Raw genomic sequence first — 117,893 nt, 5'->3', positions numbered from 1 at the left:
GTACAACTTGTTAAGTACATTAGACTCCCAATTATTCTTGAATACTCTAATTGAGAAACACTTTCACCTTTATTCTTGGACAAATGTAGATTCAAATCTACATGAGTTCTGACAATTCCAGAACCTTCCTTGTCAAATTTCCCAAGAATATTGTCCACATAGTGTGTTTGACTCAACACTAGCCCTTCTGATGTTCTCGTAATTTTAATTCCTAAAATGACATCAGCAAGTCCCAAGTCTTTCATGTCAAACTTAGAATTCAACATGTCTTTAGTAGACTTGATCATCTTATCGTTGCTCCCAACGATAAGCATATCATCCACATACAGACATAAAATGATATATCCATTTTCAGTGTCTTTGATATATACACACTTATCACCTTCATTTATTCTAAATCCACTGGTGATCATGGCATTATCAAATTTCTCATGCCATTGTTTTGGTGCTTGTTTTAAGCCATATAATGACTTAACCAATCTGCACACCTTCTTACTCTTAGAAGGAGCAGAAAAACCTTCTGGCTGTTCCATGTAGATTTCTTCTTCTACATCTCCATTTAGGAAAGCCGTCTTTACATCCATTTGGTGTACTTCAAGTTTGCGCAACGCTGCAATTGCAAGTACTATCCGTATGGAGGTTATTCTCGTCACAGGAGAATAAGTATCAAAATAATCCAAACCCTCCTTTTGCCTATAGCCTTTAATAACAAGTCTGGCCTTGTACTTGTCTATTGACCCATTAGCTTTTAGTTTCTTTTTGAAAATCCACTTGGAAGTCAAAGGCTTACACCCAGGTGGCAAATCCACTAATTCCCAAGTGTGATTTTGCATGATGGAGTCAACCTCACTTTTGATTGCTTCTTTCCACCGAGGACCATCGGTAGAGCTAACTGCCTCTTTGAAGGTACGGGGATCACCTTCAACCATATATGACAGGAAGTCAGGTCCATAGGACTTTGCGGTCCTTGCCCTTTTACTTCGTCTAGGTTCAACCTCAGACTCAGATTCGGACTCCAACTCAGATTCTTGATCTTGAGCATCATCAGTTTCGGCTCAGTTGTCTTCACGTGCCCGTTTAGAAGAATTAAATTCCTCTCTAGACTTCCGTGGAAATACATTTTCAAAGAAAGATGCATTTCTCGATTCCATTATCGTATCCTTATGGATTTCAGGAATATTCGAATCGTGGACTAGGAATCGATAAGCCGAACTGTTATGTGCATATCCAATAAAGATGCAATCAACCGTTTTAGGCCCATTCTTCACCTTTTTAGGCTTAGGAATTTCCACTTTGGCCAAACATCCCCAAACTTTTAAATATTTGTAGGATGGTTTTCTCCCTTTCCATAACTCATATGGAGTTTTCTCTTCTTTCTTTTTGGGCACCTTATTTAAAAGGTAATTTGCCATGAGAATCGCGTTTCCCCACATGTTGGGTGGCATCCCAGAACTGAGTAGCATAGCATTCATCATATCCTTTAGAGTACGATTTTTGCGTTCTGCTACACCATTGGATTGTGGTGAGTATGGAGCAGTCCTTTGATGTATAATCTCATTCTGAGCACAAATCTCAGCAAATGGCGATTCATACTCACCCCCTCGGTCACTTCTTAGTGCCTTAATTTTCTTGTTGAGTTGATTCTCAACCTCTTTTTTATAGAGAATGAATTTCTCTATGGCCTCACTTTTGCATTTTAGCAAATACACATAGCAATATTTCGTGATATCATCTATGAAGGTAATAAAGTATTTATTATTTCCTCTAGATACCGTTGATTTTAAATCACACACATCTGTATGAATCAAATCAAGGGGTTCACTGTTTCTTTCAACACTTTGGAAAGATGATCTAGTCAGTTTAGCCTCTACACAAGTTTCACACTTATGTTTTGAATCAATTTGGAATTTTGGTAAGTGTTCCATGTTAATTAACTTTCGCAAAGTATCATAATTAACATGTCCTAGTCTACCATGCCATAAATTGGAAGACTCAATCATGTAGGTGGAAGTAGAAGCTTCATTCATTTTCTTGATCAAAGTCATTACATTCATTTTGATCATCCCACCCGATACATAGCCCTTACCCACAAACATTCCATTCTTGGATAGAACAAGCTTATCAGATTCTATCACTATGCGAAACCCATGAAAGTTCAACATTGCATCAGAAATCAGATTCTTGCGGATCTCCGGAACATACAGGACATTGTTCAGAGTCAACTCCTTTCCAGAGGTCATCTTCAGAATCATCTTTCCTTTCCCCTTGATGGCGGAGGTTGCAGAGTTCCCCATGTACAGAATCTCCCCATCCTCAGATGGTTCGAAGGTGGAGAACATCTTCTTGTCAGCACATACATGTTTGGTGGCTCCAGTGTCCATCCACCATTCCTTGGGGTTTGAATCCACCATGTTCATCTCAGATATCATGCAACAGAGGTTCATGTCTGCAAAAGAGGTTCATGTCTGCAACAGAGGTTCATGTCTGCAACATCCTGAGTGACTGCCTCAATCAGGTTTGCCTCCTTCCTTTTATTCCTCTTTGGTTTGTGGTAGTCGACAGACTTGTGACCAGTCTTGTCACAGTTGTAGCACTTGCCTTCAAACCTTGGCCTTTTGGAGATGCCTCCTTTTGGCCCCAGCTTGGACCCTTGATACTTGCCTTTCTTGTTCTTGGAACCTTGACCATGTTCCATCATGTTTGCCTTGGCAGAGACGCCATTGATCCATGCTTTCTTTTCGGATCATCGGTTGTCTTCCTCAATGCGAAGTCTAACCTCTAGATCCTCCATGGTCATTTCCTTTCGCTTGTGCTTCAAATAATTCTTGAAGTCTTTCCAAGCAGGTGGTAACTTTTCAATAGCACATGCCACTTGAAAACTTTCACCTAGTTGCATTCCTTCAGCGTGAATCTCATGCAGGATTAGCTGAATCTCAGAGAATTGACTCATTACAGTTTTGGAATCCACCATTTTATAATCAAGGAAGCGGCCCACGATAAACTTCTTGGCGCCGGCATCCTCGGTTTTATATTTTTTCTCCAAGGATTCCCATAGCTCCTTTGCCGTTCCCATGCTAATGTACACATTGTACAATGAGTCGGCTAGACCATTCATGATATAATTCCTACATAAGTAGTCAGAATTATTCCATGCATTCACAGCAGCAATCTTTGCTTGATCGCCATGGTCATTTTCCTTTAACTCAGGAGCATTCTCCGTCAAAAATCTTGCAAGATTCAGAGTGGTCAGATAAAACATCATCTTTTGTTGCCACCTCTTGAAATGCAAACCGTTGAACTTCTCAGGTTTTTCCCCATGAGATACTGAGACAGGTACAACGGGAGCAGTAGGCACAGTTGGCACCAAAGGTCCATTGCCATTTTTAGAATTTTCTCCGTTAGTCATTTTTTAGAAAGTGAAACACACACACAAGGTGTAAGTTTGCTTGAAAAAATTCAGATAAATATCGAATACAAATTATATAAGCAATATCAAAAAATTAAACGTCTTAAGATTGTTGTAAGAATCAATGATATATTGCATATATAATTTAATAAGCTGAATTATAAATAAATATAAATCAGAAATGAAGAACACGAAAATAAATTCAACAAAAATACCGAACGATTTGTGATGGAAGAACAAGTCGAGACGTGTGTGATACCACACTGTCCTTAAGACGTTTACGCCTCCTCTACCGGTGCAAGGATGCTTGGCACTTGTCTCCCAGGATATAACGACTAAACAATTCTAGAAAGTTGCACTACTAACTAGAACCCTCAACGAACTCGAAAGGTACCTTTATCTATCACCAGAGAAGAACTAAGAACTTTGAGAGTGGGAGAGAAATGTGTTTCGAATGGGATGATTTTACAATGAAATGATGGTGGCTATTTATACTGTGAGGATTTGCAATCAGCAATTAATAAGATGGCTGTTATAGAAATCAAAAAATCATAACATATATGAGTTACATATGTTACAAACATTGATTTCAATTATGTTATAATTCTCCATAACACACAATAACTCAGTTGTTACAAAAGAAGAATTTGAACAGTCAAGAGAATTTGAAAAGTCAAAACCGAATTTTCGGAAATGCAAAAAGAATCTGCGTTCCGACTCTCAATTCGGTGTTGCATTCGTGTCCGCAGGTCGCACAGGCATACACGAGTTTCCCTTGCGACCTAGGATTTGCACCCCCCCTGCGCGTGCGCGAGAGGGTATAAGGGGGCTTACACACTTTACAATCCATACACAATGGATTCTATATAAAGTCTTTTCAACACTTCTCTTTTCCAATGTGGGACAAATATCATTCCCTCATTCTAAGTAGCCATCTTTGAGTGACAATTTCTTATTCACCCACAAACCAAATTACACAAACAAACATATGATCTTGTAGCCCTCATTATGGAGAACTCAAATCTATGTTCATCTTTGATTAATTATAAGTTTAACTTAATTTAATTAATCAATTAAAATTTGGTTTTAAATGGTTTTTCCAACCATTTTCCAACATATAGTTTGCTCCTGCAGGGTTTCGAAGACGGCTTTCTTTACATGTTTTCCTCCTGCAATGGTTTGGTCTGCATCGGACCTCAACCACAAACTTTTTATATATTCAACCCCTGCACTAGAGAGATTCTGAGAATATATACCCAGGTTCCCTGTTCCAAACCCTCACCGTTTATCCGGCTATGCCTATGCACATAGTTTTGGCTATGCTCCGTCTATCAAGGACTACAAGTTTGTTACGATGTTGTAACGTGTGTTTGTCTTTTCATTGAAAACATATTCATGGAAAATGGTTCATCAAACTTGCCTAGTTGCCTTATATGCAGTGGCGGATCCTTTAAGGGGCGGGAGGGGCCATGGCCCCTACGGCAAGTCAAAATCTCCATTTTAATTGTAATATAATTACACCTAATTATGGCATATTTGTTAATAAATATAGTATAATTGTACTTAATTAAGGTATGATTGCTAAACTTATGATATAACTGTATGTAATTATGGTATAACTTGCTTCTAATATGGTATGATTGTGTAAAAATTAGTATTTAATTCAAAATTTCATACTAAATTGGCCTCTCCGAGATTTTCGGCCCCTGCAGGATTTGGTTTCAAGATCCGCTACTGCTTATATGAGTTATATCGATATAAATATCGATCCAGGGACGCATATAAAACGGAGCTATCCACTGGTTATGTAAAGACCCTGAAGGCCACCCTGTCATCGTTGCTCTTGATTTAGCCGAGGAGAAGTTCTCGGAATTGTCCACACCTGAATCTATCAGATTCTTCAAGAAATATACAACTGGAGTGTTGAGAGGGTGTCTATGTTTACTCGAGCGGGATCAATGTAATGGGAAGTGCTCGTTTTGGGTTATGGAAGAGTATGGGGTGAAAGAGTCTTGGAGTAGGATTCTGATAAGTGCTGATCGGAAGTTATGCTGGAATTTGAGGCCACTCTGTTATGCGGACAATTCCAAGGTTTTACTCCTGTTAAATGGAATGAAACTTATTTTTGGCAACCCGAAGAAGGGAAGTTGTACAGATTTCTTAGAAGTGGCGTCCGTCGCTTAACTGATAAATCAGATTCGTATGTAGAGAGCCTTGTGTCTCCAAATATTTGGAAGAAGAGATGCACCTGTGTGTTTCCTACTAGTTGTGTTTGACCTTTGGATTCTTGTAAAACTTAATTAACAGCTATGTCCTGCCTCTTAAATTTGTTCCTTTGTGTGAGACTCTGAAATATTCATTGGAGAGTTTTGAGAAAAAATTGATCTGTATTCATTTGTAGCGCTATATCATGTATATCATGAGGTACGGATTCTGGCAAGATCTCTGGCAAACACCGTTAACTCTCCTAAGGCTGATCTCATATATGATCGAGGTTTCCGGCGGCCACCAGCTAATGTTTCTCATCTATGTGATCGACAAATAATAATAGTGAGAGGATGAAAGTCATGAAACAATAAAAAGAGGGTATAAATGTCGATTTGCACCCCAAACTTGGCTGAAATTGTCAATTTGCACCCTGAACTTGCATTTGAGTCAATTTACCTCATAAACTTAGTAAAAATTGCCAATTTACACCCCGAACTTGCATTTGAGTCAATTTACCTCCTAAACTTGGTAAAATTGCCAATTTGCACCATATCTGTTAAATTTAATGTTTTCAATCTAATTTTAAGTCACATGTCATGCATTTAAGGGGTAGTATTGTCATTATATATTTATTCATATTGAATAATGAAATAATTAATAAAATTACTTAAGAGGAACACTTGCTACAATGTTTGTTTTTTTTCGAAACATATTATTGATTTATATATTTATTATTTTATGTGATATGATATGTTAAAAAGATATTAGAAAAAATATAAATAAATAAATACATTGAAAATTAAAAATAAATGTGTGTTCCGAGAGAATTACTATTCTACCATTGTGTGTGTATTAGCCTTATTAGGTTTCCTGTTAGAGATAGATTCGCATCTCTGTAATAGATTAGGACTCCGAATCCTACGGGATTGTGGTTATGTAATGCATATATATTGGCCTCATTATCAATCAATAAACGTTTACGTTCTGTTTTATTACGTCGTTATTATTCTCGTTTTGTTCATCCTCCAACAATGTGTACATATAAAAATATATTTATACACGACACACTATATTTGAATGGGTGGGTATATTGAATATATAATTCAAAGTAGGGTTAAGTAGGTAGAAAAAAACATGTAAATAAATAATTTAATTAACAAAATAATCCTCATTTTAAAGAATATTTTTATTTTTTTAAGAAAAATATAAATAGAAAATGACAACATTACCCCTCATGTGCATGACATGTGACGCAAAATTGGATAGAAACAGTTAAATTTAACAGATAGGGTGCAAGTCGGCAATTTTTACCAAGTTTAGGAGGTAAATTGACTCAAATACAAGTTCGGGGTGTAAATCGGCAATTTTTACCAAGTTTAGGAGGTAAATTGACTCAAATGCAAGTTCGGGGTGCAAATTGACAATTTCAGCCAAATTTAGGGTGCAAATCAGCATTTATGCCATAAAAAGAGTAAAACGAAAGAGTATTGAATATGAAAAAATTGAAAAACGGAAGAAAGATTTTCACATTTTGGCTTTACAAAGTGTAATTAAGTGCAACTCTTTTTACCCTCAAAATGTTTGGATGCTCCTAAGACCCCACAATATTTTTCTGGCACCGGAAAACAAAGACTTCACACCAACCAAATGAACCAATCCCACTTAATCCCATCTTACTTAAAACACACTTTGCATATCTCATTAATCTACTCTGAGTCTTTTTCAAGCTTCACATAGATCTCAACCATCTTTGTTTCTCTGCATTTCATTATCGAACCTGCCCCTCTATCCATCTCTTCCTCTCTGTTTTTCCATGTTTTGTTTTCTGTGTTTTTGATAGCTCATGAATTAGAAACCCAAGATATGAAGAAGATCAATTTGCTATTAAGGAAGTGCAAGAGCTTGTCAACCCAGCTAGGGAGATCTTCATCGTATAGCAGTCTGCGGTCCAAATCGACTAGAGAAGATTTATATGATGGCAATAACATCATGCATGAGAATCATCAGCAAACTACTATATTTGTTGGAAGCACCAGAAAGCGTTACGTGATCAGCTCCAAGTACATGAGCCATCCTTTGTTGAATGCTTTAATCGATAAGTCATCAAATAAGCTCTGTAACAATCTAGGAGATGATCGTGACGATGAGAATATCTTGGTGAAATGCGAGGTGGTTCTCTTTGATCACTTGTTATGGATGCTGGAGAATGGAGATCCAAGCTTTGGAGGTACTTCAGAGTCCTTGGAGGAATTGGCTGCACTCTATGTGTTCTAATGCTGGTCGAATAAAATGCATGGGGAACCAGTTAGCTTTGAAACTGCGTCATTTGAAACCTGGTTAATGGTTTGGCATGGTTTCTCTTTACGATGCTATGAATGATTCTCTCTAGTTAGGTCTTCTTTGTCTTTTGTTTCAAGTTCTAAAAAAACAGCTGGAACACGCCGGCGTACATTTACGCCAAAATGGTGCTGTCACATAGCATTGTATTGTTCACATATAGAACTCGATCTAATTCAAAGCGCACACAAATACATTCTCGACTAAACTTCCGTTTAAAGTAAAAAATTTCTCGTTTAGTTAAATTTTGAGAATCTCACAAACACAAAGCTAAACTACTTTGACACTGTCTCGGAGCCGGAAGTTCATACCGACCATGACGGCGAAGGTGGTACCTCCGCCGGAGGTCGGCTTTATACACCACTTCCTGCATATACAACTTCCATGGGACCTAACTGACTAGAACCAAATCGAGCAATAACTGTATAATGCAATGTCACAACCAGAACTGCAATTGTGGGGCGATAGTTACTGATCTAGCATAGTAAGAATTGTACCGACAGACTTCAAGAATCAAAATTGAGTACTGATGTAGATGCATTAGCAGTAGCATTTACGTCGGTGTTTTCCATTTTGGTTTTTCACAGTACAATGCCAATTTCAATCTCGTCAAATTAAGTAGTCACAAGGTAGAACTCAATGACCTTGAAATTGGTTGTTGGTGGGTATGGACGCATAGTTGAGGCTATATATAGCTAATAGTTGTGTTTTAAATTAGTTAGATTGGAGACATAATGTGCTTTGATGGCGGTGGCATTTGTGAGGTATGTCGATTGATCAGTCGGTGATGACTATTTACTCTTTTAGTTGAGTTTTAACTTCTGATGAATGAGGTTATAACTTGATTTGGCTTTGGATAACAACAAGCCTTGAACTATTTTTGGTTTGATTGCCAAGTTACCTACACTACAAATACTGATATTTGGTTTTCATTCCCTCAATTCTCATAAGAAAGTTATAACTATATGGTCTAACGTCTCTAATATGACCTTTAAAAGAAGAAAGATAAGTTAGACTATTTATCACTTATAAAGTTAGATCGTGAATCAGTAAGCCAATGTCGTAAATGTATATATTCGTTTAACATATGATTTATGTACATTGATAATGCTCTCGTAGAATATGATGTTGTGTTATCTAAAAAAGAAAAGAAAAGGAGTTGTTTTTCTCACTCATACAATCATACTCTAATGTCTATACCTGGTTGTTTATGTAAACTGCATTATAGTAAATCGCTTTTTCATAACAATATCAACTATCAAATTATGAAACTACGAACCTCATTTCAATTGTCAAACACAAATCACATACATTCAATCTCTAGAAGAATATTAAGAAAACTATTAAACCCCCAACATACCAAACTCGGTGAAAATGAATCATCCAATATTAAAATCCAATTTTCATTGGGTTATTCAATCACTGTCAAATTCAAATTTTCAAACTTACCATCCCCAACGTAGAATCACCTCCCAACACAAATGAAGACAAACAGAGACCGCTGAAAACGCCGTGACTTCCGAATTGACGAAACTGCCTAAAGGAAGCACATATTAAGCGCGAAGACCAAGGGTCAAAACCGACATTCCCCTTTCTGTCTTAAAACCCGTTGCTTTAAATCAAAGAAGAGCTTCAGAGACTAATGCAGAGCTCCCTTTGAAAACCAGAGAAGAGCTTGAGCTTCGATTCATCCTTGTAGATTCTTCAATGGGGTTCTTCTCCTTCTTCGGCCGCGTCCTCTTCGCCGCCGTCTTCATGCTCTCCGCCTGGCAAGCGTAAGCTCTCCTCCTCTTCTCCTTCTACTCTCTCTCTAACTCAGATCTAACCGGACTAGGGTTTAGTATACTCCAATCTTCGGATTCTCAAGCTTTTCCGGTTTACTTTTTCCGATTTGATTCGGATGTTGTTCTCCGATTTAGATCGTCGAGTCCGATTTCAGATTTCTGCGATTTGGTGCTTAGTGATGTAGATTTGCAGTGGTTCGTGGAATTACGAGACTGCGAAGACTGTTAGATCTTGCATGATTTTACTGAAATTAAGCATTGGAGAAGTTTGAATTGTGCCTGAGGATTAGTAATGGATTTTGTAGTTACTGAGATCTAGTTAATTATGGTGAATTGTTTAATGCGTGGGATTAATGAATCTTTTGTGTGTTTTAAGTAAGGAATCTGGTTTAGAATGAGTTTTCGAATAACTTTGCTGGTGATGAAAGAGTTGGATTTGTTTGCATATGTGTAAAGTGTTGGTGGGGATTTTTTGCTTCGTTGAAACAGTCAAGAGTGTGAACAAACTAAATATTTGTGTTTGTGTGATTTAGATTTGATATAGTGCTATTTAAGGTTAATGAATAGGATTAAGTTTTGGAAGTGGTCGGTTTAGTTTGTTTTTACTAATGACAATTGGCGATATAAAGAATTTTGTAGTACATTTGTAGCGCTTTACTTGGCTATCTTTTATGAATTCTGTTACAAAATAATCTTTGCGCTTGTTTCTTATTATTTATTTGTTGGTGTTGTGTTTGCATAGTTTCAATGAATTGGGTACTGATGGAGGACCTGCTGCAAAGGAGTTGGTACCCAAATTTTCTGTGATCAAAGATCACCTGTCTTCCAAACTGGGGTTTGCCATACCAGATGTAGAGGTAAGTCCTTTTCCTTTATAAAGTTTTTCTCTGCAGACAAATCATTCTTGTTGCTAATGTATAGTGTGGTTTTGATGTGGGAATATTGTATGCAGCCTAGCCTATTAGTTATGACTGTGATAGCTTTTAAAGCACTTGGAGGCATCCTATTTGTACTTAACAGTAACATTGGAGCTCTTCTCTTGGTCAGTAATTACTTCCTTTTGGATTTATGATCACTTCCTTTTCTATGATTGCACTTTTATCAAAGCTATTGGTTGTGATATATCTTTCAAAGTAGCTGATGTTTTTCTTTCTGGTTGTAGATTCTTCAATTGTCATTTACCACTCCCCTCATCTATGATTTCTACAACTTCAGTCCAGACACTCCCAAATTTCATCTGCTGCTGATTGATTTCTTGCAGGTTTGTAACACTAATGCCTATTCCTTTGAGCTGGAAACTTAGTTCTTGTGCTTATTTTTTTTCCGTTTTTCTAATTGCAGCAAGCAGCACTTGTTGGTGCACTCTTTTTCTTCATTGGGATGAAGAACTCTATTACTAAGAGGGGTCAAGTCACCAAGAAGAAGATCCACAAAACCAAAACTGGTTAGACGTATATCGATGAAGCAATAGACTTTGAAGAGGAGCTTAAATCTTAGGATCTCGAAGTGGCTGCTACTCATCAACAGATTGTGGATGTGAACCTTCTTATTATTGCTCATGTAATTTTTGAAGATTTTCATTTTTTAGGATACATTACTTCCATTAACCCTTTTACAGGGTGAAATTTATTGTTACTTCAACAGATGATTGATTGCAGCCTAAGTTTCCTCTGAGGTTTTAAATCTTCCTTACTTAAAATCAATGGTACTTTAATGTAGACAAATCACGTTCCTTTGGAATCGTTGATATTTTGATGGTCTTCACAATTGCTATCGAAGGGGTCAAATTGTCTGTGTTCTTATCAGGTTGCGATAGTATTGTGGGTTCGTATTGGATCAAGGCTAGTTGCGCAGGCTATTCTTTTGTGATATGGATCATGCCAAATCCCCGATTAAACTAGCATGTTTTCTTTTTAGTTATGAGTTTGGTGCGACACAATTTTAAACTTTCAATCAAAAGTAATCAGATCAATATTACTCAGTAAGCAGTATAAGGTATACAGTAAAACACATTAGGGTTCGATCAGCCATGTTGGTTTCAGCATCACCTTCGACGCCATCGACGGAGATCCAAATGTAAAGACCGAGCAAAGCCGTCTAGACCACCATGATTTATCCAAGAGAAAGAGTCTCCGATGCAATCAATAGAGTAAGGCCTTACCGCAGTTACACCCTAGCCACCGCTGAGGAAAAGTTGCAAACGTTTTTTTTTTAACAAGACAATGGCAGGATTATATATACGACTATTTATTGAACAAGAATATCATTAGTGTCCATTGTGAGTAACAAAGTACGATGCACGCTTTGGTGTTTCATTATATAAAAATTAATCTAACATCTTCCAGTTTCACTTCAACTTAGTTATCGGTCTATGGGCGGACAACATAACATAGCCGACCGCTCCATAAATTCCGTAGACACATAGTTTACATTTTCAAATGTAGGTGAGAAGTTTCTACGAAATAAAAGTTGGTTGAAATTTAAGTGTAATGTTTCCGATCAACTAATTAATTAAGAGTGCTTCTATTACACTTGCTGCCTAGAATAATTTATTCAAATGTTAGGCCTCAGTGCGATTCCGTGTGGGAGAGACTATATACATCAGTTGGCAATTTGGCATGTTCTTTCCTCATTTTCACTCAAGACACCAAGACCCTATTTCTTGACTTCATCTCTGCTCTTTCAGGTTTTGATTATTACCAAATCCCAATTGAGATGGAACATGAAACAGCTCTAAGCGACTCAGGGCAGGAGAAGATCCAAGACTGTGATTGTAAGTGGCTTCTAATTCAAAACCTTACTCGCGTATCTCACTCTCAGTCATTTCTGGGTGTTTTTATTGCTGTTTCGTTGCATTCAAACTGTGCCTCTTTGTTCCTTAATGTTCAAAACTGCTTATTCTGTCTATGAAAGTGGGTTGATCTCATCATCTCAAATCGGGTATTTGTCTGTTGCTCTTTTTCGTTGGTATTGAAGTAAAGGTCGGTAATTTCTTACACGCCCGTGTTTAGCTTTGGACATTGGAATCAGTTTGTATGGTATTTCCAGTATTTGATGTTATTATGAGAGTGAATGTCAACTGATAGCCGATTGTGATCATGGATCGATTGTCTTTGCAACTGATGTACGTAGAAATGAAACAGAGAAAAAGTTGCTAGTGTATGAGTTTGGTGATTATGCAATATTTGGAGGTCTAGTTATCCATGTTTGATGACTGAATTGGAGATAAATTTTCTATCTGATATACAGATCAATTTGCTGTCTTTGAATTCTATTTGACATATAAGTCTTAGTTCATGGCCAATTGAGAAACTGGGTTGCTTGCTTAGGGATAGAAACTCTTCTTTTGATAAACAGTTAGTATTTGCTGAAAGAAGCCATGGAGGTGAATGATCAATTTGTTGGATTTTCAATCTGTTTGATAAAGATCAATTTTTGATGTGTGCCTCTTCCTCTATACATATTGTTGCTATGTTTTTAGATTTTTTTTTTCACACAGTAATTAGTCTGCTTATCTTTGGGCTGTGGTGCAGACCAGATTGAGGTGGCAGCAAGTTGCTCACTATCTGATAGTATTTCAGTGTCAAGTGAAGTAAGCATGTCTAAGATCCCACATGATACCATAATAGACATACTCTCTCGACTTCCTGTCAAGTCTATCTGTCGATTTAGGTGTGTGTCAAAGACATGGCTCCATCTGACCTATGAACCGCACTTCGTTGCAACCCACCTCAGCCGACACCAGAAGCAGAAACTTATTCTGAGTTCTAATAAGTCTCTCTTCTCCTTGGACCAAGAAGGACCTATAGATGATGATATGTTACCCTCAGAGCTTGACTATCCTCTCAAGGGCGATTTCAACAATGAGTGGATTCAAATGCTTGGTTCCTGTAATGGTTTGGTCTGCATTATGCCTCAACCAGAAGCATTCTTTGTGTTTAATCCTTCGACTCGGGAGTCCGTGAGAGTACCCCACTGCCCCATGTCAAGCCATGCTGATCACCCAGAGGAGGTGGGTTATGATGTTGATGTACATGGGTTTGGTTATGCTCCTTCTGTCAAGGATTACATGTTCGTTAACATTTATAAGGGCCGCTTTGTGTTCATCTTTTCACTGAGAAACAAATCATGGACAAGAGTTCAAGACTTTCCTTACAAATATCTTTTGAATGATTCAGAGACTCTTCTCAAAGGAGCTGTCCACTGGTTGTGCATGGGCCCTGGTCCCCTCCCTGTAATCGCTGCTCTAGATTTAGCGCAAGGGAAGTTTTCAGGCTTATCCCCACCTGAATCTGTTGTAGATTCTAATAGCTATACACCTGGTGTCTTAAGGGACTGTCTTTGTTTGCTACACCACAATGATCATGAGAGGCAGCGTATATTCTGGATTATGAAAGAGTATGGTGTGAAGGAGTCATGGACCAAGATTTTGATAGCCGAGCCATTTTTCTCTTTGCAGCCATTATGTTACTGGAAGAATACCAAGATTTTGGCGGCAAGAAACCGGAGGAAAATTCTTCTGTTCAATCCGAGGGATGGAACTTGTAAAAATTTATTGGCAAACGGCCTCCAGGTTCCATTCTATGCAGATGTGTATGTGGAGAGTCTTGTTTCTCCCAACTTTCGGCTGAGCTAAATTGCTGTGTTTAAGTTGGCGTATGCTTACCTGCTTCAATGTTTATGCACTAGGTACTTGTCGTATTGCACTAAGCAAAGTTTATACTTGATGGTTAATGAAATTGGTGGCGTTTTGGGTGAAACCTCCAGTTATTTTCTAGGCACTCTCCTCATATATGTTATCATGGTCACACTAATTGTACTATGCATGCGCCTCTGAAGTGTGCCCGTTAATTTGTAATAGCTGTCTGAAATGGAATTTTGATGATGTTAAAATTCACAATCGATTTGCACATACACACACCATTGTGTCCAGGATTTCATCCCAATCAGGTCTTCAAGTATTACTTAATCATTTAGGTTGTACAGACATATATATATATATATATATATATAGAAGAATTACTTAAATCATTTATCGAGTCCAGTAACTGAGATATTTCTAATCAAATTTCACGGTTTAACTTGATGTCTCGATCATCATAGATAATTTTTTTTCAATGAGTAGAAATAAGACAAATCCAGATTGAGCTAAAACCCCATTTACTCATAGAATTAGGTCATATTCTACATTTTCCAAACAAATATAAAGGCCTTTATATTCTGACGTGACACACTGACACAGACAAATATTCTGTTCATACTTCGTAGGCGTCAATGTAAGAATGTAAGATGCTACATTGTTAAAGTGCTCCATCCTCATAGGCTCCTGAGCTTAACTGGAACCACTGTTTCCTTTATAAATTTCTTTTCTTGGTGCAAGTTCTAGGAGCCAAAATAGTGAAATCATTTTTGGTTAAATGACAAATGACAGGGACAGCTTTCAAAACCATTGCAGCACTTTTGCTTTTTTGGGTCTTATTAATTTAGCTCACACACCCCTACAGAATACAGTATTTCCCACCAGACTCTCTGCCCCATAAACTCATTAAAATAAGAGCACAAAGCTGCTTGCTTACTTTACTCAATTGTTAATTTTAAGCACTCTGCATTTCTGCAGTGGAAAATCCCAGGAGCTTTTTCTTGGTCAGATTAAGCTGAATTCGCTATCTGGGTTGGTTTTGCTTTGAGTTGCTCACAGTGTCACAGTGTGTGAGGTTCTTGTAAAAGGGCCTACATAACTTTATATTGTTCTGCCCCCATCTCTACCACTATTGATCAGTGCGTTATCTTCTTTGAACTCATTTCTCAAGTGTTTGTTTTTGTTCAAGCTGTTTTCATATGATTGTGATTCTAGTTCTGTTCATCTGAAAAAGGTTTCCTTTTCTTGTGTCTGCTAAACTTGTTTTTTAGTTCTTGACACATGAGTACATAGTTCTATGTTGCTCTTGGCCTTGTGAATGTGGATTTGATTTAAGTTTCTGGTAATTGTAGTTGTATTTAGATTACTGTGAACTGATTGGAAGTCAGTGTTTGTAGTTAATTTGAAGACTGAAACTTTGATCATAAAGCAAGTTCCTTTATCAGTTTCCATGGCTTCTGGTATGTTTGGTTGGTAAGACATAAAAGGAAAATGAGATGCAGATGATTTTTCCATATTTCAACAGTGAATGTCACAGTGAATTTTGGTAAAGATGGTTTTTTTAGAGCTTGAAAGCAGTAGATTATGATTTGGATTGTTTTACTCTTCATTTCTTCCATTACTAGTGGCTAAACATTGGTGGGTAGATTCGGTAGAATAATCATTCCTTTTGAAAAATGAAGACTTCTTTTTGGATATTTATGTTATGATCATCACTCTGGATGATGTCAAAAAGTTGTTTTAGTGCAGTAATTTGTTTTATGTGTAGTGGAAAACATCATAAATACAAATTATGTTAATTTTATGAATAATGGCCCTGCTGTTACTGCAGGATGATGTTTCTTAGTTCTCTGTCTCACTTTTTGCTGTTCATCCTTAAGGAAGTCATGGTATACCTTCATGTCTTATTCTGTGGAGGGTCTTTACTGTGTAATGTGTATTCATAGTCGGGATTGTGTGGTCTACCCTATTGATCATCATGTCGGATACCTGTCTTATATTGTCAATTGCATTGCTGCAACAGGTGTAATACATTGTATTACATTAGCTTACTCAGTCAGTTTAACTGAAGATTATATTTGCTGGAATGAGAAGTTTCCTAGTCTTTCTTATAACTCCCTCGAACTGTAAACTATCAATCATATCAGAATTACTTTAATAATTATCAGCTTCATTGCAATCTTTTTTATGAGGAAATCATACAAGCATTTCTATTGCTATTTGCTCCAAATTTACTACCTTTTGTTTTTGGTGTCAATCTGATATTCTTTCTTCAATATTTATTTATTTATTTATTTTTATATAATTTATATTAGTAGCTTAGTATTGATCTCCTTCTGTTATTTCATTATGCTTTCATGTTAGGCGAACTAAAAAGATGGATCGGAGTAGATTTAATATGAGGATGCGTTGTTCTGGTTCAACACCATCAGAAGAGTCAGCTTTGGATCTTGAGAGAACCTGTTGCAGTCATTCTAATTTTCCTTCCTTAAGTCCACCAACCCTTCAACCCTATGCATCAGCTGGACAGCATTGTGAGACTAGTGCTGCATACTTCTCGTGGCCTACTTCAAGTCGATTGAATGATGCAGCTGAAGAGAGGGCAAACTATTTCACTAATCTGCAGAAAGGTGTCCTCCCTGAAACTCTTGGTCATTTGCCGAAAGGACAGCAAGCGACTACATTGCTTGAACTGATGACTATAAGGGCATTTCATAGCAAGATTTTGCGGTGTTACAGTCTTGGAACAGCAATTGGCTTTCGCATTCGACGGGGTGTGTTAACTGACATACCAGCTATCCTTGTCTTTGTTTCAAGAAAAGTTCACAAGCAATGGCTTAGCCCAATACAATGTCTACCCACTGCTCTAGAGGTCAGGAAAAAGTGATAGTACTGATTTGATTCTTCATTCTTGTTTTGCTGAAGAATTATTTTGTAGAGGTTACTGATACTTTCCACCTGGTTTTCTCCTTTTCTCTTAATCAGGGCCCTGGAGGAGTATGGTGTGATGTGGATGTGGTAGAATTCTCGTATTTTGGTGCACCTGAGCCTGCTCCAAAAGAACAATTGTACACCGAAATTGTAGATGACTTACGTGGAGGTGATCCATGCATTGGCTCAGGTTCCCAGGTATTGCTAGTTTAACTTTCTTTTTTTACTAGCTTCTATGTATTAAATTATAGATGTGGAATTTAGGAATGCACTTGTTTGTTTGCTTGTTGTTTTCGTGTGGAGTTGTTAATAGATTATATTCAGTAAGTTGTTTAAAGTTTATAGCCTTGATTCAGTTTCATTCGCATATCATGTGTACCATCTCTTTGGTCAGTGTCTTGATTCCAATAAGCCAAATTAGTGTCTTTTTGGGTTAAGTCAAAAGCTGCTGCTGCAAGAGCCATTGTTGTTTTCCTAGTAAGATAATTGTCGACTTGCCTGCTTATGTTTACTACTTGAGTAATTCCATGTCTGATTCTGTATACTCTCCAAGTATCATAAATTCAGAATGATGGTAATAGCACCGGCTCTTTTGCTTGTATTCAGGTGGCAAGCCAGGAAACATACGGGACTTTGGGTGCTATAGTTAAAAGCCAAACAGGGAACATACAAGTTGGTTTTCTCACAAATCGCCATGTTGCAGTTGACTTAGATTACCCAAATCAGAAAATGTTTCATCCCCTGCCTCCGTCACTTGGACCCGGTGTGTACCTTGGTGCTGTGGAGAGAGCTACCTCATTTATCACAGATGAGCTATGGTATGGCATTTTTGCTGGAATTAACCCAGGTAATGAGGATTCGAATGTTGGTTATATGGCATTCAATGTATTTGGAGCTTAACTTTGTTTCTCTATCCATTTTTTAATGGATCAAACTCTAGTTAAAAAATAAAAAACCACAGTTTCATGGCTATTGCGTGATTGTGCGCGCGCGCGCGCGTGATAAGATGCATCGCTGCTCATGCCTCTTGGGTCTTGAGAAATGATGTTAAGTACGTTGACTTGTAAATATTAGGTAACTGCATATTTAAGATGATAAGATGTGGTTAAATCGTCGGTTATCAACATGAAAAATGTTTTTAATGCAACTTTTGGTTTTTATGTCACCCTTTTCCTTCCTCGCTATGTGTAAGATCCCTCCAAAAAACCAAGCTGATGAAAGAGCAATTCATATTCATATCTGTCGTTTATCTAATTGCAGAGACATTTGTAAGAGCAGATGGCGCATTCATCCCTTTTTCTGATGATTTTGACATGTGTACTGTAACTACATCTGTGAAAGGTGTAGGAGAAATTGGTGATGTTAAGATAATAGACTTGCAGTCTCCAATCAGTACTCTTATTGGGAAGCATGTGATGAAGGTTGGGAGAAGTTCTGGCTTGACAGCGGGAACTGTATTGGCTTATGCCCTTGAGTACAATGATGAGAAAGGCATATGCTTCTTGACTGATTTTCTTGTTGTTGGGGAGAACCAGCAGACGTTTGACCTTGAAGGAGACAGTGGAAGCCTCATAACACTAAAAGGTGAGAATGGTGAGAAGCCACGACCAATTGGTATCATATGGGGTGGGACTGCAAACCGAGGCCGTCTTAAATTAAAAATTGGTCAACCTCCTGAGAATTGGACTAGTGGAGTTGATCTTGGGCGTCTTCTCAATCTCCTTGAACTTGACCTCATCACCACTGATGAAGGGCTAAAAGGTTGGTGAATATTGCTATATTTTTGCCTGGTCACTATGTATTGCATCTTCTTTGATATTCTTCACCCACGATCCTTGAATGAACTTACTTGGACAATTGCATGTAGTGCATCGACTAGAAGTCTAGAACAAACATAATATGAATAATTTATAATATCATCTTATTAGTCTTTCACTTCACGCATTATTTCATGTAAAATCTGCACACACAAACGTGCAGACTGAGAGTGCCCTTGGCTTCATACATTTCTGTGAAAATGCTTCATGCAGTGGCCGTACAAGAACAAAGGAGCGTGTCAGCAACTGCAATTGGATCCACTGTCGGTGACTCATCACCTCCTGATGGGTTGCTTCCAAAGGAAGGGCCTGAGGAGAAGTTTGAGTCACTAGGTCTCCAAATCCAGCGTATCCCTTTAGAAGTTGAACCAGGAAGCCTACCTATGAGTCCATCATTAGTGGAAACAGAGTTCCATCTAGAAGATGGGATCAAGGCAGTTCCTAGTGTTGAACACCAATTCATACCAAGCTTCATAAGAGGTTCTCCACTACATAAAATGAATAAGATGGGTAGAACAATTTCTGAGAATCTCTCCTCATTGAGGAATGGCTGCGATGAAGATATTTGCTTTTCACTGCAGTTGGGGGACAATGAGGCCAAAAGAAGACGTTCAGATACTTCAACCAGTACTGTAGAACCAAAATGAACATGTTTTTTGTTTTTGGATAAAAAAAATTAACATGCTTGAGATTTGAGACCTCCGGATTTATGCTTGGGGAACCAACCAAACTAATATTCGTAAGTTAAATTGGTTATAGAGCTTCTTTGATGTCTGATGGATGGATAAAAAAAGTTAACATGCTTGAGATTTGAGACCTCCGGATTTATGCTTGGGGAACCAACCAAACTAATATTCGTAAGTTAAATTGGTTATAGAGCTTCTTTGATGTCTGATGGAGTTTGGCTCCATAGATTTTCGAAGTCGATATCTGTAATCTTGTTGTAGAGCAATTGTAATCCAGCTGCCGTGTTAAGTCTTTCGGATTTTAGGCTGGGGATTTGAATCCAAGGATACTAGGAGATATACACAATCTCAATGACCCTCATATTAATCTAGCTTCCAATTACTTGTTCTTTATGTCTCCCTTTTCTTGTAATCTTGTTCTTCCCTTCGTCCCGAACTGTAAGGCCTAAGCCCTAATGCAGTCCTGCGACGTGATTGATTGCTCATGGTGCAGCATTCAAATGCTCTCCTCGAAGTCTAACAGAAATACCATCGACATCTAGAGACTAGAGACCTCTTTCTAACAATGATGACGCCTTTGGGGTAGCGCATTTTATTTCTCTTTTTCTATTGATATTACACGGCATCCTCACTAGCCCAAGGTTAACTCCAAGTCTCCAACTATCCACCTGTCTCATCTGTACATATAATTCATGCAAACAATTACTAAATGGCGTAGTAACCCTAACTGGAGGAAGTCGTCAATAACGACACTACGAGACCCTTACTATGTTTGGCTCGTGGTTTAGCTCTCCTTGTTTCCACAGTCCTTGCATTTCTTGGTGTAGTAATCGAAGTGCGTCGTCAATAACAGCGTACCTGGTCAAGTGACGAGCACCGTCTTCTCTCACTCTATTTGACTGTCTCAATCCTCCATTGCTTTACCTCTCGCTGAGACGTTGTTTTGATCCTACGTCTTCGTTTTGCTTGTAGTACAAGTGCATGCAATGGCGGAAACCGACCTATCTGAAGATGTTTTGATGGATATTTTGTGTTGGCTGCCGGTGAAATCAGGGGCGGACCTACGTGTAGTGGTAGGTGGACTCAAGTCCACCCGAAATTGTTCTGATAAAAATTTTCCATACCCCAATTTAGATGTTTGAGTTGTTAGTAAGCTTGGTTAACTGACATGATTTGCATTTGAGCAACCCAAGTTCGATTTTAATTTTCAGTAATTTTGTTTTTATCTTTTTCCTACTTTTTTTAGGTGGATTTCTTATTATAAATATCATTTTTCTTACATTCTCTCAATACAAACCCAATTTAATTCGATTTCAATTTGCAACAACTTCGTTTTTTTCTTTTTACTACTTCATTTTGGGTGGATTTCTTGTTATAAATATCATTTTCTTACATTCTCTCAATACAAACCCAATAGGAGTCAAGGACTTGAGGAGTGTACGATTTTGAATCTTTTTAGTCTATTTGACATTATTCTTGTCTAATTTTTTTGATCACTTCAATTAGAAGAAAAATTTCTAAGTCCACCCTAACTCTAAATCCTGGGTCCGCCACTGGGTGAAATCCTTGATCCGATTCACCTCCGTTTCCAAACGATGGCGTTCCATCATATTGTCAGACCCCAAGTTCGCTACATCTCAATTCAAAGCAGCTCGTCAGCGGAACACCGTCTGTCGCAGACTGATCTTCTCCACTGACGGCCCTCAACTTGAATGCCTAAACTTGGATGATCCTCCGCCGTGCGGCAGAAAGCTCACTTTCCCATTCGAGCAACCGACGAGTTCCGATGAGGAACCGGCGAGCTCTGATGAGGAACCGGAGGACTCTTATGTCAGGCTACTCGGCTCCTGCAATGGGTTGGTGTTCATAGCATTTAATGACTCTTACTTCTACATCTGGAACCCATCAACTCGATTCTTCATGCAGTTCCCTAAGCCAGTTTTCTTGTACGGTAAACATCTAGCTTTTTATGGTGTTGGTCCGTTGGATATCTGTCTGCCACCGACGACTACATAGTTTTCGCAGCCTCGTACGACTTGGATGCAGAGATGGAAGAGATTAAGATGTTCTCGTTGCGAGCTCACCTTTGGAAAGCAATCCAAAACCCTGATATCGATGAAATTTATAATCGGGGAACACTTTTGAATGAGGCACTTCATTGGGTAAAGCTGCAACCTGAAATTATCGTTTTTGATTTAGCACAGGAGGAGTTCAAGACAATGAGTCTGCCTGATATTGCTCAACGTCGATGTGACCAAAAGTATCGCAATCTTGGGGTTTCTGGGGGTTACCTGTGTATAACTAGTTGTCTGAAAGATGAAGAGGATTATGGCTCTGTTGATTTATGGGTCATGAGAGAATATGGCGTCTATGAATCGTGGACTAACTATGCTTATTCTTCCGCCGACCGCCTAGGCCTGTACGGCTGTACTTGCGTTTCTTGGTTATGGAAAACTGTACAGTTGCCGTAAAAAAGAGTGGGGAGCAAACCAGGATTTTGTTGGTAAAGATTGATCACGAACAAGAAAAGGAAGTTGGCATGTATATGAATCAAGGCTACTGGCATTACGGATTTGACATGATTCCACATGAAGAGAGTCTACTTGCATCCAGACATCAAGTTCTCAGTAACTGATCGTTATATTATAACTTATATGAAGTTATAGCTTGTGTGGTGCCATGCTTAGTTTGATATTGAGATCTCAGCAAAATAAGTTGTAAGTAACATCATGAGTTGATCTATGCTACGTTTCTGCAAGTTTTTTTTTTTTTCATAAGATGCTTATTTGGGCTACAGATGTACAACAAAAATAATGAGCAATAACCACATAATGTGCGTAGTCTAGGCCTCTTTTGGTTTACGGAAAGGAAAGTAATGCATTTGGATCTCCATTTTTTTCCTAAATAGTTTTGATTTAGTCAATGTATATGAAATTATCAAAAAACATATAACAATAAAAATACAAGAATGGAAATAATTCTTTACTTATCTATTATAAAATACAAATGTAAATAATTATCATTTATATTTATTGCTAGACAATTCAAAATGGGATATTAAATTGCATTAAATGATTTAGTTGATTACCTTCTTTTTTTATAAACATTATTAGTCAAAAATTTAATGTAGTTGATAAACATGAAATTGAATATGACCGATTTAATGTATAAACTATATAACTATCAAGAATTTCTCATAAACTTCGATTTGAGCAAAAAAAAACTCGTTCATTAGATATTAGAAGATTTCATATATGTTGATGAACAAAACTCGTTAATTAATTGTTAAAATATTTCATATATGTTGATGTACTATCAATGAATAAAAAATATAGTTTACCAATTTATTATGAATTTAGAAAACGAGTGGAAGAGTGATTGAATTAATTCGAGAAGATAGTTTGTGTGATTATTATGCATTTTTCGAGTTGTATATAATAAATGATTTTAAAATATAGTAGGAAAAAAATTCATAGATAGTAGTATGATTTGATATATTAAATTCGATAATGAGCATTTTAGGAAAATTTTGGAGGTCTAAATAGTATTTTAGGTATATAAAAGCAAAATGAAAGATATACTAAGTATGTATGTCTAAATACAGTTTTTGAAGGTATGAATAAAAGCTTCATTTTTGGTATTTCCCATAGAGAGGGAAAAAGAAAGGAAATTTCAACATTTTACATTGTGGTGTTTTGTAATATAAGGAAAATCAACAAAAAAGTTGTTATATAATGTAATAAAATAATAGATTATGAGTAATAAATGAAAGGAAAGAAAGTCGAAAAGTGATTATATTGGATTTTGGATGAAACTAGTTTTCTTCCTTTGTTCCCTTCCATCACGAAAGCAATTCCTCTCTTGTTGCATCACAAACGTAGGAATGAAACAGTTAACTATAAATCAATAACCGTTAACAACGATTTGATGTAAAATGAATAGCATGCTGACCATAGAAAAGAATAGCAAGCTTCAATGTATAGTACTTTGTAGAGGCGTGCACGGTGCGGTGCGGGTTTGAGGCAAAACCTAATCCAACCCATTTTAAACGGTATTATTTTGCAAATCAGATCTAGTATTCGGTTTGGTCAAACCATTTATTTGGTAAATCACATTTCTAATGCGGTTTTCGGTGCAGTTTCTGATAAACCATTTGTTTCCACATATCAAATTGAAATAAAATAAAGTCATCAAGTCTCTAAATAATATTATAAATTAAAATACTAACCACGTTTTGAAGGCACAAATCTTTAAATAATACTACATAATAATGTCTATTAAGTCTTCAAATAAATTACGAGATAAAAATAAAGCGAGAAAGAAAGACGAAACGGTAAAAATATATATAATTTAGTCAATTTAGAATAAATCTTGGCAATTTTGCGACTTAGAGCCTTAGAGATAATGTGTTGTTACTATTTAGGGTATTAGTGTATTACTATATTATCATGTTATTGTTAAATATATAATAAAATAATTATTTATTTTAAACTCGTACAGTTTGGTTTTACCGGTTTGGAAAATGTATAATCCAAATCCAATCCAATCCATTTATAAGTGGTTTCGTATTCTTACAATCCTAATCCAATCCACATAAAGCGGTGCGGTCCGCTATCCGGCTTAAACCAGTGCGATACCGCATTTCCGGTAAAAAATACACATCCCTAGTACAATGCAAGGTTCAAAATCTCCCAAATATTTTTTCTGATATCTCTATTAAAACAAACGTTATATTTTAGGGGTAAATATCTTATTTTTTCCTGCATCTGTGATATTTCTCCGATAACATAAAATATCTCCGATATTTAAGATATATCCAATATATCTTCGATATTTTAGAGAAATATTTGAAAAATTTCACTTAAATTTTTTTATCTCAACTTAAAGATGTCTCGGACTCTCAGAGAGAAGTTTTTAATTAATTAATTAATCACCTCAAGCCTCGAGGGATATAAAAAATAAGACCAGAAGAGTAGTCCCTCAATCAGCTAATTTTTTCATTTTTCATAAAAGATATCCGGATGAGGAGCGAATGTTCAAGTCTTAACTCTTAAGAGTCAAGCCATATTAGTGACAAGTACTCTCTTTGACCTTGAGAAAATTTAAAATAAAAGGGTCACAGAGTAGTCCCATGAAAATCATAAGAGGATATCCAGTATTCCAAATAAAGAGTGAGCTTTCGAGTAATTTTAGGTAGAGGATTTGAGCAGTTTACTTGTGAAAGTAATTTTTATCATACTACCCAAGATGAGGTCATGGATTTAGAGCAGGTAGTCATGGTGTGCAACAACATAATAGGTGCAGGAGGAGGACAAGATGAGTCATTGATGATCAAAGTATTCCATTTGTTGTTACTTCAGTTGTCTTAAGTTTTGATTCATCAGTTCATGCACTAAACACAGTGAGATGTCAAACAAATCACATGAAGTCAATTATCAATATGGTTATCCTATTTACGATTATGTTCAGTATGAAGAAGTATATGATCAATCATTGAGTTCATCTATATCCCATTCTCGGAGAAACAGTCGGCAGCTCGAAAAAGATATATTACTATCATGTTAACTATTACAATTTGTACTAGATGACTCGTATGTCTTAAGTAGAGTATTGTAGTTTTGTTGACCAACGTGCGTATTTTCAAATACATAATTGAAAAGTTAAGATATGTCTTAAGTAGAGTCTCTTTCTGGTATTAGATAAAATTAAAAATTGTATATGTTTATACACAATTTAATAATAAATAAATAATATGAACGATATTTATTTTAAATATTCTCGATATACTCGATTCTTTTTAAAACATAATAAATATTGTGAACCTTGGTACTATGTGCGCAAACTTTTATCGCATGTAATAATAAGAAAATGCATAATCTTTCAGGATGAAGTAATTGTGTATTATTGAATGATATGGGGGCCTATATATAGGCATTACAAAACCACAATCCCGTAGGATTCGGAGTCATAATCTATTACGGAGATGCTAATATATCTCATAAAAGGAAACCTATTAGGCTAAGACACACATAAGGGTAGAATAATAATTCTCCCGGAACACTCCCCCTTGTGTCGCATGCCTAGGTTGCATGGTGCACATATCGTTGACTCGGTAAAAACCTTGTCAAGCAAAATAAAAACCTCTTGGGTAAAAACAAAAGCTTGATCGAAGGGAAAAACAGCACAACGCACCGTCTACATTTGATAGCATCATGTGAGGTAGACTCCCCCTGAAGTTTACGAAACAACTCCCCCTGATTAGTGCCATAATCATGGAGTACAAAGAACAACGTACACAACATTCATTACATGCTTCTCAAACGTAGTATTGGGCTAATGATTAACCATTAATCTAGCCACACATCCTTAGATCATACATGCTATACTTAGCCAACCTTAGATCTTAGGAAACAAGATTGCATAACAACTCAACACAAGAGTTTGCAATGAAAATCAGATTCTCGGGTAGAATGACCTTCACTCACTTAAACGGCCATAACTTCTTCGTCAATATAGTTATCAGTGAACCGTAAAATGTTCTGAAAAGTAGACACTCGTGGCTTTCCAGTGACATAAGGTTCACAACCTCATCTGATCGGAGCAGTTCACAATGCTCTATCGAAGTTGATTGACTTGCAAATTTCCGGACATGACTGTCCTACTTTGCTAAAATGGCCATAACTCACTCAATATGATAGCTATGAACGAAAGGTTGATGTCCCTGGAAAGTAGACACATATACCTTTCCAAAGTACCAATTTCACCATATTTCATCAAGCGAGCTGTCATGTAGGTCTCGTTGAAGTTGACCTACGAAACTGGACAGATTCTGATTTGTCAAATTTAATGTGTCTTTCGCGAAAAGAATGGCGGAATGGACCAATGAAGGACTGATTTTGGTCCAAGATGGAACCGTACGCATCCTCTACGCTACCAGTGTCGACTGCTACACCAAGGCGTACGTTGATGTTGCTGGAGCTGCTGGCGGCGTTGGTGTGGATAGGATTTGTGTTGGTTCACTAAGTGTAGAACTAAACCCATGTCAAAGAAGCAATGCAAGTCCAATGACAATGCATAGGCGCATAGTTAATCACGTCATAATGAAAGCAATAGTGTCCCAACAACACTAGCATGTATGAATGTATAGCTCATTGAATCTCTTCATCATCTATACTTAGACGGAATAGAGAATCAAGAATTAGCTTCATATGAACACATATGGGTATGAGTTCCTTCAACCGATTGTACTACGTTCTCTCGAACGTCGCAATCTGATTACATAAGTTCTCCGTGGTCTGGAGGCATTTAAAGTCCCTCGGGCACTCTCATATATGCTTCAAGATCTCTTTACAGATATTCTATGACCACTATCATATGCTGCAAATCAGTTTTCATGGACACTACTACTGATCAAGTAGCGAAAAGAAATTATGTCCATAACGAGGGAATATAACTCATCGTAGTCAATACTAGGATAATGAGACAATCTTTGCGCCATAAGTCCTGCATATATTGCAGGACTTCATCTTTCTCATTACACTTACGAACAACGGCCAACATAACAAGTCTAGTTCAGCCTGTATTGATTCTTTCCACTTCGGTCAAGTTGCTCATCGTTGATGCTTTACAACGGAATCAGAGCATAAGCGAATACATCATCAATCATGGGAGATCAATCCATTAAACACATGTGCGCGCTGTATACGATCAATTCGTGAGATTTCTATTCTTCTCTAACATCAACAAAAGGAGTCTGTAGCGTCCCACAGAAACTTAGTTGATACACATGTTTAGAGAATATCTCTTGATGATGAGCGAAATACTTGTGCCTACGCACTTCGCTTCTTTCTAGTTTTGATTATAGAGAATAATGGTCTCCCCCTTATCTATGCAGGAGCCAAGACCGAAGCTATGACCCTTACTAGTCCATCTTTGCGTTTGCCGCCCTTGTTTTGTGGTACAATACCACGGGCGCCGACAACACCACAGCGTACAATGGTGCCATCGCCGGCTTCCTTCCCACTGTCAGGGATGGTGCCAACGGTGCTAGGACCAGGTCATATGAAATTCTCTCATATTCTGAGAGTTCCAACCTTACGGGCACATCACAGCATTTATGTGCGATCTCGTCACTTTCGCAATATCGGTAAAGTCATTGAGCATCGAATCTTTGACTTTCTGGAGGTAGATAATGCGTTGCACATTTGCTCACTTTGAGTAGTGCGGGATCTTAATGAGACATAGTGCCACACCACATCAATTTCTGGCGTTAAAACCGGAATGTGAGCATTCCATATCTCCCCCTAACGACGGGAAGTATGTCTCATCAAAGTGACCGTCTGCTAATATCGCAGGATAGAGATCAACGGTTGTAGATTGGAAATAGCGGACAAGTGTTGGTGATTCATAAATCATAACCAACCAGAATACTTAATAGTTTCAAGTAGACCCATTGAGATAACTACAATAGAGGCACATAAACAACTTTAACCAAATAGGCGTTAGTGAAAAGAACGTTGGGACCGTATCCAGTGACCATCTGGTATGCACTAAACGCTTGGCAAGTTGTGAGTCTGAAACGAATAAGTGCCGCTGCATGCAACATCATTACATATCCGCATGCAAAAATCGGCAGGTTAGTACCCATAACCAAGTCCGAGCTCTGCTAGATTGTGCAGTGAATGAACATGAGGAATAATATGTTCAACGACGATCCCAGTAGATATGCAAAACGAAATCATCAAAGTCGTGGAGGTGAACTCTCCAACGGTATCCAATCAAATAGATTTGAGAGGATGGGAAGGGTGGTGAGCCCTTAGTATGATGATCATAGCTAAAAACTTTAGCAAATGCAGCGTTTCTTGTGGAAAGCAAAACGACGTGTGACCAACGCGTCGATGCTCTTAACCTATACCATAAAAATACTGAAAAATGTCCGTATTCGGTTGGATAGGGTCCACTAATGTCACCTTAAATACTTTGTAAGAATGGAATGTTCTTGGTTGGAGCCTTAGCAAAGAAGGACTTCCTTGAAATCTAGAAAAAGAACAAGCTTTGCAAAATGAGCGATTGGCATCAGAGATTGTCATGGAGGCATTAGAAGACACAAGAGGCATCACAAGCTCCTGTGAAGGAGGGGATGCCGCCACCGACGGCCTTAATGCCATGGAGCCGCCGAAATAGGCAGGCTCGGCCTCACCGTGTGGAGCATGGGTGAGGTGGTCCTCCAATCGCTTCGTGAACATGAAAAATAGATGATAATGTGAATTTCAAAGAACTCGAATCATCATTTCTTGTTCAAAATGACCAAAAATGATCATATCAAAACCGAGAAGACAGTAAAACCGAACCCATGATTCAAAGAATCTTGAGTTACATAAACTACTGCTGCAGGCAAGCAAAACTATGTCTGCAAGCTAACAAAGCTACTGTCGAAGCTTGAAAAAGATACTGTCAATGAAATCAGACAGATTTATTCCTCTCCATTCATAACACAAATATCAAGATGAAAATCCATCATTGGCATGAATGGCCTTTAAAACTTAGTACGGCACGAAGATATAGAACACAATCTCCGCACGAGATCCGTAAAACAACTACCTGCGCCGTAGGACAGTGTGGGTGGTTACGCAATTAGCAAGACACTCGATTTCACGGCGGGATATTCTCAAAATGAAGATTAAGAGAGTCAACGACACGGTGAACTTCTCTACACAATACGCCGTAGGATATTGTAAGAGAGGGGATTGAAACAAATGGCAATCCCATCGAATGTATCACATGGCAATAGAACTACATTCTTCAACTTAAGAGTTGGAAAAACATGGTATTAGAGCAGTTGAATACCAAACAATTACGGTGGAAAACCTTCCATTTGGTGCGGGTGGTCACCAATAATAATAAAATCATTTGAGCTATGAAACGACTTGGAGAAAACCGGAAAATTAACCGGAAAACCATGTCAATATAACTCAAAACCGGGTGAAATTTGGACTGGGAAAACGTGGCAGCAAGAACTGCTGAAAATATGCGGAAAACATGACGAGAAACGACAGAAAAAAAAAATCGTAGTTGACCATGCATGCTAAGCCAAGGCAAATAAAATTCTCACGAGTCAATCTTGTAAACAAGAAATACGAGAAATTTTATAGAATATGCCAATATTTAATACAACACAAACAAGTTTCCAATTCCAATAGACGACTTAAGCTAAAGTCGAGCAATAATCATGGCAATGCCAACGTCATACTTGAAAAATAGTAAGCAGAAGACATAGTCAAAATAGATTGACTAATCAAAAGTCTGTAGCAACAAAATCTTGCATATCGGATTGGGCGGAGCCTTAGCCTGAGGCTCAAAAATGTACTTACTTGAGAATGGAAGAATGTTACGTTTCCATCTCCAAAATTCCCTCAAGAAATAGATACAGGTGCCAAAAATGGCATGCGTTTCTTTGATGTGGAGTATGCATCAAGGTCAACTCTGATAATACAACGTCGTAGACGTTCATTAAATCACTTTTAAGTGTGTCCCACAGAATTCGTTATTTTTTGGGATCTTTTTGTCAGCAAATAGTGTTGCATCAGAGTAATGAATCAACTCAAATAAATGAGTACGTAGATCTTGAGATTATCGTTTATAGACATGAGTTTAAGAAAACTCAAACATTCAAATAACAGTCGCGATGACGACGCATCCATAAGAAACGAGGGTTGTATAGGTTTCAAATAATCGAAACTATTCAAGTATGTAACCGGAATTAGAAGGTTGTGATGTATATGGTCACAAAATAATCGATGCATATCGGCGATTCTCATGATCGCACCCAAAACAGCGGTGCACTCAAGCGACCACATGAAATTGATATCTTCCTTTTTAAATAATAACGTGACTCCCCCAGGACCGTCACACGAAAAAAACATCGACCAAAAGGGGAATCATATCCCTCTTTGGTCTCATCGACGTTATAAGAAAGGCCGGAAAAGAAGACATGAAAAAGGCTAATAGCGCCCGATAATTTATATATATATCTTCAAAAGCAGCAAATTTAAGAAAAACATACTTGTTGGTCTGCCAAATAGACCGCATATAAGTAAATTGCTCTGCAAATCGATCGTCATGCATGAAGTTGCTTGTTGAATTCCTTTTTCGATCTTCGTCCGATGACATAAAAATCTTGGGAGAATACCATCGAAATCGTATGTAGATGGCAAAAGTATCGTCCATCGCGGCATGAATGTCATCACCATAGCACGACGAGCAATGATTTTTCCTATACGAGCACGTGAAATATCGTTAGAAATAAAAACGTGCCAATGAACATTTAAATAATGAAATAGGAAAAAGGAAAAGGAAAAGAAAATATAGTATGAAGCCCAAATGGCTATTGTGCCCGGCTGCAGGTGTCGCGAGCGGGGCTGCAGGGGTCGCGAGCGGGGCTGCAGGTGTCGCGAGCGGTGCTACAGGGGCCGCGAGCGGGGCTGTATGTGGCTGCGATGCGGGGGCTGCAGGGGTGATGCAGGGCAGCGTGTAGAGCTGCGTGCGTGCGTGCAGGGGCAGCGAGCAGGGTTGCATGTGGCTGCGATGCGGGGGCTGCAGGGGTGCATGTAGGGGCAGTGTGCAGGGCTGCGTGCGGGGCTGCGCGCAGGGATGCGGGGCTGCGGGGGTAGCAGCGGGGGGGGGGGGGGGGCTGCAACAACGGCGAGCAGGGGCTGCGCCGACGAGGAGATGCCGGAGGCCGGAGACGACGGCGGCCGGCGGTGGAGAAGAGAAAAAATTTCTAGGGCTCTAAAAGTTCAGGGTTTTAGGGCAACGTGCTGATAACGTGTTTCAGGATGAAATAATTGTATATTATTGAATGATATGAGGGTCTATATATATGCATTACAAAACCACAATCTCGTAGGATTCGGAGTCTTAATCTATTACGGAGATGCTAATCTATCTCATAAAATGAAGTCTATTAGGCTAAGACACACATAAGGGTAGAATAATAATTCTCCCGGAACACATAATAGAAAAAAGAAATTTTACTGTAGTTTGATTTATGAGCGGCGCCCCCCATTGAACAGTGTAACCGAAGCGTTCTTCTAATCCCCAGTCCTGTCACCCAGTGAGAGCGACAATTGCTTTAGTTGAAAGAGCACAAATGCTGCCACGAAAGCCTACCAAATATCCAACTCAACATCCAAGACAAACAAGAACTCGAACAAGCTCGCGGCCAACGTGTCTCCGCCACACCCGCCACCACCATATGCACCGTCCTCAGCCACATCGACCGCTCCAAACACCCCTCCAACAAATCCCACCGCATCATCAGAAATTGAAAAAAGAAAAACAACCTCGTACAGTGTCGCGACGCAATGACACAACCTCACCTACTTGAAGAGGTTGTCTTCCACATTATGTCTTGGCTGCCCGTGAAACCCCTGATCCGATTCACCTCCATCTCAAAACGGTGGCGTTTCACCATCCTCTCCGACCCCAAATTCGCCGCGTCCCAACTCGCCGCCGCAACACCCTCGGCTGCCGCCTCATCTTCTCCAGCGACGCCCCTCAACTCGAGTCCCTAGACTTCGATACTCCCATATTCAACCGCCCTTCCTCCGTCACTAAGCTCACCTTCCCTTCCGAGCCTCGCCGCCGTGACCCCCGGATCGTTCCTCCCGGCGGTGACGCGAGCATCCTCCGCTGGGGCCGTGGCATCAAGCTCCTCGGCTGCTGCATTGGCTTGGTCTTTGTATCCTCTGACGATTCCTACTTCTACATATGGAACCCAGCAACCCTGTTCTTCAAGGAGTTGCCTGAGCCGGGCTTCCCCGACGGTCAAGAGCTCCGGTACTACGGCGCCGGCTACTTATCCGCCACCGATGACTACAGAGTCCTCGCAACCTCGTACGGTGTCGATGTGGAGTCAGATGGATTCGAAGACACTTACATACAGACTTTAGACATAAAGATGTTCTCAACCAAAGCCAACGTTTGGAAAACAATCCATTATTACCGAGAAGACGACGCACGCTATCCTTATCGTGGGACTCTTCTGAATGAGGCATTTCACTGGGTGCAGTATGATGGGATCTTTGTTTTTGATTTCGCAAGGGAGGAGTACAGGAATATGAGGCTGCCTGATGAGCAGCAACATCAGCATGGTGTGGATTTCAGGCCCAACAACCCTGTTCTTCAAGGAGTTGCCTGAGCCGGGCTTCCCCGACGGTCAAGAGCTCCGGTACTACGGCGCCGGCTACTTATCCGCCACCGATGACTACAGAGTCCTCGCAACCTCGTACGGTGTCGATGTGGAGTCAGATGGATTCGAAGACACTTACATACAGACTTTAGACATAAAGATGTTCTCAACCAAAGCCAACGTTTGGAAAACAATCCATTATTACCGAGAAGACGACGCACGCTATCCTTATCGTGGGACTCTTCTGAATGAGGCATTTCACTGGGTGCAGTATGATGGGATCTTTGTTTTTGATTTCGCAAGGGAGGAGTACAGGAATATGAGGCTGCCTGATGAGCAGCAACATCAGCATGGTGTGGATTTCAGCTCTGTTGGGGTTTCTGAGGGGTGCCTCTCTGTGTGTGGTTATGTGAGGAAGGCTGTTTGTTTCAGTGTGGATTTTTGGGTTATGAGCTATGTAGCACTGACACCGATACAGACACTGTGACACCGACACGGCGCGACACCGCGATACGGCAAATCTAAAAAACATAGATCCCGACACAGCAATTTATATAAAATTTAATATACTTATTAATGCATAAAAGAAATATATAACACATGAAATAATGTCAAATTAAAGTTTCAAGTTCATTCCATTGCATAACAATTCAAAACAAATAAATATAAGGAAAGAAGAAAGGAAAAACAATGGGACTGAAATAAAATTTGGGTTTTTTTGTCTGTTTAGTTTTCATTTTCTGTTTTTATAATCTAAAATGATGACGTGACATGTCGGAATTATGATGTAGCGTGTCGGTCAAAGTGTCGGGGAAGTGTCAAAAAAGTCAATATTGATGACACGCCACGTGGAGTGTCGAACACGTGTCGGGAAGTGTCGGGCCGTGTCGGAGTGTCGGACACTTCGACACTCCAACCTTAGAAGTGTCGGTGCTACATAGGTTATGAGAGAATATGGTGTGGATGACTCGTGGAGTAAGCTCCTTAACTGTTCCGGTCACGGCCCGGACAAAGATTACTTGGTTATGGGAGGCTGTACAGTTGCCGTGAGAATATTATGCGACAACATGTGGTTGTTGGTAAAGATTGATCATAAAGAAGACGATGAAACTTGCACCTATCTGACTCGATCCTGCCCGTTTGGTCTCAGCATTACTCCATACGAGGAGAGTCTAATTCGGATAAATGATTAGCCCTCAGTGCTGGTTAGTTACTCCTCAGTTTTACCATGCTTAATTATTATTTGTCTATCTACTTATAAGTTACATCCTGTTATTCGTTGATGGAACCTTTTGTTTTCTTACAACTTGCATGCTTAATGCTCCATAGGATTTGTGTGGCCAGCGTATGCTTTGGTAATTTTTGTGACTAATATGCTGCATTGATTTAACGGTCATTTTTACGATAGTCTTTTGAGGCCTTTGTTTATGCCTTGTTGCTAGAGACTACAGAGCCGGCTTCTGAATTGCCAGAATAGCTGTATCTGTGTACATGTGTTTCTAGTTTTTTCTTGGACCATTTGGTATGCTCTTCTTTTACACATGTCATAATTCATAAAGAGAATGACCAAACTGTTTGGTTCTTACTGTCATAGGAACTTTGTGCAACAGAATTAATTCTCCTTAGTGTGAACCCCCAACTTATCTGCGTTCTGTGCACTCAGTCATAGATTTTGGGGTTTCATATGTACATTGCAATCTGGTAGGTGGACTGAAGTGAGGAGGAAGAAATCGGTTTGACATGAATGAATAATTAGAGAGTCTAGTTTGGCTTCATAAATTTGTTGCCTTTGTTAATGAGGCTATTTGGTAGAGAGCCTGGACCCTGGATAGTTGGTGTATGTTAGCCATTTAGGCACGATACAAATTTTTGCCTCTGCAAACATACTGTAGTATAAGAAGCTTATTATTTACTTTCTTCTTCATTGTCTTGATTTGAATCTTCCTGCAGCATCAGTTCATTTTGATATGCAGGGGAATACTCTGCTGTATATTAGTCAACATTCTAGGTTGTAAAAAATCTCAAGTTATCCTGATTATTGTTCGTCTGTACATCCTATCACAGTTGCATTGCTACTATTCTTCCTGATGTTAAGTTATTTAGATATTTGTTTCTTTGTACATCCTATCACAGTTGCACTGCTACTATTCTTCCTGTTTGGTCATTGAGTAAGTAGTTTTCTCCAGGTGATGATGATTGAACATGTTAATCTGGCATTTTGTAGGGGTTTCTGAATGTATGAAATCATGGCTCGTGATCTGTGTGGAACTGATGCAATGGATGCACTATTAGTGATGATGAGATTTCTCAAAACTTGGGCTTTTGGAGCCATAAGCTGGTAGCTAGCTATAAATCTATGTTTACTAGCTGTTAGTTTGCGGTATATGTATATATGTTCGTGTTTTGTTTTAAGTTTTGACAATGAGACATAATGATAATGTTATATATCTGTTGTTTGATTCACTTTGTTGGATTGTTCTGCAACTATACAATATATCAGTTTGTTTTCAATCTAGAGCTCTCTTTTGACCAGGCCATATGATTGATCAATGCCATTGTCTCATTGATCCATTTTACTTGGTAGTCTACAGTGTTTTTAGATGGGGTCGAATTGTTAATCTACAGTATTTGAATATAAGCTGCACCCAGAGTCCATCATTAGTGGAAACAGAGTTCCATCTAGAAGATGGAATCAAGGTGGTTCCTACTACTCTCATTGAGTATCAATTAGTACCAAGCTTCATCAGAGGTTTCACTAAATAAAATGAATCAGATGGATAGACTCCAACAATCTTAGTTAGAGTTGGTTACATAGTTATAGAGCAATTATGATCCAGCAATTATGGCTGAGGATTTGAATATGGTGCACTATTCTAATGTTCTCCACGAAGTGTAACACAGACAAATTTTGTTGCTGAAAAGATTGAAATCTAACACGAACTTGTGATTGTGATAATAATGTTATCCTCATCGAACAAATGCAGTTTATCATCGTGGAGTACATCCAGTATAGATGGCTTCGAGGATGCTAGTGATGGTTCTACTGGAATTTTTCAAGAACAAAGTTTGGAGCTAAAAAGTATCCTAATTCGTGTTCTTTAGAAAATTATCCTTTGTAAATAAAGATAAAAAAAATTTATTTGAAAAAAAAAGTGATAATTAATCTCGGGGTAAATTAAGAAGGGTAAAAATATTTATTTTAATCCCTCAAGCAAGAATTTATTCTTGTAGTAAATAAAAGCGGGGCTCTCACCCAAAACACAACCATAAACCCCCGCCATCAGTTTCACACTCCTCCGCAGCTAACCGTTAGGCTTATCTAGGGTTTCGTCCTCTCCTCCACTCTTCGTCGTCCTCCATGGCCAAGAAGCCAATCCGCGGCCGTCGCTCGCCGCCTTCCGGCTCCGGTTCTTCCTCACTCTCCCGCTCCCCTTCCGGCTCATTCTCCGGCTCGTCCTCCCGCTCCTCCTCGCGCTCCCGATCTCGCTCCAGGTCCTCCGCCTCCTCCTCCTCCCGGAGTGGCAGCTCTCGTAGCCGTAGCCCTCGCTCCTCCAAAAGAAGGTTCAAGATTTATGAGTTTCGCATAGTCTAGGGTTTCGAATGTCGAATCGAGCTTTGTTTGTTTGATTTTTACTCTTTTCTGCTTAAATTTACTGTTTATTGCATGAATTTTATGTCAAAGGTCGATTCTTTGTTAGGGTTTAGTCGAGTTTTATTGAATTGGATCAGCTTGTTTGGTTGCATTGGTAGTTTGTGCTTGGCAGCCAGAAATTCGACCTTAGAGACTCAACTTTGCATCGAAAACCTATAGTTTTTTTTTATAATGTGCAGAATTAGATTATAGAAAATTGAGAGTTGAACTATACGAAACTATAACTGTGACCTGATTTTGAAGAGAGAACTTGAGCAATTTCGATATGCGATACATTTGAAAACCCCAAACTTTTTTTCTTGCTTTTTTAGTTACAGTTATCATGCTTGTTTAGATGCTAATTAAATTGATTTTTGTTTTCTCAGTCGAGGTCGATCTCCTACATCATCTAAAAAGGCATCTCCACTTCCAAGGTAAAGATAGTTTGTGTGCGTAATATTGTTTCCTCCTGTGTTTGGATGGCAACAGTAGGAAGAGAACAAGCCACTCACCTTTTCCCCTCTCTATTTTTATACTGTTAACTGTGTTAAGGGCTCAAAATTGGAACTTCAAGAAGTTTTTAAGAAAGGACTGTTGAAACTAGGTATAGAATGTTGATCAAACCTAATGTGTTTTCTGATTACATTCCTCGCTAGCTGAAGGTAAGTTACATGATTTTGATAAATTTCCGAAAGAAAAATTTTCCTCTATCGTTCACTAAGTTTTTATCTCATGTCCTTCAATCAACAGCAATTTATATTATTCTATTTGAGTAACGAAAATAACTAAGGAATCTCGCTATTGCACCTCTGATATGCATGTTTTTGCTACAGATCACATTTAGTTTTAGGTTCCTTATTATACATTTACTTTCAACTTTACATTGGGTGTGCTGTTTTGAGATCTGTCTGCCTTACAATATTATGACATGAAATATGCCTGGATTAGCATCTGTTAACTTATCAATCCATATGCAAAATCACATCTTGCATCTGCTAACTTTTGACATTTCAGGAAAGCTTCTCCTGCTCGTGAGAAAGCTATCCTTCACATTGATAAGCTTTCAAGGAATGTGAATGAAGACCATTTAAGAGAAATCTTTGGTATGTATCTTGTGCTCCATTGTTTTGTCATAGACTTTGTTCTGGCCTCTTGAACTTGAGTGGTTTTAATAACAAATGATGAGTTTAACATGTTATCAAAACTTAGTGTCAAGTTTTGCTTGAAAAAGATAATGCTGGAGAGGTTGAATTTCGACCAGTTAGTATTTTGACAAGAGGTTAAATTTGAATTGTTGTTAAGTTTCACTACATAAAGATTTTCAGAGCAGCCACTGGATAACCAGGACTAGTGTGCTATCATTATTATGTTTGGTATTACGGTAAAGGGGTTGTGGAATTTGTCACTCATCTTTTTTGTATGATTTTGCAGGCAACTATGGTGAAGTTATAAAGGTTGATCTGGCAATGGATCGTAGTGTAAGTCATACGAGACTGAGATTTTATCCGGGAAACTTATAATAGTTAAAGTAACTAAAAAATCTGGTCGAAATGCAGGTTGATCTTCCCAAAGGATATGCATATGTGGAGTTCAAGATGAGAGCAGATGCTGAGAAAGCACTTTTACACATGGATGGTGTAAGTTTCATAAAGTGTGCTCGTAGGTAAAAGTTTCTATTATATGACCATAATATGTATACAGTATGATGTCTTTTATTACCTTGTTGCAGGGTCAAATTGATGGGAATGTAGTTCAAGCAAAGTTTACATTACCTCAGCGTCAGAAGTCGCCCCCTCCTCCTAAGCCTGTTGTGACTGCTCCAAAGAGAGATGCTGTGAAAGCTGATGGTATTAGTGCTGATAAGGATGGACCAAAGCGTTTGAGGGAAGGTATAATCCTGATTTGTTTATATATAAAGGACATCTACTTAGGGCTTTTGGGTACCTACATAATGATTTTTTTTGATTTAATGATTACAGGTTCTCCTCGTCGGAGACCACCTTCCCCACGAAGGAGATCTCCAATAGCTCGTAGAGGTGGATCTCCAAGAAGACCACTAGATTCTTCGCCACCACGTCGCAGAGCTGGTTCCCCTTACCGTCGCGGTGATACATCTCCAAGAAGGAGGCCCATTTCCCCATCCCGAGGCCGTTCTGGATCTCCAAGAAGACGGAGATCCCCAGCAAGGTATCTATAATTGCAGATGATTATTTGCTGTGTTTAAGCATATACAAAATGATTGAGTTTGTGGGTCATTTGATTTAATTATCTTCTTGATAGGATTTCGCCAAGAAGGATGCGTGGCAGCCCCCCTGGTCGCAGACGTGGCTCTCCTTTAAGGCACCGGTAACTTTTAGTGCTAGCAATGATTCATGTTTTCTTAGACATGGTGCTCAAAAAAATTTATGTCCAACTTCTAAATGGTTAAAAGTGTTGTTTCATGTCGATTGTTCATGTAGACATTGTTATTAATTTATAATAACAACAGAAAAAAGATTTATTCTGACAAGTTTGCGATTTTTGATTAACCTGGAGATACTCATGTTTCATTATCATGCGACTGTTGCAAGGAATTGAAATCAGGCTATTATGCTTCACCTATGTGTCGTTGATTGTATATTTTTGAAAATTCTCATAGTTACCTAACATTGAACAATGCATGTATAATGTCATTGAGCCTACTACTTATCTAATGAATTTGATTTTTGTTCAGATCACCTCCTCGACGAGCTCGTAGTCCTCCCAGAAGGTCTCCAATCAGTCGTAGGCGTAGCCGTTCTCCTATTCGCAGGCCTGCTAGGTCACGATCAAGATCAATTTCACCAAGGAGGTAACACTTAAAAGTTGTTCAGATTCTAGTTTCTTGATAATTTTAGATAGTGCAGATGCTCTTTGAGTAATTGGGCTACAACAAGGTTTATGTAGCTCTTTATTTCCTGTGCTGTGGCTTTTGTTTGATGTTTCTGAGAGGATCTTCTTTCCCTTCTTGTCCTTCTTCATTGGGAGTTCCATTTTTCTCAAATTTTATTTACAAGTATTGTGATTGATTGGTTGGATATGAATGCACTTTTTGTTCACTACTTGCAATAATTACTGAAATTTATTATGTGTATATAACTGGGTGGTAATATGGTACAAGTAAATATTCCTCGTGAAGCAAGTTTGTGGTTGAGATACGTGGTTGATTTACCTTTGTGCCTTAGGTATTGAGATTTTTTTCTCTTCTTTAGGAAGAGGGAGTGGTTGACCTTGTTATAACAGCTCATGAATCTTCCATGATGTGATTGTACGTTACTGAAAATTCGAACTGGTGAAACTAAGCTATATTTTCCTTCGCTTTAACAGAGGTCGAGGTCCAGCAATGAGACGTGGTAGGTCGTCATCATCATCATCCTCTGGATCACCTGGTCCACGCAAGGTTTGTACATCTGTCTATTTTGAATAATTTGATTGAGGAGTTGGATTGTGGGATGCCCTTACATGGCTTAATTCTTCCATCCTAACAGGCTGTCCGGAAGATACCATCTCGTAGTCCAAGAAGGTATCTATACTTCTTTTGATATATACTTTAATTTCTATTAGAATAGGTAGTTGTTATTGTTAATATGGGTACTGTTGGTGCATGTACCAGCCATACTTTGGCTCTGGTTTATGCATCTTGCTACCATCATTTCTGCATGACACACTGCTGTTCTTGGTCAGACTTTGATCTAATAGTGATTCAAAATAGTCAATAGGATATTTGCATCCTTTGCATTCTTAACCAATAATAGAAAACACCAAGTTGTTGGGGCAAGGGTTGAATAGGTAGATTTGGTCTTTATTAAGCTTCAGTCCACTTTTGGGCCTCGTGTTGGTCTTTTTTGAGGAGTTTACTCTTTCCATGCAGTCATTGTAGTCTTTATTTATATTTTTAAGATTAAAAAACAATGTAAATCTTGACTGAACATATTGGACCTTTTAAAGTTTAGAAAGATGCAGATTACCACAAATGTTGTTTGGTATACTTTTCTAACAGCTTGTTTTGATTTTTTATGAAGGCCTGCAAGGGGAAGAAGTAGTAGCAACAGCAGCCGAAGCAGTTCACCGCCGCCTCCTCGTAGGCCATAGGTAATTAACTCGACTGTTCCAGCTGAAAATAACCATGTAAATTCAGTATCTTTCATATGAAACCCATAGATTTGAGTGATATTTTTCTGATGTGTTGTGCTTTTTTTGGGTAGGTTTTTACTAGCAGGTCACCCCCTCGTATCCAGTACGTAATACCCACATCCCTCCACCCTTCTCTTCCCCTCCCTCTCTCCCCTGGAATCACTTTGCCATGAAAATGTACTACCGACATTGTCAACAGACTGTTATTCTAAGTTGATAGTTCTGGTTTTGGTTTTTGTTCAGGTTATTGTGTTGAGTGTTGAGTGTTGAGGTGTTATTTGATGAACTTTTTTCTTTCCGTTTTACTTGTATGAACTGGAGATTAAAGTGTTGGCTGATGGAATGTTGGCGAAGCTATTGTAACAACGTATATGTACCGTTTCAAATTCATGGTGTAACTTGCTTTAAAATTCCGCGTCTCTATTGTTGTTTCAAGTTTAGTAGAACTGCTTGGTCACGTAAGTTGCCCAGCGGAGAACTGCTAGACCAAAAGAAACAAAGAAAAACCGGGCGATCCACCTATAGTTCCTTAAAAATTAGTTCACCAAATGACCTAATATCTAGGGTTAGGCAGACAAACAATTTGCGGGGCATTTGACAAGTTTGGAGTCTAGCAGAACTCCAGGTGCATCATATAATGAGACTGTCCATCTCCAATGCGTCAAACTAGGAACCCTAAACGCTAAACTAGGAACAACTGAAAGTCTGAAATTCTTAACCAAAAAAAAGAAGTCTGAAATGATTTCACTTCATCTTTTTTTTTTTGAAATGGAACTTCATCTTCTTAGTTTTTAGTTTCTTACACAAACTTGTCCCGAATTCACGTGGCTCCTGATATCTAGAATTCTATTACGGGCACACAGTTAGTATAGCAGTAAAAATTGTGAAAGACCCGGAAGCCCAAAACTCAAACCCGCCCAACTCATTTAGTATCATTCTATCTATCTATTACACCTTCTTCTATCATCTCAGAAAAAAAAATCTGAAGGATAACAATGGCGGTATCCATTACTCTCTCTTTCCCGGCTGCTGGCGTCGGAATCCGAGACCTCCAGAGACTGGGTGGTCTTCGACCTCAAACTACTCTTCCCAAGTCTTCTTCTCATAAATATTTACCCTGCAACTGTTTCTGGCAACTACCCAGAACTCAAAACACGTCGAGGGAATTGCTCACACTGCGTTTGGCTCAGGGTAAAGGAGCTGAAGATAGTTCCATTCCGGTATGCTCTTCATTCACATGGTTTTTTTTTTTTTTGAGTTCTTCAGTTATATATGAGCCGGCTTTTGGGGTTTTAATTCTGTTGAGTTGCTGTTAGCAATAAAGTGGGAGTATGAAACAAGTTTCATTTTTTGGGTTTTTCTATACGAAGAAATAGTGGTAGAGTGAGTGAAAGTTTGAAACTTTATTTTGTACGTGTTAACAAAAATTCAAGAGTTGGTGTTTGGTGATTTTCATTCTGCCGTAAGAAGACTAGTTAGTTTGTAACTTGTCTCACTGAAGTGATTGTTTGGTTTGCTTCAGTGTTTAAGGGAGCCAAATTGTTCTCTTGCAATTATGCATCAAATAGCTCCTCCAACTGAATGAAGTCAATTCTCCATTCATTTCCAGTTTACTGTTTTTTTTTCTTCTCTTTTTTTGGTTTTAAGTTTACTATGAGGATTTGAGCTGGGAGCTAATACAATCCTATATGTTTGTGTTCATTTTTTATTTCGTCTATATGCTGCTGCCTTTTATGCACTTTTGTATGTATGGTGTTTCAGTGTGAATATAATATATATGGTGATTAAGAATTATCTGTGGTCAGTGCTTCATGGAGTCCCCTTGGTCTTCCCCTACGACATGCTTGTTAGGTTTGGGGATTCATGTGTTATTGAGGAACATGAACTTTACCTGAAAGCAAAAAAGACGAGAAAATGAGACAACGCACTTTGTAGTTTTTAGTTTTTTTGTTGTCTTGTTTGCGGTTTGTCATTCTGAAACGTAGGGTACTTTTTGCTCAATGTTGCAGAATGTGAGTGAAGATACAGAAGAAATGTTTGACGACTTGTTTGATAAATATGGAAAGGTCGTATATAGTAGAAGTGATGAGAAGCGTCCTAGTGAAGAGCTTGATGATGATGCTGAGAGCTTATCATGTAAGCTCCTATTATAATCAATTGAAACATTCTTCCTTGCTGTGTGGTACTTGTCAAGTTTGTTCTTGATATCCTCTCAATTTTAGCCATACCATTCATGTGTATTAATAGGTCTTTCTAGTCTTATTCTATTTATTTTTGTCTACATTTTGCGGATTATCAAGTCTGGAGCGAAGAGATTAAGTAAGGCTTGCGACTGCATACAGGCTGGTGGATAGACCTGTAACTAGAATATGTCTTAGTATACCTAGAATAATCTGTCTTAGCATGCATCTGGAGATCTACCTACATTCCCCTTTTCTTGTCAACAACTTGATCAAATTTCTGCAGGAAGTTCTTATTGAATGTTGCAATTTCAGTAATATGCACAATACCAAGTCAATTTGTGATGTTGAATTTGTGCGAGTAGTTACTAAAATAATGAATTCATCGTACTTACATTTGTTATAGATTATATTCTAGATGTCTGATTATGCTAGTTTGGTGTGTATTTATAATGATTTTCTTTCAATGCCCGTTTGTCTGATTTTCATTTTGAAAATTAATTATATCTAAAATCTACTTCTATATGAGCCTGAAGTTTCAAAATGCTTGATATATTTAGGCTATGAAATAAGTTAATCATTTTTTTCACTCTCTTTAGTTGCTGTAGAAATGGCCAAAGTTGCAAATGAGGTCAAGGCCGGAGATATAAAGGTGCTTTTTGTGAAGCCTCTAGTATACTGGACTCGGTTTTTTATTATTGTCACAGCATTTTCTCGTCCACAAATTAATGCAATTGGGTATGGGCTTTTTTATCATCTCTGTGATTTTTTTTAAACTCTGATTTTCAAGATGAATTACGAGTCTGACCTGGCAGCATCTTTGATCTATCTACTTCTTATGCTGCAAATTAGGACCAAGATGAGAGATATGGCAGAGAAAAAGTATGGAAAAATTCCAACTGGAGACGCTAAACCCAACTCATGGACCCTGTTGGACTTTGGTATGTGTGGTATACTTTGCAATGCGGATTTTCCTTCAATTAAACATTTCTTAAGTTGTGCATGTGTTCTAGGCTTCTAGCTTCTAAACTTTGAAACAATTATATTAATGTGGAATATGACCTGACTTTCTGCTTTATTTTTATTGTGTTTTATATTCATTGGAACTGTTGTTGTCCATCGTACTAACAGCAATCAGTAAATATAAATTTTAAAATATGATGGTAATCTAACTAATTCCATAATGAAAATAGACAAGATGGTTGTAGCCTTCTTGAGCGACCCATCAGACTTACTCACATGAACCCCTGTTATACAATAAAGGACTACATATTTAAGGGAACTGTGGGTTATCTTTTCTCAATGTCACGTTTCATACTTTCATGAAACTAAACATTTTGCAAACATGATGCTTATTGGATGTGGTAGTCAACTGGGATTCGGCATATGTTAAAGTAAAGTTGCGAGTAGCAGGAGTTTAACTATATATATTTGTACTTGTTGTGTTTTTGTAAATCAAAATTCTATATTGTTAAAAAAAAAAAGTCAAGATTAGTAGTCCCACAACATATATAATAAATGAATTTAAGGTTTCGTTTTGTAAAATTTTCCAACTTCATTTTCTCTTGCGTTTGAAAATTTATAACTAGATTACATCGTGGTCCTGTAAAAATAATGCATTCAAAATGTAACTGCATGGGCTATGTTGATCACGCTGTTATGTGCTTAAACTGAAGAAATTAAATCATCTCTGAGTCCTAAACCCACACCTGCACAAACTTACAAGCATATGACTTTTGTATGTATCATTTTCTGAATGTAATATAGAATTTCTGGTGAGAAATGGTATGTTCATCATCACCAAACTCTGTCATGAGGCGCATCTTTCTAGAAATTGTTGCACCTGCATGCTAAAATTTGTTATCCTGTTCTTTATCCAGGCGATGTTGTTATCCATATATTTCTCCCGCCACAGCGAGCTTTCTACAACTTGGAGGAATTCTATGGTAACGCTACCCCTGTTGAACTACCTTTCGAAAATCAGCCACCAATGCAAGGCTAAGACGGGCCTATTTTCCCAACATATAGCACTCGGATGCATTCATTGGTTAGACCTCTGTCAGCTTTGGAGTCTTCATCCACTAACAAATGTTGTGACTGACAGAATGTTACTGAAAAGAATCTCTGGGCAGAGCAGGGTCATTTGGGAGTAATTCACGGTGCAGTACGCATGGTGCTACTGTTTAAGTGACTAAGCTGTTACAAATCTACATCTTCTTTAGTCTTTTAAGGAATAACTTCATTGCCAAATTTAGAGGCTTCAATATGTAATATCCATGAGCTGTTTATGCTTAGGAACTTCAAACACTAGTGTAGCTTACTATTTTTGTGTATTTCTTTAGGATTACAAGTTGAAGGTTCCATTCTCAAAAAAAAAAGTTGAAGGTTCATATGACTTCTGTGTTAACTGTCTGGTGCTGGTACGTATTTCCCCAACAAGGGACACTGCCATCAACAGTCAACATAATTGGTCATCCTAGTTCCCCTTCCCTTTTATCTAGTAAGATTAAAAGACAAACCGAAAGACGAATACTGAAATCATGTGTTGGGTCATGCAGGAGTACCGGGCGGACTCGTGAAATGAAATGGCAGATACCACTAACTCACCAACGGTAGCACATATTCCTAGATTTGTGCTAAAGTAATTTATGCCTTGATTTTCGGGTTTTCTGTATTTGACTTGAGATTATGAAATTGATGGGTTCTACCGCATAAAATCTGACGTAGATGTGGTGTTTCGGTGATACCGATAAGAAGTGGAAGAGAAACAAATACTGTGTGCATAACAACTCTTTCGGTGCTTGATTCTTCAAAGTAATGTGCGTAGAGCAAAAACTAAAAAGAAGGATTTCTTCATTTCAGGCATGAAATGTCTATACAAACAGAGCAGGTACATTGAAATAATCTACTAGAGGATGTGCGGCGATCGATTTTCGGGAGACTCTTTTGTATCAACGGTATATCATTGGAGTTCTAATCTTCCTTAACACATACATTTAATTGATCAAATGAATAAAAAAATGAACCAGGCACATGACCTAGGCAGACGTTACTGCACTCCAATTTCTCAATACATTGTTGAATTTATTTATTTTCCTTTCAGCTACAATAATACAGAATGGCTGTACGTAAACATGTATTGCGTATGGTTTTCTGAACAACAACAAAAATGTATTGGTCACACATCAAAGAAAAGGATCCCAAAGAGAACTGTGGCACATCATTATGGCTCCCAACACGCACCTCTTTTGTACGTCTTGAAGATATTAAATCTGAGAAAGATTTAAGTCGATCGCCGGAACCTGTACAATACAAAAGCACAGCAGCAACACAAGTATACACATAAAATAGATATATACAACACTCGACTAAAGACTAAAACTAAAGAATTTCCATGAATTATAGTCACATATCGATAGCTCTCTCGTGCTTGGAAGAATCGGAGATTAGTTAGTACGTATGGTGAAGAACATCATCCTACCTGAAGAAAAAATAGTGAGCATCCTCTCCAGACTACCCATCAAAACCAAAAACCCGCTTCTCCTGCGTGTCAAAGCGGTGGAGCTCCATCGTCTCGACCCACAAGTTGCCAGGTTTCCAATTCAAAGCACTGATCGAGTAATCGGGTGGGTCTAAATTGGAATACTGGCGAATCGCTGATCGCAGACTTTAGATCCTCACCGTTCAGAACACACAGCGGACTCGGAACCCCAAACCCTGACGGACCGCTGGAGAAGATGTTAACTATCTTAACTTCAGGGAGGTGGTTCCTCAACTCTCTCACTCGGCCGCCGCCGAGAACTGAACCAGAGAGACAGAACTGAATGAAACCCTAAACCTAAGTCTGTGTGATTGATGAGGTTGTGAATTGTGATGAACGAAGTTCTTAATTTATATCGAGGTTAGGTGAACGAGAACGCGCCACGTATGCTTTAGTCATGTGACTGTGACGAGAGCATGGAGGGACTCTGCGTGCCTGCCACCAACTTTCCGGAGCGATGACTGTGTATTTACGGTTTCACTGTGACCTTAATTTTACTTGAATTGGTAAAAGTTTACGACGGTGGGATTAATTGCCCGAGTTTGTCGGTCTTCTTCTCCCTCGTTGGTTGCACGCAAAAGAAATCTTTTGAAGATCTTCCATGACATAGCAACATTCTACATGGAGGTAAATGTTTACATTGGCACTTACATCGAGAATTATATGACTGGTATTGAAAAGAAGAAAATTTTGAATACGTTGTGATTTGCTGATTGTATATTTCATGTAACCATTCACTTAGGTAGGACTCAAAACTTTATATTTTTTCACTAACGATTACAATGGTGTCGAATGACATCGGTATTGATTGCTTTACTGGATGCCATAACACAAGCCACAAGACGTGGACGAGAGCGTCTTCCTATTCCCAAAGGCCTGAAGCAATTGTTGAATTGTTTCAAAATGAGGGCTTTTATCCCAAAGCGCGGATCGGAGCTACTCGATCACTGCAAAAAAAAAAAAAATCAATGCAAATCTTATTAGAGGACTTGAAACAACCTTAGAGGACTTCCAATCGACGACAATGGATTGAAGAGGTTAAAATTCATGTCCAGGCGATCCATGTAAACAAAAGATGCTCCATTGCAACCTCTTATTAGTCTCATACAAAGAGACTCATACGATCTTAAGGCGTACCAGCTCAGATCATCATATTTTATGAACCTTTAACTCGTTCATCTTGTGGTTAGAAGATGCACGTCCTGTTACAACAGCCGTCCATTCATATGCACACTCCTCTTCACAAACTTGTGAGAACTCTCTTTTTTCTTATAGTTTGCATAGTGTCGTAACTCGTAACTCGTAAGTGAAGCAGCTAAGAACTCATCAGCAGTACCTAAAATTGACGAATACAGGCCTACTACGTACAGGAACACCGAGGAGCCATCAAGCAGTGTTTTGAATTGAGGACCATCCCAAGCCTAAAACCATCGTCGGTGCCTCGGTGAGTCGGTGGTTACGTACACAACTGAACCCTATCGTGATGACAAAGGTCACTAGACACTGACAAGAGCATCGTCTTATTCCCAAATGCCTGAAGCAACTGACAACTCTATTCATCATCGAAAGTCGAAAGAACTGACAACTCTATTGCCGACACCAAAGGCAACGTCGATCTTATCTCTCCGTTTCTTATCTTTGAGAATCTTAAATGGTTTCTATCTCTTTACACTGTGCAAAATGATAGAGCTCTGTCCATCCAAACGTACAGAGCTAAAATGAAGGAGATACAACTGATCTAGTGGTGAGTGGTGAGTGGTGACTGGATCGTACCGGCAATTCAATCATCTGAGCCCGAGGACCATGCCGTTAAAGCTTCACAATAATAGCGATCGACCACACCCACAGAGTGATTCAGCTTCGTTAACATATCTCTAAGTCCGACTTTAGTGTTAATAGCTTCACTACAAAATAAATTTATCAAAAAGAATGATAAGTTGAAATAATAATATATGGTAGGGCTAAAAACGTACAACAGTAAAAGAAAAAAAATTATAAGAGATAAAAGGGAAAGAGAAATGTTGTGGTTAGCTTTATTTTATTCAGCAGTGGAAAGTTGAATTTGTGCAAATACACGGGTAAAAGGCCAGTATTTTACTAGAGCTTAACAATAAGGTACAAATGAACCAGAACACAAGGTACGTCTAACTTCGTGACAGCAAAGATAACAATAAGAAACAAGACTACCTACGAGCACGTGCAATTGCTTTCTATCCTGAAAATAACTTGGAAGTAAACATCTTTCTAACAAAACCATATATGGTCTGATCGTGTAATTACTTTGGCAAATGAAAGCCAGTATCACAGAGGCAAAGTCGAAGTATAGACATCACAAACAACTAAAACAATACACTTGGAATAGAAGTATCTGCTTTAAGATTCATGTCGAGTCTACTTGGAAATTAATAAAAATCAAGGCAGCATATACAGTGAATTAACATCCTAACTAGATCTCCAGGTTGCCGTGAAAACTTTGACCCGGCTGCATGAGTTTCTCAACGGTGGAGTTGATTAGGATAATAATCTCGACCACAATTCGCCAAATCCCAGTTTAAAAAAGGATTTGAGCATCTCAAACCCTAGGTTTTAATTGGGAGGTGGCCAATTTTGGTACAGGATGCCACTCAGTTTCGGAAATAATCTCAGCATCGGTCACAGAAGTTTTGGCAAAGCAGGGAGGAGGTTGCTCAGATCCATTGATGGAGGAGAGGAGGCCTGAAAATAAAAACAGAGTAGGCTAGGGTTTATGTGGAGTGAGATGTAGATCTGAGTCGTATGCAGAGTTAAATAGGGTAACGTATAAACCGTGGTGCGTCACAGCCTTAGCAGTGCGGATTGCGAGGATGACTTTTCTTTTTACCCAAACTAGTAAATGTATTCAGCAAAGCAACTAATTCCAAGGTAGATGATCACACTCCGAAGAAATATTTGTGAAATAGTTGACAGTTTGACACCTCTGAAGTCTGAAAGAGGCAGATCTAAATCATCTAATGGGAGGGTTCACTAATTTACGTGACCAGAAACCTGTACGAGCTTATATGAAAGAATTCACTAATTTACGGTAGATTTGATTCAGTAGATTTGAGAGCATCTATCTTTTTTCTTTCGTAGCATTACAGCATGGCCTGTACAAGACTACACGTACACATAATCTCATCATGGCCGGCTACACAATGCTACTCGTCCTAACTAAAAGACCAAGACACAATTAGACATTTACTCCAAAGCATATGCTGTAACGGATGGATTCATTATACGTCAAACAGAAAAGTGAACAACCACCAATAAATATTCAGGTGATTTATCTCTTTATATCCCATCTATGACATTCACTGAAGATACAAAACTGTTAGTAATACAGCGGGCAGCAAAATTAATTTCCATTTCCATTGAGATGAGATGATTCTCGACTCCTCGTTATTTCTTCAGCTCTTCCATGATCCTCCTGGACAAGTTTCCAATACTTTTCAGACTTCAGTTCATTCTGCTAGATACACTGAGCTAACTTCACTACCACTCGTCTCAAGAATGAGTATTTACAAACCGCAAACTGGATAATAGGTGTCAAAATGATTTCATTTCCTAGGAGAATCATACGCCGAAGGGGGATTACATGTTAGGTGGCTGTATAACATATGATTTACCCGACAGAAGGAGTTGATGTATCCAAAAGTACGAGAATGATAGCTGCAGAAGAAAGAAACAGAGCTTAATAAAACATGTCATCAAGCAATAATATACAACAGTTTTACAGAAACAAATCTCAATGCTAACACAATCTAATAAATCTGTAGACGTCATTGACACATCATATAAGCAATCTCACTATACTGAGGAGGTAGCAGCATTTTGTTTGTTGCAAAACATATATGATGCATCAATATGCAGGTAATACGGGTAGGAACTTGATACCTTGAATGTGACATGGTACCGCAATTAGCCAAGTGCCGACTGACTGGCCTGTCCAGGTTCAGTTAGACCTCCCAACTCCATATCATTGGTAGCTGACCAACCAGGTTCATATGCTTCAAGGAAACCGATCTTTGCCTTATTGGGAAGATCATGTGGATGCACAAATGGCACTCCATGCGGCCAACCAATCTCCATTCTTATATTGGCACATGGGCTATCAAGGGTTTGAATGTGACTCTCACAATCCTTCAGGGGACAGAACCTCAGCTTGATACCTTTCTTATCAGCAATGTCTTGAACCCTTTCCTTTAGAACTCTCTGGGCCTCCAGTCGTAATCTCTTGGAAGGCGGCAGAGGTTTGGATTTTGAATCATTCTTCCTCCTCCTCATCATAGGCTTCATAGACCCTGTACCAGGATTTCACCAATCCAAGGACCTGCTGTTAAAAGCTTTTCACTAAGAGCTACTCACACAAAGGACACATTGAAATTGAACATAAACAGCATTCTTCAGAAAGAACAAAATGCTAGAAAACTATACTACGTTGAAGATTTCTAACAATGGGTTCGATAAGTCGATAACTAGTGAATAGGACCAATAACCAAACCATATTCGCTATTTTTTTATTGCTCTGAAAATAAAGTCATCAAATATCAATGATAAGAACACTAGTGTATTTTCATTCAAATCAGCACAAAGCCTATCTAACACAGCTACACTTTAGTTGGCACTTCACTGTACCACCCCGCACCTAAAAACTAGCTCATGGCTTAAAGGAATAAGCCTTAAACTATCTACAAGCACGCATATGCTTCTTTTTGAATAAGAATAGAGTATGTAACAAGCCCGAACTAAACAGACTAGACATCAAGATAAGTGCTGTAATTTATAAAATTAAAGATTTGATATCAATTGAAATAGATAGCAGGACCATATTGTAAACATGGTAAGGAAATAAATGCAACATACCATCTGGGGTTGCATGGAAATTGAAAGTTTGAACAGTTGGTCGGTTAAAAAGCTGATCAATTGGGTGAGACCTTTGCATAAAGTCATCAACTGGTACTGGAAGCTGGAACTGAGGTTCAACCCCATGACCAGCAGCTCTCATCTCTGAACAACTGAGACTGGTCATGGATTTGGGCATCAGTTTAAAAGCCAAAGAACATCGCCCAAACAAGTTGTTCTGTATACTAGTTATCTCTGTTCTTTGCATTGCGGGGTTAACATATCCTGCAGTTGCCTGATACAGTGCAAGTCCAGGGTAAACAATAGCTTCTTGAGGACCAAGATCTTCGTCTACAAGAACCCAACGACCCTGAAAGTCCTTTATGTGTAGGCCTGGCCTATCAGATTTGACAACAGATATCAAAGTTTTGTCCACTTGATGCTCATGGTCAGAAAACATAACCAATTGGCCATCCTCTTGGGTTGCAAAGTTATGGTGTTGTGCTCCTTGAAATGATGGCCTTGCATGACAGCAGACAGACAATACTGAGGAAGATATTTCCCGATTTCTTAATGGAACATTGTCAAGTACATCAGAAAATGGCGAGCTCCGCAGGTTCAGATAGAAGCTGATTGCATCCAATATGTCCCTAGCAGCCTTTCCCAGAACTGAAAATATATCTGGCAAACCTGCAGGAGGAAATTCCATCATGTTGATGGGTTCTAAAGAAGTTACTCCAGGTCTGTAATCATACGTTTCTAGCCACAATTGAGGATCTGTATTATAACCAGAAGTCTTGCACCAGTCTCGAGGGTCATTGGTATGAACAATGTCTGGAGCTGGGTATGATGTTTTTTGATGGAAGTAGAGGCCAGCAGAATCTAAAGCAGACCTCAAAAGAGCTCCATCACTCACTGAAAATTGAATAATGGCAGCAGAATATTGGGCCAATGATTGTGACAGAGTCGAAACAGAGAGTTTGTAAGAATCTGATGGAAGGCCTTCAGACGGTATGAGATCAGCTAGCTTCACACGACCAAGAGATGGCAGGCCATTACCTGCCATAAAGCCCTTCGGAATACTCTCTACCCAATTTTGAACAAAGGTAATATCTAATCAACTGCATAGGTTACAAATGAACATAAGTATATAACAAAATCAAATTCAAGAGAAACAACAAACAGAAGCATCAGCAATCATTGATTAAAATCTTTTTCCTCTTCCTTAATGGGAGGAATTTCTCAACACTTAGATTCCGGCCAGTTGAACATTCTTAACTAGGAACATTGCAAAACACAAGCATTCAAAGATTCACAATAGAGTTCAGTTGTTCTGTAAGAATCTAAAACACCAATCTTATATTTTAAAACATCAAAGCATCGATCTTACAGGAAATTATCAAAGCATCGATCTTTATATATGAAAAATATATAATAATAATAATAAGCTCAATAGTCACTTAGTCAGAGAACTCAATTGAAATCCAGTATGCCACAATGTCATCCAAACCGAACACAAACATATGTAAAGAACCATGCACAACATCAATAGAAGCCTTCCAAGAACTACAACAGCTTTACAGAACACTATCCAAAAAAGCAGTCTTTCTTGATACATCAAAGTGAAAAACTTTTAAACATTCATGGATCAACGTTGACCCTCTCCATTCAGTCTTATCCAGTGATTGCAATGTTGGGTTTAACAAGGTTTATAATCACCAGGAAGAAACCCAATAAACGAATTCACAAACATCACCAAACCAATACAAAGCTTCGTTTAAAACTACCCACCAAGTATTTCAATCCCAAAGTGAAAGAACTGGGTAAAGTTGTTACCTTTATCGTGTTAAAATACATACAGAAATATGGTTTAAGTGCATGAGAAAGAGAGAGCTGACCTTGTCGAATGAAAATTGATGCAGAAGTCAACCCAGATGTTGGAAGTGAAAGGAGATTAGGGTTTTGAAGAGAGAAGAGATGGGTTCTTTTTTGAATTTGATAGAATGGAAAATGGGGGAGATGAAGATTTTGGATTTTGAAGTGAAAGAGGCAAATGCCATCTCAGCAGCTGGCGGTGGCTCCTTGGTCAATGTGTCACTACTTCATCACACTTTGTGTTCGAAAATACTTGAACTGCTATTGTACCTCCAAAAAATTACTGGAAGTTCTTTTTGATACAGATTTACCCAATCTCTGTGTGTGTTTCTTTTCCACATTTGTCCCACGAGTCGCACAAAGAAAAAGTGATCACACCAAAAGCTTCATTTTCATATTATGTAAATCTAATTGTTTCACCTTGTAATTATGAATTTTTTTATATGTTATTGTAGTCTCACGTAACAATGTCTAGTGACATTTATTACGTATTATATTTTGACACGTGGATTTATTCAACTAAAATTATAATTTAACATATTTTTATTATTTGTGAAATGATCTTCATAAGTATTGATGATTTTGAACTAGGATTTCGGGTTTATAGTTTAGGATTTAGGGTATTAGAATGTAGGGTGTATGATATTAGGGTTTATAGTATTAGAGTGTATGGTGTATAGTTGTAGAAAGAAACTCAAAATAGTCTTCGATAAAATAGTTTAAATATAATTTTTCTAATTAAATCTTGCATGTCAAATTGTGATTGAAATGATAAACCACTAGACACTGTCACGTGGTGTTACGGTAGTACTGAAAAATTTCTCATTAATCATCCCACGTATGATATCCAAAGAGAAAATTAGAGCAAAAGATATGATGTTAATTAAAAACACACAACGATCAAATGATATCACTAAATAAAAAATGGATGATATGAGAGTGTGGCATGTTTCAGCTGAAATGCCTACCGGTTATGATTTTATTTTACACAGCAGTCATTTACGAAGACAAATTGAAAACTAGGCCGCTTGAAGTGATACCAAGAGTTTGTGTTGGTAACACATTCAAATGAACCTCGATGTAAAAGCAGATGAAACCAAGAGCATAACAGGCAGAGAATACTCAGCTTGGGGATAAGTTCACTTGGACAGTTCTCAAATAAAGAGCCATGCATTTTCATTGCACATAATGGAAAATGTGCTTAACAATTATTGTGTTCAGATGAGACAAAAAATAATTCCGATATGACAGACTTACCTAAAAGCTAAGTAGGAAATCCGATCGAAAGAATAAATCCAATATAACTGACTGACCTGAAAGCTAATTAAGTATACGAATCCAAATAAGCCTACAGTACTGATACACTGCACAAAATCAACTAGATGATATGATCACCAACGTGAGATATCAGTCATCTAGCCTCAAGTAGCGTAAAACTAAATCCATTAGCTGAGCATGCTCTAGATAAAGGGTCGACTTGGTTTTCAGACCTATAACTACTTTCACTATAAAAACCAGGTTTCTCAGGTCGAGGCAATGCACCTTCACCACTCAACATTAGAACAACAGCTGACATGCTTGGCCTATCTTCTGGATCTCTCTGTACACATAAAAGTCCCACAAGAATCGACCGCAAAAGTTCCTCAGATCGATTAGTGGAATCCCCTACTGATGTATCAAGCAGTTCCATGGACCTGCCTTCTGTGTACAGATTCCATGCCTGAAAAGAAGCCACTTACTCTTAGTAACAGAAGCAAAAAATATAGCAGAGAGTAAATGTTAAATTTTGGAGCTCAAACTCACATGTCCAAGAAGGTTGAGGTCGTGGTCTGGATGAGAGAATCCTCTATTCCTCCTCCCACTTATTATCTCCAACACCGAAACACCAAAGCTAAAGACGTCGGATTTAGTAGAGTAGAACCCGTCATTTGCATATTCTGGGGACATGTAACCATAGGTTCCAACCACTCTCATCGTCTCTGCTACAGTTTCATTTCCTCCAAAACTTCTAGCCAAACAAAAGTCTGAGATTTTGGGGTTGAATTCATCGTCTAATAGAATATTGCCAGCTTTGAGATCTCTATGAATTACTCTCATCGTAGAATCTTGATGAAGATAGAGGAGCCCCCGAGCAATACCATTGATGATGTTAAAGCGCTTAGGCCAATCTAGTAGCATGCTTTTGTTTTGATCTGCAACATACATAACATGCCAAATGTATTTATAAGGTGATTAGAAACTCAACGGTCGCAACCAAATGGACTAGTGGAACTATATTTGAAGGTTGCTGAGTAGTCGAACGAACCAAATATAAAGAAGTCCAAGCTTTTATGAGGCATGTATTCATAGATGAGCATCATTTCATCTGCTTGAATGCAGCATCCAAGAAGCTTCACTAGATTTCTGTGCTGAAGCTTTGCAATATGAGTAACCTCATTCTTGAACTCATTAACTCCTTGTGCAGAATGTTCCGAGAGCCTTTTGACCGCTATTTCTTGCCCATTTCTCAGCATACCCTGAAATCCGACGGTCCCCTTAATTATGTCCAAATAAACTCATACAAGTTCTAATATTTTCCTTATGTAACTAGGAAACTGTCAAATATTTGTACCAAGAGAATATATTTTTTGACAATACCTTAAAGACACATCCAAAACCACCTTCTCCAAGCTTGTTGTCATTTGAAAAGTTACTGGTTGCAAAGATAATAGTAGCCAAGTCAAACAATGGTAATTCCAGATCTTCCTTGTGCCTCGGTTTTACTGCAATATGGTTTCACCATCTTAGATTTCTCAGGTGGCTTTTTGAACTTATAACTTAATTATGAATTTAAGTATAGACATAATGAATCAACTAAATAGTTTTCCACTGAGGATCTAACTTCCTGCCTACTATAAAATTAGATCTGTATGCAAGAGTTATACAAACATACCATCTTCTCGAGGTTTCTTCTTGCATATGTATAGACAGAAGGCTAGACACAGGATCAGCAGTCCACTTGATGACACAATACAGCTTAATATGATCCTCATTTTTTTCACATTGAAGCTAGCAGGTTTACCATTGATTATTGTATACTCTTCAGGATCTGGAAGCAGCAAAATTCACCAGATTAAAGAAATGAAACCCTGAAGCTTAGCGACTGATATCATAATTTCATCAATAACATAGTAAGTAGTACGTAAGACTGATTTTTAGGTTGAAGATGGTTTGATACCTTGTTCTGATGCTGCCATTCTTATGTAAATATCTTGCCCGTTTACAGTAAGATTTCTCATATCAATCAGGTCGCCAAACCACATCAAGCACCCGGTTCCTCCTTCACTAATATGCAAATTTGAATAAGCTGTGCAGGAACAGTTTCTGGTGCACTCCATTTTGCATTCCTCGAGGCTCATAGTTTTGTTAAACCATGATTGTTCTGTGTTTGGAAATTTGATCCCAGAGTACTTCAGAAACTTATCGCCCTTGCAATCTAGTGGAGTCTTTCTTACACACCCATTTGACCAATCCATTGTGTCCCAATCTTTTGGAAATTTGGGCACAAAACCTTTCAAGCAGCCACATACTGGGGAGTAATCAATACTGCAAGCACCATATGCACCACAAAGTGCATAGTTGTCACAGTTATCCATCTGTGCTGTTAGATAAAGGAACCAACTTTGGGTTCTGTCAATCCATGTGTAGCGCTGCAGAAGCCCTTCTTGAGTTAACACCATCCTGGAAAGAACTGAGCTGTTGAGAAGCTTGTATCTATAGTATTCTTCATGATCGTGATCATCAAAAACAAGCTGATATGTGTAAACAGAGTTTGGACCTAAATGAGGCGTTCCACTGAACCGGACTCCATTCCATGGTCCAGTCCGAAATCGTATATCCGAACCCTCTCTCAGAACTTGTTCTGCATATCCTCTGGGACCATGTTGAAATGTGAAGTTGCCTTCAGAAGGATCAGAAGGAGTTCTCCATGATGTAAGATGCCAATTGAAGCCTGTAACTGTGTTCCTACCAAGCTTCATACCTGGTAGAAATGTATCACCAGGGTAGTCAAAACTCTGCCACAAGTACTTCTCATGCTCTGGATCCACATTGTCACTGCCATCTTTCACAACAAGGTTTCCTGAATCCAGAAGCTGCACCACGGCATTCGGTGTGGTTGTTGATGTGTTCGTGGACCAAACTGTGGTCTCGTTCTGGTTGACAAGGACAAGAGTTCCAATGTTGGTGATTTTGAGAATACCTGATGAGTCAGTGAGTGGTGTTTCTCTGTTGGCAACCCACACTACTGTCGGAACCGATATCTTCTTGTACCATATGCCTACATATCGAGTACCAGAAGCACCATCAGGAGTGAAGAATCCGAGCTCAAAGGTTCCATCTGTTGAAACTATGGTCTCGCCGTCTTTGATGGACTGAAATGTACTTGTGCTGTCTTCTTCTGTGGCAAACACTGCTGCAATGATGAGCAAGAATGAAGAGCAAAAGAGTTGCCGGAACATCATATTAGGATAGTTTATTTCTCACTGCATGCTTGAAGGAAACTGAAATATTATTGAAGTGCTTATTTGTCCCCTATGTCTTTGCTTTTATAGTTAAAACTTGAAAGAATCACTATATTCCTTTCCTCACAAATCGGCAAACTGATCCATACCAGCAAATCATTCAATTTTTTTATATTAACAAAGGTGCACATGACAAAATTCATCTCAGAATTTTCCAATGTACCTTCACTAGTACACTTGCAATGTCAATACAATGCAATCAACGCATTTGACAACTACAGATTTCAGTATACCTCATTAGAAACACAAACTCATCACCGCAAATAATGTTCATGACCCAAATGAATACCAAAGCCTCCTCGCCTGTCCAATTAAGGCAAAACTGATTAGTTAATTATTACATACCAAATCACTATGATTCAGAGACAATTTGTCAAACACCTCATATGATGAGTTCTCCATCTTCCCGAATGTAAGATAATATCAATTAAAACTCTCTACCAACATGTACATTTCTCAAAGAAAATGCAATGTCTAGTAGTAATAGCAGCGCAATGTCATTTTCTATAATAGAAAATGCAAGTACATGGGTACTAACAAAAGCCTTCAATGGGTTTCCTACGGAAAGTAGGAAACTAATTAACCAGGCTCCAATACAAGTAGGGAAGACCAACAGAGCTCTTAAGAAAGAATTTATTACAGTTGAGCCCATCAGTCCTGGCTCCTGAAGCACAAAATGCATTCATATTCTTCATATTAGAAAAGACTTCAATTAGCTAGTCCTCGTTTCAGTGGTCCATGCTAAATTGCTAATATAGCTCTCATAATTTATGTAAGTAAGATTAAGAGATTAATGATTATGTAGACACAGCAGAGATGCACTAGCCTCAAGGTAGGATTTAGATGTATTAATTTGGTATCAAAAACATCTTTAACATTTGCACGATGAACTATTGTTTATTTCATGTATTAATTTTTTAAAGAGCCTTGTCACTTAAATGAGCAACATAATTTAACATGGGGCGTGTCTTAGTGTAAGAAACTTCTTTGATAAGCGAAGTCGTCGGGCATTTGTAGTTTGTTGTCTACCAATTGAATAGCATTTCCCAACATTGTAGCTTAAAGCCCCCCTCCCAGTGGAACCATTCAATTCCATAACACTAATCTGTTTTCCTGATATAAACTGTGCTCAAGTTGGAAATAAAACTAATGATCCTAGTGGAATCTCCAGCAAGTTCTAACGATGTTTGTATGACAACTCCTAATCACTAACTTAGATTCTTCATAGCACTCATTATTGCTAGGTGATTACGATTATTAGAATTGAAACCCCGAAGAAGCTCGAGGAATAAAACTGTTCTAACATACTAAAACACATGCAAAATCCAGTTGGCTAATATTATACCCAGTGGCGACTATGTGATTTTAATACAAATTCAACCCATGATTCGATCAGCTTAATTCATAGATTAGTAGTCTAATTCAATTTTATAATAACTTAACTACAACTACATCGAATTTTTCTAATATTTACATATACATACATATTAATATATAGATTTGTTATTGTAGTTTAGATCACACGATCACTGCATTATTACAGATGTATAATTGTCTCTCTAAGTGTGCTACTATGTCCTGCTGCAGACAATGAAGCATGCAATGTGAACAACTAGCTGGTATTGTCTGAGACTACTGTTCATTTGAGCTAATTAAAGTTTTCAAACATGCTTGTGGTTTTTTTTTTTGGAGAAAAAATGAATAACTTCATTAGGCTTCAAGTCAATAACGACCGACTATTGCTAGGCCAGGCAGGAGCTAACTCCAATATAACGTACAAAACAAGCTCATTATTTCTAACAACTACAAAGCAAAAACATACTAAAATTCAAAACAAACAACTCAAAGGAAACTCAAAATTAAAAAGCAATAACCTATACATCAAAACTAGGACTTAATACAAAGATCTTCATGCATGCGACCCAAAGTGTACTTTTCGGATCCAAGTATCAAGTGAAACCCTAAGCAGCAACGTAAGGATCTGGTGTTTCAATGAGCAACAAGTTACTCCATGCCATTGGCACCAATATCCTCCTTCGGGGCTAGAATAGGAACCTCCACCCCACCCTCTTTTTTTTTTTTTGAGAAAAGATGTCAACTTATATAAAACCCCACCCTCCTTAGTAGAGAACAAACTAAAAGTAGATCTAGAAAGAAAAACGAGATAACCCATCTTAGGCCTGAAAACTGACACAAGATGAGATGAGGCCCACAAGCCCAAAACCCATCTCTCCTCTCACTTCTCCCTTCAGCGTGACCTACCAAGGACTGCCATGTCGGTTGAAAGGCATTGCCGACACCACTACCGCCGAACTCTGGTGGACGAACCCGTCCCTCCACCATTGGAAACCGACTTGCTTTTAGCCTTTGGAACCTACCTCTTAGTTGGAACCAACTAAAATAAAAACTAGATAACTCCAACACACCTCAACGGCGTTAGATCTACCCTCACGGTTATCGACCTACCACCCTCAAAACGCTCTTTGTTGATGCCCAAAGAACGTCGCCTTGCTGAAAGAGAAACAGAACCACTCCACCGCCTCACAATCTTGAGTTTCACCCCTCCAAAGGACAAACGTTGTCGGAAATGTCGAGATCAGCCAGATGATCATTCGCCGAGAGGTTTTGTGACCCACACCACTGCCACTGAACCTTCGTACGCTCCCTAGGGAGGAACCTGCGCCAGAAGACGCCTCTCGGCCGGCACAGAGCAAATATGCGCCGCCATCTGCACACGAAACCTAAGGTTTCGGTATATGGAGGCCTCCGAAAAACCGGGAGCCCCCTTGCAATCTTGATCTCAATATTAGGAACTAATTAGTATGATTGGCACCCTTACTCTTCTTACAATTTTTTGTAATCATCTAATTCTTTGTTTTTTTCAAACATGTTTGTGGTTTAATTTTACATTTGGAAGATATATACAATTTTGTGGCATCACATTTTGCTATATATCTTAGCTCGGCATGTCATTGACATAGCTAGCAGATATTCTCAAGGAAAATATATAGCTTTCAAAATATATCATCATTCGATTCTTGTCACCAGAATGATGATTTTTAATAACTCATCTCAAAGCACCACGACACCACAACACCAGAATTCTTACAATTTTTTTAACTAATGTTTCCACTTTACCACTTCAACAAAGATAATAATCCCTTTTCAACATCAAGAAAGATAATAATCATAGGGCATGTTTATGAACTTGTAATGAAACTCTCCAAGTATGGAATTGATGAAGATTGAGAGACGGAGATTTCTGAACCGCCTAGGACCGCCTAGCTTCCATTTTAGGGTCGCCCAGCTAGTCTCTTGTTTCTGAAGGAATATATGAGGATCTTTTCGTGTACATGAAGGGGGCTTCTTCTTGCCTTCATCTTACTATAAATATTATCTTCCACCTTGTAGTCCACAACATTTTTCCTATCAAAAGTCTCTTGGAAATGAAAATACTACTAAGGTACTGAATATGATCCATATATGTACAATAAACATATGCATTTTGTTCGATGTGATCTCAGTTTTAGTTGATTTCATGTACTCTCTGCAAATACGTAAATAGACTATTGTTATTAGATCACAAGCCAAGCAAGAAAAGTGGTTGTAAGCATTTATTTGACAAAAATCTTCAGCATAAATGAGTTCACAATATAGCCTGCACTGTTGAGAGTATACATACCACGTGGGAAAATAGAACCTAACATGTGGGTTTATAAGAGTTTGGGCTACTTCATCCATTACCAATTGAATTTGAATGTGAACCATAAATCACTTTAACATGGTATCATAGAGGGTCCCTCTCTAGTCGCACTTGCAATCCATTGTGGACCTGTGTTGGGTGTCACTTTGTTATGAGACCGAGTTGGGTTCCATTATCATGTCATCATAGTTTACGAGTGAATTGTCACCAAGTGTCGTTGGTTACTTGATTATGGTTTATTTCGTCCCAGTATGTGTGATGTTAATTTGTCACGTGCAAACCTAAAATTAAGTTGCACGTGAGGGGGCGTGTTGGAGATGAGAGATCCTACATCTAAAAAGTGACAAATAAAATAGAGTTTATAAGTGTGTGGATATCCAACATAATTACTTGTACTTGAAGCTCTGATCCACTCTTGGTTGGAATGGCATGTTAGTTTCAAAAGGAACCAGGCCGCTACCTTGGGTTTGTGGCAAGTACTTGAACTTTGTCAAACCTGCCAAACTTGAAGAAGCAAGCAGTTTGTCACCAAGAGGGTGTTTCTCTCTCTCTCTCTCTCTCTCTCTCTCTCTCTCTCTCTCTCTCTCTCTCTCTCTCTCTCGGGCTCTCGTATTCGAAGTTTACCGACGAAAGTGAAAGAACGGCTCACCATATCCTCGATCTTGAGATTCTCTCGGTTTCAGCCAAGAAGCAGAGACTTAGGATTCAATCTCTCAGGGCTCTCTTGTCTCGCGATCTCTACGCACCTTAATCTCGTCGGATAATCATTCACATCCATTGGGCACATGTCAGCCCCTAACCTCTCTCTAAAACCCGACTCGAGACAAACCTTCGATGCTCGGAGGATTTGCTGACGGAGTTCATCTCTCTCCCTCGATCCACTGTCGTACTTATCCCACGTTATGAAAGGTGAGATAGACTTGAATCTCTATGTTTATATGCACTCAATCTCTAGGTAACCATCTATTATTAACGAAACCTTAAATCTTTATCGTCGTGCCTATCTGCCGAATCTAGAATCTCTATGCTTGAATCTGATTTCTTCTTTATTTTCTCTGAATTTATGTTTAAGTAACTGATTGGTCATACACGTAACTATGTAAGTAACTGAATTTTTGTGCTATACAGTCTTGATTTGATTCCATGATTGTTCATACAACGTAACTGTGTAAGTAACTGTGTCGGGAACTGTGATATAACTATGGCCTTGTTTTGTGTAGTAGGAATCCAAAAATGGCAAAAACTTTCGATGGCTCACGTGATGAAACCTCAACCGAATGCTTAAACGCCTTGAGCTGGATATGTAACTGTGTGAGTAACTAGATATGTAACTATGTGAGTGTAAAGTAACTGTGAAAGGAACTATGACCTTACATGAGCAGATACTGATAATATTGAGTAACTATATTGACATGGTGTAACTATATTGGTAACTATATTAATAACTCTATTGAAATTGAGTAACTATTAGTAACTCTGTTGGAATTGAGTAACTGTCTTAGTAACTATATTGGTAACTCTGTTGAAATTGAGTAACTGTCTTGGTAACTGTGTTGGTAACTGTCTAGTAATGACATGATAAAACAAAGACATGATAATTGAGGTGATAAGGTGAATACATAATGAGTATGTTTATATATATATATATATATATTCAATCGATTGAGTATATGGTCATATGGCTGACCATAAAATTATATAATTACATGGCCAGTATGATTTTTTGTGTGACAATTGATGGATGTAATTGGCGAAAAGTTTCAATGACCCACACGATGAAACCTCAACCGAAGGCTCAAACATTTCGAGCTGGATAGGTAGGTAAATGTGTGAGTAACTGGATAGGTAACTGTGTGAGTGTAAAGTAATTGTGTATGTAACTGTGTCAATATATTTGTTATTATCATGTAACTGGTCATGTAACTATTTACGTAACTAATCATGTAACTAGCCACATAACTGTATTGTAACTCTCTATGTGACTGTATTAATTAGAAACTATTTGATAGCCGTGTTAGTGCCTTTGCTAGTATTAAGTAACTGTATTGACACTGTATCACTATTTAGTTCACTATATTGGTAACTATCTTGGTAACTATATTAGTAACTCTATTGAAATTGAGTAACTATTAGAAACTCTGTTGGAAATTAAGTAACTATATTAGTAACTCTATTAGAATTGTGTAACCGTCTTGGTAACTATATTAGTAACTCTGTTGGAATTGAGTAACTGTCTTAGTAACTATGTTAGTACTTCTGGTAATGTTAGGATAAAGCAGTTACAAGATAATGGAGGCCGCTGATGAGGTGAATATATAACGAGTGTGTTTATATATATATATACAATCGATTAAATATATGATCATATGGTTGACCATGAAATATCTAGTTACATGGCTAGTTATGTAGGATTTTTTTGTGAAAGTTGATGGATGTAATTGGCTTTGCTTATGCTTTTGCTATATTTTTATTTATGTGAATGCATGTAATTGAGTAACTAGCATGTGTGGATAAATCAATCAATTAATTGTCAAAATATGTTAAAATAAATAATTTTCCCTTTATTTTCTTATTGGTAATTGTGTTGGTAACTGTATTTCCATTAAATAACTGTTTGGTAATTGTGTGTATTGTTTTTCTCATAGGTGCGATGTTGGGAGATACAACAAAGTAGAGGAAATACAACCATTATGCAGTGATTTCCTTAAAAAATTCGATACTTGGAGTACTGAGATTTTAACAGTTGTTTACATGTATATGTTCTTAGTTTTCATTATGTTACTTCAAGTGACTAGTTTGTGAGTTACATGAAAGTTACACGGTAATTAGTCATGTAACTGACTTTGTAACTACCTAACTAGCTAGTCAAGTAACTCTAAGTTTAACTAGATTACTTAAGTTACTTTTTAAGTAACTATTTAAGTAATTGAGCACCACTTATGTAACTAGTTTCGTAACTACAAACATATTGTTCATGTAACTGATTATTTACAGGATATATATAACCAGTCTTCTAATTACCTAGCACCGCAACAATAGTATCTAGGCCACTAAGTATGTAACTAGTATTGTAACTGCAAAGTTATTGATCATGTAACTGATTATTTGTAGGGTATAATTAGTCTTGTAATTGCTCAAACATCGCAACAATAATGTGTCTCAACCATGTCAGTAAGTCTTGTAACTAATCAAGTAACTAGATATATAACTAACCATACCAATCACAACGAGCAAAATGATAACTATACGACGCCAGATTGAGTGATATAACTTCAGCATGTTTGGATGAGTGTATTAACATCAAGTAACTGGCTTGGTAACTATATTCACGTTAAGTAACTATATGGGTAACTAGCTAGGTAACTGTGTTAATAATTGTTTGTTAACTTTCTTCATAACTATCTAGGTCTCTTTATCAACCCAAAAAGATCCAACAACCATCCACACAAAACTGATTTTCTCTCACGCATTCTATCAAACACCTTTAGGAAACATTGTTTGGACTGATTTACAAAGGCCATGATTATGATCAGAGATGAATGTGATCTGCCTTGTAGAGTATGCAAACATATATTCAGATAAAATCCCAAGAAAGAAGGTCTAGTTACTCTCAATTTTAGAGTCCACAATAGGATAAGCTACTTGATACAAACCTGCACAACAATCAAAAAACAACATGAGTAACCATATGTGTAACTATGTAAGTAACTGTTTCAGAGTCCAAAATGAAGGAAATAAGAAAAGAGGAAAAAATTAAGGGCCATGCATCTTGATTTGCGTCCTTTGCTGATGTAGAAAGAAATTGTCATGTGTACTTATTGGTGATAAATGTAGCATTAATAAAGAGAAATGGAAATCAATGTCCAAAAAAGAAGTTATTATTTGTACAACATCAGTAACTATACAAGTAACTGTCACAACATCAATAACTATACAAGTAACTGTACGAGCTGGAAATTAATGTATTACGAATCAAAGATAAAAAAGCTATAGGATTTCAAGCAATGTATTAAATCATAGGGTAAATTGTAATCAAACAACACCGGATTCCTATCTAAACATCAAACAACCAAAGCCCAATAAACTATGATAATTTGAAATCAAACAACCAAATTATAAAATCATACGAGAAAACAATGTATAAGGTGAGGGTAAATTGATCGATGTGGGGTGATTACCTGAGAATTCAAAAAAGGTGCTTCAATGGCAGAATTGTAGATCGAGAAGAAGAAGTGATGAGGTCTTTTCTTCGGATTCAATGCGAGATGTGGTTCGTCTTCAACTAAGAGAGAGAGAGAGAGAGAGAGAGAGATTTGATCGAGAAGGAGAGAGGAACAGAGAGAGAATGAGAGAGGAATAGAGAAATTAGGAGAAAATCAGGTTAGGTAAGGGTGAAATTAGATAAAAACATAAGAAAGGGTATAACAGTCCGAGTGAAAAAAAAAACAACCCATTTTTATCATTTTGTAAATGAAGATATACATTTTTATCATTCATACCCCTTAATTATAGCCTCTTTTATCAACTGTCAAACTAGGGTATTCAATTAACATTTTCATCTTGAAATAACCCTTTTTAATAAAAATGGCATTAGGCAATGTCAGCTGCAGTTATGTAACCTTACTTTAACTGAAAACCCGGCACTTTCAAATATAATTCAAGAACACATGAGCTAGGAGTACTTCAAACTTCAGAGGTGGTCAATCTGATACGTATTATAGACTGGGTGCTTGCAGGACTTAACATGAATGTCAAAGAAATCCCTCAAAGCAATCAATTCATACATCATGTTAACATAAACGATTTCAATGGTTTAAAAGTGGCTTTCTCCTTCTCTAATTACGTTGTCTTGCATATGAAAATAAGTGCAATATTTGTAGCTTGAAGCACTAGTTTAAGAGTTTCAATTCTGGGATGACTCTATGATCAGAACCATGTAGCCCTATAACTCTTCAAATGACTCCTGAAAATTATAAAAGTAAGAGTAATAATATTTTAAGAAAACCTCGTTAAAGGACATATTTCACTACTGACGACGCTAATGTGCAGAGGATGAGATCAGCATTCAAATGCGCTGGAGGGCTTGAATTCCGTTCAGATCAAGTCCCTGGAGGGGTTCTCTCCCACCGCTCCAACCTCCGTCACTCTTCTGAAGGTTTCCAATTCGCTTGTGAAGAGCACTCTTGCCGCCGCTGGCGAAGGACCGAATTGGTCACCGAACCATCTCTCTCTCAATTGCAGATTCAAAGTTGCTTGGCTTTGAGATTTGCCACCGGTGAAGATTCTGAATTGATCACTGAATTTGAAGTAGCTTTTGGTTGCAAGTGCAGTAGCTTTTATTTTGATTGGCCGTATCTTTTGGTTGGTATCTTTCCAATTCATTGACAATATTTTTAATGCCTATAGTAGACGCACTTTAATATAAAAAAATGACCTTAGAAAGAATGTTTTGAGTATTCTTTACTAAAAATATGAGTCATGAATCAGTCTTATGTGTAATTGGCCCTAATACTTTTACGATTTACGATGTAGTGGTGTGAGACTTTCAGTAACAAATTTATTTTTATTTTTAATCACCGATGCATAGTTAAAAATATATAGAAGAAAATGTATGGTACACCATAAACACACTCTTGCCCATTTCGTAAGGTAACGATAATGTCACGGCCCCAAAATTTCGAGTATGAAATTCAAATTTCGAAGTCATGAAAAACACTAAAATAATCTCAATGTATCGAAATCATTTAAATGTCACAGCGGATCATCTCTGAGTTCAAAATACAACTCAGTCAAACCGATTATTACAAACCAAAATTTATAATTCAACATTATAACAAATGAAAATGTATAATCCTCACAAAATCCTCACAAAGAAATCCACACAAAGTCCTCACCACAAGATGGAAATAAATAACTCCAAGTCCTCTGAGCGGTCCGTCGATTTCCGCTAATCCACACCTGCGGAGTTATTCCCTACACCATCGAATAGGTGCACCGAGATTGTAAACACAAACCCGGTAAGCTTTGCAGCTCGTATGAGTAAAACAACAATATAACTCGCATATCAATATATATACGAAAATCCACAAATCAACAGATATAAATGCACTCATGACTCATTAGACGGCCCGTCTGGTTGTCTAATAATGTGAAAATATATGTACTCATGAGAATTGGGCAACCCCTCTGTTTACCCAAATGCATTTAAAATACGGGTACTCATGAGCGCTGGTACCCCTCTGTTACCCCTCATTATGCCGCTGACATTGGACAACCATCTGTCATCCAATATCAAAAATATATGGGTACTCATAAGCCGATAATTCATCTGTTACCTCATATGCAGTACCCCGGCAGACAGACTAGAGCTCTAACTGTATCGTAACTTTCGCCCAGCCAAATGCTAGGTTCCGACATGTCAAACACGTCTGAAGACTGGTCCGAAGACATAAACACGTCCGAAAACAAAAACACGTCTGAAGACATAAAACTCGTCCGAAGACAAAACGTTTTAACAACTCCATGTTAAAACCACATACAATAATCATCGTGTCATATTGTACAAATTAAATCACATGCTCGATATATAAATCTCATCACCAAAATGAACATATTCACCACGAAATCATGACAATATATAATGTAGCAAACTATATATATGTACCTATTTACCATTTATACAAATATATATTCCACTATATCATATACATATCATATTTCATTCTTTAAAATTCAGCATAAACCCGAATCTCCGCAAGGGTAGATCCATAAATTGAGATTTTACTCACCTTATAATCTCGAGCGTAATTCCACGATTCCGAAAGTAATTCCTTTACTTGAATTATCGATCACCTTGAGAAGATAAGAAAAGAATTTAGAATCGTTACGTAAACCTTAAATGATGAAACAGTAATAATAATTTACTATTCACGTATTTCTATACAAATACACATCAATTACGTATTCATGTACGTGTACATACTGTTTACATATTTCTGCACGTATGCATTTACAATATAAATATTGTCTCAATAAATAATAGTTACCGATTTACCCTTCCGAAATTACTTTTATATTTACTGAAAGTAATTTTACATTTACTGTATGTAAATAAAATTTACATTTACTGTACGTAAATTACTTTTTACATTTACCGTACGTAAAAATAAATTTTACAAATTACTGTTTCGAAAACACTATTCACACGCCGCCGCACGTGGCGGCGCGTGGGTACATGCGCCACCTCCGGCGACCGTGCGTGGCGCTCACGCGCCACTCATTGTGGCAGCGTGTGGGGCCCACGCGCCGAGCCTATGACCGGCGCGTAGCACGCCACCGCCGCCCCATTTCTCCTCCTCTCTTCCTCCTCCACCCTCCTACGGATTCAAATCGCCCCTAGGCTACCACACGCACCCACACGCGCCGCCTAAGGCGGCGGTGATCAACCCTCCCCTCCGATCTCCCTCCAAAACATACCAAAACCATCACAAAAATCATCCTAAGCATCAACCTCACCTCGATTTGATGGTGGCGAGCTCGCCTCTGGCATGGTGGTGGCGGAAAAACACGGGGGAGGAATTGCATAAACTTTGGCGACGTCGGGTGGCTTCACGGCGGCGAGGCACAAGGCGATGAGCTCGAGGGTTGCTGCGGAGGTCCTTACGATGCCGTAGAGCCGGGCGGTGAGAGCCACGGCGGCCCAGGGAAGCAGATTGCCGGAGGCGATTTTTCTGAGGCGAGAGAGAGAGAACTCGGGGAGAGAGAAGAGAGGGAGGCGGGGTGAGGAGAGAGAGAGGGGTTTCCAAAAATGGAAACCCTAATATGAAAAATATTCTTTTTCTACTCGTTTCCAAAATCGGAAACTAACTTCCAACGTTAATAACTTTCACGTCCGACGTCCGATTCGAACGCGTGATATGTCCACAAACGCGTAACGATAAGCTCTACAACTTTCGTGAAGAACGTTTTTACAACCGAGTGACAGGATAAAAGTCGATCTCTCGTCACGGAAACGTAACGTTTTTCTAAATCGAAGTTCCGATAACGTTTCCGTTTTCGATTTCCGACGTCGTAAGGCGACACAAACACATTTAATGAGTTTCACAAACTTTATAAATTTAAAATCAATCCAATAATCGTTCAGGAGAAATCGGGTTATTACAGATAATGAGAGTGCACGAATTAAACAACTAAAAAAACCTAGAGAACTAGATATTACCAATTTCTCAACTAGATCTATGACGAAATCCGCTGCAATTCGCTCAACAAGTAACCAGAAAAAAGTGTTCTGTCAGCATCAGCTAACTTATTCTTGACACCCAAAAACTAAGCCGGAGCGATATGAGCCTCTAATCCAAATAACAAAAGCCTAAATCAGTCCATCACGTCTTCCTGGACCCCAGATCTGAGCCTATTGGTGAGAAGGTCTCAAACACAACGGCTCACTCCTCCAAACCAAGCCCAAAGCAACCTAAAACTTCATTGGGAAACCTAGATCTAATCTGGGCACCCAAGGAAGCACCGTCGAACTCCCGACGTCAATCCAAACTGTCGCCTGCATGACACACCGCTCGGGAACGGGCTCGGTGACGACAGCCAAAGCTGGATCGATACAACAAGTTGGAAAAAAAACTTGATGAATAAGTTTTGCTCTCCACCACTAGACTATGAAACCTTGGACCAGATCGGAGAAGCCCTTCCATGAAACTGGAGAAGAAAAAGGACCCGGATCCCAGATCTGAATCTTCTTCTCCCACCAACAAACATCGGAGAAGAACCTCATCCGATAAGAGATATGTGAACTAGCTTCGGCGGGCACTAACCAAGCACCGACGCTAAGGACATGACGACAAATCGACATAAAAAGGATCCGGCCAAGCCCGAGATGGGCGGGAGCGGTGCTCACTCTCTTGGAGAGCGTCTAGGAAGCGGCCCAAGGTGGAGAAGCGTCGTCGGAGGCCGGAAAGAAAGGCAGGCAGACCCCTAGGTACTTGCACAACTTCTTTAGTTCTTTTGGATTTAGGTCCTGTTTGGTACAGCTGTGTTGTGAGCAAAATGACTTTTAAAACTGTTGTGAGCAAAATGACTTTTGAAGTTGCTATGAGAGAAAGTTGTTAAAGAGTTTGGTAAACTGTTTTAGAAAGTGATGTGAGAGCAAAAAACTATTATTTGTGTTTGGTAAGTTGTAAACAAAAAGGGCTTTTAGTATGTATAATTACCAAAATGTTAATAAATGTTTAAAGTGTTAATAAAATGGACAAAATGATTCATTCATCTTTAATTTGTATATTAATTATATGAATTATACACACTATGGGCTATTCCAATTGTTAGTATAATTATTTGTAATTGTTTTGGTTATACATTGTTTGAACCAGATAAAAAGTTTAGGTTAAAACACTTAAATATTACACAAAAATATTTATCCACCATAATTAAATATAACCTAATTTATGGGCATGTAAAATTTAGGAAAGACTAAGGACAAAATTGGTTGCCCATAAAATTTCATTAAAAATGTTTTTGCCAAAAGCCACTTTCAAAAGCTACCCTCCTCTAGCTTTTCAATTTCAGCTGTGGACAGAATTAATTTGAGTCAAAAGCAGTTTTAAAGAAGTTTACCAAACATCATTAATTACTCACAAAAGCTAAAGCAGTTTCAAAAACAGATACAAAAGTTGTGTCAAACTGACCCTTAGATAGAATCGAGAGCATTAAGGTGGAAGGAAGGAGTGTGGCTTGCGATCTAGACCCTTCACGCTATTTTTAGGATGATTAACACGCTATAAGCCCTAATGGTAGAAAGAAATTAACTAAAATGCATGGGCAGACACGCAGAAATACTCGATAAATTAAATGCTCTCATTTAACTTCAAGTTCATTCCAAACTCCAAAGACAAACTGATTGAGATTACACCAGCATGAAATATCAGTTAGCGAATTAACGAGGCTCGAAGGGGGTGGAAGTGAGTATATTAACTGAACGTTGTGAAGAAGAATGGACTTGGAGTTCAGATAGAGCCTCTCATTGTAAAAACCAGGTTTCTCAGGTACAGGCAGCAAACCTTCACCGCTCAACATTAGAACTGCAGCAGACATGCTTGGCCTGCCTTGTGGATTTTGCTGAACACATAAAAGACCCACATGAATCGTTCGCAGAACTTCTTGTACATTAACGGAGTCCCCTACTGATGTAGCAAGCAATTCAATGGACCTTTCTTCTAGGTGTAAGTTCCAAGCCTAAGAATGAAAAATATCTATTTACTGAACAGAAGAAGTAAAATGAATCAAAAATGAATCTTTAACCAGACTATTGTCGGTACTCACATGGCCAAGCAGGTTGAGGTTGTGCCCCGGATGAAGGAATCCTCTGTTTTTCTTCCCACTTATTATCTCCAGCATCAAAACACCAAAGCTATACACGTCTGATTTTGTCGAGTAGAACCCATCAATTGCATATTCTGGGGACATGTAACCACTGCAAAATCATTAAGTCATAAACTACACTCGAAAAGCAAAGAAAGTTGACACTGCATTATTTAGTTTGAGCAACTTGCTATGTTCCGACAACTTTATTTATTTCTGCTTTAGTTTCATTTCCTCCAAAACTTCTAGCCAGGCCAAAGTCTGATATTTTTGGGTTGAATTCACTGTCTAATAAGATATTGCCTGCTTTGAGATCTCTATGAATTACCCTCAGTCTCGAATCTTGATGAAGATAAAGGAGCCCCCGAGCAATACCATTAATAATGTCAAAACGCTTAGGCCAGTCTAATAAGTAAATTCTTCTTTGATCTGCATAATAGCATGCCAAATAGAGCAGCATTAGGTAATTAGAAAATAATGTGGAGTAATGAATCTAATGATTGATGAGGCCAAATCAAAGTTTCTGAGGGGGCAAACCAAAAATGAAGAAGTCCAAGCTTTTATTAGGCATGCATTCGTAGATCAGCATCATTTCATCTTCCTGAATGCAGCATCCTAGAAGCTTCACTAGATTCCTGTGCTGAAGTTTGACAATATGTGTAACCTCATTCTTGAACTCATTTAGTCCTTGAGTAGAATGCTTTGAGAGCCTCTTCACGGCTATTTCCTGTCCATCTCTCAATATACCCTGAAATCATATGCATGTATCATGACCAGAGAAATACACATGCACCATGCAACTTGGAATTTGGGAAGTTTTAACATAATTGTATGGAGGATTATCAGAATTTACCTTAAAGACGGATCCGTATCCACCTTCTCCAAGTTTGTTGTTCTCTGAGAAGTTATCAGTGGCACAAACAACAGTAGCCAAGTCAAATAATGGAAGTTCAAATTCTTCCTTTTTTGAGGGAAGTTCTATATCTTCTCTTGAGGTGAATTCCGAATCTTCTCTTTTGTTGCTTCTCACTTCAAGGTAAAAAATCAATTCAAAACCAAATTAGATAATTTAATTTATTCAAGCAGATAGTCTCAGCACCTCTTTGTGACATATTAACATTCTCATATTCTCTGGACATATGGTAACGACTTTAAAATATTGATGAGCTAGCCTGACTGCCTCAGGTCGCTTTAAATAAACAATTTAGACTAACAAACATAGTAAATCTATTAGCTATTAATTTCATATAAGCTAATAGAAAAAGTACAATCCTCTTTCAAGTAAACAAAATCCTTCCCTTAAAAAGCTAAAGTAAGGATCATTTCAGAACTAGAGCATACAGCAGGAAACCAATTGCCAGAGGCTCATACTTACTAATTTATAAACATTCTACCAGGCACTGATGGATTTTGCTAACAGTTATATTGGTACATGCGCAAACATTCCTAAATTATAGTCTTAACTACACGACTAGGAAAATGGAGGGTGTAAAAGCACATAAAACACTTACCATATTTTTTGTGCTGCTGCTTCCGGCAATATAATACCAGGGTTATGCCCATGATCAGCAGTCCAGTAGGCAACAGAGTACCACATAGTATGATTCTAACTTTCTTAGATCCTTTAGCGTTGATAACTGCGTTGTCACGATCCAGGCCTTATTGAAAGGAAAAATAAAAAAAACAAACCGAGGAACTAGAGAATTAATAAAGCTCAAAAAAAAAAAAGCGATGAACTGAACACTACTGTCCCTCCATCTCTCATTAAACTTTACATCAATACTGAACATTGATTTCGAAGTTGAAGAGCGTACCTAGTTCTGATGCAGCCATTCTTATAAAGATATCTTGCCCATTTACAGTTTGATTTCTAATATCGACTAGGTTGCCGAACCACAGCAAGCAGCCAGATCCTCCGTTATTGATATTTAAATTTCCATAAGCTGTGCAAGAACAGTTCTTCAGGCACACCATCTTACAGTCCTCAAGATTCATACTTCTGTTGAACCAGGACTGCTCTGTGTTTGGTAATCTCACAGAAGAATACTTCTCAAACAAGTCAGCACTGCAATTTGCTGAATTTAGGGGGGTCCCCCGCACACAGCCATTTGACCAATCCACTGTGTCCCAGTCCTTTGGAAATCTGGGAACAAATCCTTTCAAGCAGCTACATACTGGGGAACTGTCAATACTACATGCACTATTTGGACCACAGAATGCATAAGTATCGCAGTTATCAATTAAGGATGTTTGATATAGGAATCCCCACGTTTGAGTTCTGTCATTCCATGTGTAGCGCTGCACACGCCCATCTGTAGTCGTACTGAGTCTAGTATAAACTGAACTGTTATAAAGATAAAAAATATAATAGTCTTCATCGTGATCATCAAAAACAAGATGGTATGTAAATATGGAGTTTGGACTTAAATAAGGCGTGCCACTGAATCGGATTCCATTCCATGGTCCGGTTCGCCATAGCACAGCCCCATCCTTCCTCAACATTTCTTCTCCATATCCTCTGCGATCAAGCTCATATGTATACTTCCCCATAGAAGGATCCTGTGGACTTTTCCATGACGTAAGAATCCTATTAAAGCCTGTAACTTTGTTCCAACCGAGCTTCATACCTGGTAGGAGTGTGTCACTTGGATAATCAAAACTTTGCCACAAGAAGCTCCCAGGGTCTGTATCATTGCCGTCTTTTACAACAAGATTTCCTGACTCCAATAGTTGGGCAACCGGACTCTGTGCAGATCTTGATGTGTTTGAGGACCAAATTATGCTCTTGTTATGGTTGAAGATGACAAGAATTCCAGAATCGGTGACCTGAAGAACACCTGATGAATCAGTAAGGGTATGTCTCTATTGGCAACCCATGCTATAGTACTTGGTTTTTTCTTGTACCATATCCCAACATATCGGCTATTAGAACCAGCAGGACTAAAAAATCCAAGCTCAAAGTGTCCAGTAGTTGAAACTATAGTCTGGTTATCATTAATGGACTGAAATGTACTTGTGCTGTCTCCTGCTGTGGAAAATATCGATGTGAGGATGAGCAGAAAAGAGAAAATAGGATGCAAGCTCGTCCTGATCAAAACCTTCAATGGATTTTTCATGACTGTGGTAATCAAACACCTCATTTCTATAGATTACTCACTATCCCCCTAATCCCTTGCTGTAATAGTTAAAACACAGAAGCCTCTCTTTCTATGATTGACATTTCAACTACTCTATAATTAATAGGAACCTACAAACTCGGTAATCATACATATAGAGCTATGATTGGAAGAAACTATTAGTTTCCAAATCCTTCAATCTATTGCACCTCTAACTATCTATCCTTTCATTTTCTTTTGTCCTGCTTCCAGGAAGTCAGACTGGGAGTGTTTGACCCCAGCAAAGAAGACAAATCACTAGGTTAAGATCAGTCAATACATGCATTTCAATTCTTGAGGGAATCTCTCCCAGTTGTATAAACTGCAGGTGTGATGTTTTACTTGACAAGATCAATCAAACATGAAAGACCAGAAATGCATTTCACTAAATGAGGAAAACTTTTCAAATATATGTGTCTGCAAAAGAGAACCTCACAAACCCAGAAACGTTACAGACAGTATTAGAACAGTGTGCGACTCACAGGGAGATTACTGGTATGGAGTTCCATGAAGTTCAGGGTGGTGACTAACAATTTTTTTTTTACAACTATAGTAGAACGCCACAATTATCTAGAAGGTGAACACCTCAATAATCCCTCATTCCCATGCTGAAATATTTGAATTAACACTGAAGCCTCCCTATTAACACTTCAACAACTCTGCAAGACTGCAGTTGATTAATTCCTATAATTTTGGTGCCCATATACTGTATGTTCAGAGTTATGATTGGAAATAAGCAATAGATTTTATAGTTCCTGCAATTTTTTTCTAGCTGTATTGGATTGACTATTTGCCCTATCAATTTCTTGAGTGTGTTGCTGCCAGGAATTCTGGATTGGAGAGAATGGATATTAGTCATATAACTACTATCTAGATTATAGGAAATCTGGTTTGACACACTGTCAAACTAGAATCTAGATAAGTGAATAAAACCTAGTTTGACAGTTTGACTCGTAATTAAATTACTGGTATGGAGCTCAATGAAGTTCAAGGTGGTGACTGTCAAAAGTTTTCTTACGACTATCATAGTTGAACGAACCCTCACTTCTGAGGTAGGAGAATACCACATAAATCCCCTGCTCCATTGCTGCAATAGTTGAAATTAAACACTGAAGCCTACACCTCTATGATTGACATTAATTGATTCCTATGAATTTGGCGACCATATGTTCAGAGTTATGACTGGATAAGTTAGAGATTTTCTAATTCCTGCAATATTCTATAGTCGTAATGGATTGACTATCTTCCTAATTTTCGCTAGGTGAGAATACAAATGACTAACCCAGGATGAGTCAGTACATGCATTTGGCATAGTCGCAAGGAAGCCAAAACTGCGGGTGTGGTCCTTTACTTAACAAGATTACACAAATTCACACATGAAAGATTGCGACCGCATTTGAATAAAGATTAGAAACTGCTTTCAATAAACATCACTATCCTTGTCAAAGAAAGAAAATCCTGCTTTGAATAAACATCTCCAAACAAAAGCATTTTTTCTAACACCTTCAACATTCTATGGCATTATTAGCTACCCTGTCATCAAGCCTTGATCATCTAATCAACCATTTTTTTTATTCCTTCAACATTCAATACCAGTAAAGTATTATCATCTGACACGTAATGAGCAATTATCAAAACAAAAAAACTCAAAATAAAATCAATACATACAGTTTGAATCAGTTGCAAAGATTTTTTCCCCAGTTTCGTACATTGCAGGCGGCCTATTAATATGCTTAAACATACAAGACTAGAACTGCTTTCCTCTAAACATCACCATCCAATGCGAAACTAAAAGGATTCAATTCAACAGAAGGTAGGGTTCTTGCTTCCAATGTCATATAACTCCAGATGGCAATAAGGAATGTGTAATCATTTCACATTCAATAGTGATCATCTTGGAAATGAATTGAATTCCAGGACCACTAATGCGGCGAATTCTAGAAATACCATATTTCCCAATTCCCAGTGAAAAATCATCTCATTCAAATCCCACAACCCAAACAAAACTGCAGATTTCTGATTTGGGTACTCTTTGGCATTGTTCTTGAAGTAAAATCTGGTCATTTTCTCTATCCCTTTCATTTTCTCCTACAAGTCAATAGATTGAACCACGTTAAGTCGTCTTAGAGACAGATGTGAACACCCGAAATGGATTATAGTATGCAAATGGCAACAAAAATCCAATGAGTAGGAAAATAATGCATGGACATATTGACCAATAAGAGGACTAAGAAAAGGAGGGACTTATGATGAGACAGCTGGAATGTAGTTCAGTTGAGTTTAACTGTTTAAGTCTCTGAAGCAGCCTGAAGATGAAGGTGAAGCTTTCCCATTTCGTACTGGAGACTTGAGAACAATTGTCATATAATTTATAAACCCAATAAGCGGGAATCTCGGGCCCAATAGATGTGGGATAATTCAACAAGCTCAATATGTATATACTACTATAGACTTTACGATAAAGCAAGACCACCACTCACCAGACCCAAAAAGGGTATTGCAAACTTGCAAATCATGAGGAAAATGTTTTCTCCAACCATTGAAGGGATCCGGAAGGGATAAATGTATTTTGATAATTTCATGATGAAATGTTGATACTAATTATAATTTGCTCTTATTAAAAGGTGGTTGGTTGTGAGTTCAGCACACGAAAAACTAGTCATAGTATTTCGGTGCTTACTCGATGGAAAAAGTGTTGATAATGTGAAGGATACACATAAAGACTGAACTCAACCCAAAGTATGGCTCATATTTTTCAATTAATAAGATGGTGAAACAAATTTTCCCCAATCACCATGAGGATCAATTGGACAAATGAATCAGTCAATTTTACTACCAACATTATAATGTATAGAGCCCACAGCCCAATAGTAACAAACACTTGAGAATAATCAGTCTAAAAGGACATATCAGCTCTTCATATTTCTGGTCTAATATGAACTTATCAGAGTTGGTATTACCTTAATAATCAATGCATCCTAAACCAATGGGATCCCATAAGATTTTACATCTAGCACAATAAAAGAAAGAAAATAATAAACTTAAGTTCTTGCAAACCTGACAAGAGTGTAGTGTTGTGTACTATGATGGTTGATCAAGGTCTAGTGTTGTGAAATTTTAATTCTAACTCACAAACGCACGAATCGTCGTTAGTATAGTGTGTAAGTACGAGGTCGTTCCAATTAGGAATTGAGAATCGATTTAATCCTAACTTAATTTATCTAAGGGTTAATTCCTCCTATGGTACCTAAAATATGGCTACTTGGACAATTTTGTACCTGATGTATGAAAACGGACAATTTGGTACCTGAAGTTTTCATTTGTAAGCCATTTGGTACCTCTATCAATTTTGATCATATTTTTAGGGTTATTTTCGTCATTCTAGTCCTAAACACATTAAATTCACATTTTTTTCATTTCTTCCTATAATTGTGGCATCTTTGGAGATAATTAAATTGATATATCTACTCCACTTAGCATCTACTTCGCATATATCAAAAATAATATTTTTTTTCTTAATATACTTATCGTATCCTAATTATTTTTTGCAAAGGAAATAAATTGCCTTTATGCAATTGTAATTTTTTATTAAAATTTTTTTTTTAATTACTTATAATTAAAATTAATTTAGATTTATAGCTACATTATGAAAATTATATACGTAAATCATCACAGATACTAAGTGGATGAGTTATCAAATTTTTAGTGATAATTTAGAGGAAATTTGAAGGTATTATGAAAAAATGAAGTAAAGTAGAGATAAGATGACATAAATAACTTTAAAAATATGGTCAAAATTGACATAAGTACCAAAATGGTCTAAATTTGAGAAATTTAGGTACCAAATTTTCTGTTTTCATACATCATGTATCAAATTGTCCAAGTAGCCAAACATTAGGTACCATAGGAGGAATTTACCCTTTATCTAAACTAAGAACATAGATTTTAGGTTTTCAAATAATAAATTATAAAAGAAACAAATAAGATAGAACCTGGAGTATTAGAATCAACCACTAACAATCATATTTATGTATCAATGCAACTAATGGATTCTTTTGTATTTCTAGGTGACAATTCTCATATCTAAGTCCAGGTACGACACTTAGACCATAGTTTTTCTTAAGTGTATGATACTCTCCAGGTACAGCAGATGTGTATATCCTAACATGCAGTTTATCCAGGTAGGGCATGAATTTAACATGAATGACTCATTACGTTCTAGAAAACAAGATAGTCATGCAAATCATTACTTCAGGTACGACAATAATGTAATTCACAACTCTTAATCACAATAAGCTAAGTTCAATTATATTGCAGATACGCCTCAAATTCATCTTCTTATTACTAGATGCAAAACCCTCATGTGATCAATTAAAGAACTTAAACATAAAGCATCAATTCAAATAGTGACTAAGAATTCATCATAAAGAAACTATAAATCCATCAATTAAACATCAAACTGCATAAACTATTAAAAGGTTTAACAAACTATAACCAAAGAAAACAAAACAAAAACATAAAAGAATTGAATGGGAGGATGGATGGATGGTCTCTGCTTCTTTGACGTCTACATTGTGCTCTGGAGACCTCATCTCATATGAAATTCGTGCTCCTTTATATAGGGAAGATTATTGCTCATATTTGACTTCAGTTTCTTTGTAAGACTTGGATTCTAGACTCCTATCTTGATAAAGAATGAGAAAACCTTGAAATATCTTTTGTAAAAGTAGGAATCCGTATAATATTTGCATCTCCATCTGAATCATTAATATTAATGTATTGGAATTGAATGAACTTGGCAACACAACTTGAGTTCTCCATAAATGTTAGCAAACCCGGGTAGATTTCAGCTCTAACCTCTCGTCACTCAAACTATCATAATTTCCTCTCAGAATATCGAAATTAAGATCCGTAAAATCCTACATAAAATAGACATTCGTATTTTTCCAATGGTATAAGGCTCATTGTCAGATTCGATCAGAAACTCTCACAGCAGCTCGGCAAAGTTGGATGTTAATCGCACATGCATATTCTAACAATGAAGAATAATTTCCATTTAATATTTGTTAGTGTTCCAGGAGAATTACTATTCTACCCTTGTGTGTGTCTTAACCTTATTAGGTTTATTGTTAGAGATATATTCGCATCTCCGTAATATATTAGAACTCTGAATTCTACGAGATTGTGGTTATGTAATGCCTATATATAGACCCAATTATCATCAATAAAGAGAGACGTTCGGTTCCACTACGTCGTTATTATTCTCATTTCGTTCATTCTCAAACATGTTATCAGCACTTTGTTCTAAAGTGTTTGAGCGACGAGGCCACCACTAAAAGAAATTAACCCTAACCCTGAGATCTTGTCCCCCGGCAACCTATTTTCCTTGCATCGCCGGAAAATTAGATCATAGGCCGACAAATTGTTGTCGAAAAAAAAACAGAAATCATTTCTGCTCTGGGCACCCATACAATTGCTATGGCACCCATCTTCTTCTTCCGCATCTGATTCAGGTAGAACAGCACCGCCCCACCCTCCTTGGTTGCCCGCCCAACGCCGCCTTGTCGTCGTCGAGGGACCACAGACCAGCGCCGCCTTGCGCTATCGACCCAGAACCCGTGCGTCCTCCGCCTAGACCAGCGCTATTCAACATCGACGTCGTCAAGTTTCCTTAACATTCTGATGACCCAGATCGCATGTCTCCCCGACGATTCTGGATGGACACCATTACGCAGAAACCAAGGTCAAATCCGAGCGGCTCCTCCATCAGTTTCTCTCGACATCGGTCGCCATCAAATAGAGTCTGACCCGGTCATTCAAGGCGATCTCCAGGCATAACGCAGCATCCCAGCCTCGTATGCGCCTCCGTCAGCAACGAACGCATACCTGATGACGTGTTTCCAATCCGGTTTCGCAAATCGTCGACGAGGAACCGCGACAGCCATGACCGGACTCGCAGCTAATCTGGCATGTTTCCGCTGAAACCCTACCCGAGCTCGGGTCTTGGTTTTCTGCTAGCCCAACAACTTTTTTTTGGGCCTCAGACCCTTCCGAGCCCAATGGCCTATTGGCCCTATAACTCTATTTCATTCTCTTTTCCTATTCAATTTAATCATTTATTTGTACGTTTTAGTTTTCTAACTACATTTTCACGTGCTCGTACCATTGTGATGACATGCATGCCAGAGATGGAGTTACTCATGTTCTTTTTCTGCCATCAGTACGAAGATCGACAAGGAAAAATAATTCATCAAGCAACTTTTCTACACGAATATCGATTCGCATAGCAATTTAATTTTATGCAGTCTATTTGGCAGACCAATAAGTATGTTTTTCTTAAAGTTGCTGTTTTTGAACATATATATATATATATATAAATTATCGTGCGATATTAGCCTTTTTCATGTCTCTTTTTGCGGCCTTTCTTATAACGCCGATGAGACCAAAGAGGGATATGATTCCCTTCTTGGTCGACGTTTTTCGTGTGATGGTCCTGGAGGAGTCGCATTATTATTTAAAGGGAAGAAATCGATTTCGTGTGGTCGCCTGAGTGCACCGCTATTTTAGGAGCGATCATGAGAATCGCCGATATGCATCGATTATTTTGTGACCATATACATCACAACCCTTCTAATTCCGGTTACATACTTGAATAGTTTCGATTATTCGAAACTTATACAACCCTCATTTTTTATGGATGCGTCGTCACCGCGACTGCTATTTGAATATTTGAGTTTTCTTAAACTCATGTCTATAAACGATAATGTCAAGGTCTACGTACTCATTCATTTGAGTTGAAATTCATTACTCTGAAGCAGCACTATTTGCTGACAAAAGATCCCAAAAAATAACGAATTCTATGGGACACACTTAAAGTGATTCAATAAACGTCTATGACGTTGTATTATCAGAGTTGACCTTGAAGCATGCTCCACATCCGAGAAACACATGTCATTTTTGGCACATGTATCTATTTCTTGAGGGAATTTTGGAGATAGAAACGTAACATTCTTCCATTCTCAAGTAAGCACATTTTTGAGCCTCAGGCTAAGGCTCTGCCCGATCTGATATGCAAGATTTTGTTGCTATGGACTTTTGATTAGTCAATCTATTTTGACTATGTTTTTTGCTTACTATTTTTCAAGTATGACATTGGCATTGTCATGTTTCTTACTCGACTTTAGCTTAAGTCGTCTATTGGAATTGGAACCTTGTTTTTGTTGTATTAAATATTTGCATATCCAATAAAATTACTCGTATTTCTTGTTTACAAGATGAACTCGTGAGAATTTTATTTGCTTTAAACCTAGCATGAATGGTCAACGTTTGCAACTCACGTGGTTTTTAAATTGGCCACTTTTGGATTACATGGGACCCCAATAGTACTACATTATGAATTTGGATCTTAAAATTTGAAAAACGGACATCGGAACGTCAAAATTGTCGTCGTTTTTCCTGATTACTGTTCCGACATTTTCGGAACATTTTCCGACGTTTTACCGGCATTTTGGCCGCCGTCCAGCCACTTGCCGGCGTTTCCGGTGCCACCACCTGGTTCCTGCCCGCGTCCCCTGTCGGACAAGCAGCCCCGGCCTCCTTGCAGGCCGATTTTCGGTAATCGGCGCCGCCGGTTCTGGCGATTTTTTGTCATTTCTCGTCATTTTTCCGGCATATTTCCAGCAATTTTTACTGTCACGTTTTCCCAGTCCAAATTTCACCCGGTTTTGAGTTCTTTTAACATGGTTTTCCGATTAATTTTTCGGTTTTCTCCAAGTCGTTTCATAGCTCAAACGATTTTATTATTATTGGTGACCACCCACACCAATTGGATGGTTTTTCCACCCTAATTGTTTGGTATTCAACTGCTCAAATACCATGTTTTTCCGACTCTTAAGTTGAAGAATGTAATTCTATTGTCATGTGATACACTTGATGGGATTGCACTTTATTTCAATCCCCCCTCTTACAATATCCAACGGCGTATTGTCTAGAGAATATCACCGCGTCATTGACTCTCTTAATTTTATTTTGAGCATGTCCCGCCGTGAAATCAAGTGTATTGCTAATTGCGTAACCACCCACACTGTTTTGCGGCGTAGGTCTCGTGCAGAGATTGTATTCTATATCTTCGTGCCTTGATAAGTTTTAAAGGCCATACATGCCAATGATGAATTTTCATCTTGATATTTGTGTTAAGAATGAAGAAAAATAAATCTGTCTGATTTCATTGACATTAGCTTTTTCAAGCTTAGATAGTAGCTTTGTTAGCCTGCAGACATGACTGTACTTGCTTGTAGCAGTAGCTTTATGTAACTCAAGATTCTTTGAATCATAGGTTTGGTTTTGTTGTCTCCTCGGTTTTGACATGATCATTTTTTGGTCATTTTGAACGAGATATGATGATTCGAGTTCTTTGGAATTCACATAATTATCTATTTTTAATGTTCACGAAGCGATTGGAGAATCACCTCACCCGTGCTCCACGTGCCTATTCGTGCCATGCACGGTGAGGCCGAGTCTGCCCCTCTCGGCGGCCCCATGGCATTCAGGCCGTCAGTGGAGGCATCCCCTCCTTCACATGAGCTTGTGATACCTCCCATGTTTTCTAATGCCTCCATGACAATCTCTGATGCCCATCACTCATTTTGCAAAGCTTGTTCTCTTGCTAGATTTCAAGGAAATCCTTCTTTGTTAAGGCTCCAACCGAGAACATTTTATTCTTACAAAGTATTTAAGGTGGCATTAGTGGACCATATCCAACCGAATGCGGATATTTTTCGGTATTTTTATGGTATATGGTAAGAGCATCGACGCGTTGGTCACATGTCGCTTTGCTTTCCACAATAAACGCTGCATTTGCTAAGTTTTTAGCTATGATCGTCATACTAAGGGCTCACCACCCTTCCCATCCTCTCAAATCTATTTGATTGGATACCGTTGGAGAGTTCACCTCCACGACTTTGATGATTTCGTTTTGCATGTCTACTGGGATCGTCGTTGAACATATTATTCTTCATGTTCATTCACTGCACGATCTAGCAGAGCTCGGACTTGGTTATGGGTACTAACCTGCCGATTTTTGCATGGGGATATGTAATGATGTTGCATGCAGCGACACTTATTCATTTTAGACCCACAACTCACCAAGCGTTTAGTGCGTACCAGATGGTTACTGGATACGATCCCAACGTTCTTTTCACTAACGTCTATTTGGTTAAAGTTGTTTATGTGCCTCTATTGTAGTAATCTCAATGGGTCTACTTGAAACGATTAAGTATTTTGGTTGGTTATGATTTATGAATCACCAACACTTGTCCGTTATTTCCAATCTACAACCGTGAATCTCTATCCTGCGATTTTAGCAGACGGTCACTTTGTTGAGACTTACTTCCCGTCGTTAGGAGGAGATATGAAATGCTCTCATTCCGGTTTTAACGCTAGCAATTGACGTGGTGTGGCACTATGTCTCATTAAGATCCCGCACTACTCAAAGTGAGCAAAAGTGCAACGCATTATCAACCTCCAGAAATTTAAAGATTTATTGCTCAATGACTTTACCGATATTGTGAAAGTGACGAGATCGCACATAAATGCTGTGATATGCCGGTAAGGTTGGAACTCTCAAAATATAAGAGAATTTCATATGACCTGGTCCTAGCACCGTTGACACCATCCCTGACAGTGGGAAGGAAGCCGGTAATGGCACCAACGTACGCTATGGTGTTATCGGCGCCCGTGGTATTGCACCACAAAACAAGGGCGGCAAAGGAAAAGGTGGACTAGTAAGGGTCATATCTTCGGTCTTGGATCCTGCCTAGATGAGGGGGAGACCATTATCATCTGGAATCAAAACCATAAAGAAGCGAGATGCGTAGGCACAAGTATTTCACTCATCATTAAGAGATATTCTCTAAACATTTGTATCAACTAAGTTTCTGTGGGACGCTACAGACTCTTTTTGTTGATGTTAGAGAAGAAAATAAATCTCTCAATTTATCGTATAACCTCGCACATGTGTTTAATGGATTGATCTCCCATATTTGATGATGTATTCGCTTATGCTCTTATTCCATTGTAAAGTATCAACGATGAGCAACTTGACCGAAGTGGAAAGAATCAATACAGGCTGAACTAGACTTGTTATGTTGGTCGTTGTTCGTAAGTGTAATGAGAATGATAAAGTCATGCGATATTTGCAAGACTTATGGCGCAAAGATTGTCTCATTATCCTAGTATTGAATACGATGAGTTATATTCGCTCGTTATGGACATAATTGTTTTCCACTACTTAATCAGTAGTAGTGTCCATGAAAACTGATTTGCAGCATATGATAGTGGTCATTGCATATTGTAAAGGGATCTTGACACATATATGAAAGTGCCCGAGGGACTTTAAATGCCTCGAGACCACGGAGAGCTTATGTAATCAAATTGCGACGTTCGAGAGAACGTTGTACAATCGGTTGCAAGAACTCACACCCATATGTGTTTATATGAAAGTTGATTCTTGATTCTCGATTCCGTCTAAGTAAAGATGATGAAGGGATTCAATGAGCTATAGATTTATATATGTAAGTGTTGTTGGGACACTATTTCTTTCATCATGATGTGATCAACTATGCGCCTATGCATCGTCATTGGACTTGCATTGTTCCCTTGACATGGGTTTAGTTCTACACTTAGTATACTAACACAAGTTCTATCCACACCAACGCCGCCAGCAACTCTAGCAACATCAACGTACGCCTTTATGTAGCATTCGACATTGGTAGCGTAGAGGATGCGTACGGTTCTGTCTCGGACCAAAATTAGTCCTTCATTGGTTCATTCCCCCATTCCTTTGCGAAAAAAACATTAAATATGACAAATCAGAATCTATCCAGTTTCGTAGGTCAACTTCAACGAGACTTATAAATATGGTGAAGTTGGTACCGTTGGAAAGGTCAATGTGTCTACTTTCCAGGGACACCAACCATTTGTTCACAACTATCATATTGAGTGAGTTATGACCGTTTTAGCAAAGTAGGACAGTTCTGTCCGGGAATTTGCAAGTTAGTCAACTTCAATAGAGCACTGTGAATTGCTCTGATCGAACTAGGATGTGAACTTTATGTCATTGGAAAGTCACGGGTGTCTATTTTCCAGAACATTTTACGGTTGCTGATACCTATTGTAACGAATAAATTATGGCCGTTTAAGTGAGTGAATGACATTCTACTCGAGAATCTGATTTTCGTTGCAAACTCTTGTTTTGAGTTGTTATGCAATCTTGTTTCCTAAGATCTAAGTTTGGATAAGTATAGCATGTATGATCTAAGGATGTGTGACTAGATTAATGATTAATCCTTAGCCAAGATTACTTTTTAGACGCATGTAATGAACGTTGTATACGTTGTTCTTTGTACTCCATGATTATGACACTAATCAGGGGGAGTTGTTTCGTAGATTTCAGGAGGAGTACCTCACATGATGCTATCAAATGCAAATGGTGCGTTGTGCTCTTTTTTCCTTCGATTAAGCTTTTCTTTTTACCCAAGAGGTTTTTATTTTGTTTGACAAGGTTTTTACCGAGACAACAATGTGTGCACCATACAACCTAGGCATGCGACACAAGAGGAAGTGTTCCATGAGAATTACTATTCTACCATTTCGTGTGTCTTAGCCTTATTAGGTTTCCTGTTAGAGATAGATTCGCATCTCCGTAATAGATTATGACTCCGAATCCTACAAGATTGTGGTTATGTAATCCCTATATATAGGTCTTATTATCATCAATAAAGGAAGACGTTATGTTCTACTACGTCGTTATTATTCTCATTTCGTTCCTCTTCAAACAGTTAGCTTATTTTAGCTTATTTTCTTCTCTCTTTGACCCAAACCTACAAACACACTAAAATAACATAAATCAATCATAAATTAGAGAATTAAATAAATATTTGTTATCTTATATTCTGACAATGAAGAATAATTGCCATTTAATATTTGTTAGCTTATTTTAACTTATTTTAGCTTATTTTATTCTCTCTTTGACACAAACCTACAAACACACTAAAATAACATAAATCAATCATAAATGATCGAATTAAACAAATAAACTAAAGATATAATGCATAAAAATATAGGATAATAAAAGCACATCATCTAGCTAGCTACATTATGGCTGACAGACCCAGTTCCCCTTGGGACAAGTATCCTTCTCTATTGAATAATTCACTTGTTGAATGCATTATCAAAAAATTTGAGAAAATTTGGCTTGTCCTAATGTATTGAAATGCACATGGAGACATTTAATCCTGCCAAACACCATAGGAAATATGCAGAAGAGAAATATATATTACATATGGAAATGCTTTCTTTCTGAAACAGCACAATCTCAACCTCAATTTTCAAGTATATATTACTACTTTGCATAATGATCATTTATCCTAAAGAACCAGAAGTCCAGAACCCATTTCCAATTCCCACTTGCTTGTTTCCTTCTTTCTTTTGTATATGTATCATTGAATGTTGGAAACCTGGGAATAAGATTCTTACTTTATGGGCAAAATAATGTTTTGAAAAACATCCTAAATTCAAAATTGATTATGTTTTTGACAAAACCGGCTAATCAGTTTTGACATTTTTCTATTCAAGTAACTTTGGAATTATATACTAACATACATGTATGTCATTACCCAATAGTTGAAAATATGATCTAGCTGATTCCTTACAATATTATTAGATTGGTCTTACTTAGACTAGTTCCAAAGAAAATTATTGAATGCACCATGGTGCAAGTAGACCATCTTTATTTTAACTATTCATATTTAATAATATTTCTTTTTTAAATGATAAAATTATATATTTAATGAAATCTAACCACTCATTTAAATTAGTACAAATACACATCGCTGATTAAGCTCCCCAGCTCGAAATCATACCAAGTTAGTCTTATGACGTGGAGTTACTATAACTTGATTGAACAAATCCATCTCATTCCCATATTTAGCTGATGGAGTACGTATTTCGGTATTTCAAGTGGGTCATACAGTATCAATAGAAAGTCTTAGCTTAAAATGATAAGGTGTGTTTTTACTTACGTGTATAATAACAAAGGTTCTGAATACAATAAGGGCTGCCCTAAAATATACAACTCGTGAGTAGCATGGTACTTTGTACTAGTGCTTCTGTGCTACTGCAGATAGGTATACAGAATCATGTACCATGGGACCATGAAATGAATGTCATTTCTCCTTCACTTTCCCAACCAAACGGTCAAGATTTCTGTTCTGGTTCGTGGCAGAGATAGATATAGAGAGATATTTAAAGCTGACATATCTTTCTAGGTTTCCTGGGCACAAGTAAGGTATGTTTCCGATACAAGAAATAATAATAGCTAGTCCCATTAGCCCAACTCCCCACACCAGTAGTTTGGTGCTGCTGCAGTGCTCATTCAAAGCAAGATTGGGAAACCTAGCTTGCGCTTCAGATCGAACAACATATCTAATTCTCATGCATGAGGAGGACATATTCAATGTTAGGGTTAGGGTTGGTCTTAAGGGTTGTTGGGGTTGATGAATGAGATTCGATCTCCAATAGAAGAAGCAGAGCTGGAAAGACGGAGAAAGATATAGTGAAGAAGGAGATTCTCACAATGTGATCGAGAAGAGTTATAACAAGGGGATGGATGGGGGTACTGTGGAGATCAGATGTAGAATATAGAATACAAAGTCTAGCTAGGACTCCAAAACCTGTAAGTTGAAAGCAAGAGAAAGATAAAGGAAGAACCCTAATTGTATATATCAATCTCCACAAGTCAAGGGTGGTGAAAGCACAAACACACATGATTCCCAACCCAATGCATCTTTTTTTTTTTTGGTTTCTTTTTTAGTCCGATAGGAGAAACTAGAATCCTTATTATCATGATTGTATGCTTCCCAAGTATTCTTGGCCCTTGGAATTAGTATTTTTTTGTCACAAGAAAGCAATCAAAATGAACTATATATGTAATGCCTCTGTCTTTTTTTTTCCTTCGACTTTTTATTGCTTTTGGTGTATGCTTTCTAGATTATGGTCGATGGAATTGATCGAGTTGATGGGTGAGCAATAATAGAGTATAATGAAAGGTACATAAAGGTGAATTAAGGCTAGGAAGTAATGTGCATGATGAAGAGGGCACATCTACTCGATCTCATCGGTCCTTGGGTGGTATCTTTCTCCATCTCCTTAATTCAGACTTGAAGCTAAGTATTTGACACAGTCATCGATCCTATATGGGACTAATTGAGTGCAACAACTGCCAAACACTAAATCAAACTACTAATTATATTGAATAGAAGATATGAAAGGGTAAATATTATGAGTAATTTTCAGCTAACGTAAGAACAGCAATCTCAAAACCAATTTTAAGTAGTTTTTTTTCACGGAATGATCGATTCTCATATTTTGTATGAAATTAACTTGATATGATAATAGAGTGCAGCAGTGGCTACTGGTCACAACTTACACATGCGATCATCTCTTCGGTCAAGCCATATATATGTAAATCAACTATCAACAAGATACAATGAGCATTTGATCACAGTTTTTCGAACCAGAAAATTATCTTACATCGACCGAGTTACCATATTCCTTCATAGTTCACAATTATCGATCATCCATATGGAAAAATTATTATATGTACCCGGTACATAGTCTACATGGCGTATTTCTTTAATATTATTGGTTCATTTTTTACTGTGTTCGTTTCTGATTAGTTACTCATATTTAATTTTTTTTCTCTTTTCACCACGTGCATGTTTGCTACACCATGAAGTAATATAATTGGTTAGGTACACCACATGACAGTGTTACGTGATATTCCGGATACACATAATAATTACTCCATCCATATGTAACTCACAATAACGTTCGATGATCTCCATTAAAACAGCCAGGCTTGTAAGTAATCTTTTTTCAAATTAGTGTTGATTTTGTCAACAAATGTGAAATTACCAACACAGATAAATATAAAAATAAACAAAAAAATTAATACTGTTTGAGGAGGAACGAAACGAGAATAATAAAAACGTAATGGAACCGAACGTAACCGTTTATTGATTGATAATGGGGCCTATATATAGGCATTACATAACCACAATCTCGTAGGATTCAGAATTCTGATCTATTACAGAGATGTGAATCTATCTCTAACAGAAAACCTAATACGACTAAGACACACACAATGGTAGAATAGTAATTCTCCCGGAACACTCCCCCTTGTGTCGCATGCCTAGGTTGCATGGTGCACACATCGTTGCCTCGGTAAAAACCTTGTCAAACAAAATAAAAACCTCTTGGGTAAAAAGAAAAGCTTGATCGAAGGAAAAAAAGAGTACACCGCACCGTCTGCATTTGATAGTATCATGTGAGGTAACTCCCCCTGAAATCTACGAAACAACTCGCTCTGATTAGTGTCATAATCATGGAGTACAAAGAACAACGTATACAACGTTCATTAGATGCGTCTAAAAAGTAATATTGGCTAAGGATTAATCATTAATCTACTCACACATCCTTAGATCATACATGCTATACTTATCCAAACTTAGATCTTAGGAAACAAGATTGCATAACAACTCAAAACAAGAGTTTGCAACGAAAATCATATTCTCGAGTAGATTGTCATTCACTCACTTAAACGGCCATAACTTCTTCGTTACAATAGGTATCAGCAAACATAAAATGTTCTGGAAAGTAGACACCCATGGCTTTCCAATGACATAAAGTTTACAGCCTAGTTCGATCGAAGCAATTCACAGTGCTCTGTTGAAGTTGACTAACTTGCAAATTCCCGGACAGAACTGTCCTACTTCGCTAAAATGCTCATCACTCACTCAATATGATAGCTATTAAAAATGGTTAGTGTCCTTGAAAAGTAGACACATAGACATTTCAAACGGTACCAATTTCACTATATTTTATTAAGCGAGCTGTCATGTAGGTCTCATTGAAGTTGATCTTCAAAACTGGACAGATTCTGATTTGTCACATTCAATGTGTCTTTCACAAAAGAATGGGGGAATTGACCAATGAATGACTGATTTTGGTCCGAGACGAAATCGTACGCATCCTCTATGCTACCAATGTCGACTGCTACACCAAGGCATACGTTGATGTTGCTGGAGCTGCTGGCTGCGTTGGTGTGGATAGGATTTGTGTTGGTTCACTAAGTGTAGAACTAAACTCATGTCAAAAGAGCAATGCAAGTCCAATGACGATGCATATGCGCATAATTAATCACATCATAATGAAAGCAATAGTGTCTCAACACACTTACATGTATGAATCCATAACTCATTGAATCTCTTCATCATCTTTACTTAGATAGAATCGAGAATCAAGAATTAGCTTTCATATGAACACATATGGGTATGAGTTCTTGCAACCGATTGTACTACGTTCTCTCGAACGTCGCAATCTAATTACATAAGCTCTCTCTGGTCTGGAGATATTTAAACAAGCAATTAAGGTCCCTCAGACACTTTCATATTTGTGTCAAAATCCCTTTACAGATATTCTTTGACCACTATCATATGCTGCAAATCAGTTTTCATGGACACTACTACTGATCAAGTAGCGGAAAGCAATTATGTCCATAACGAGATAATATGACTCATCGTAGTCAATACTAGGATAATGAAACGATCTTTGCGCCATAAGTCCTGTAAATATCACACGACTTCATCTTTCTCATTACATTTACGAACAATGACTAATATAACAAGTCTAGTTCAGCCTGTATTGATTCTTTCCACTTCGGTTAAGTTGTTCATCGTTGATACTTTACAACAGAATAAGAGCATAAGCGAATACATCATCAAACATGGGAGATCAATCCATTAACATATGCGCGCGCTTTATATGATCAATTTTAGAGATTTCTATTTTTCTCTAACATCAACAAAAGGAGTTTGTAGCGTCCCACAAAAACTTAGTTGATACACATATTTAGAGAATATCTCTTGATGATGGGCGAAATACTTGTGCCTACGCACCTCGCTTCTTTCTGGTTTTTGATTTCAGAGTATAATGGTCTCCCCTCATCTAGGTAGAAGCCAAGACCAAAGTTATTACCCTTACTAGTCCATCTTTGCATTTTCCGCCCTTGTTTTGTGGGGCAATACCACGGGCGCCGACAACACCATAACGTACGATGGTGTCATCGTCGACTTCCTTCCCAATGTCAGGGATGGTGTTAACGGTGCTAGGACCAGTTCATATGAAATTCTCCTATATACTGAGAGTTCCAACCTTATCGGCACATCACAACATTTATGTGTGATCTTGTCACTTTCGCAATATCGGTAAAATCATTGAGCATCGAATCTTTGAATTTCTGGAGGTTGATAATGTGTTGCACATTTGCTCACTTTGAGTAGTGCGGGATCTTAATGACGGAAAGTATGTCTCATTAAAGTGACCGTTTGTGAATATCACAAGATAGAGATTCACGGTTGTATATTGGAAATAGCGGACAAGTATTGGTAATTCATAAATCATAACCAACCAAAATACTGAAGCGTTTCAAGTAAACCCATTGAGATTATGACAATCCCTAAACCCTATAGGCACTGAACAACTTAATCAAATAAGCGTTAGTGAAAAGAACATTGGGATTGTATCCAGACTCCAGTAACCATCTGGTACGCACTAAACGCTTGGTGAGTTGTGGGTCTAAAACGAATAAGTGTCGCTGCATGAAACATCATTACATATCCCCATGTAAAAATCGGCAGGTTAGTACCCATAACCAAGTTCGAGCTCTGCTAGATCGTGCAGTGAATGAACATGAAGAATAATATGTTCAACGACGATCCCAGTAGACATGCAAAACAAAATCATCAAAGTCGTGGAGGTGAACTCTCCAACGGTATCCAATCAAATAGATTCGAGAGGATGGGAAGGGTGGTGAGCCCTTAGTATGATGATCATAGCTAAAAACTTAGCAAATGCAGCATTTTTTGTGGAAAGCAAAGCGGCGTGTGATCCACGCGTCGATGCTCTTAGCCTATACCATAAAAATACCGAAAAATGTCCGCATTCGGTTGGATAGGATCTACTAATGCCACCTTAAATACTTTGTAACAATGAAATGTTCTTAGTTGGAACCTTAGCAAAGAAGGATTCCCTTGAAATCTAGTAAGAGAACAAGCTTTGTAAAATGAGCGATGGGCATCAGAGATTGCCATGGATGCATTAGAAAACATAGGAGGCATCACAATCTCCTCTCGGCAGCTCCATGGCATTCAGGCCGTCGGTGGCGGCATCTTGTGATACATCTGATTTCTTTATTTTTCTTTACAAAATAATAAGAAAAATTTCAAACGTAGGAAGATTTAACTATACTATAATATTATCGTGTTCAATAATTTCATATATGGATTGTAATAAAAATATTGTTCTCACTTTGTGTTTTTTTAGTTTATTGTGATCCGTCTATTTGAATGTGTTTGTTGTTATGAATTGTATATAAATTTTATTATATTATGATTATAATTAATCTTAAATCTTAAGAAACTCGATATAGTTATAAGACGTTTGAATCAAATGAATTATAATAGTTTTGAATCAATTGAATAAATTTTAAAGTAAAACTATAGTTTTATTAATTTTGTTGAATTATGGGCATTTTTAGAAAATTAGGAAGGTCTAAATATTATTTTAGTTGTTTGTCAAAATAATTAGAGGCTTAATTACTAAAAATGTCTAAATACTATTTTTTGAGATAAGTATAGAAGCTCATAAGGTTTATCCAAGTCCATGCATGACAACATTCTAAAATTAAGTAAATTAGCTAAGCAGCGTGCAATAATGCCAAAGTAAAACTAGATGACTTGGAAAGATGGAAGATGGGGATTTCATCATGCCCTCTCCATCTCCATCTCCATCTCCATCTCCATCTTTATAATAATCTCCTTGTGAGCTTGTGATTCTGTGTCTGTACGGCCTGCTAATCTGCTATATATATTTCTTAGGAAAGAATGGATTAGTTTACTGATCATCTCCATGTGGGTGGTGTATTAAACTAAGCCCCTATATCTGTTAATTTGTATGAACAAGGTTAATCGATCATGTTCATATTAAAGAACAATGGAAAAGAGCAAGTAGTTAATTATGTCAGGTCATGCCTACTCAAATCTTCCGCAAAATTAGATCATGTAGGATCATATTGTGGAACCCTAGTTGGCCAATATTATAACTAAACGACTTATAAATTATTGTCATCACTAATTTAATGACAGATCCGTTTGTCATTTTGTCTCCTTGATTGGAGCTACTTTTCCTACCCTTTTGCTTAGAAAAAATGTATTAACATACCTAGTGGTTAATAATTGGAGTTGCTTAATCGTAGTACACATCCATTGAGAATATCGTTCTCTTATTAGTTATTATACTCTTAGCAGGGCTTTAATTTATAAGGAATGCAATTAATTTGTCACCCTATTGTCCTTATGCACCGGATCGATCACTAAAGAACGTTTATGTTTATTGGAAAGGTACATATTCATGTCTTGGTACGATGATGGTCTCAAAGTATTAAAAGGTAATTAGAAATCTAGGTCATAGCAGCCGGATGGGCAAGAAAGCTAAAGATAAATGCATGGAGACAATCAGACAAAGCAATATTTCTACTTCAATGGCCACCCCAAGTTTTCCCTAGCTAGCTATTTGTACGTAGATCATATACATGAGCATGGTACAATATATACAGTATATGGGGCATATTATTGCGTAACTTTAGTTTTCCTGCCTAAATCTAGCATCTACGTGACGCGGAGGAGGAACAGAAGGTGAGACGGAATATTATTGGGAGTCAAGGCTAGAAGCCATCGACTTCAATTTGAAAGATCAAGCGATCTTGATGCTTCTATAATGGATCATCTTGGCTTTTTTTCTTCACATTTAGTTTTTATATTTATATTATCGAAATAAACAACTAAAATGCGACAATGAGTATTTCAATTCGCAAGTCGAAAGTACAACATTAATTTGAAGAGATATTGATAATCTGACATCATTAATAAGTGATTGCATTCTACCTTCTGAATGTGTGTAGGTGTTAATTTGATATCATCAACATTCTACAAGTCATGTATCGCCACCCTCGACAATTAACACGTACGTTTTGCTGTTTTTGCTTCATATTTATTGTAGCAAATATTTTCTTATCTATTTTGCTTGTATCGTAACTGCAACCTTGACAACTAAACAAATAATGTCAAGAAAGTGTTTATTTTCAAAACAAATGATGCATAAAATCTTGATTCAAACTAATACGTGCTGTTTTTCTATTCAAGTTCATCTTGCGGGGGTCAACATCGTGACTAACCTCAAAACTTAGCAGCAAAGTTTAACTTGAGCTATCAAAACTTGACCAATTAAAAACCTAGCTATCATATATTTGGAAATATCCAAACCTTGCAATCTCAAGGAAAACTACGACACGGATAAGCGATATCAATTTCTTCTCAGTTTATCCACTGTGCTGCTATTGACCACTTTTATTATAGCTAGGTAAGTTATTGATCATGAAATTAGTTGGGATTGATTGGCATGCTGTCAAATTTCGATTTGGTCAGCGATTTAGTCAATACGTCTTTGCTTATCAAAACGAAAATTCATCTGCAATACGAAAATTAGGCCGTAAATGTGGGACTGGTACTTAATCTCTCCCTCTACTAGCAGGGATCAATTATTGTCATGAAAAAATAATCAAGCAGAATACAAAGGAGAAATTTATGCATTGATGATTAGGCACCAATAATTTCATATGCAATATGTACATAGCATTTGCAGCGAGGACTATTCACGACCATTAATAACAACATTTCTCAAACAGCTGAAAGGTCAATAATGAGCAACCTAATATATGCTCTTCCTATATTTGTTGAGTGAGTCTACGATGTTTAATACAACGATGATATTAGGTATACTTATCATGTACGTTGATTGTTTATATTGAATGGACTTTGGAGTAACAACTCAGTATTTAAAAGATATAATGACGATAAATATATATTAGTACAATTCAAATCGCAAGATTAGACATATTATAGGAGGCCACATCACCGGTAAGGTAAGGCATCACGATGTAGCTCAAATTATTGGTAAGAATAGGGGTGTATTGTATATGAAACTAATGAGAGTTTTAAAAAAAAATTCATGGAATGCAAAAGTCTGTGTATATTGAATACAAACTTAATTTTAATTATTCATACAAATTTAAGTGTATTCAATCATGTCATTATGAAATCTATGAGATCATGACTTTTTAAAATAAATATAAGTATGTGGGTATTCAAAATATCATTGATACATATGGAATTTTAAAATTATGAAATCTCATGGATTCTGTAGTGTTAATTATACATACCACAATTAAAAAGTTGTCTAGCACTCTAGGCTCTAGAGCAAAGATTTTCATAGACTTTACCATAAAATTTCTCATTGTATTTAAAGATGTTCATTCTCCATCATTTATTATTTATTTTTTTCTTTACCAATTCTTTTTTATACAACCTAACATGATTATTCAACCAATTTGATTGTTTTTTTCTTCTTTATGTTATGTTCTTACCTTGTATAGTTATACTTACTAAAACCTCATTCTCATTTGTGAACACATGTCCAATGTTACCAATAAAAATAATAATGATGAAAGAAGTACATAAGAAAAAATAATTAAATATGAACGGTTTCTCTTACTTTCTTATAGATAAGTGAGATTCTTTAATTTTTTTTGTAATAGACTCAACCGATAAATTTGCATTCAACAAAAAATATTATGTAGAAAATTTTAGTAGCATGCAATAAATTCCCATCTAATAGCATCCACAAGGTATTAGAGAACTCAGGCCAACCTATATGCTTAAGGCGCACTCGGGAGTGAAGCAAAATATTACAGAATCATAGGCAGTGAAGCAAACGGAACCATAAGCTTGTAGCTGAAATACATGGTATATACATTAGTTAGTTACCATATCTTATTTTCTTAACTAACAAAAAAGATAATTTCAAATTTTTTATGAGTAATAAAAAATCTAAGTCGATCAATATGAATTCTGTGGATTTCATGAATCAATAAAAATATGTAGAAATCAGTCAAAAGTTTGTGATTGAAGTCAGTAATTTTAACAATTCTATAAAAGTCTGTGAACTTCTTAGAGCATCTCTAACAGCTTCTCTAAAACCCAAATAATCTTTATTATAGAGGAAAAACATGAATTTTTAGCTCTAATAGCTCCTCTAAACTGTCCTCTATAATAAAAAAAAGTATAAAGAAAGAGAAACGTAATCTCTATATTTATAGAATTTTCAAAATCTGTTTAATTTTGAAAATAATCTCTAAACTTTATTTCTTACCAAAAACAATTTACTCTCCATCCTAAAAATAACAAAAAAAGAATAATTTATCTCGTCTTGCTCGGCTTTACTCTCGAAATCCACATCAGCTTCCTCCCTCCCTATCCTACCATTGCTTGACAGGTGAGTTTTAATATCTGAATTTTATTCATGAATCTTTCATTTAACTAGCCTAAATGGATTGTACATGGCAGCTATGGTTGGTTAAATTGTTTATATATATATATATATATATATTGTTGCAAGTACAAAATCGGGGGGTCTTGTTCACGCAGCTTTATATTCAACCGTTGGTCCGATTAACCTACACAAAATTAGGGTTAAGGTTAAGAGCTAGCGGTGCGCCGGCTTGTGACTCTCTGAAGCTTAATTTAGAGTAGGACTTAAGTTCGTAGGTTAAGGACTTGGGAATACGTTACCCTTTTCAAGGAGGTTTATGGCTGCCTTTATAGGCGCATTGGGAGAAGTGTTGCTTCCATTTCCCGATGTGGGAGAATGCTCGTACAATATGTTTTTACTGTTTTGACGAGATACTTTGGCAGCGCCAGCAACGATGCCTGAGCTAAAGGTGGCGTGACATGCCCTGTCGTGCTAGGTTACTCCGGCATGTCTGGTGGCCAGAACGAGGGGGAATCCACCTCAGAATTACCTCGTTCAGGAGAAGTGTTAACATATATGTATGTGTGTGTGTGGATTGTTCATGTTATGGTTGTTCTAGGATTGGGGTTGTTACTCTCGTCAATTTATATATATATATATATATACACACACTATATCATTTAATTATACATATTTTCATTTAATTTTATACGATATAATAAAATAGATGTTTGAGTTTAGACTTTTTCTTATAAAAATTTGGTGTTTTCATCTTTTATAATAAAGAATTTTAAGAGTTGTTAGACATGTTCTTAAACAGTCCGTGAACTTTCTAAAAAGTCTATTAATTAAGTCCATACAAATTCAAAAACAATAAAAACCCTCCTTAATATGAACATTTTTAACAATTTGGAGGTCAAAATAGAAATTCAATTAAAGTTAAATAAACTTTATTATATGTGGATCGATTGTCAGCTACTAATCAGTTACAAATATGTAAGACTAATAGTTTCAAATATGCATGTGACTGATGGTCGAAAATGAAATCTTTACACGTCATTGATCAAAAGCTAAACAAACTCGATGACATGCACACTAACACGCGTGCAGGCTGACGGTAGATAGATCAAGCTACTTACATGTCTCACACGTTCTTGAATCATTAAAATGATCGGCGCTCCATGATAAAATACATTAAATGATAGGAGTGGACATAAAAAGCTGAAATTCTGATATCGTCTCGAATTTATAGGGATGGGACGAGACGGAGGTCTGAAAACATTTGTCTCATCTCGACCCCGTCCCGTTTCATAATAGTGGGATGAGACGTGGGACGAATAAATTCTATCTCGTTTCGTCTCGTCCTGTCCCGCAATTAAATAACTTCTAATCCTAACCGTTGAATATATCATTACCGTTGATTTACAATTGTTAGGGTTAAGAATTATAAGCCGAAAAGAGCTCTGAGCTTCTTTCATTCCATTACATGTTCATCACTTTCTTTTCTCTACAACTCCTCCTTTCTCTACAAATCTATGATCACAGCTTTGACTTCTAACCACAAAAGAACTCTTAGTTTCTCCTTTCCCACTTCTAACCGTCCACCGCCTCCTAATCTCAATTGGAGCTCTCATAAGTCTGAATCCTAATTCCGTGCTTTCAACTCCCTCATGTCTTTGGCTCCGGATTGCCGCTAAGAGCATCCGCAGCGGCGAGCAATTTTGCCGGCGTGCTCGAGCAGGAGGAGGGACCAGCCGGAGGAGCTCGAGCAGGAGAAGGGGAGGCTCGCACCGGCGAGCAGGAGGAGGCGAGCTGCTCGCCCAGTCAACCCAGCCGCGGTGCTCGTCCGATCGCTCGAGCAAATTTTGCTCCGGCGTTTGCTCGATCGCCTGGCGGAGCCCACCGCCCGTGGGTGACGTCAGGCGCGGGCGAATTTTTTTTATGTTAGGCGCGTGCGACGCACGCGCCAAAAAAAAAAATTCGAGCCAATGAATGGCTGCCACGTGTCAAGCAGATTGGCCAACGGTCCAATTGATCTGGGCCTTCCATTTTGAATCTGAAATTTCGATCCAACGGTCAGAATTAATTGGCAACGGCTACTATTTGATCATAACGGAAATAAACCCAAAAAATTGTAAAAAAATCCCCAAAATTTCAAAATTCTCCCAAAAAATTGCCTATAAATACTACTTCAATTTGTTATGAACTCACACCAATTTGTGCACAACAAATTTCACATCTTCCTCCATCTCCTCTCTCTTTTCGTATCTCCTCTCTCTTTTCGTTTAGCATTTTTTTCTCAAACAATGGGCACCCATTGGCTTCCTTCCGAAGATTTACAAATGTGCATTTCTTTTGTCCGTCATAGCATTGATGAATATGACGGTAACAAACAAAAGAGGGACAAATTGTGGGAGACAATTCATGGCGATTATATGCAAAATTGGGTGCTAGCACCGGGTGAGAAACCTCCGAAGGAGCGAAGGACCCGAATCGCGCTCACTTCTCACTACAACAAGTTCAAGCTACTCTTGCAAAAATGGGGCGAATGTTTGGCGGCATCACGACAACGTATAGCTAGCGGCACTTCGCTAATGGACGAAGTAAGTACATTGTGTTATCATATATCAAAATTTTTATTTGATTATATGAATTAAATTATGTAATTTATATCTAATTTGTTTAAATATATAGCATTGTTTACATATTTAATTATTTGAATATATCTAATTTTATTTACATTATTTATTTTATTTAATTTGTTTAAATATGTAGCATTGTTTACATTATTTGTTTTAATATATCTAATTGGTTACATTATTTGTTTTATCTAATTTATTTAAATTATGTAATCAAATAAATACCTAATATAAATTTTTTACATCAGGAACGACAAGCTCAATCATGTTACTATAATGCCAAGAAGAAAAAGTTTACACACTTTGAATGTTGGGAAGTGGTTAAAGATCATCCATCTTTCGTTGCGGTGCTACCTACTACTCCATCTCCATATGCAAGTAGTTACCACGGTACTCCTTCCGCAACTGAATCATCTCCAACCATCAATTTGGATGACGACCAATTGAATGAGACACCTCAAAGCAACACGGCAACTCCATCGAGTCCACCTAGACCAATGGGAACCAAGGCGGCAAAGGAAGCTAGGCGCCAAAAGAAACATGGTAAGACTCCTATTGAGCAACGGGTGGAGGTTTTGCATACCATTGCAAGTGACCAAGCATCATGGCATACCAAGAGGCTAGCCCATAATGAAAGTGAGCTTAATTATTATGCGGAGTACATAGACATTCAAAAGCGAAAAGAAGCAAGGGCGGAAGAAGAGTTACGATTGAAGAAACAAGAGAATGACACAAGGATCATGACAATGGATTTGGAGGCTATGACCCCAATCTCGAAAAGGTATTTTACCAAGAGGAAACTAGCAATCCTTAATGAAGGAGAAGCTAGTCAAGATCAACCTACCGATGAAACATATTCGGATTGTTATCACCCAAATCGCATGCTTTTTCCATAGTAGTTATAGTATTGTACTAAGAATAAATCTGGGCTTGGCTCGTCATTTTATGTAATTTAAATTTTTCGAGAAATAAAATGCAATTTATTTATTAAGTTGAAATTGAAATACACATTGGGTGCATCTAAGTTGATTTTTCTCCGTTTTAAGGTGTGTTATGGCCTTTAGAAATACTGTTTTTCAAGTTTAATACCCCCAGTAGAAGTTTACTACCTCTAGTAAACTTTAGTAAAAATTTTACTAACCCCAGTAAACTTTATTTTTTGCATCTAAGTTGATTTTTTTCCGTTTTAAGGTGTGTTATGGCCTTTAGAAATACTGTTTTTCAAGTTTAATACCCCCAGTAGAAGTTTACTACCTCTAGTAAACTTTAGTAAAAATTTTACTAACCCCAGTATACTTAATTTTTTTTACATCTAAGTTGATTTTTCTCCGTTTTAAGATAAGTAAGTTCTTTATGCTTTTACCAAACGGGTATTCTCCTCATCTTATAAGCTAAGGAGCTTATAAGCTCCCCCAAACGGGCACATTAAATTAAAACACATACTGAAATTAAACACAAGCTTAATAATTAAACACAAACATCATGAAAACACACAATAAAACATATTTAAAGTATTTCACCGGTTTCTACTCTTCAAATGTGTTTCACCAAGTCTTTCTGGAGCTCTCGATGGATGTAAGCGGATTCGAGATCGGCAACACGGTCGTGAAACCGTTGTATATTAGCTCCATCTCTACTGATTGGCTCAAAAAGAACTCGATTCCCTTGTGCATTCACCGGCCCATCATAAACCCGGAAAGCCCTCGATGGGTTTTGCAAGTCTTCTTCTTCTTCCTCATCATCATCCTCATCATCCACATACTCTTCCTCAACAATCATGTTATGCAATATAATGCAAGCTAACATGATGGTAGTCATTACCGATTTGTGGTGCAATGTACAACTATGACGTATAATTGCCCATCGAGATTGCAAGATGCCAAATGCCCTCTCCACATCTTTCCGGTATGCCTCTTGTTTCTTTGCGAAGAGCTTATCTTGCGGCGTCTGGGGATTGGAAATTGTTTTGACAAATGTAGAGTACCTTGGATATATTCCGTCAGCCAGATAATAAGCTGTGGTGTACCTCTGTCCGTGGACTTCGAAGACGACAGTTGGGCCTCTTCCGGCAAGGATCTCTGAGAACACATTCGATAGGTGGAGCACATTAATGTCATTTTTAGCTCCAGGACAGCCAAAAAAACTGTGCCATATCCACGTATCATACGAGGCCACTGCCTCTAGGATAACCGTTGGGCGACCCTTTCGGCCCGAGTATGCCCCTTGATAGGCGGTTGGGCAGTTCTTCCACTCCCAATGCATGCAGTCGATGCTTCCAATCATACCTGGAAAACCTCGGCGTTCTGCTTTAGCTAATAGTCGCGTGAGGTCTGCCGGTGTTGGACTGCGGAGGTATCTTGGACCATAGAGATGAACAACTTGGCTGCAAAACTCCTTCATACATTTCAGGGTAGTCGATTCCCCCATCCTTGTAATTTCAGTACACTGATCTGCGGCTGACCCGTACGCTAGCATTCGTAGAGCCCCGATCATCTTTTGTTGGGGAAGTAGCCCTAGCAAACCAGTGGCGTCTTCTCTTTGATGCCAAGACATGTCGTGGTTGCAGAGGTCCGTCATGATAATGTTGAATCGGTCTCTGCTCATCCTGTACCTCCGACGAAAGTCTTGAGCGTCGAAAATTGGACGTTCGATGAAGTAATCTTCCATGAGATTGTGTCCCCTAGATAGCCTTTGACGTGGCTTATTCGGTTTTTTACCGCGACGTGAACCGCTTGGTCGTGTTGATTCATCATCGTGTTGTGCTTCCGCCATGACCACCTGATTCACGAATGATTGCTCCATATCGTCATCCTCTTCTTGTTGACGTTGTCTCCGCCTGAAAAAATTGTGAAAGCTGAAAGGATTCATCAGAGTGATGAACAAGGAAATGTTGCTAAGTGTTTAGATTGAAGGATGAGTTATAATGAGTGATATTAGACGTTTTTATAGCAAATTGGTCGAAAATCTTATCAGAAATTTGGTCCAATTATTTTGCTGACAGTGACACGTGTCAATTCTCTACTAGTCGAAAATCTTATCGGAAATCTGCTCCAATTATTTTAGCGACAATGACACGTGGTAGTGACACGTGTCAATTATCTATTAGTCGAAAATCTTATCGGAAATTTTGAATAATATCGAGTCGATAATGACACGTGGCACATTATTATTGGTTGTAAATATATCTGATAAAAAAATTAATTATTACACAACAAGACAAAATTGAATTGCTCAAGCAAATTGTAAATGGGTGTGTGAAAAAATCGATTTGCTTGAGCAAAATATGAAATCGATTTGCTTGAAGCAAAATTTGCTTCTGGCCCTACCATTTGCTTGAGCAAATGCAATTTATGGGTGCGGATGCTCTAAGGTCTCCGGTTGCAGCTCATAATCATGGGTAAGTTCACTTCATTGCCGATCAGCTCATAACAATTCAGTTTCCAATCGTGGATTTCAAAATCGAACAAATTGATCGGACATGCGAGCGTCACACAATTAACCCTGTAAAATGTCATCGTTAGTATAAAATAAGCAGGGATGTTCAGTCCGGGGAATTGAAAGAAACTATAAACTTTTAGTGTTAACAAATAATGAGCGATTTAAAATTGATTATTAACTACTAAAATAAAACCTAAATTATTATTTACATGATCGACTTCTCTTCACCAAACTAAACCAAATTCGCCAATGTACCACATAATTACAAGTTTGGTTCTATCATGCATTCTAATTCATCTGATTACATACTTTTAGACACCAATACAATTAGAGACTTATGAGAATATCTAATCATGCAATATTTCTATTGACGTTTAGGTTGATTTAGGGCCTCACATAAATTGCATGCAATCAAATTTAACAATATTTATGGTAGAAATCAAACAAGATTACATTTAAGCACCAAATCTTTGCTGGAGACATGCTTCACGGTGGCGTCACTCACCATGGGGTACATGTAAAATTTCAAAATTTCTCACTTTAATTAACACAAACCGAACCTACTTAGAGCATGATTTGATTTGTGTCAAAAGAATTGTAGATTAACATAAATAAACAAAGTCATGTAGATGAGTTGCGAGAGTCACACGTTGTAGGAACCTTAGAGGTACGACTGCAATAGGTGAAACTCGGTGGAGATGATGATGGTTTTAGGGTGGACAGCTTGGCTGATTGTGAGGGAAGTTTATGGTGGTGTTTTGGTAGAGTTTCAACTCTTGAATGCTAAGGAGAAGTGATGATTTTTCTTTGTGAATGATGTGTTATTTATAGAAGAGTTTTGGCTCCTTGAATATTATAACTTTGACTTTTTTCTCCTCAATTTCTTTCACTTATTTTTATCATTGATGGGTGCAATCTCTTTTGATAAATACTTTTTTTCTCCTTTTTAGTTATCTCATTCTTTCTCTCTTGCATTATCTTTTTTTATTCTCTTCTTTTTTCTTTCTCTCTTTTTCTTTCACTTATTTTTGTCATTGCTGTGTGCAATCTTCTTTGATAAATTCCTTATTTTTCTCTTTTTTAGGTGTCGCCTTCTTTCTTTATTTTCCTCTTTTGCTTCTTTTCCTTTATTTTTTTTCTTCATTCTAGCTACACAAGCTCATCTTTAAAATCTGAAAATAATAAAAGACAAGAATAAAGACAAGTAAGTTACGGAGTAGGAAAATATGATTAGGAAAGTTACGGAATAAGAGTTTCAGTTCAAGTAGGATTTTCCCAAATGGTACGTTTCCTAGTATAAAAAGGATTCCTAATGCAAGTAGGATTCTCAATATATCACAAATGTTACAGAAATGCCGATTAATGAAGACTCCTAATTTAACTAGGTTTCCTAATTACACAAGGAATCCTACTCTAAATAAGACTCTCAACAATTTATGTGTTTTCAACATGTTTTAGCACCAAAATGCAACCAACGCCACCATAGACTCTTAACTCGACTAAATGACTCAATACTACAATGATAAGAGCTAAACAAAGTACAACTGGAGGTAAAAACATGTTAAGAACGTCGCACAAAGTGCTCCCATCACAAATTTCACTTTTGAATTTTGATTATGACTTATTCAACCTTGTTTTGTTTACTGCCACTATAGATATTTGGTTCAACAAAGTCAACGTCACTAGTTGGCTTCAGGCTTTCTCTGCTCATCCTCTGATCGGCAACTCTCCTTCTCCTTCTTCCCACTCCACCTGTGCTCAGTTCAGTTTTCTCAACCCTCCAACCTCTCCTTTTTTAATATTTTTAATTGTTGATATATTTAGTTTCATTTGTTGATTGGATTATGCTCTAGCAATTGAGAAATTGGATCTGCATTGTCGAAATAAACAACTATAAATATGTTCTAAACTCGTTACCAGATGGTTTGGTGAATTCATGTTTGCAGCTACCTACATAACTATCATCTTAATGAAAAGATTGATTGATTCATGGATATAAACAACTAAAGGACCAGCGAGTAGCAATACCCTTCTAGCAGATTACCAGTAACACTGTAATAGTCTAATACGATGGTACTTTTTGTAGAATATGGGTAACTAAGGTATACGACAATACAAATTCTCATAAAAATAATACAAATTACTATGTACTGAAAGAGAAACAAACAAGGAATCACTACTTGACAGAATAGAAGCTTCACTCTCTATAAGCATGGCAGAGAATCCTCTAAGAACATGATTATACTTGTGAATTATAGATGTTCTAGTTTGTTTTAGGATGTTGTTAATAGGTTGCATTATTAGCATGATATTCTGTTTGTGTTGTTTGTTTAAGATGAATATGATCACGAGAGTTGTGTATAATTGTTATGGCTTTTTGTTGATTCTGGGTTTCATTTTGCAGGATTGGTTAAGGGGCTAGAGGAAAGAAATGAGGGTCGGCTCAAACTAAAGGATAATTAGTGACTGTGTAATGATTAGGCTCCATCCAAAGCTTTGGAACAATCTCCATTTGATGTTTTTTTTTTGTAACTATGTAAGTTTGGATGGACTGTTTTAGGAGTTTGTGATTGATTGCTTTAGTTTACAAATTCAATGTTGTCAATTCATAGTTGAATACTTGAATGATAATTGTATGTGAGAATTGAAAATTTAGGTATTTTAAAGGCATGAGACGGTGGGATTAGGCACATCACGTCCCGATCCTGACCGGGATTGATCCCGAGTGGGATGAGACGTGGGATGAGCCTCGTCCCGTCCCGTGCCCAACCTTATTAAATGAACTCAACACATGCACAGTAACACGCGTGCAAACTGACGGTCGAAAAATGAGGCTAGTTATACATCTCATATCATTCAAATCACTATGGCAATCGACACTCCATGTTCAAAGACGTTTAATGAAGACAACGCATGCATATTAACACGTGTGCAAATGGCCATCAATAGCATAATTTTCAAACGTAATTCTCTAAGAAACGCCCTAAAAAGAAAACGTCTGGTGACGAAAGAAAAATACAGTTAAAACGAACCAAAACTCATGCACATACCGACACTAGCATATAAACGTTCGCTTTAATATCATATCGTCATGACAAATGAACCTGAACGGTTACGAAATTCAAAACAATTCAAACATACACAAAATCGTTCAACTGATCATCATGACGCAACCGCTCAGCAGATTCTTCAGAGCTAAGGTGAGCATTGACCGGTCATTAACAACATACTGACTGACAGGATGAACGGATCTCAGATTATCAACAACCAAGATAAGAATTAACCTAAATTAGTGCCATGATTAAGATTTTTTTGTGAAGACCAAAATATGCGGTAAAAAAGAAAAATTACCTAAAGGTTAAAAAATTATGTCAAAAAAGAAAAAGAGATAAGGAGTGGTAGAAGGGGGCAGGGAACAGTTGGAGGGAACAGTCCAGAGGTGAACCAGAGAGAACGAAACGCATCCATGCGGGAAGCATGAGTCATGAGTGTAGCTGTCCCTCAATTTTTAAAAGTAAACAAACTGCCAAAGGAGCCAGTCGTCCCCCAATGGGATAGTACGCCGTACCCATCACCACCCCGACCCAAATCCAATACCCACTCTTTCCCTTTTTACCCTCCCACCTCTTACTATATTTATCAAAATTTACCTTTCTGTATTTTTGCCAATAACTCCCCGGGCCTACTTCCCTCCACGCTGGCCCCTCGCACGTGCTCCGTAACGATCGACTTGTCGTGCTCCCTGCCCACCCCGCCCCACACGTGCTGATTTGCGTTAATTAATGAGAGTTTACTCCCCTGCTTAATTAATCGAACGTGATTTGGTTTTTGCCGACGTGGCAGACCCTGGTAGGCCCTAGGGCTGGACTCGGTGTCAACGGTTCGGTTTATGAGTACTAACCGACAACCGACACCGAACTTTCGGTTTTATGTTTTCCGAAACCGAAACCGAAAAATATATATAGAAACCGCGGTTTCGGTTAACCTATAAGTCGGTTCGGTTTCGGTTTTGGTTTTGTTTCGGTTACAAAACCTAATATCCTTATTGACCTTTCGTACTTAACTAATGAAAATATAAAGATTAAAAGTAAAGGAGTAAGCTACAAGTTCAATACTTTAATTAAGTACATTCACCAAATAAATAATCAAGAATTCAAATATTAAATAAACAAAATTATTATGCTTTGCTGAAACACAACAAGTTAACCAAAATAAACATTAAACCTCATGAGCTTCATCACCAGATGTTCATACTTGTCTTAACATGAGGGCTAGTTGACAAAATCCATAAGCATTACATTAGATCTCTCTATGCATGATTGTACACATATAAAAATCAAAATCATATATTATTTTGTACAAAATCACATATCTCTACATGTATATATTTATTACCAAATCTATGCTTTACATAAGCACCCGATCGATTACATATGTTCATCAAATACAAGTTATAACCTTATATCTCAATTCTCGGTTCGGTTCGGTTTCCACCGGTTTTCTGAAAGCATGAAACCGATAACCGACACTAACTTCTCGGTTCGGTTCGGTTTCTAACACCGACGCGGTGATTCCGTTCGGTTCCGATTTCTCAATTTCGGTGCGGTTCGGTTATGACCGGTTTCGATTTTTTCGGTGTCAAAAAGTCCAGCCCTAGTAGGCCCTAGTCGGCAAAGAGACGACGTGGCAGATACCCAACAATGTCAGTTTTATCACTCTCTCCCGCCTGTCAGTTAATTAAACAAACAAAACCCGCCATAAACTGAAATTATAATCGAGTCTCAGCGGCTGTAATTCCGATTATGCCCTCGCTAGAATTACGGACTGACCTAATCCCAGTAACTGGTCAAGTAAAAAATTAAAAACCAGAGTAAGATGGGGAAGAAGAGTCAGTAAAGTAACCGCATCCCATAATTAGACAAAACGGTCAAAACCCCATTACCTTTTTTACCTCTCTACGAGTAAAAATATTTAATTGGATTAATTAGAGAAGAGGATTAAAGATGGGGATCTCTCTCTCTCTCTAACCCGATCCAAACCCTAAATAAACCCCACCATCCAGCCTTGCCACCTCAATTGCATGGCCCTTGGTTCATTTCCTCCTCACACTTGTTCTCTTCCTTCCCCAAATCAAGAACCAAGTCCCCAAAAACGCATCATCATATATATAGAGATAAAGACGCACAGATTATTATTATTATCAACCCAAAGGGAAAAAACCCAAAAGAGCTAATCGACACAGAAGAAGAAAGAGGCTTCATCATCGAAAAAAAGAGGCTTTATATAAAGAGAGAAAACGCTTGCTTGCTGTTGATTCAGAGAAACAAGCCTTTTCTTCTCTCTCTCTCTCTCTCTCTCTGTATTTCAATGGCCGTTGAAGCTCGGCACCTCAGTCCCTTCCCCTCTCAACAACAACTCTTCTATAACAACAGGTACTACTACTAATCTCATCCTCTTCTCCTTTTTCTTCTTCATCTGGGTATTTCTCTAAGCGTTGAGATTTCTACTGGGTCGGTTCTGATCTTTGGTTCTTTAATTTCCGGCAGCGAAATCATGAACCCGGTTCAGGGTAACGTGTACGGTTCTCAGATTGGTTACGGCGTGCCAGTGATGACCGGCGGTTTGGCGTCGACGGAGGCGCTACTTCCGTCGTATAATAACTCCATGATGAACGACATAATGCTTCCGAAAACGACGCCGTGCGCGGCGGCGATGCAGTCGGACAGCGGGCTCACATACAACGTCCCCATCAGTACTACTCTCCCAAGAAAGCGCTCCCGGGTCGACCCAAACCCGAATCTGTTCACCTACCCGACTGCTCCGGCCAGCCATCACTACAAGACAAACAACAGCAGCGACTCATTCTCGTTTCTCGGCGAGGACATCTCTCTGCAAATCCAGCAGCAGCAGTTCGACATCGACCGCCTCATTTCGCAACACGTAAGCCCCCAAACCCGAAACTGACTCGGTCAATTTATTTGTTACATGGTTTTATTAATTCTGGGCAGGATTTGATTTTACAGATGGAGAAAGTGAGGGTGGAGGTAGAAGAGAGGCGAAAGAGGCAAGCGAGGAGGATAATGGAGTCGATAGAAATGGGGATGATGAAGCGGCTGAGAGCGAAACAAGTGGAGATCGAGAAAATCGGGAAGATGAATTGGGCTCTGGAGGAGAAGGTGAAATCTCTTTGCATAGAGAATCAAATATGGCGCGATTTGGCGCAGACCAACGAGGCCACCGCCAATGCTCTCCGGACCAATCTCGAACAAGTCCTGGCCCAGATCAAAGAGGGGCCCAATCACCACCACCAAATCAACAACGACAACAACCAAAACGACGCCGCCGCGGACGACGCGCAGTCGTGCTGCGGGAGCAGCGGGAACGACAACGACGAGGTGGCGGGGTGGCGGGCGGTGGGAGAGGAAAGCGGGTCGGGTACAAGTAGTAGGAGTAGGTGGTGCAGGAATTGCGGGAAGGAGGAATCATGTGTGTTGCTGTTGCCGTGTAGGCACCTGTGCTTGTGTACGGTCTGTGGGTCATCCCTCCACACTTGCCCAGTCTGTAAATCCAACAAGAACGCTAGTGTCCATGTTAACATGTCTTAGATCAACAAAAGAGAAACCAGAGAAGAGAAGAAAAAAAAAGATAAATTTTCCCTCAACTAAATTTTAGAATCTTTAGACAATTTTCTTTTTCTTTTTTTCCCTTTTGAATCTTTCTTGTGAGTAAACTTTGTCTGTATTTTTGCGACATTTTACTGTTCCGGTCATCTTTTCTGATCATGGTACCTCAAATGCCTTGCGTTGAAGGCAAACTTTACTACACTTGGAAGTTACATGTCACTTTGATTTGAATACCACCTGAAAATCATAGGATTAAAATGGAATTGGTGGTTCCGATTATGGATTCGGTAAACAGAATGGCATTGTTGGAAGGATAATTCTTTTTTTGAATCAGATGGAGAACAGATCTATCGATCGGAAAATAGATGGGATCTTTCCGGGTGGTTGTGAAATTGTGATATTGTTAATTCAAGTGAGAAATTAGTCCAAAAGCGGCGGAGGTTAGAACAGGGAGGGTGGGTCAGAGTTTATGGCTGAAAGGCGGGATGTGTGTGTTAGTGTGACAGAAGACGTGATATGTAGTTTAATTGTTTAATAATTAAAAATGGGGGCCCCACGAGCGCATCATCTTCTAAACTCTCTTCGTATTATCCAGTGTTTTGCTTTTCTAGGCCGACTAGGTTACACGAATGGAGGTGCGTTCGTAAACGCGCGCTATCCGATCCGTGGGGTCAACGACCGAGTCGTCGAAAGCGACGGGTGTGGGAGGGAAGAGGGGGGAGGGAGGCAGAAAGCCGACACGTAGGACGCCCGCGCAGATGTTGCTGCAGAATGACCAGGCCCCTATTTTATTAAACATAGAAATATAGAAAAACAGGAGGAAAAGTACGAAAAAGTCCCCTGGTCCTGGCACAGTCAGCATTTAGGTGCTGCCGGTGCAGAGCACTGTTTGCGTGACAGATACGACGACGTTTTGGGTGGGAAAAGGGGCACTGTTGGGATTCCCTATGTGCGTGTCCTACGCTCGTTACTACGAGGCCCCTCTCTCTCTCTCTGGTCGCTTTCAAATAGGGACAGCGAGGGCTAAGCCATCATTATGTTACTGTTTGTTTCGCTTTATTCGGTTTTTTTTTCTATTTTTTTGGCGGTAAATTGTTTTGTTTTTAACAGCTAGGGGGTGGAGAGCTAGGTGGGGATGTACAGTGGTGCAGTTGTACTTTAGGGAGTTTAGGCCTTGGTGGTGGCCTCAGGCTAGGAGGGTGGGGAGGAGTGAATTGTGCTGGATTTGGTAAGGGATGATGGGACTTGAGGTTTATGGGTAAATAGGGTTGCATCCCACATTGTGTAAGTTGGTACAGTCGTCCCCCCCCCCCCCCCCCCCTATCTTCACTACTTTGCTACCATCGTGATGTTGAGCCTACAATGTTGTGCATTCAACCGTGAGTGATGGTTTGGTGGCCAAAATAATGCGATTTCAGTACGGAGTGAATCGAATGATCGGTTTCGAAAGATTGGTGATTTGACTAATTTGAGTTAGGCAACTAACATTAATCACCTTCCACTAGAACAAGAGTGAGCAATAGATCTTTAATCTTCGCCTCTGTTTCTAAGAGCAACAGATTCAGCGAAGGGGAACATTAGCTTTCTCTTTACTATAGATAAATATAGTAGTAGGCAAACCAAAGTTATCTCTCATGAGATAGGGCGAGTTTGGGCACAAGGAGATTAATTTAAAATCAGTTGAAGTGTTTAACTATGTTGTGAAAATAATTAATTATAAATGTCCTATGAGAATAATTCGTAGTGATTATAAAAATTATGTTGACGTATTTAGTGAATTTTGGTATGAATGTGATGATCTAGCTAATGGATAAAATTAATAATTGTGATATTTCACAATTTGAAACAACAAGCAGCTTCCAGATTATACATTGAAAATTGTGAGATTTGTTTATAATATGCAAATTCCTCACATTATCTTAATTTTTATTTTTTAAATTATGAATTCCTCACTTTTAATTAAATTTTCTATTTTTTCTCTCATTAAAATACACAGTTATGTAACTACAAGAACAAATAATAATGATAATATAATAATAATAATTACACATTATACAGCGGTGTTCAAATTAACGGGAGAAGCACATGATTTAAGGTCGTGTTTTCCTTTTCCAGATATGGGAAAAATAAAAGTCAATGATAAGATAATATGTGAGGTGATCTCATCTATCAATATGTATATGGTTTCTGAAATATGAATTCGTTCCCTTTCATTCATTCACTCGCCACCACTCTATGTGGGACTTTGAAATTGTCTTTCCCAATATTTCCATTCATTCAAAATTAGGTCCTACCACTGTACCACACCAAAATAGAAATACGAGCGAAATAGTCTATATATGTGTTTGATTAATGGGGTCGACTTTGTGTAAGAGCCGTGGTAAGCTTGTCTAGAATCGTTCTAATTTAACGTACATTTTTTAAGGGCCGAATAAGACTAGATTGATGACATTATCATATAGTGGTTCCAAGTTATTTAGATTACGATGCATAAATTGACCGAAAACTAATTCATTTTGTGCAACACTAAAAACCCAACAATTGAATATGATCGAACTACTATTTATTTGAGAGTGACATTTATGCCACTATTTTGAGAAAATTATTCAATTAATACGTCAAAATGCAAGTGGACCAACATTTATCATGCAATCTCATCTATTAATATCTATAAATACTTCCTTTATATATATATATATATATATTTAATGAAATCTAATTGTTCATCTAATTTGTTACAAATACACTTCATTGCTTTGATGTGGAAAAGTAATGTACATTATGCATTACATATGGCTAACCAGCCTCAAATTAATGAATATGAGGAAGTTTGGTCAAATAGAAGAAAACAAATAAAAGAACACTATACATCTAATTAGAGAAACCTAATCAATCCAATGAAGATTGTCAAGACGTGGAGTCACATGAAATGTTCAATTTATCTACATTGCGTTCAAATTCATAGCTTAATCAAGTGTACCTAAATGACATTTTGGCCAAAACGACAAGACAAGATGGAAAATTACGATTCAAACTTAGTGTTTAATTTTTGATCCCGTCAAAGCAAGTGATAGGATTTGTTGGTTTGTTTAAATACGATAAACTTATCGCTACGATAGTGGCATCCTTCACTCTTTTGGATGATAGCTTTAGTCAAATTTTTGTGTACAACACGTTAGTAATGGAACATATTTGACGTGATAGGCATCGCATAAACTTCTATTGTACCAACTAACAAAAAGCAGTAAATCACTCGTTAATTTTCTATTATTATTATTATTCAAAGAGATTGAGAGTCGAATCTCTATTTTCTGTCAGAGTCATAGACGATTGCCTAAAATACAGTTTTACAACATGAACTCGTGATTTCATGATTCATGTTATGAGTTACGATTCCATTTGTTGTTTGAAAATACAAATCGTTTCAGTTGCAAGCTTGGTTACGGATTTTGCATTTGAGGTTTAGAATTAATTGTGTTTTAAGGCCCAACATATTTATCTTAAAATTCAGGTTGAGATTTCGAGTATGACAAATAAAGTAGCTCACAGTCTAAAATTTGAAAGCGCTCTTATTGATTAACATTACTCAATTTAAAATTTACACGCACGACTTAAAAATCTGGTTTCAATTAGTAAGTATGTCAAAAATTTACAAGGTACCACTCACCGATAGAATCGAACATGTAAGTTGTGGGTTGTATATCATTAGTGTATGAGATTCATATTTGTGATATAGTTTTTTTTTCCTTTATTCATTCATCACAAAACTATTCAATGATGAACAAAACAAACATCCCAACTTGAGCTAGAGGATATATGCCCCTAAAATCAGGAATAGGAAAAATCAGACTTATCAAAAATTGCCAAAAGAGTTCTAATACATATCAGCTAGGCATCATCACCACCCATCAATCATCATCTTTCCAACCTCCAAAAATAGTAGTGACTTCACCATTTTAACTTTGTAATCCTTTTTGTTAGTCTCAAGTCTCTAACCGCGCGCACCTGAAGAACCGTGATCGCTATCACTCTTCTCCCGCTCCTTCACGTGAGCTTCACGCTCTCTGTACGTGTACCACATTTCAATTATTCAAAGATTTGTCCTTTTCTTCATGTAACATTGGTACCAATCATGGAACAATCTGTCCCATTCGGGACTCCAAAATAAATAATAATAATAATCATAACTAAATAATAATAAACCCTCCCACACTGGGCCCCACGCAGACACAGGTACATACAAACCGCCAAAATCGGCATTTAATGAGTGGGGGGGAAGGTAGTAAAACAAAAGACATCACAAAAATAAAGGGGAGGAGAGAGAGTGGGAGATTTTGCTTTGGCTTGTAGATTTTTCCGTAGATTTTTGGATCTTTTGGCCTACATATGGGCCCCCACCGGATCTAGGACCATCTGTCCCTTCATGACCGGCATGGCCTATATGCGTTGCGAATCTTATTCCCCTCCCATTCAGGAAAAAATAATTTTTAGTTTTGTTTAATATCTTCTTCATCATTATCCTTTTGTTTATCTTGTTCTTAAATCTTGCTTAGTTCTTAATTAATTATAGTTTCCTGGATTAATCTAGTGTTTGATGATGATCTCCCTCGGTAGGGTTCTCTATTATTATTTGTATTGACAAATAGTTTTGGCGATAATGATGCATGACTTTAATAATTAATCAAAGCGTTTTTTTTCGATTCATTAGTTTACTCGATTAATTAGCTGTAATTGGACTTTTGGGAACGTAGTACCAGGAATCTAATCAAAAGTTAAGGGAACGTTGTACCTAAAAAGAGAGAAGGAATGGTATTTTTGGGTGTTGTTTACTTGGAAAAGTTTAATCGATCTCTCGGTGACATTGTGGTGGCATGAAGCATCATTACATATTAATATGCTCAGTAGACATATAGTTTTTGATGTGAAGGTTCTTGACTCCATTATTTCTTTGGCCTGCATTTTAACTCATGTATTTGCTATAATGCATCTTTATCTTATATTCTAAGTTCTAATAATGCTAAATTCAAGTAAATAAGTGAAATACCTAGGTAAATGAAGTGACATGTTAGGTGTATAGCATCAAGGCCTACCCTGTGTCTATGAAGGGATTAAGTCGAAAAATATTTTGAGTCCCAAAAATAAATGTTTTAAAAAATTATAAATATAAAAATAAAATAAATTCATCTATTACATGTGAACTATTAATAAGATACAAGTTTAAATTTCGATGAATTACGATTATTTCAAGATTTCTTATATGTTATAAGAACAAATTTGAAAATGAATGAAAAATTAAACTTTTATTTTATTATAATCTCATATATCTCATTTGTTTAGTTGATATAATGGTAAATTTTCATTATATTTAATAGTAATTAGTATTTTAATTCTTCTTTTATTTTATTTTTTTCTTTATTTGAGGCCCTCTTAAATGTAGGGCCCTAGGCTTGAGCCTTGTTCTTGGCCCACGGATAGCATTTCGTTTTCACCTTATGAATGATCTCATTGTAACACATGACACTTATACCCGACACCATATTTAACTAAGACAAGCAAAGATAAGTTCCCTTCCTCTTTCTAATTATTAAAACATTATAGCTGAGTACTGTTTAACAATCACTCTTACGTTCTCTTATGTGTAAATGAATTTCATTTGAATTCTAGCTTAGTGCCAAAATTACAAACCTAATGAGACATTTCAAAGTATATATCTCCTTGCGTAAGTTTGTATTTACGATCAAGTTGGAATGCAAAACGCATCTATTAAACTCGGGCAGCTAGACGTTATGACTTAAGCGCAAACTTGCCGACTCTATAAACCCTATTGTAATCGACTCCCATGTCAATTAGGCCACCATTTGGGGGTTCCTTGTCTCTCTTCCACTCTTTTCTTGTTACAGTTGTTAGGCCAAGTTTGTTTTTCTATTCAATCCAAACAAGAATATAGTTGTACTTGTACATTTCAGAAACAAACATTGTTTGTACTTGTGTATGATCGTTGCGTGTTTATTTGAATTCCAGGCCATCCACATTCACTAATTCAATGAACTATCATCTATTCTTATGCCTAAGAAATTGACTCGGATTGTTGGATGTGACGACTCTTTTTGTCCCAATTGAGATGGGTCTAGAAGTTTGTATTTGGAAGTTGACGTATGTATCTCTAAATTTTTCTCTAAGAGAAGAATCTTTGGGCACGTTGCATAGCTAATACTCTCCAAAATAGTGAAACTTGAATTGGCAAATGTGAAATGCCAGTTGGGTTTTCATCAAGGAAACGTTGTAGGTCACTCTCAAGCTAATGGAAGATGCCCCACTTTCATTTCCTTTGGAAGTCAAGCAAAATAGGCCGGCCAGAGAAAGCTTCTTCTTAAAAATCGAGGAAGTTTGATTGTGCTTGAATTATGGGAGTTGGCTAGGGATCAACTAGCAATGTTGACAAGAACAAGAGATTTCAGCTAGTTCTCTTCAACTTATGGTAAGATGCTAGAAAGTGGGAGAGAATCATGAATGAAAATAGGTGAATAAGTTGAACAATATATTGGTACACGGGATGGAGAAGTGCATTGAAAGTGGAGGTTAAGTCTTACCTTAGTATGTGTTTGGTTCAAGCTCAAGCAATTTAGCCATGTTACTTCAACTAACAACCAAGTGCTCGAATTATTTGTGATAAGTACTGTTGCAAAGTAGCTTCTTTGTTGGGATTTTGATCATCCTCTACAGAATCATTAAGAAACTAATATAGATTTGCGATTCCGAATATTATTAGAAATCAATTTCCTAAGTTAGGGAATGGATTTCTAGGAACCTTAGTTTATATGCAATATAATTGCTCTTCACAAATGCATGAAATATGTTATGTGGTTTTAGTGGTTGATAATGTTTGTCCTTGTAATCGATATTCCATTCGAATCTTGAAATCGAAAGAATTGACTTACTCTAACTTTTTATAATCAATTCAACAAACTTTTGATACAACCCTCAATAGAGCTGAGCATGATCTATCATGCCATTTGTTCAAATTCAATGGTATGAAGATAAGACAACTTCTAATGAAAGCATAAAGAAAATGATCACAATGAAGGGTGGTATATATAATTACAATTAGATCAGGTGCTTAATTGGCTACTTGTGTGTTGATAACGATTGGTTTTTATGGATTACACATGGATTAAGCGTCATGATCATGGGACCACGTTGCTTGTGTTCTAGCATCACATTTGATTAATTCGAAAGTGACTAACGACCATGTTGTAACACTACATTATGATATTTATTTATTTTTCAATAGGATTTTATTCGTTTAAATAGTTTCATGGAACAAGTATCCTTGGAGATTATTGGGATTTTCAAAGGGGAAATGGGAATCCAGTAGCAATTAATCATGTCAAAATTGCATGAACGGTGCTTGCTTACTCGAGTGCTTCATCGGAGATTGGTATTGTACCGACCTATGCTATTATAGACTAATGCTAGAACGATGTATTTAGACATCATCTCTCATCATATTATGTGAACTTATGATCTAGAAATATAGATTCTCACCTAAATACAACAACTATTTCGTAATTGATTTGACTTAATTTGTTTCAGTTTGGCTTGTTTTTAAGTTTGTTCGAGCTCATTTCGTATTAGATTAGTAAATTTTGAGCTTTGTTGCTTAAGCTTATTATTTATCTTGACACCGGAA

The 117,893-nt window shown here is 37.8% G+C and overlaps 10 protein-coding genes and 3 pseudogenes across 13 annotated transcripts; 10 read left to right on the top strand and 3 right to left on the bottom strand.

Moving 5' to 3' along the window:
• The first annotated feature begins 7,394 nt into the window (after nucleotides 1-7,394).
• On the top strand, nucleotides 7,395-8,043 carry LOC126788791 (auxin-responsive protein SAUR78). Its single transcript, XM_050514802.1, has one exon. It carries the CDS (start codon nucleotides 7,478-7,480, stop codon nucleotides 7,886-7,888), a length of 411 nt encoding a protein of 136 aa, XP_050370759.1. The 5' UTR covers nucleotides 7,395-7,477; the 3' UTR covers nucleotides 7,889-8,043.
• Nucleotides 8,044-9,598: 1,555 nt separating this feature from the next.
• LOC126788246 (uncharacterized) lies at nucleotides 9,599-11,506 on the top strand. The gene is made up of 5 exons (XM_050514216.1): nucleotides 9,599-9,726; nucleotides 10,478-10,592; nucleotides 10,688-10,777; nucleotides 10,898-10,996; nucleotides 11,077-11,506. Exons 1-5 carry the CDS (start codon nucleotides 9,659-9,661, stop codon nucleotides 11,182-11,184), a joined length of 480 nt encoding a protein of 159 aa, XP_050370173.1. The 5' UTR covers nucleotides 9,599-9,658; the 3' UTR covers nucleotides 11,185-11,506.
• An 863-nt stretch (nucleotides 11,507-12,369) lies between these two features.
• On the top strand, nucleotides 12,370-14,436 carry LOC126787872 (F-box/kelch-repeat protein At3g06240-like). Its single transcript, XM_050513781.1, has 2 exons — nucleotides 12,370-12,508; nucleotides 13,269-14,436. The coding sequence occupies exons 1-2, from the start codon at nucleotides 12,451-12,453 to the stop codon at nucleotides 14,369-14,371; spliced, it is 1,161 nt and encodes a 386-aa protein (XP_050369738.1). The 5' UTR covers nucleotides 12,370-12,450; the 3' UTR covers nucleotides 14,372-14,436.
• Nucleotides 14,437-15,328: 892 nt separating this feature from the next.
• LOC126788874 (protein NARROW LEAF 1) lies at nucleotides 15,329-19,820 on the top strand. 2 transcript variants are annotated; one of them, XM_050514885.1, is made up of 6 exons: nucleotides 15,329-15,513; nucleotides 16,739-17,246; nucleotides 17,360-17,503; nucleotides 17,912-18,152; nucleotides 18,566-19,066; nucleotides 19,336-19,820. In XM_050514885.1, the coding sequence occupies exons 2-6, from the start codon at nucleotides 16,752-16,754 to the stop codon at nucleotides 19,767-19,769; spliced, it is 1,815 nt and encodes a 604-aa protein (XP_050370842.1). In that variant the 5' UTR covers nucleotides 15,329-15,513; nucleotides 16,739-16,751; the 3' UTR covers nucleotides 19,770-19,820. The 2 variants fall into 2 exon arrangements, with proteins under 2 accessions (XP_050370842.1, XP_050370843.1); XM_050514886.1 differs by lacking the exon at nucleotides 15,329-15,513 and adding an exon at nucleotides 16,190-16,263.
• A 974-nt stretch (nucleotides 19,821-20,794) lies between these two features.
• Nucleotides 20,795-22,279, top strand: LOC126789392 (F-box/kelch-repeat protein At3g06240-like; annotated as a pseudogene).
• A 9,891-nt stretch (nucleotides 22,280-32,170) lies between these two features.
• On the top strand, nucleotides 32,171-33,006 carry LOC126789389 (F-box protein CPR1-like; annotated as a pseudogene).
• A 3,251-nt stretch (nucleotides 33,007-36,257) lies between these two features.
• LOC126788876 (serine/arginine-rich splicing factor SR45) lies at nucleotides 36,258-41,178 on the top strand. The gene is made up of 13 exons (XM_050514888.1): nucleotides 36,258-36,558; nucleotides 37,015-37,062; nucleotides 37,643-37,731; nucleotides 38,060-38,106; nucleotides 38,185-38,265; nucleotides 38,358-38,517; nucleotides 38,608-38,815; nucleotides 38,909-38,974; nucleotides 39,342-39,458; nucleotides 39,974-40,046; nucleotides 40,135-40,169; nucleotides 40,669-40,738; nucleotides 40,852-41,178. Exons 1-12 carry the CDS (start codon nucleotides 36,356-36,358, stop codon nucleotides 40,736-40,738), a joined length of 1,197 nt encoding a protein of 398 aa, XP_050370845.1. The 5' UTR covers nucleotides 36,258-36,355; the 3' UTR covers nucleotides 40,852-41,178.
• Nucleotides 41,179-41,761: 583 nt separating this feature from the next.
• On the top strand, nucleotides 41,762-45,355 carry LOC126788877 (protein Iojap, chloroplastic). 3 transcript variants are annotated; one of them, XM_050514891.1, is made up of 6 exons: nucleotides 41,762-42,000; nucleotides 42,790-42,916; nucleotides 43,560-43,698; nucleotides 43,813-43,901; nucleotides 44,841-45,007; nucleotides 45,098-45,355. In XM_050514891.1, exons 1-5 carry the CDS (start codon nucleotides 41,776-41,778, stop codon nucleotides 44,960-44,962), a joined length of 702 nt encoding a protein of 233 aa, XP_050370848.1. In that variant the 5' UTR covers nucleotides 41,762-41,775; the 3' UTR covers nucleotides 44,963-45,007; nucleotides 45,098-45,355. The 3 variants fall into 3 exon arrangements, with proteins under 3 accessions (XP_050370848.1, XP_050370847.1, XP_050370846.1); XM_050514890.1 differs by having other exon boundaries at nucleotides 45,093-45,355; XM_050514889.1 differs by having other exon boundaries at nucleotides 44,841-45,355.
• Nucleotides 45,356-49,736: 4,381 nt separating this feature from the next.
• Nucleotides 49,737-53,391, bottom strand: LOC126788875 (uncharacterized). The gene is made up of 4 exons (XM_050514887.1): nucleotides 53,260-53,391; nucleotides 51,383-52,482; nucleotides 50,414-50,820; nucleotides 49,737-50,188 (listed from the first exon to the last, which is right to left on the bottom strand). The coding sequence occupies exons 2-3, from the start codon at nucleotides 52,425-52,427 to the stop codon at nucleotides 50,438-50,440; spliced, it is 1,428 nt and encodes a 475-aa protein (XP_050370844.1). The 5' UTR covers nucleotides 52,428-52,482; nucleotides 53,260-53,391; the 3' UTR covers nucleotides 49,737-50,188; nucleotides 50,414-50,437.
• A 1,256-nt stretch (nucleotides 53,392-54,647) lies between these two features.
• Nucleotides 54,648-57,738, bottom strand: LOC126789387 (G-type lectin S-receptor-like serine/threonine-protein kinase At4g27290; annotated as a pseudogene).
• Nucleotides 57,739-71,341: 13,603 nt separating this feature from the next.
• On the bottom strand, nucleotides 71,342-75,176 carry LOC126788873 (G-type lectin S-receptor-like serine/threonine-protein kinase At4g27290). The gene is given in 8 exon segments (XM_050514884.1): nucleotides 71,342-71,740; nucleotides 71,828-71,961; nucleotides 72,242-72,295; nucleotides 72,404-72,614; nucleotides 72,720-72,895; nucleotides 73,378-73,524; nucleotides 73,681-74,715; nucleotides 74,718-75,176. Coding segments are annotated over 8 exon segments (2,424 nt in total). The 5' UTR covers nucleotides 75,007-75,176; the 3' UTR covers nucleotides 71,342-71,362.
• Nucleotides 75,177-100,011: 24,835 nt separating this feature from the next.
• LOC126786976 (uncharacterized) lies at nucleotides 100,012-101,038 on the top strand. Its single transcript, XM_050512928.1, has 2 exons — nucleotides 100,012-100,106; nucleotides 100,391-101,038. The coding sequence occupies exons 1-2, from the start codon at nucleotides 100,098-100,100 to the stop codon at nucleotides 101,036-101,038; spliced, it is 657 nt and encodes a 218-aa protein (XP_050368885.1). The 5' UTR covers nucleotides 100,012-100,097.
• Nucleotides 101,039-108,776: 7,738 nt separating this feature from the next.
• Nucleotides 108,777-110,422, top strand: LOC126788469 (probable BOI-related E3 ubiquitin-protein ligase 3). The gene is made up of 3 exons (XM_050514466.1): nucleotides 108,777-109,012; nucleotides 109,127-109,520; nucleotides 109,604-110,422. The coding sequence occupies exons 1-3, from the start codon at nucleotides 108,948-108,950 to the stop codon at nucleotides 110,183-110,185; spliced, it is 1,041 nt and encodes a 346-aa protein (XP_050370423.1). The 5' UTR covers nucleotides 108,777-108,947; the 3' UTR covers nucleotides 110,186-110,422.
• Nucleotides 110,423-117,893: the final 7,471 nt, after the last annotated feature.

This window comes from Argentina anserina, chromosome 3 (genome assembly GCF_933775445.1).
Source record: "Argentina anserina chromosome 3, drPotAnse1.1, whole genome shotgun sequence".
Classification (NCBI taxonomy): Eukaryota; Viridiplantae; Streptophyta; class Magnoliopsida; order Rosales; family Rosaceae; genus Argentina; species Argentina anserina.
This window is presented reverse-complemented; position numbering and strand designations above follow the sequence as displayed.

Coding starts and splice junctions, on each gene's coding strand:
- LOC126788874 (XM_050514885.1), top strand. CDS start 16,752: ATGGATCGGAGTAGATTTAATATGAGGATGCGTTGTTCTGGTTCAACA. Junction 18,153..18,565: donor TTTTGCTGGAATTAACCCAG/GTAATGAGGATT, acceptor ATCTAATTGCAG/AGACATTTGTAAGAGCAGAT. Junction 19,067..19,335: donor CACTGATGAAGGGCTAAAAG/GTTGGTGAATAT, acceptor TGCTTCATGCAG/TGGCCGTACAAGAACAAAGG.
- LOC126788469 (XM_050514466.1), top strand. CDS start 108,948: ATGGCCGTTGAAGCTCGGCACCTCAGTCCCTTCCCCTCTCAACAACAA. Junction 109,013..109,126: donor CAACTCTTCTATAACAACAG/GTACTACTACTA, acceptor AATTTCCGGCAG/CGAAATCATGAACCCGGTTC. Junction 109,521..109,603: donor ACCGCCTCATTTCGCAACAC/GTAAGCCCCCAA, acceptor TTGATTTTACAG/ATGGAGAAAGTGAGGGTGGA.
- LOC126788876 (XM_050514888.1), top strand. CDS start 36,356: ATGGCCAAGAAGCCAATCCGCGGCCGTCGCTCGCCGCCTTCCGGCTCC. Junction 39,459..39,973: donor AGATCAATTTCACCAAGGAG/GTAACACTTAAA, acceptor TCGCTTTAACAG/AGGTCGAGGTCCAGCAATGA. Junction 40,047..40,134: donor GATCACCTGGTCCACGCAAG/GTTTGTACATCT, acceptor CCATCCTAACAG/GCTGTCCGGAAGATACCATC.
- LOC126788246 (XM_050514216.1), top strand. CDS start 9,659: ATGGGGTTCTTCTCCTTCTTCGGCCGCGTCCTCTTCGCCGCCGTCTTC. Junction 9,727..10,477: donor ATGCTCTCCGCCTGGCAAGC/GTAAGCTCTCCT, acceptor GTGTTTGCATAG/TTTCAATGAATTGGGTACTG. Junction 10,997..11,076: donor TGCTGATTGATTTCTTGCAG/GTTTGTAACACT, acceptor TTCTAATTGCAG/CAAGCAGCACTTGTTGGTGC.
- LOC126787872 (XM_050513781.1), top strand. CDS start 12,451: ATGGAACATGAAACAGCTCTAAGCGACTCAGGGCAGGAGAAGATCCAA. Junction 12,509..13,268: donor GAAGATCCAAGACTGTGATT/GTAAGTGGCTTC, acceptor GCTGTGGTGCAG/ACCAGATTGAGGTGGCAGCA.
- LOC126788877 (XM_050514891.1), top strand. CDS start 41,776: ATGGCGGTATCCATTACTCTCTCTTTCCCGGCTGCTGGCGTCGGAATC. Junction 43,699..43,812: donor CCACAAATTAATGCAATTGG/GTATGGGCTTTT, acceptor GCTGCAAATTAG/GACCAAGATGAGAGATATGG. Junction 43,902..44,840: donor ATGGACCCTGTTGGACTTTG/GTATGTGTGGTA, acceptor TTCTTTATCCAG/GCGATGTTGTTATCCATATA.
- LOC126788875 (XM_050514887.1), bottom strand. CDS start 52,427: ATGGCAGGTAATGGCCTGCCATCTCTTGGTCGTGTGAAGCTAGCTGAT. Junction 50,821..51,382: donor TTTCCATGCAACCCCAGATG/GTATGTTGCATT, acceptor ATCCTGGTACAG/GGTCTATGAAGCCTATGATG.
- LOC126788791 (XM_050514802.1), top strand. CDS start 7,478: ATGAAGAAGATCAATTTGCTATTAAGGAAGTGCAAGAGCTTGTCAACC.